This window comes from Solea senegalensis, linkage group LG10 (assembly GCF_019176455.1).
Source record: "Solea senegalensis isolate Sse05_10M linkage group LG10, IFAPA_SoseM_1, whole genome shotgun sequence".
Lineage (NCBI taxonomy): Eukaryota > Metazoa > Chordata > Actinopteri > Pleuronectiformes > Soleidae > Solea > Solea senegalensis.
In genome coordinates, this window is record NC_058030.1 from 16,882,659 (window position 1) to 17,004,554 (window position 121,896).

Sequence of the window (121,896 nt, forward strand, 5' to 3'; positions counted from 1 at the left end):
TCCGTCGTGTTTGTGCGTTTGTGTGTGCGTGCACATGCACTTCTTCATTTAAAGGTGTCGCTGTGATGCTGCCTTGGAGCTCCAACTTTTCACCTCCACTAGACATTATGGCAGCCATCTCACATCCTCATCACAGATCCACTCAGGTGCTGTATTGGGAATTTATCTCATGTACACTTGGCTGCTGCCAATCAATATAAACTGTAATCTGCAAATGGAAACCTCCCCACCCCCTCCTGTTTGTCAGAAAGGATGCTCAGAAAGTCGTCCTCTTCCACTGACATACGGCTTGACCGCATTTTACTAAGTGAGAGGCACTTTGCATTTGGTTAGCTTTACAACTGTGTGATGTGACTGCAGCCGTTGACAGTTTGACTGCAACACAAGTCTGTGCTTTACTTAGCTCTTAACATGTTAGTGTTCACGTGAAAATTCACTAAGGGCAACAATTAGTTCATTTCCTTCTAAGAACGGTATTAGCTCTGTCAGTGTGTGGTAATAGCTGTTTAAATACCAAAACATTTCACACCAGGTATCGAGAGGAAACTGTGTGAAGGTGAGACGTTATTACTATGCAGAGTAACACATATTTTAGAAAATCTTAATAAGCTGTTTCTGATTTAGATACCGAGATGGAAAATAAAGATTTGTCAGCGGAATATTGTCTGCGTATTGAACGTGATGAAATGGAAACCCTTTCACAATAAACACTGTTTTATTCCAAAGAAAGAAGAAGAAGAAAAAAGTACTTAGTAGTGAAAACGGTTTATTTTCCTTTTTAGTTTCTATCAATGTTGTATAAAGCTCATCACAAAGGAATACACTATACATTCTTTAGGCAGGTCACAAGAAAGTAAAACGAGAGCTACAGAGGACACCGGATACTGTTTCATGATCATTGCTTGAAAAAAGATGAGGGGAACAATGCAGCCGAGACTCATACCTAAACTGACAAAAGCAATAGAGGGGTAAATGTATGACAGAAAGCATCCTGACGCGTCATTGATAATGTAGTAGCAGGTAAGATAAAGAGACTGTATCACCTATTGTTCAGAGCTTGATGAAAAACAGTTGCACATGAGGCTCATTTGTTAACATGGTTTACTAAACCTTTTTTCCTCACACACAGAAATCTGTGAAACCTAATTAAAGGCAAAAGGGAGAAATGAGAGGATGGATCATCCAGTAGAAAAGAAAAAAAAAAGGTTTTCTTTTTAAAGAACAATTACTGTGAAATATAGATATCTGATCGTCACTTCTGCTGCAGTCTGGCAGCTTTAAACTTCGACACCTTTTTCGGGGCTTCCTGGGGCGGAGCAAAATCAGACGCCACCTCCTCTTGTTTCCTCTCCAGTATGGTCGGCAGGGCTGGCGGCGTGATGGTCAGGTGGGGCACAGCTGACGGCATCGGGTCCTTTTCGATCACTGTGCCTGAAAACGCCTGAAAGCAAGAGAGACGTTTGTGATGCTGTGTTTCTTTGTTCACGCCGCCAACGCTAACATTCATCATTCACTCATTAAAAGATGTGAGTCTCAAACACATCATGAAACAGGCACACTAAGAGTTCTTTGCACTGTAACTGAGACTAAAAATGACAATGGGATGTGAAAAAAAAAGCAGCAAAAAAAACAACCACATGTCTTGCACCTCAAATCTGCTGGTGGCGCGGAGCGGCACCGCCACAGGACTGTCCTCGTCGGCGTTGCCGTCACTGGTGTCGCTGTGCGTCGCCTCGTCGTAGCTGAAGCTCCGTCCAATCACCCTGCGCTCCTCGAAGTCTGCCGCGCTGCTCTCGCTTGTGTCGCTGCACACGCTGTTCTCTCGGCTCCGTGATTTTAGGATGGACTTCCTGGGAATGGGTTCCCCGTTCTTCACATCCACGAACAACCTGAGAGAAACAAAAATCGGCCAGTGTCACTGAATCATTGTCGAACAAATGTAAAGTTTGAGTTTGTGACAAGTGCTGCTGTGTTGTTCTTACCTGTAGATGTCTGCTGGTGTGGTGATTTTGTGAAGTTCGTGGTGCGAGTGTCCGTTGTGTCCGTTTTTCTTTTTCCTCTTTGAGTGTTCCTTCTGCTCTTTCCGTTCACTGAACTTCAATGTGGTGTTTTTTCCTGTGTTTATCCTCACCTGAAGCAAAAGACATCACCAAGACAGAATTAAAACATCGGAAAACAACTTAAAACAAATAATATTTTAAAGATCCTGACCTTCTTGGGTTCGACGGTGTGAGAGAAAAAGATGGTAGGCAAACAGTTGCCTTCCTCTTCTTCGTCTTCTTCCTCCTCCTGTTTCCGGTCCATGACTGGTGGTGCTATGCTATGAGGCACCGAGGTCCAGCTTGGCTTCAAACTCACTCCATTCACAGGATGAGCAGCATCTCGTTCCTTCTCTTCCTCGGAAGAAGAGGATGATGTGTCCTCACCGTTCATATCTGCGTTGTCAGATAATCTGAAGAGAAAGACAAATAGTTAATACAAATGAAAACTACTCATATGGGGAAAAAAACACCAGTGTTTTTTCATGTACCTGTCCTGATCATCTTCAAGCTCCTCCAGTTTTTCAAGTTCATCCAATCTAGCCCACAGCTCTTCCTCAGTCAAGATGCCTTTCCCGCTCCCTTCATCACTTCCGTCCTCTCCATCATTCTCCTCGTCCTCCTCTTTTAGATCCAATACGGCATCCAGCTTGGGCTTAGAATTTGGTCTGTGAGCTATTCTTTGTCTTCCTGATGAAGCAGACAAAACAGAAGTCTAAGTGTTAATGCACGTTTGGTGCAGAAGTCATCAGACGACCTGCGAGAAAGATACCTTTGGTGACTGAAGTGCCGTTGTTTCTGACTTCTTCTCTGATGTCAACACAGTCGCCTTTATTCTATAGAACAAGCAAAAACAAATCCCCTTCAATGTTTAATGCAACATCTCAAACGTGAAGGCAACATGTGGTCATGCTACGTACAGCCGAGATCGTCTCCAAATCCTTCACAAGCCCAACTCTGGCTTCAAAGTTCTTCATCGTCTTGGATAGATCGTCAAGTTCATGCTTTACATCTGAGAGGGGAAAAAAAAGCATTAATATGAAAATGCACATAGACCGTTGGATGCAGACTGACCCATTTGACACCCATTGTGCAAAAGAAATGACTGTGTTAACATAAAAAATGACAACCAGCTGCAAAAGAGTTAAAATCCTTTACAAGCTGCGGGTGAAAAAAACTAAGAAAAACGATGACACAAACAGTTCATAATATCTTATGCCCTGAATACTACTCCGGATCATTAAATCTTCACAACAATTAAGCCCTTTTACTAATAGCAGCAGAGGGCCCTTGTTTCCATGGCAATCGGGAGCCCCTCCAGTCAGTGCATCAACTGGAAGTGAGGAAAGGTCAAACACAGAAGGCCTGACAACTCAGCCGCTGTCTGACACATTTCAGCTAGCCATGTTTGTATTACAGCACTTAGCTCTGTAATAGCAGGGGGGGCAGGGTCAGGAGAGAGGAGGTGGGGGGCAGAGTGTGTGTGTGTGTGTGGGGGACAGAGACGGCTGCGGATGGGCTGTGGAAGCACATTTCTGCTTCACTAAACACCCTAATAATGTTCACATCAGAGATCGTTACTTGGGCCCATTTGACTTGATATTTTCAGACCGAGAATGAACAGCAGGGGAAACACGGGCACACATGTTGTTCCACAGCTACACTTGAAACAACATGTGAATTCACGTATTCTTTAAAGACTCCGTACAGGTGTGAGTGGCTATCACGAGATAGTTTTGACCTGAATGCAGTGGAACACAGGGATGCTCTAAACCCTGTGAAATAAGGTGAATGTCACAAATAATGTTCCTCTTCAGTACAACAATTATAAACACTATCTGTGCACGGCATTGACAAAAACAAGTTCATCCAACAGTTATGTGATCAATCATGGCCACAACTGTGAGTGGGTTTGTCACTGCAGTGTTCAGACTCGATGCAACGACACCATCTGGTGGACGACGACGGGTAGTGTCGAGTAAACGACCCACTGTTTAGAAAAGGGGACGGGAGACGGACGATCCTTTGGAAAACAAACTCACGTTTCATCCGGTGGTCGACTAATTTCTGAGCCTGCTTGGCAGAGCACCTGGCAAACCAGTTGTCGCCGAGCAACACTGTGAGCTCGTTGGTGTGCACCAGCTTCCCAGGCATAAAGGCCAGAGAGCCAAACGGCACCTGTTCACAGCACAGAGGGAAGGATTGAGTGGAAAAATGTGCGAGAAGAAAAAAGAAATACAACTTTCAGTGTCAGCAATAAACACGTGCATGTATATATATATATATATGTGTATACATACACAGTATATTTAGTGTCTGCTTCTGCAAAGCTACAACAGGAACACATCTCAAAACTCACAAAGCACAGGGTGTGTAAAAGAATCTGTTCACACGTAAACAAGGTTTGCACTAACCATGATGTCATAGGACAATTGATCAGGAAGAGTTTTGAGACGATCATTCAGGGCTTCATAGTCACCGGAAACCTTTTTCCTGCAAAAATTACAAATAATTCAGTTCAAATGATTTCTCGTCTCATTTCGTATTTTACAATAAGTAGAGATTTCCCCTAATAAACGTTTTCCTTACTGTTTGCTGTTTGTTTGAGCTAATTATCTACTAAAGAGTGTTTTTCATGCTCCTGAGTTGAAACAGATTTTATTTAAAAAAGGGGAAATCCTAACACAATATAATCAGAAACCAGTCAAAGCAGCAGTAATGGCATCAATGAGATTTCATTAATAATGGCTGAACGAGCCTTTTGCTCGGCAGCCGTTTTGACTGAGCACAGTAGGAGAATCAAAGGTGTAAACTCAGTCTCAGGGTACACATGCTGCTTCCCTGTCACACTGTCCCGACATACAGCCATCGTTAATGTGATCACTAACACCTGTGCTTGTCTTGCTAAAACATGTCAAAATGGCTGACGCGCAAAGAGCCTGTTCCCTCCAGTTTCATGGTCCCGCTATTGTGCGCGTTGGCTCACTGTCACCCTGCCATGATGTGGCACTTCAATAGTTATAAGAAACATATTTGGTGAAGACTTTTGAAGCCATGTGTAATCATCTGGACACACAGGAGTTTTCGGTTGTGCCTAGTAAGACCTGTGCTAACGCCACATTGGCTTTGCCAAATTTAAATACATAAAATCAAGGAATAAGAGTCTGTTCTCTGTTGTAACTCAAGCGAAAGCTCTTAATTAAGGGTAAAAACTTGACATGACATTGGCTGACATTAGCACAGCATTAGTTTAAAGATGGTTTGAGGTACTTTGAGAAATCCATAAGGTCAGTGGACTCAATTTGTCCAACCCTAAGGATTTAAATTGAGGCTGGTGTTAGAAGTGTGTAGAGACCTGCACAGTCCTGAGAGGACTGCCAATTTTTTTATTTTTTTTTATTTTTACATTGCAGTTCTGCAAAAACAGAGCTCACACTTCTTTGTTGCTTAAAAGTTGAACCATTATTTTATTCTCATCATGGAAAGTGTCTTCAGTTCCACATTAACAGATCCTTTTCACAGCAGACACTTTGGCATGTTTTAGCAGCAATAGCGCAGGTGTTATTGATCACATAAACGAGGGCTCTGCGCCATTCAAGTCAGGACAGCATGAGAGTGAACACCTGTGTGTCACACCTGTGCTTCTCCCACTGTGATGTGTCAAAGGCCTTGTTCAGCCTGCCAATGAGAGGGTTTTTTTTTTTGCATATCCAAATTAGTTTTTGATAAATCTGGACCGAAGAACACAACATTAACCGTGTAATTTTTCTTTTCTATACATCTGACTGATCAAACTGGATTTCAACGTATCTTCTGCTACACTGTGGAGCAGTCCGTGGACTAATTCAGAGATAAATGCCTGTCTGAGGAGGAATTCTTGACTGACGCACCTCCATTTTCCCTGCATCTCAGTTTGAAAGCTGAGCCACAAGGGTTAGTACGCAATATGTTGGTAATATCAATTACCAGAGTGGACAATCTGCCCAAAAATATCTGCAATAATTGATGTAATATTCCAAAAATGAAAACATAATTAGCTTATTGAATGTACATAATGGTAAAGCTCAGTCACAGAGGTGAAAGAATGAAGATATAATGGAGTGAATGACACTATTGTGACAACTCCAAATAACTGATCTGTACGTCTGACTACATCACACAATTCCCACCACCGTTGCTCTGCCCTCAACTTAAATCTAAGGAGAGGTCTAATGGAGTGCCAGTGACTATAATAAAATGTTATTGTTCACAGAGGTGGATAATTGCCTTTGGCCTATCCGGTAATTCATTACTACTGTGAACCACTGTATTGGTGTGCAGGGCATTTTACAGCTGCTGTTGTATTGAAAATGCTCCTTGTCACCGCAACTGTTTAGAAAGCAGGAAATAAAAGGAGCTAATTGTGGCACACTTGGAACGAATGGCTGTGATTGGTCAGGGAGTGTCTAAAGTGGTGATTTTGACCACAGCTGGTGCTTTTAATGCAAAACACTAATATTATCCAGACACTTTGAAGCTTGTGGTTAGTATGAAAAAAAAAAAATGAATACAAAGAGAGGGTGAGTGGATAAGAATAAAAGCGACATTTCTAAAACAAAAATGTTTCATTTTCTTAACAATTTGGATGCATTCAAAGATATCTGATTACATGCACTAAGTACGTGACATCTAAAAGGATGTACTACCATGTAAAAGAGATTTGTAGTCTATGTAGTTTCCAAAACAAAATGGTATACAGGACTTACCAGTGTAAAATCCGACTTTCACAGTCTTTCACCACCTGTGTTTTTTTAGGACACATCATTTTAATAATGTTATTATGAACAATGTGCAAATATTTAAATATTTCTATACAATATCAAAGTTCTGTTGGGGAAAAATAAACATTTTCAAATTACTGTTTTACAACAAGAGCGACACTAACTATATGCTACATGCATTCACACAAAATGTAATATTTTTTCTAAGTCATAGAACTGTGTAACAAAACAAGAGAACATATCTAAACAGCAGGGAAGCAGGAGAGGAAAAATAAACACAGCTGTAAAATCAACATCCAAATGGTCAGGAAGACCCACACCCAAGGTGTTTATACAGTAACGCATAGATGCAATGTAAACATTTATTAACAGTCTCTGAGCTTCTTCAAAATGAATATTGTACAGAAGAAACCAGTTTGTGGACAAAACAATTAGAGGATGTTGTTCACAACACAGACCTTAAAAATTCTATTTACCTGTTTGACCAAGATATTAATCAACAAAGTAACTGATAATGAAAATAATTATTAGCTGCAGCCCTGCAACACACACACAGGACAAACCATAACCATAAAACCTCAACCTGTTAATATCTAACTCCAGTCCTAACCTCTACTCATATCTTAATCCTAACTTAAACCAGAGCTTCAGAAAGTAGGTACTGCTTAATTTTGTCTCCATGAGGACTACTGGTTCTGGTTCTGGTTCATACCAGAAAAGGGCACTAAATAAGTTCAAAAACAAGTGTGTACACAAACACACACACTTGCTTTAAGGGTCATTTAATTACAAGTAAGAGGATTTATCTTTTAACTTTAGAGGTCTGGCCCCTAAAAACCCTGCTAAACTTCTGAACACACCCACATTTGTATAACAATGAAATACAAAAATATCTAGTATCAGTTATTGGTGAAAAACAATCATGGCATCACTAATGATCATTATTGGCCCCATGTGATTACAAGTAAATACAAGATATGCATTTTTGAATGTAAAGGGATGTCGTTTATAAGTTCACTGATTTCAGTTTCGTTTCTCTATATAACAAAACTTTCCACGGATTAAATTATAAATTGTTAGTCTCTGCAAAGGCTAAATTTGCAATAGATGAATAATCCAAAAGTGCAACAGTATTACACCGCCTCGTATTCCTGATTTTATAATACTTCTAATGTATATTCTACTGGTTTGTTTAAAGATTAGATGGGGGAGGGGAGGGGAGGAGAAGAGGAAGAGGGGGTGTGTTACATGGAAGGTTCACGAGCCCACGAGCAAAGCTTGCTAGTTGACAAATTATAACAACGTTCTTAATCATTTTCCCTGTTTCATGACTTTATTAAAGTAAAAGCATAGAACCAACAGTCGAAGCAGAAGTGAAAACACACACGCGTCCTCCTACAGGAAACGGTTCAGGCAGAACCAGAACTTGACCATGCGAGTGTGGAAGCTTCTCGAAAACAGTAAACGCACAACTTCCAACATGTTGCTAACTGACTTCAGTCTGACGGTGCACGTGTGTGTATTGTACATGTTAGTTTATAACAAGAGGAAGATTAGACATGTTAGAGGTCCACTGGTCCACCGCGTGGCCAACAGTTGCCTGTGCTTGGGCCAGCGTTAATATTAAGCAGCAACATTATTTCGTGTCATCACTGCACGTTACCTTCTCGTGTTCCTCCCGGAGCCTGAAAACTCCACCGAGATCACCTTTATTCATTTCACCCTTTTCAGCCATTGCCAACGCACAGGACAGTGTGTGTGTGTGTGTCTGTGACCCCACACAAAGCTCAGGGGTTGTTGTGAGTCCTAAAGAAGTGTTTATGAATGCAGCAGCAGCTATTCCTGCGACCCGTACTGCTCGTGTTCATCAATGAGGCAATGATGGTAATCCACACTTTCGGAAGTGATATCATTTCACACTCTCATTTCAGGATTTCTGCATGTTTTCCAGAAAAAAATATATCCACGACTGTTAATATTCCAGCATTAGCTAATAGTCCTCTTCACTTTCGCTGCGCCATGCACCTCGATTCAAGTACGACAGCAATATCAACACAACTTCCGGTTGGACTGTTCAAAATAAAAGCCCTTCGGGAGGTTTTTCGTGTGTGTGTTTTGAAGAAATTAAATACATCAAACAATCTATCACGTAAAGAGTAATTTTGTAACATTTAATTGGCAGAAATGCAATACCCATAAATATTACTCTTACATAATAAGAGTATAATCACTTTAAAATAAAAATCCATCCATCCAGTGGGGGGAGCTGGTGCCAACCCAGCTGACACAGGGCAAAAGGCAAGTTACACCCTGGACAGGTCACCAGTCCATCACAGGTCCACAGGGGCAACCATCGACTCTCACACTAACACATAATCCCCAAATCTGTGAACTAGCAGAAAAGCCACACACAGGGAGAACATGCAAACTCCATGCAGAGAGACCCTTGTCCTGACTGAGTCGCAAACCCGGTTCTTCTTGCTGCAAAGTAAAATAAATAAACTTCAGATTATTTTCTAGTAAGCCTGATGTATGTACTCGGTCAAGGGCCTTGCTTTACAGAAGCTGTCATCTTGCACCGCCATGTTTCTCCAAAGCTCAAATGAATAAACCAGCCATGCAATTCATTTTGCATTTTAAAAATTGAGGCTTACTATTACTATAAAATAGCAACATCCCTTCTATATTAAGGCCTTAGTACAATATTTTCCCTCATTAAGTGATAAATCTGTAGTCTCACCGTTAGATGTCAGTAACTACTTACTCATTGTTTGTTATGTGCTAAATTAATTGAACACAGTAATTAAATGTATACATATACATTATAAACCTTTTATGGAATGTAGTTATCTCTCCATTTTATTTATGACACTGCCTCACCTTCATTTACAGGCACTGCCGGGCATGTTATGCTTCTCACTTCCCTTTTAAAACTCAAATCTCTCTGGTGTCAAACTTTGTACACCTCTAAATGACTCCGATCTACACTGAGCTTGAGCTACACTTCTACTGTAATAAACAACTATGTTTTCTATTGACCACAGTGCTATTGTTTTGAAGACAAAAACATGTTTCCGTTTTTCATCTTCGTGACGTGAACTTGACGCAGCTACTTCTCCGTTTCCTGGTGTCCTCTGGGTAAGACTGTGCTGCTGCTGCTGCTACTGTACGTATATAAACACTGTACATTAATCGACAGACTGCCACTGTGGTTGCATTAAAGTGCTTTATAAATAAAGTTGGATTGGATTTGATTGAGTTGTGATATTAAATATCCTCATACGACGATATTAAATACCCTCTACACGAACAGAGTAGTTAAGAGATAATGACACACGTGACACAATACACAATCCTTTATAACGGCTCATATAAGCCAAACATAGATAACATCAGCTCAGACGTAACAGTTATGATAAACATGTTTGGTTGCTGTATAGAAAATCACCAGTCTCTGCACCTTTCATCTTCTCTGACACTCTGTGGCTGTCATTGGTGCTTTTAGTAGCAGTTGGAAATATCATGATCAACAATTATCAAAATTCAAAATAATAATTCTAATCAGTTTCCGTAATTGAGTTATCAAAAATATACAAAAACTGACAGTGGATATTAAATTAATTACACGACTGTCTTAAAGTGTACACATTTGTTTACAAATATTTGATTATTTGATTATTTGATCTTTTATGAAGCCTCGTGAAAAACACATGAAAAATAATACTAGGTAGGTATAGGTTCATCTGGAGAAAACACAATCCACAAAAGAATTAATACGCATTTGCTGCTCTTTCTATTTGAATTAAATTTAAAAAACAATTCCTCGTACAGACTATAAATCATTACACCAATTTCCATAACTTAAAAAAAACATTAAAACACAAATCAAATTATCACACAAGACACTTAAGAATAATAGTAATAATAATAATAATAATGATACATCACAATTAAAAATTATTATATTTATTGATATTACACAAATCAAAACTGTAAAAATAAAACCTGTAAATAAAGAAGTGAATAACAACTGGATTTTCTATAAACGATAACACGACCAGCAAAGTACTGGAAGTTGGTTGTATGTACCTATTTTAGATTGTCCGACCAAACACCAGAAATTTCCTGAAACTGTGGATTGTCCCTGAACACAACGATTTTGTTTTTTCCCATTATGCATTGCGGCCGTAGTCATGCTAGCTCAGGAGTCAGGTAACATTTGACAGACTGGACAGACCATTCATCCAAATACAAGCTCAAGAAACAATATTAATGAGGATTTAAGAACCTGGCAAGGTTTGTGTGATGCTTTTACTGTCGCTGTATTTGACTGAGATATTATTGTGTTAAACATGGGTTTAATAGATGCTACACTGGGTAACAGTTCTTATGGTTCCTGGTGCACTCGGTGCTATTCACAAATTGTGTATGTATATCGAACTGTTATAACATGAACTCATTGCTGTACTCCAGTGTCAGTTTTGTATGTTTAACTTCATATTGTCGTCATTTTATTGCGTGTCTGTCATGGATAGATATGTATCTTAAAAGTGTCTTTGTCTTGTAACATTGTAAATCTGATTTTCAGTATGAGTCAACGTGTCAATGATGTTATGAAGCTATGTTGTGAGTTATCAGCTAATCAGCAAATCCAGACCACAGTGAAGGGCTCAGGGAAGGGAGCAGCAGCAGCTGGAGGACTGGCCTTTGCTGGAGGGTTAGTTGGGGGTCCTCTTGGTATTGCAGTGGGTAAGTAAAGAAAAAAGAAAATAAACAGCTCCTTTTAGCTTGTTTACAAAATATTTACTGTCATCATGACTCATTTGTCAAACTGGAGCCACTCTTTGTATTCTCTGCTGTTATCACAAAAGCAAATACTCAATTGCCAAATGACTAAAGGGCTGTCAAACTTATCAATATGTTTTCTGCTTTTCAAAAGTGTGTAACCATCTTCTCCTCCAGGTGGGGCTGTTGGAGGCCTTCTGGGCTGCTGGTTGACCAGTGGACAATTCAAACCTTTGCCTCAAATCATAATGGAGCTCAGTCCAGTGCAGCAGCAGAAGCTTTATGATGATCTCATGGCCATTCTGGGAGACATTCAGTGGACAGACGTGGTCCAGTTAACTGCTCTGGTGATGGGCAACGCTGCCCTTAAGCAGCAGCTGACAGGCGCTCTTCTTGGATATGTTACCAAGGAGCTCCAGGGCGAGGTGCACTACGTGGATTAGTGTCTGTGGGAACACTGGGAAACACTCAGAGGCCTTAGTGCTCAGGAGGATTTAGCATTTGATGATAATGTGAACTTTTTATGTGAAGGTATATAGGTAGACTCTTAATTTAATGTGAAATCACACACCTGCTGACAGCGAACACAGATCAAAAGCAGGACCACACATTGTTGTGAAGTAGAATAGCTGTTTATCTTGGTGAACATACTAAGGTTGAATGATTTATTAATTTATTTATTCATTAAGCCTCTGCTCATGTCTGACTTTAAATGTTATCTGAACTATTATTACAAGTACATTAGCTCTCAACTAGCATTACTCTCAAGTGAATACTGCCATATGCTGAGGTTAGTACCTGCTGTGCTGTTTGAAATGATTACAAGGATTTTATTTATCAAGTGTTTTTCTTTTTTAAAAAAGTTGTTTAAATCACAACATATTGTTGTCATCACTGAGCCAATTCAGTTTTATTGAATTTGTATCTCATTGAGACTTAAATCACAGAATACACTGTAAACAGTAGCAGTTAATCATACCATTGTCACATTTTGCTACTGCACCTCATCAGATTGATACAAACAAGTGTTGTGTAATTATGATGCTCTAGTTGCCTGAATGCAAGACCCATGGACTGGACTTGCTTGTGTTGTCAAAAGCACTGTATGCCTTTATAGGTTGGGCTAATAAATGCCAACATTTATTTTCTGCCTCACTTTGTGCATGACTGTACTGCTATGTAAGTTCAAAGGCTTTGTTGTATCTTTTTAATATAAACAAACAATATCTATATGTGGCCATGCAAAGAGTGAAATTAGTACTTTTAAATACAATTGTACATAGATTTGTCTATATGTACATATGGTTACTATACATTGTAGTTACATAAACATTTGTGTATTCTAATGCCTTTACTGTTATCAAGGAAATTGTGTTTTGTCCTTGTGTGTTCATCTATGAGCAGCAGAACTCATAATGTAAATGACAAATTTGAAATAACATTTTTGGGGAATGCAGGTGATGGAAACAAATATTAGATTTTAATGATCCATGAGCACCCATGGTGTATGTGGAAATTCATCTGAAAGGTACATTACACTGCCTGACTAATGTCTGTGAAGAAAGGAAAGTTTGAAAATCATGACTGAACCAAAAATATTGTTGAAAATATACATTTATTTTTAAAAAGACACATTTTCACCCTGACTCTTTATGCCACCATTTATACATACATATTGCAGAGAGGAACTCTGACAGAGCCTCAGCATTTATCTAACTATGACCGTATCCTCATCAAGAAACTCATATTGGGGAACGTCCAGGTTCAGAGGAGCAGGTCCCTTCCAGAAGCGTCTCCGGCGTTGGCGATGGGCACGCAGTCCAAATGAATTCACACACCGGACAATGACCCAGCTGGGGTTAAACGCTCTATCCTTGTCATGTTCAGGGTGACGCAACTCTGCAATATTGAACTAAAAATTAACTAACTTAGTTTTATCCGCTGTTTACTTTCAGGCGAAGTATGTCAGTGACGCCATCACTGGCTACTTCCTGCTAGCGACAGCAAGTTGTTATCATCTGTGTAAACGGGCTACTAAAAGTACACCAGCGTAACACTTAACATAAATAATAAATATGTAAAATGCGATGTGCGAGTAAGCAGAGTTGTACCCTCGTATCGTTCAGCTCAAAGATGTCATTCCTAACAACTCTGACTACTTTGACAGCAGACGTTATTTGCCCCTTACCAGCGGAAGGCACAACCTCCTTAGCTCCGGGGAAAACCAGACTTTTAACCGCGTGTTTTGTTGTCTGCAAGTATGCGGATAAAGCACCGGGACGAGCGTCTAAAGGCATCATCTCTTTTGCAAAACAGAGGCGTTTATCCCACAGTAGGGAACGCGAGCTTGCATAATTTAACCAGACTCTTGATCTGCGTTACCAAAAAACCCTTCCGCTCTCAGAACGTTCCGCTCTTTGTGACGCCTGAACCAAGTGCCCTTTTAGTTTATCGTTGAGTATCCGGATTTATCGAATGATTATATCGGATTTTTTATTTAAAAAAATGTACAACATATATAACTAGTCTTTAAAATTGAAATTTTAGAGCCGTAATGAAAGAAATAAAAAACAAACTGAAATTAACTAATAATATCAAACAGGCATTTTTCTAGGCCAGCTATTTATAGGGGTCCTCGTGATGTAAACAAGTGTCCTCCCAAAAAAACGGTGGTGAGCTACACAATGGTGACATGATAAGGAAAAAAAGAAAAGAAAAATGAAAATTCCAAAAAGAAAATTATTCCTTCTAATTATTTTTGCCTATGTGGCATTTTCACTCTATGCGGCATACAGTGTCTTCTTCAGCACTAAAGTCATTTCCCGTGTCCACAGGGTGGTGAAGAAAGAGTCAGGAGCACCCTCGGGTAAATTTTCTTAACTGTCGTCTAGCCATGATGACATAATTCACACTCTTCTAGACCGACAGCTAAAAGTACCTAAGACAGATAACTTCGATGCGCGTCAATACGCTAAATTCTTATATTATACTGAATAATGCTTGTATTGTGTTTACAGGTGTTGTCAGAGATGGCGGTGCTGTTGCTCCATTTGTTGCAGATGAGTGGAATCCGTGGGAGGATGAAGAGGTGGAGTACAACTCTGCTCTGAGCAAAAAGAGAGAGGCCTTTAAACAGCACCTTAGTCGAATTGATAAGAACAAACCCCAAAGATTCAAAGTCCAAGTGTGGGGGAAAGCTGCCATTGGTAGGTTTTTAACTTGGTTTATAAAATAATGTGTGACATCTGGTTATGCTGTTACTTCACAATTTGTAGTTTCCATGTGCTTACCCATCACATTAGAGTAAAAAAAAAAAATATGAAAGGGGACTTTAATATTAAAAAAATAAAAGAAAATGTTTATAGGTTATATAAGTTGCTGTATCTACACATTCCTCTCTTTAATACCAAAATGTCTTTGTAGGCTAAATATAAACATTTTACCTTCATGAATATTGTTTTCAATGCAAGGAAAAAAACAGCTAATAACTAGCCCACTTGCATAAATAAATATAATTAGGTTTGCCTAACGTTTGTATGGTGTGGATGGAAAATGCTTGAGAATACATTGGTGAAGAGTGACATGTTTTCTTTAATTCTTTCTATTGTCCAAAATGAAGGAGATATAACAAAATACTACATTTTTATCCATACTGTAAATCTATATTAAAAATGTACATTGCAATTTTCAAAAGAAAATAAAGCAACATCTCTAAACAAGTGCGTGGAGGGTTTTAGTTTACATTAGAGTAAGGGCTACAACTTTAATGGTCCTTGAGGAAAAAAAAATGTATACATTTATTTATCATTTTTACATGTTAATACCAGGAATGTCTACATATACAGTGAGTATATGGCAGTGGAAGCCTTGCAACATATTACTCATTACAATATGGTACAACATACATTTACTTCAGAAGTTAACCATCTTTATTCTTCTCAGGACTTTACCTTTGGGAACATATTTTAGAAGGACCACTCAACCCTACTGACAAGGTGGCCCAATGGAGAGAGGGGGAGCTGCAGTCAGGAAAAATTGATTTCAGGTGATATATCACTGATGTGATCTTCCAAAAAAAGAAAAAAATCTGCTAAGCCCAAACATACAATCACAGCTTCTGTGAAATACACCTCAAAAACAAACAACCATTGATGAAGGCAGAAAACTGTTACACTGATTATTTCTCTCTCCATCCACTCTTACCTCTTTGTTGTTAGTTTCTACACAGGTCCTGCTGTTGTCCAGGGCCATGTTCCTCTGGATATGAACAGCCTGGTTCTGGTTCTGAATGGCCGTGAACAGCAAAAGGTTTCTTACTCCACACGATGGTTGGAACATGTCCAAGCTCTGGTTCAGTCCCACACTGTGATGCATGTGGCTGTGGTCCTGCTCGGCAATGAGCACTGCAACAACGCCTGGATCGGTCCTTACCTAAAGAGAAATGGTGGCTTTGTGGAGCTGCTGTTTCTCGTCTACGACAGCCCCTGGATCAATGACAAAGATGTCTTCCAGTGGCCCCTCGGCGTCGCAACGTACGTCACCTTATAGTTCTCTTTGTATGTGTTAGTGTGTTGGCATCGTGTTAGGCATTGATTATATTGTGCATGTTATCTTTTAAATTGATAATGTAGTCTAACATGTTGTTCTGTTTTTGTTTTCTTTGTGCAGATACAGGCAGTTTCCTATGATCAGGCCTAATGCCCAACTGATTACCTCCAACAGACCATACCTCTGCAATTTCCTTGGAACAGTGTACAAAAATTCCTCCAGAGAAACACTCATGCAAGTGCTAACACATTCAGGCCTGGATAAGGACTGCATCACCAACGCTAGAGAGAAGTAAGTCATGACTTAGTAGTATTGTTTAGCACCGATGTGGTCCATTAGACTGATTTTGTAGACTGACTAATGTTGAGAACATTTGTCTAACAAACACCTTCTTACTGACACTAGCGCTACACGGGGCTTTTCAGCCCCTCTTATTAAAAGATCAAGGCGAGAAATAAAAGTGTTTTAATATGTGGGCTACTAAAATATGCATCACATCAAATATGGAAAGCCATTCCCAACACATCATGAAGGAAGTACACATTCTTGGCATCCACATACTGCACACATACTGTACATCTTTTCTCAAGCATGAAGTCTAAACACTGTTTTATTTATTTCAAAGTGGGTCACCTTTTTTATCAATTGATCAATTTACCACAAATAACTGAAGGACTCAAAGAGATCTACAAAGTTATGTGGTTTACTTGAAGGTAGACCTACACATGTCAAATTAGGATTAATTATATTTGGGTGGAGAGGGGTCAAAATGGCTTGTCAGATTCTGATTAGTGTATCCTATTCACTATAATAAGAATATTCTAAAACTGTTCAGGCATGTTGTTAAATACAGCTACAGTTAATTATAGTAGATTATCAGACATCCACCGAACTCAATTAACTGTCAAATTAATTCAAGGCTCCAGAGACAGTAGGAATTACTTTATCTTATTAATGTCTTAAAGGTTCGAGTCCTTACTTATGCTGTTAAAGTTCTTAGCTTTCAAAGTAAACTGCACCGGAGGAATCGTAACTAAAAGCACTATAACTCGAGAAGAAGATAATACCCCCTAGGTTTAGTGAAACCTTATAAGAAATGGCTTCTTTATGTATTTGTTTGAACAGTTAAAACAGCAAAAATTAGTAAGTGATTTTGCTATTGCTTTTATAGAATGTGAAGAACTTTGGTGTTTTTCTATTCTTCTTAGAACAGAATATCTCCTGTTAAGATTTCTGTAAATTAAAATGTAGCTTTTTTTGGCTGTTTAAAAACCATTCTGTTGCCCGTCCATCCTTCCTCAGGTGGCTTCCTCAGGAGACAACAGACAGTTTGAGGCGCTATCAGACTGCTCTGGCCCAGAGTGAGCTCACTCTCTGCCCTGTTGGGATCAACACAGAGTGCTACCGCATCTATGAAGCCTGCTCTTACGGCTCAGTGCCTGTGGTGGAAGACGTATTGACACCTGGCACGTGTGCAGCAGGACCCAGCTCCCCACTGCGTCTCCTCAAAGCTGCAGGAGCGCCATTCATCTTCATCACTGATTGGAAAGAGCTGCCGGCCATCTTGGAGAGGGAGCGAGCACTGAGCCACGAGCAGAGAGTGGACAGGAGGAGGAGGCTCTTGGAGTGGTACGCCAGTTTCCGTCAGCAGATGAAAGAGAGGTTCACTGAGGTCATCGAGGAGACTTTCTTCAAAAACGGCTGACTGTGATGCTTAACCAACAAACCTCACAAAGATGAACAGGGGGAACACTAAACAGTTATTTAATTTCTTTATTGTGGAAAATGTGATGTACTTCTGGAATAGTGGACCTGGTGATGTTCAGTGTAATTCCCGTGCAGGGTATTATAAAGCTGTTGTGTTTGTTGTAATGTTTTAAACTTTTATTGAAAAAAAAAATAAAAGTTTAAAAGTCTTGTAATGGCCTTAAATCCATTACTATATATTTATTATTTTAAATGTTTACTTTGTGAACGTTCTGGGCATTTTGAATCATGAGTAACAAGCTGCCTTTGCTCTTTATATTAGTGTTTTATATCTCTCTGTTTGTATGGATTTAATATTGTGATTTGTTTTTCTTTTTGAAAGACTACAAACTAGGTGTATTCTGAGATGATAATGTGTTTTTAGATCTTGTTTTGAAATGGTACATAGATCTATTTTGTATTGTGAGCAGCTAGAGTGGATGTTGTTTGTGTGGCATGGGTCACCTTTCTGGTGAGAGCAGCAAAAATGACATTTTCGTTTTATTTATCTCAGTCATGTGCTGCATGTTTTTAGACAGTGCAATAAATTAAAATGGAGAGTTGTTCTGTAGTCAGTGGGTGTGATGTCCTGTGCTTTCATTCACCCTGAAGATGGCGCTGTGGACCAATTAGTTTTCAATACCAAGTATTACTTTTAACTCCAGGACTCTGAATGAAGGAGAAAAGCTTACAAACGTTTAAATGTATTAAGCTAACACAGATTAAATAAAACAAAGCAGAAACAATAAGTGCTGTGGTATCTTCAAATGCTGCTTATTTGCATTTTCAAGCTCAGACTTTGAAAACTAATATATGTACATTATAAGTGTAATATTATAGTATAATATTAAATCTATAAATCTTTGGGGACATACCTGCATTTTCTAACTTGGCTGTCTGCCTCTGAGGGATCCCATGTGCTGCCAACAGCACTGGATGCATGTATATTTCATTGCTGACTGTTTTAAATTATAAAGTTATACTAAGGGAACAGCTATTAATTGCAGAAGTCTTCAGACACAGTGGATGTTGAATGTAAAATAATCCTCCAGGACAGGGAAATAGAAGATAAATGTAAAAGATAAAGTTGTATGTATGTATTATAAACAGCAGGAAATATACAAAATAAAAAAATATTGGTCTCCACGAGGACTTAGACTTGAAATGTGATTAGTTTGAGTTTATGGTTCAGCTTTAACTGATTATTATAAAGTTAGGGAAATCAACGCATTGTCCTCAGAAGAATAGCTACGCAAATATCTCATTCTGAGTGTGTGTGTTTCATGTATTGTGCATGTTGTGGGGACTTAGGCCTCAGCCTGTTTACACAGTCACATTATTTGTACGTGTCTTCTTTATGGGGACAAAAAGCAAGTCCCCATGTCGTATATTAATACATTTTATGGTGAAGACATACTGTATGGTTAGGGTTAGGTTAAAGTCAGGGTTTGGTTTAGTAATTATAGTGACGGTTAGAGTAAGTCTCCAGGAAATGAATGTAAGTTAATGCAATGTCCTCTGAAGTCATGGAAACCAGAGAGCGTGTGTGTGTATCCCTCCCTCCCTCCCTCCCTCTTCTTCCTCCCCTCTCTCTGCCTGGCTCCGGCTGCTGTGTGCTGCAGTCGGTCTGTCCTGTCTGCCTCTGAGCCTACCGCTGGGAGTTGGTGGTGGTGGAGGGGGGAAGGAGAAACCGTCGAGGGACAGCTAGCCAGTCAGCCCGGGGGGGAGTGAGTGAGTGTGTATGTGAGTGTGTGAGAGAGAGAGAGCGAATCCCAAACTGGGAACCACTGCGAAAAACTCCACACACGCTCGGACCAGTGTGTGACTTTAGGGACGATTTGTTAGCGCTACTTTGCCGGGAGCCGAGGAAAGCTGCTCTGAAACTTACGTGACAGTTTTTTCCATCTTCTTCTCCTTGTTGTGCAGCTGGAGCAGCGGCAGTAACGACGGTGCTGTTGCTCCCGGAGTTGAGTGGATTCATTGGTTGGAGCAGGATTGCGCATTGGCCCTGTTGTGGTGTGTGTATCTACCGCTTCTCCACGGGGACGAGGAACAATGCCGGAATAACCGTTTCCCTCCGAGTTTGCTCCTTTCTAAGAGTCATTTTTGTGCGTGTGTGTGTGTGTGTCCCTGTTCATTTTCCCCCCTCTTGCGCGGGGATGCGTTGGCTGCTGTAGGATTTGTTGCTTGTTGACAAACAGTTTCCACAAGAAGTTTACAACAAGCTTGGGACACAAGAAGACATAAAATGTCCACGCCGAGGTTTAAAAAGGATAAAGAGATAATCGCGGACTACGAGAGCCAAGTGAAAGGTAAGAGGGGATGTGTTTTGGAAGCGTGATGAAAAAATAAGTGGGACCAGGCGTGTTCATCTCTACCTGCATGCATGAGTCATAGCCTGTGATGTGTTCAATTCCTGTAGATGTTCCCGTCAAGCCAAGTTTTATTTAGTTATAAATAAGTTTTAATAAGTTAGAGTATTCAATTTGTTAAAAAGAGCATAAGAGAAGTTAAAAGCTCAAGTAGAGCAGAAGGGGGGACAAATATCAAAAAGTAAATACAAAAGTGTACAAACCTAAGATTTGCTTAAAAATATGTAAGCATTTTGCATTTTAAAAGGTCAAATAACATACATTGAAAAATACTATAATTAGTAATATATGTACTACTAATAATAATATGGGTTGGTATGAATGGATATGACCTCAGACTTGGTTGCATACAGTTAAAAGCACCGTTGTTTTCAGACTAAATTTAAAAAGTGGGTCAATTTCATTGTGTGCATGTCTGCATTTGAAAAGATGAACTTCATTAGCAGAATAAAAAGACTGCTGTTTGAGTTCAGGAGCACCGGCGAGTCTTTTGTTCGGTAGTTTTGCACCTGAAAAGCACGTTTAATTGCTCAGCAGCACGTTCACCACAGGCCCCCAGCACAGATCACTATCTTTCACAGGTGCAGCCTATCACATCATCAGTACAAGTTGTGTGTCCAATCAGGTCACAGCAATTCAGTGCACGATCACATTTGACTATCACTCACTCAATCTGCTGCATTTTTCTTTATTATGTAACACGTTTAACAACCTGTTACTGTCTGAGCTGGAGTCGTTTGAGGGTTTCTCACAATCACAGGTGGTGTGAGACTTTGTAGTAACTGCTTTGTCTCCACAGGGTTATGCAACTGAAGGGAGGCTCTGTGATATGGGCCATGTATGTTAATGTTATCACGATAAAAAAACGTTCAAATCAGTAATTTATTACAGTGTGTAACCTTAAGGAGGGTTTCTTGGTAAAAACTTGAACATACTACCCTTTACTATGTTTGTCTAAGTGTATCTATAATTGAAATAAAAATAACAGTGGTCTTCTTTTATGCAGACTGCCATGTTTCTACAGCAATACAGCACGTATTTCATGTTTTAAAACGGAAGCGTACTAAACAAATAAGAATGTAGTTTCTGGTATGTGAAGGCCACTGTAGTTCCCTACCACGCATGGGTAATTTTTACACAGTCAACCTTTAATTGGCTGCAATAATTAAGTGATTACTAAATTGACTGCCATCTATTTTCTTAATTATTTAACAGATTTAAGTTCCCCAATTTTTCGGCTTGTCAATCTTGAAGGTATACATATGTTTGTTTAGCTCTATGAAAAATACATCATACAACTGAATATCCTTTGAGGATGTGGATGGTAAAATACTGATTAAGATTATTGCATTACTAACATTTTATGGACCAAACTACAGAAATGATAAGTTGAGAAAATAATCAACAGATTCATTTCTGCCATAATATTTAGAAGATTAAACGCAGTTAGAAGCTTTTTGTATGTGCCGTACACCACAGTTACCTATTTCAGAAGTATGAGGTAAATCATTCAAAGCTATTATGTGTTATTTATCAAGGAACATAAACACAGCTTTGAACTTTTGTTTTAATGCTATTGAAGAAAATCATATTGTTCATATTCATATTCAATCAATTGTTCCCTCTTTCCCCAGATTGCTTTAAACTGAGTGCACACGTTCAGTCAGCTGTTCTCATGGGTAAAGTTTAAGTTTGTTGCTTGGGGGCACCTCAGCAGAATTGGGCGATGGTGCCTGTGTATGTCTCTTTTCTTTTTAAAACAGTTCTTCGCCCTCTTTAGTACCTTCTTGATGTTTCAAGCCCACACACACAGTTCAGAGTACAAGGTTGCCATGTGGCTTGATTTAGCTATTTGAAGGTGATTTAAAGGTATGCCCGACACCCTAATGATACCACCCTAACTTATCTTGTGTCCTCCGTCCCCTTCATGTGCCCCCATGCATGCAGAGCAGAGTTACTTTGCTCCCAAACAGGCCAGCACAGGAAAGCGGCAGTTGCTGCTCCAGGGTAACCATGGGGATTTGGCCCAGAGCCAGTCAGCACTGTCCTATACTTCTGTTAACATTCTGAAATACCAACTATTCACGTCCCCGTATCCAACCTAAATGTCCCCAGAAAAAAGGACAGAGGTTATTAGGGGTCGTTGGGGGTTTAGATTTGGGTAGATGGGAGAAGGAAGCAGTTGAGATTGACGAATTACACGGCTGCATGTGGCCGTGCACAAGTTCTCATTTGCAAGGAATGCTCAGCACCCTTTCTTCTCTCGGAGAATGACTAAGGACTTTCAGCCGATAATAGAAGATGATGCACAGTCATAGGGGATGCTGAAGAAGAGATTACGACGCCTCTCATTTGACATGCAGGACCCAACGGGGTCTTAATAAAACCCCGATGGTGATGAGAATCACTGTTGCTTGATGAGACCACTGGTGCCCCAGTTAATAAATATGAAGGTGTTTTGTTTTGATATGCTGTATCAAATGTGAGGGCAATGCACTGGGGCTTGTCATGTTTGGTTATTATTATTGTACGGATATTATTTTAGGGGAGTCAACATCAAAGCAAGTGCCAGTTTTGCATGAAGTACTGTACGTACGTATGTTTTGCTATGCAAATCGACATTGGTCAGTCTCTTTGAATGTTGCTTTAGTTTATTTATTAATATTTATATTTTGTACACTGACATTTTTGGAGTGTATGTATAACAGCGTTCGCCTTTTGTCACAGATAACGGCGACAAAATACAACTCTGAAGTGTTTCATTAATACTCTAATTAACCACAGTGTGTTTGCGTTTACTCCTGTTGTCATGTTTTACATTGAGAGCAATCAGTAGGTCAAATGAGATTATATGATGCTTTATATGGAATGAGAGCTGCCTGGCTCATTAGCAAGTCAGCAGTTAGCAGTTAAAGAAAATGCTTGGAAACATGGTTTGTTTAATTTTTGCCAGCATTTGGTTTTCTGCTCCTGGTTTTGCAGCTGTTAAGTGTTTTTTTTTTAAGAGTTTCCAGTGATAATGAGTGGAATCACATCTGCAGTGAAGCTGTGGTAGCCAGAGGTAGAGTCTTTAAAGAGAGACCCAAGAAGCTGAACTACAAGACAGCCCAGAAAACAGCTGGAGCTGATGTTGGAGGTTTTGGCCTGCAGTGCACCTTAAAATTAGTCTAATTCTTACAATGATTTTGACAAATACCTGGCAGCCAATTTTGTCTGATCTTAAGCAACAACATCTGGAGCCATATGTCCTGATATTGATAAGTCACATTGTTATTTGGCAGCATTTTTTTCTTGTTGCCACAAGTTTCCATATATATTGTTGGGATTGCTAATTTTGGGCTGAAATTTCATTTAGCAGGCATGTACTTTTAAAATACCTTTCCAACATTTTATTTTTTAACCCTGCCACTCAGAATATATAAACAATGTTGGAAGTTTAAGAAAATTGTCCTTTCACTGAAAACGCTCTGGGTCATGGGAATTATACATTTTATTTTATTTTTGCCAATGGCGTATTTTGACATCTACTACCAGATTTGGCTTGTTTTTGGGAAAAACAGAAAATGTAATATTTGGTTAAGACCGTTAAAAGCTAACTGTGCACATCAGCTGCACGCAATTGAAGTCATTTCAAACCAGTTAGGGTAAGATTGTGGATACACTGGTATTCTGTGTGTGGTGTAGCATAACTGCCTTGTTTTCTCCCTGACAAAGTGTTAGTTAGATGTCAGCCTGTGGCTTGCTGGTCGTGACAGGGGTGGTCGTGACTGCTACAGCAGGACTCCTTGAGCTTCTGACAGGAGTCTTCGTCTGGCTCATCATAAACTCTGCCCCCTTTGACCTGCCCTCATGGTAGTTTGAAATCAGAGCCCTGCCACTCTGCATACTGAAAGAGAGTGGTCTGCAAATGTTTGTGTGCAGGGGGATTACAGGCAGGAAGCTGCTCTGAGGTGGTGTGGTTGTGTATATCTTTCAAATTAAATGGATTTGTCTCGTGGTTATATGCCACATACTTTCTTTTTTTCTTTTTTTTTTAACTAAGCTACATTTACACTACTACTTACCTTTTTCCATCTAAAAATGCATAAACTCTGCTCCAGGTACGCCTCCTGTCCACAGTCCATTTTTCAACCCAGTGAATAGAGAAGTCTGAAAATGCTGTTGGCTTTAATTAAGTTTGACAATGATGATGCAGAGTGTGTTTCCACCCAGTGGAAAGGCACAAAGGTGCACCCTTTTTGCTGTCCATAAAAGAAGACCCTTGCTATTGCTGAGCACAAGTAAGGCCTCTTTCCCTGCTGTGCTTTCTGTTTTGGCCGGTGTGTTGTCACCATTTGAAAGTGACTGGTTAATTCAGTTTCTTCTCAGAAAGGAGCCCACTGGTGCATGACATCAGCCATAACTAAGTGACTCATACTGCGATTGAAAAATAAACTCAAATCACTGTATTGACTAAGTAGCCGCACATGTTCATGTTCAGTTGCTAAAACCGTCCCCAGTGCCAAGTTACCCCACACTCTTTTCTTATGATGTTGGGGCAGAGAGAAGTATCTGTGTGTGGGACCAGAGTGCTGGGTAATGAGCTGGAGGAGATTCAGTGTGCAACTACATTAGCTAATATAAGGTACACATTACTAATTGAATTGGGTATTGAAACAAGGAAAACAGAGGAATTAAAAGTGAAGGGGTATTAAACGTGAAATAAAAGGGAGAGCTAAACGGTGATAAGAGATTTTAGATACTTTCTAAACAACCTTAATTCCCTTGAACCACTGATGGCACCCAGCAGATGGACAGACCGGAAGGCAGAGAGACTCAAACTGACCATCAGGCCATGCTGCTGCCTGCAACCCAGTAAGGCAGGATTAGGAGGAAGGAGATTGGGGGATGGGGAGGGACGGTATGAGGTCAGTGCAGGAATAAGTGAAGGCGGTTGTCATAAGCTCTGCCTTGGTTGACTTCTTTTAATCCATGTCTTTGTGTGTCTGCAGTTGTTTCATCTGCAGGATGTAAGACTTTTATGCTTTAAGTGGTAGCAAACACGCCCCAAGTAAAGTCTCTTGCTGTTTCTTATTTCCTGCGTTCACTTAAACAATGTGACATCTGCCACTTTGCCTTCCTCGTCTTTGTGTCAGTGGTTTTACTTACCTTGACAATCTGTTTACAAGCTGTGGCTCATTGGACGGCTCCATTTCTTTTCAGTCAACCTCATGGAAACCAAGACTGAGCTGTGTGGAGCCCCAGGTCCTTCTCGTGCTCTCACGGTGTTCATGCAATTGTAGTAAGCATTGCTAAATGAACAACTGGCTGACTTGTCAGTCCTTTGAATGACTATTCACATGTGTACAGTGTCACATAGTTCACAACATAAAAATAATATAAAGCTTTTTCAGAGAAGACACCGATGGCAACATTGCTGCAGGTATTGAGGTGGTGTAAAGTGTAGCTTAGGAATCAGTGAAACTGCATGCAGTGCATTGACATGATGCATTCCTTAAAAGAACCTTTTTTCACAGGTATTTTTAGATATCACTGCTTACTTAATTGTCCTCGCTACAAAAATAAACTTCTGGAAACGTCCTTTTTCTTCTTGGAGTTTACCAGCTGTTGGCACTAATTATGTTGCATTACTGCCCTCTTGTTCATCTTCTGTCTTCTTCTTAATGTCATCTTCTTCTTCTCAGTAGTTTTCTTTTCACAAATCCTCTTTACATCCTGTTGGAAATGGAGTTTATCGATAAAAAGGTGTATGTATCCCTACATTTGAATGAATCAAATTGGTGCAACATCATTCCCGCCTCCCTCTACCATAAACCCTCTTTCCTACCAACCCCCGTAACACTGATGAATGGAGGTTTAATTTACTGATCTTGCATATAGTTCTCTTCTCCTCCCCCATTGTTCTTTCGTCTGCCTTGTCCTCGTGACTGAGGGCAACAGGCTTTGTGCTCCCCTTGTAATCAATAGCCAGAGAACAATCTCTAAAGGCACAGCTGCCATGTTGTGTGGCCCTGAGGAAAAGTTTAAAATGAACAATACGTCAACAGAATGTACCCCTGTAGTTATTTTACTTATTTGAAAATATAAGGCAGTCTCCTTTCTGTGGGCACCCCAAAATATCTACTCTGTTTAATGTCTACTCCTCCATATATCTGTGGTTTCCTCAGTATGTTCAGTCTGTCTTTAGTTGTGCAGAGAAGAAACTGGACAGAGTTTCCCATGGTCCCGGCTCTGAGCTTATCGCCCTCACAATGAGAGCTCATTGTGGGTTGCGGCAGTAGTAGTAGATCCAAACCCGAGTGGGCAGCCATTGTCGGTGTTAGACCAGTCATAGAAAGGTCTTGTGAGCTCTGTCCAGAACTCTCTACCACCCTCCCTCGTGATAGAATCCACACTCAGCAGATTTACATGACATTAGATAAAAGTAATTGTAATTTCCAGCTAAAACTGGACTTGTATACATAGAAACACACCTAGATAAAACAATTGGTAGTCAAATTATCACAGCTGGACTCAGGCTCTCTGTAGATTTTCTATATGTGCGAAGCCTGGTCTTTGACCTGGAAATAATAATAGACACTGGTACACAGAAGAAAATCTCTGCAGAAGACCTCTGCAAATATGGACAGTGTGACCTGGGGCCTAGGTGTGAGGTGTTTGGGTACAAAAACTATTTACATTTAAAGATCCTGTTAGCCATGTTCTTCTACAGCCTTTCACACTGCCAGTGATCACTTATGGTGGATGTTGTCAGTCTTCCTTTTCCTGTGTTATGTTCCCACTTACTCACTTCTTAGGCTTCAAAGAGAGTTTCACCACAGCTAGCATCAACATTAAAATAAACTTATCATGACAGATGGAGATGAATATGTGAATATGAAGTATTTTATATTCCCCTTTTATCCTTTGGGGATTTTATGAAGCTGTTAGATTCCCTAGAATCTCTCTTTACTTCCTTGCACTGCTAGTCAGCTGTTACCACAGATAGTACAATTATTTAATTGTCATGAGGCATCGTGTCATGTGGTTATTATGCAACAGATGAAAAAGCTGATATTTCTTTAGATTTTCTTCATGCCTATGGCTTACTGTCGGATAAAGGCAAATGATGCAGCTGAGTCATCAACTATTTCCGGCACATATACATAATCACACACAGTAGCCTCGTGTATTCTGGAAGTTGATCAGTAAAATGTTCCATGCGCTACTACTCGTGTTCTCTTTCTCTGCTTTGTTTCTACCCTCTCAATGACCCCCTGCTGGCGGCCTTCTGTCGGCAACGACTTGATCCCCTGGTCACCCAAACACTGACCTCTGACCTGAGCCCCTGGACCTCAGCCATGTCATTTCTCTTCACTTGGATGGATGTGCCCCTCTCACTGAATGGTTAATGAATTTAATTTTGAGCTTGATTTGAATATGCTATCTGCCTGTGAAGTAACTGATAACTGGCAAATCTGTTTCTGGACATTATAGCTTCTGTTGTGACTAAAAAATATTGAATTGATTTTTTTCACCACTTCATAAGACACAAAGGTGTGTCTGTTAACTTGTTCACAAACACTTTGAGTAGTCAGGAAGGCGGCATTAGAGCTTTCTTTTATTGACATCCATGGACATTTCGAGAAATGCATTTCCCTTTTCTAGTATTTATAACTGGGGCACCTACGGTTTGTTTCCTGAAGGAACTGGCACAACCGCAACACTGCACTTCCCAGTTCTAGGAAAACTTTGCCGTGTCATTTCTTATTCTAGTGGATGTTTTTAGGTTAGGATGAAGTGGAGCACATTGCTCTGAGCAAGAAGTCCCTGCAGACTCCTGACAGGCTGCTTTATTTAATAGGAGTGACATGCAAAGTTCTATTTTGACATTCAGGTCTGATGGTTCAGTAATTTCCATCATCGTGGAGGAGGATGACGGAATTACTGAAACACCATTATATCTGGTGAATATGTTTGTTTACAATGATTGAAAATGTCAGCACAGTCTGTCTGTGTATGTGTGTGCATATACTTGTTCAGTCAGCTCAGTGTGGACAAGCCTCATATATCTTACTTTTTAATCAGACTGTGAGAAGGAAGCTACCATCTCCCCTGGGGTTCTGTGATTTGTTCTGGTTAATGGCGTGTCAGAGGGACGTGATGCATGGAAACCTGGCTAGGTGTGTGGTGCATGCATGGTTGACTGTCCTGTGGTCTTACACCCGTACATTATGAAAGGGTGGCTTCTTTCTCCCCTCTCTCTAACAAAAAAGAGAAAGCCCCAGTCTTGCTCACTGTAGTGTGGAGAAACAAAGAGCAGTGAAAGCTGATCTGTCTGTTCTTTTCTTCTTCTTCCCTTTTTGTCTCTCGCTCTTGCTCTCTGAGCAGCTGCCCTAAGGTCAATTACATTTTCTGGCCATGCTCAACTCTCATCACATGTGATCACCCAGAAGCGCTGGACAGAACCTTCGTGGTGTTGCCTCCTGCAGGCAAAGCTGCTGTTTGATTCTACCTGTCTTGCCATGTCAAGTTTGTGTACCGCAAGGAAGATGACAAAAGCATCTAATGAGATGTACTGAAAGACATTTTTTCAGTGGAAGACATGTCATCTCAGCACCCAAGAGAGTGTGCTTAGAGTCTAAGAGACGTGGGAAGGATTGGCAGCTTAAGCTTCCCCGAGGGTAGTTTGGAGAAGATAACAGCACGTAACTCTGTCATTTCCTCCATATTGGCTTCCACTATAATTATCTGGAAATTAGGTCTTTGTGAAACCTCCTGATCCCCCCTTTTTATGTGTGTGTGTGCGCGTTTGAGCTGCTCATGTTAGCCTGTCTTTGGCCTCTGGTACCCTGCGAGGAAGGGCGGTAGGGGGTTGTCACTGATGACTTCCTCATTCCCCACAGCTTGGCTTTCACTGCAGATGCCTTGTGAAAAATCAGTCCCCGCTGGCTGTGAGCAAGTGTGTGACAAGGGGACTGATTGGTCCTCAGGCTACGTCGGGCTACGATGTGGGATGCTGTGTGGGCGCTTGGTCTGAAAGCTGAATGGTTCGAAAGAGTTGGATGTGATTTAAAATACAACTGTCTCTATTAAAGCCAAGAACACACTTCACAACTACCATAGCCAGATGATCGCTGTGCATCCCACACTACATGATGTGCTGTCTTGTGATTAGATTTTGAAGTTGCTGTGAGTTCACACACTTTGCGAACGTTCACTCAGAGTTGCCAACTGATATTTTTCCAATTCATCCAGGTCAAGAATGAAAGAAAGGAAAGACGCTTTCAAGAATATCACATGTCCAGTTGTTGATTGATTCAATGACAAGGTCACAAAATAGTCAGCAATACCAGGATTAGTTTAGCTCAGCTTCATGTCTGCGGGTCAACTGTAGAACGCTTACTGTGGCAATCTGTCACTTTTTTGATGATGTTATCCTGTCCTTGTCTGTGATTGGCTGAGACAAGAATAGTGCGATAGAGAACTATCTTTGACAAGCCAGTGGTATGCAAACGTCAGCCAAGTTTAAGGTAGACCTGTTATCAAGTTAGGACAACAATCCATCAACACATTCATGATTTGTGAGTTGTGTTTTTTGTTTTTGTTTTTTTCCCCCTCACAAACCTGCCCTGCTGGTGGTGTTTTTAAATGTGTAGTTCACAGTCTGACAAACATGTAATTATCCTGCCTGATTCTTCTCCCTCCCTCATCTCAAGATTCCTTTGTCAGGTGAGGATCTCTACGTTAGATCTTGGGAGTAGGATTGTGAAGCAAATATTTTTCCATGTCTCGGTTTAAACCACCAAACTCTGCTACACTGCAGTGAGCTGGCTGTCTCCTTCACGACAGCCTCATTATTATGCCTTGCAGTACAGCTGAGGCCTTACAAATGTTGCATCAGATGGAGACCAAAAAAAAACAACAACCAGCGTTTCTTTTGACATCACCTGTAACTGTGGTTGATTGCAACTCAAGAACCGCCGACCAACCCACCCCCACCATCCACCAACTGCCATTAATGCTCTGCCCAATCCTCCACCCCAGCTTTGGCTATGGGCATCATTGCTGAAATGCCTCCACGTGGCTATTTTGACCCCAACTACTATGCCCTCAATCCTCAGCCTGTGAAGCCAGACAGAATACTGAGTACAAAAATAAACAAAAGATTTCTTGAATGTCTCGGAAGTGCTCTGGCAAACAACATTAGTAATTGTGTTGAGATGTTTAGCCTTGATTATGATGTAATATTTTAACATCTTACTTAAGAGTTTCTTCCTGTTATTGGTGATTTTCCCATCAGGGAATTAGAGCCCTATATGAATACGCTAACACTGGCAGCACTGTTGATAACGTAATGAAAACTGTGATTTGTGTGGCAGATAAGAGAGGAGCGATGGGTGTTTGTATTTATATGAATGAATAGCGGATAATTGTACATTTGGTTGAACTTGTTTTTTTATTACTGGGGGAGTTATAATTATTCTGCTTTTATACTCCCCAATGTCTATACTAAAAACAACTTGTTATACTGTCATATAAATTGCCATTAAACATATGTTATTAACCGTGCCTTTTAATTAAATCAAGAAAACTATCATGGACATGAGCAGACAGACAAACTTTAACCCTCAGACATCATCCATGTTTAATAAGGAGCATTAGAATGCATGAGTTCAGCCTCCGCAGTCTCTTAAGTGTGTCTGTTTACATGAGACTAAAGTCATCGCCAGGAGCTGTTTTAGCTGTCACAACCCAGTGCATCAGGTGGGAAAATGCATATTTTTTGGGGCAAGTTTCTGCTTTTTGTTCAATGTTTTCACCCCGTCTCCTTCACTTAAATGTTTGAAATAGCACAGATAAATGAGTCTTTGTTTTTAATGCCGGACTGCCATTTTTCGCACTAGAAAAATTGGAAAGATGACAAACTTCAATGCACAGACATAGAAGAAAATGACGCAGTCCTAAACAAACATTAAATACATCCTATTAACACCCACAAGCTGGAGCACACAAGGATGCAGTGTCCTGCTTGGAGTCTAATTTGAAGGCATTACCCCTATAATCAATACTGCCTGTGTGTGGAGACAGTGGTGTTTGTAAAAGTATTTTTAGAGGAGGCTGAATGGGCATGTGTTTGTGCTTCTCAGTGTAAATGATAGCACAAACTTGGTTTCAGCCAGCTGCTGCTTTGGCAACAAGTTATTCACCCCTTTATCCATCCTTTTTGACCTTGAAATCAGCCTTTTTTTTCTTTAAACCTCTTCCTGGAAAATCCGAACGGGTGGCTGGAACAGATTACATATTTGAAAGTCTTTTTCATGAGATTTATCTTTGTCATTTTTTTCAGAGGCTCTTTGGTGGAAAATACATTAAATTTTGGGGAAATATTTTGAAAAACTCGAGTTTGACGTCAGAGATAAATAGAATAAGGCGGAAAGGTTCCTGCTAAAGCAGATCTGAGATTTACAGATGAGCAAAGAGTAGCAGATGGAAGCGTTTGTGTTCAGTCTAGAAAGGACTTTCACAATTGTCGCGCACTGAACATTGGCATTTTCAAGCGCGCTTACTCTTTTATTGGACTGTCTGGTCTTTTCAGTCCATAGAAAACAGTTTTTCAGCTAATTATCAGTCTTGTAGCATTTCTGTCTCTCACACAATTGCACTTGCTTTTTCAGTCTCCCCAGTGGGCTTGCAGCACATGTCCATGCCTCTGGAATTAGAGGCCTCGTCTTGAATAGTAGGGCTGTTCCTCCGCGGTCCTTCCAGCTCCTCTGCTGGCGTAACCCTATCAAAAGACCAGAAACCACACATCCTGCGAGGTGCTGTTTTTTGTGGCTGGCCAAGGGGTGGAGCACAGTGAGGGGTGGTCAGTGACAAGAAGGGAAACACGTGACTGGTGGGGGGGAATCATATTTTCTTTGCTCTTTAGTGGATACAGTGCAAATGATGAAGGGATAGCTGATGGTTCCCATGTGGGTTTTTGCTTTGAATTCATGGTATTTATGCAACCCTCTGATGTTCTCGGCTGTGCAAGTTTGAGGTTGGCCGCTGCCCTTTCTGCCTGTGGCACACACGTGCTGGCTGGCTGTTTGCTCTGCTGAAGGTGTCATCAATCACCGACCCAACCACAGACAGAAATGAGTAGGAATCAACAACATATCACTGGAGATGAATCTGTTCCCTCCCCACGATAAGAAAACAATCACATACAATTTGTATTTGGCAGTGATGGGCTTTTAATCTACTTCATGTTGGCTTATGACTGTTTTGGAAAGAAGCTGTTCTTCATGAGGTGGTGTCCTCCACATACCCCGATGCAATATACGGGATTAGAGTTGCAGTGCGTCCCAATTCAGAGTTGGCCTTTTTGATAATCCATGCAGCAGGCATGTTGATGGCCAGTGAGTCCACCACTTTGGTTTAGCTTCAAACTGCTGAAACGATTGTGAGTGGATTGCTCTGAAATTTTACCTAAACATCCATTGAGTACATCTCCATGCACAGTTGAGGCGAGCCATGGTTGTAGCTCGACCACACCATTCCAATGGACATGTGTCATTGTGGCAGTATTTACTAGCGTCTAGCGGGGAATCGATTTATTGAATGAAGTGTGTCCACCTCGGCTGCATTTTCAGTTTGTTTGTATTAAGTGATTTGTGGTTTAGCTGGCGGCTCGTTGTTAGCATGTCTAGCACCATTCCGACTCTTCCTACCAAGTTACAAACTATTCAAATCTTTAAGCTGACAGAGCCTATAATTGCACTCCTCATCAGTTAAACAAATGTACTGGTCTGTATTTTTACTGTTATTATTACGATTATTTGTTATCTTGTTCTCTTCTGCACCGGCTTCTTCTATTATTTCAGAGTTAAACTGGGGGTTGGGAGCAGTGGTGCATGCACAGAGCCCCCAGGCCAGTTTGAGTCCAACTCTGGTCCTACTGAACCTGTACATGCATGCAATAGTAATTTGACTCCCAATTGCATTATCTGGGTGTGACGGTCTGACTTTGAGAAGTTTGATTCAGTACCTTTTTAGTTGGTCTAAATGTTCATATGTATTGTGAAAGTCAGGTTTCAGTCAGATTAGCACAGGAAGTGTTTGTGTTTTGTTTCCCTTAATGTAATAAACCATGATTGAGGCCAAGTGGATGAATCATCCTGATGATACCATTACAGTTTCCTTCCATCACAAGATATTTTTTTCATAAATTAATTAGGTTACAATCAAATATCAATATATTAACATTCCCATAATCCCCAATTTGTGTGTTAAATATTGGCATACATACAGCTGAGAGTATGCATAATACAGCCTCGCGAGTATAGCCTTGTTAGGATCGCTGTACTTTCAGTCATTTTATTGACTCGGGGAACATTTATTTTAGCATTTTATGTGATTTATTGCAGCATTATAGTCAGTTATATTACACACTGTCAGGTGACTGTGAGTACATCATCCACAGAGATTCTGAACTGAAAATTGTGTCATTCCAGACATGGAAATCATAGCTAAGTATTGTCTTTATAGAGTAGACCCCAGTTTCACACAGTGATAATGCAGGCTATGAAGCGTGATTAAAGCACAAACCACCAGAAGCTTTTTTGTTTGTTTGTTAGAACCTGTTCCCACATTAACATATTTTTGAAGTACACAACCTCCCCACAGATCTTTTATTGGACTCATAAAAAGATGGATTATGCTAATCACAGGGCAATCTTTTTGCTGGTATTTGTTTTCATTATGTGGAAAGCTGAAATATTTGAGCATGAGAAGGAGAATGAAAAACTGCCTCAAGGTGTGCTTCTCCCTCCTCTGCTTCGGCTATTATGTAGAAATTATTGAGGAGAGCTGTCAGCTGAAACTGTATCAAGAACCTCAAAGGCTACATCTGTCCCTCTATACTTTCCTCTGACCCAACGGTGCCACAGTGTCCCGACTGTGGGAACACGTTGTCATCTCAAACTGGCAGTGGCTTCAGCTGGCTCCAGGCCATGGAGTCCCTGCCCAGCTCTGGTGTCTCCACGTTGCTGTGTGGGAAGACACGCGAAGGAGCAGGCATTTAAAATAGAGATGTTGCCTATATACTGTGAAGGGAGGCAGATGTACAAACACTTAAGTTGACAGCTGATTCAGGGTGACAGACATAGATGTCATAACCCAGCAAATCTTGATGGTCCTGCAAACAATTCTCTCCCACTGATGTCTTCCATTTACCACGTCGTCTAGCAGTGCCATTTAAGCCATTTTGCATCATTACGCACTGTCATTACATTTTCTTCATACCCGTGTGTTTGAATCGGAACAGCTTCATGTGTTGCAATTAAACTGATCCTAAATGACGGACTGCTCTGTACAATGATGACAACAACAATAATAATAATAATAATAACAATATTGATACATTTTATTTGTATAAATTATGATGTAAAAACTGTAACAACATTCTTAACAATCACATAATCTTTGATAATGCAGGAATTAAATGACACCCAAAACATGAAAACATCATTAGGAACATATTATGATAATTATGGAAAATTCACTCCTTCTCAGCTGAAGCAAACGAATATGGATCTGTGCAAATGTAATTTATCCTCCTTTACTTCATTATTCTTGAGAAGGCATTTAATAACACAAAAGTATTGCTTAATAACTACAGCTTTTATTTTTCGTCTTGCGATAACAAATGGCTTGTATTTGTTTTTTTTGAGTGTGTATGAAGGTGCGTGTTTCTGTCAAGCATGTGTTTGTTTGTTTAAAAGTACGTCTACTGCGTTTGTCGACTCAGAATCTTGTTGTGAGCAGTATTGTGAATATATTTACACAGTGGTAGGGTTTTAAACTGTTTCTAGTTAATCATCCTTCCATTTGCCATCAAAGTCGCAGTTTCTCCTCTCTCCTGTGAGTCAGAGCTTCCATGGAGTACTTGCACGTTTCCCGTCAAGTTTGTTTTGTATAAAAAACAAACTTTGTGTAGAAATGTGTTCTTTTGTGCTTACAACAGCTTTATAAATGAGGCCCCTGGTCAGCGCTTGGTGCCATCGGAGGCCACTGACTAAACAAGAGCTTAGAGCAAACTGCCCAGTGTGCAGTGTAGGGAGATCAGGAGATGCACAGGGGAACCCAGTGTACGGGTCTTGTCAATGACTAAACCATCAAACCCTGTCAATATATCTCCAGTGACAGTCTGTCTGCATACCTGCAATGTACTCCGTCACAGGGGCACTTCCCTTTGTAAGCTGTTTTTAGGTTTTTGAGTGTATGCAGGTGTGTGTGTGTTTGTGAGGAGCCACATTGTGCATTTATTCATTTATATGCTCTGCTGTTCTCCATGTTTCCTTCCTGTCTGCTTGGGGCCCTTTATCCACAGCTTCTTAGAAACAACCCCCCACCTCAACACCCATACAAGCAGGCCACATAACTTCTCCCTTTTCTTTAGGTTCGTCTTTCAGAGATTGTATTATTCAAGTCCTAGCCAGCACACTACAGTTTCCACTTGTTTACTGCATGGGGAGGAAAAGATCCTCGTAGATGAAAAGCCTGTGCACCTCAGTTCCAGATGTTTCTCGTGCAACGCTGTTTTTTTACAGGCATTTATCTCTTCAGTTGTCCGACCGCAGAATTTTCATAGTATTGTTACCCCAAACAAACATCCCAACTGTAAGAGCTGTAGGCCTGCCCAGCCAAGTCTATAGCCTGAGGTGAGCTTTGTTGATAATGAGAAGGCGACTAGCTGCCTTGACATCTGAGCTTTAGCTCCTTTATCTGTCCCATCACTAATATCCCCAAACAAAAGCACATAGGCAAGCCAGGTGCAAGGTGAGGTGTCGTTTTCCATTAGGAAAAAACACAAGTAGTATTCTGGTATTTAGATACTCTAGGTCTTTCTTTCTTTCTTTCTTTCTTTCTTTCTTTCTTTCTTTCTTTCTTTCTTTCTCTTTTGTCAGAGCAGCTGGGTATGGTCCACAGATGAACAAGAAAAGTGGATGAGGTCTGGCCAAGAGACTGAAAGACATTAATGTATTTCTCACAGATTCTGTTTTCTCTGATGCTGAGCCACACAGGCGTAACCACGTCTTGTCTATAGCCGTACTATTCCACATTTTTTATTGTTGGGGGTTACTCTGCTTGAAATGTGTGAGTGTCAAATTCTTTCAACCCCGTGGGCTTAAAAGGTGTCTTTGATAACAGTTAGCTTCTTTGCATGTGGCCAGCTGTTTACTTCTTTGATTCACAGCAGTTACAAAAAGAGTAGTGACCCAGTGTTATTAAATATCAGCTAAATGTGTTCCTCTCAATTCATTTCAAATAATTGAATTCCCAAAACAAATCCATTTAAATGTTATTTGGTTTCCACATGCTGAGTTTGAGCTTCTGCATACTTTTTCTGAACTTTTTCTAAGACATTTGTAAGATGTGGGATGATAAAAAAAAATAAAGAACTATGGAGGGAAAGATGATACGACAGCTGTGTTTTGACAGAATTCTTTGACGACCGGCTCGACTCGCCTCAGCACAGCACAGATAAGTTTCTTTTCCACAGGCCTAGTACCTGGTACCAGGTACTTTTTAAGGTTCCAAGCAACATGCGTCACAAGTACTGAACAAATATTTTTAATATTTTTAATTAACTGATTCTAGTGATTCAGTTACACTGAAAACTAATCACTCTTTTGTGGGTGTGTTGTTTTGTCGCGTGTAAACAAAGTCACCGCAGTTTCATGCAGTGATGACTCCGCCCATGTTGAGTAGGTATTTTTTGTAGTGGAAAACCAACCTAAACCGTGCTGTGCCGTGCTGAGGCGAGCCGGGACCATAGTGGAAAAGGGCCTGCATGTACAAAATAAGAGCCACATATCAGGTCTACAGATTTGAGAATTTGACATCCAAAAGATTTTAGTGTGGTGTTCAAACAAAAAAGAAGCATTGGCTCACACATAAAGAAGCAGACCTACACATATGCAAACTACACATCCAGCTACACAAATTTCAGCCGGACCAAACACATCAGACTGGTGTCCAGATCAAACAGAATGTCTAGATGTTTAACAGCAGCTGAACAAACAGCCCAGCCTCTAAAGTGTGCTTACTTATCCCAGCGTTCAGCAGCTCACTCTTATTTTATTTGGATCAAAATGGTCGTCCTTACAGGCCATCACAATGTCAGCTGTGATTGATCTCTCCTGCTCACTGTAGGCTTCATCTGTAGGGGAGTTACCATGGCTTTTTTGGCTCATGTGCAATTCAGTAGAGCTGAATCTAATAAAAAGAGATTGTACTTATTGAAATAATATATTTAAATATTACATCATTCAACGACCCTGACAAAGATGTTTATTTTCTTAGTCAGACTCGTCCAAATTTCTGTTTCTTGTATTTGAACAGTCGGTACATTGAGCTGCCGTGACACATGTGTTAACAAATCAGAATAAAATTGGAACAGCAATCAAAGAATTATGAACCCCTGGACCTTGCTGGCATGTCATGTTGGCTGTTTTCACCTTTGTCACCCAAGCTATGTACTGGGGAGGTGTGTCTATGTCTGTGTGTGCTGTGCCGGACATCTTCACCAGTCCAAAGGGCTGTTAGTTTTAAAACCTGCTTTCAGGATTTGTGTCAAAATTAGGTTTAGGTTTGGCATTTACTTTGTGGTGGTTAAGCTATGGAATGTATCATGCCACATTACGAGTCCTTTCAAAGTTTGCAGGACAAAATTATGTACATCATTAGTGTAAAATAATCTATCGCCTCTTTTACAACCCATCTAAACCTGGAATTAAACTGTTTTGTTTTGACCCATGGAAATGGGAGTTCATGTGAACTGCTCATCGTCATTCGCTCAGTATGAATGTAGCACCAGTGAACAAACCCACCACTGCACATAAGTTGCTGTAAAACAGGCCTCTTGTAATTCATTTCACATGAGTAGAGTCATACTATTGGATCATGAAAGTTGCCCAAGAAAGTTGGTTCGGCTCATGTCATTGGCAAGAAGCAGAGGATTATGGGGCCACCATCTTTTCCACTCTGAACAGTCTTTCTCTGGATCACAGTAGCCTGCAGTATTCCCATTGGAAGCCTCTTTGTGGTTTTGGACGCTGCTAACGTGTCAATCAGATGCTGTAATGGACCCCACTTTGCCACTTCTGCAAATTCTCAAGATAAAACGCTTTAGCAAAGCTAGCAGTATGTTGTTTGGCTGTGCTGCAGGTGATTGTAGAGAAATTTGTCCACTTTGCAGAACTGTAATATTTGTAGGACTGACATGATCGGTGTTCAGTAATTACTGTCTTTGACAGCTTTATTTTCAATCAAGACTTTTTTCGCTTTATTGTGGTCAGGGCAGGTGTAACAAATATTATAGTATAATAACAAGTACAGTCTTAACGATGAGGTAATATGAGATAACAAATACAGGAACCAGTGACACGCTCTAGCTGTTATGCCCAGATGTAAGGCAGAGGTCCGACAATGTCTGACATACCAAGCACATGATGAATGTCTTACTCACCCCACCAACGTAATGAAGACATTACACAAGTCATCCACCACAAGCACGCCATGTGAGCTCTTAAGCTTTAAGTCAGTGCACACTGCTCTGTGGGTCATCATTTATTGGCCCTAATGAGTCAGGAAGTCAAATAGAAAAACTATCCCCACTCTTGAGTTTAAAATCCACTGTAGGTGGGGATGCAATTACTGAGATAATTCACCCATGAGATATGGCACTCAGCATCACAGATCCATACTAGGATCTTTTTATGACCAACATACCATCTTTTCACAAATAGCGACCAGTGCCTTTATTTACATCACTGCCAGAAGATAACAGGCTTTTATTTGAAGTAGGCCATTGGTCATTCGCATTATACAAATTCCACTTGTAACGTGTCACACATATCCAAAGAAAGTGTCTATAACTAGTGTTTAACCAGTTGTAGTGACGCATATTTTTTCTCTCTCAATAGATTTGTGCTTGGGTATAAGTCACACCAAAGTCAGTACTAATGAATCCTCGTATTGGTGCAGTGTTACAGTTAAATGCCAAAATATACACTAAACTAGGGTACATAATCCATCCACTTGTTGACATAGCGCTGTGCCTTGCTGGAAAATTCCTGGTTTATTACATTTGCATTACTCACGTTCATCTTTTAGGAGTAGCTACAGTATGTTATCAGCTCCTCTGGTGATTCAGCTCAGACTGATTGCTTTACCTTGTATAACTTTTGCAGTGCAACTCATCTACTTAAAAGCCATCGTCTACTTTCATCAGCGACATTAAGGTACTAGTCAATGCTTGGCACAGGAGTCCCTCAAGTGCCTCTCTGTCTGGTCCAGGGCCTAGCATGCCTAAGTTCCCATTCATCTGCCTGTCATTAACAATGTGGAGAGAGAGGGCAGAGAGAGGAAGAAGGGGAGGTGCATGGCCAAGAGGTGATTACAGTGGTGGATTTTACATCTGGGTTGCAACATCTAACTAAAGGAGCCTGGTGGCCTTTATTGGCACAAGTGTTGAACCATGTGTTGGCGTGGGCATGAGTCCGACTTAATATTTTCCACATTCATATCAGCATTCTTTCCTGAATCATTGTTCATTTTTATATCTTTATTGTCTTGTAACATTAATTGCATTGATTACATACAAAGGCAGACTCCCTGTTTGCCCAGGTGTATAGCTGCTAACAAGATGTGTGAAGACCAGCTCAACAAACAAAAACCGTGTGCCAGAAAACTCGATGCATCTTGACTCATGCTCACTGGAAATGAACAACGTGGTAGGCACATCTTTTCCCGGTTTAACTGCTTGGATGAAACTACTTTTTAAGAAATGTTTACCATATGTTAGAGACAATAAAATGACTGATTGTCATGCTGTAATTAAGTGTGGCAGGGGGGCCTTGTTGGATTATCCAAGTACTCTGAAAATGTCACAAGAGGACATTCTGTAGATAGTCAGCTGTTTCTGGCATGTGTTCCCCCCTCCATCTTTAATTGAGAGCTTGTGCTCCGTTTAAAAAACTGATGTGCTGTTTCTTAATCACCTTTGATGGTATTTATCCTGTCTTGGATGCAGTAGAAGAGGCACAGGCAACTCCCCAAACTTTAGATCTGAAGCAGATGGTGGGGCTGGGTGCCCTCCTGTATCGTCCATCCCCAGGCCTCGGCTGCTATTTCAGGTGCTGCTGATGAGCCACTCTGCATGTGGAAATGCAGCTTGGGGACTGATGTGGTACAGCATGTCCCAGATAGCTGGTGGTGAACACTGTAATCAACTAGGAGAAACTTTTGAAGCTGAATTGTATAATATTTTATGGTACATAGTTGCTGTTAGCAAAATAGCAATGCTCTTTAGGCAGATTGAATTATAGCAAGGTTAATTGAGAGCATTCAGGAGAGAACATATTGTTGCATTCAGGAGAGTCAGAAAGGCCTATCTCTGTGGCTGTCTTACAGTGGGTGAGTTGTTTTTACTGGAGTCCAGTTTCTCTCTCAGGAGGTCAACATTGTGGGTCAGTACCCATCCTGCTTACATGACAGTATCTGTGACAATAGAACAGGCCTATCTGGCAAATCGGGAGTCCTTCTGACCTGCAAATCTGAACATATTTGTCGCCAGGAATGGGGTTATGGGAATTATGTGATGTAGCATCTAAAGCAGCAATTGGATAACTTCCAGTCCAGAAACAAAAGGGCCTTGGTCCAAAATGATCACCACAAAGACCCAGCCGTGCTTTTTCATTGTTTATATTGGCATTACGTATATGCATTCTGGGCCCCGCTGACTGATGTCCTTCATCAGCTGGATTTGTTGCTGACAGCTTTATAGTTTTAATTCTGCAAGCCTCTTTGTGTACGCGTGTCAGTATATACCTGCATATGGTTATGAAAGCGTGTGGAGCTTTGTTACACTGTTTCCTTGCACAGAAGAGAAATGGGAGTAACTGACTTTTATTATTTTTCTGCAACATTACACTGTTGCTTCTCTCTGTATCTCCTTTTTTTCAACACAGTCTTCTGGAGCACTCATCCCTCCTCTGTTCTCTAGTTTGTAAGGTCTCACAGATGTCTTTCCCCTCACTCTAATCTGTTGGAATAGAAATCTCTGCACATGTTTGTCATACAGGTGACCTCATAACAGCAAGAATGCACAATGTTTTAGTAGAACAACACTTGCTAGGACAGAATTGTGGATCCAACTTGAAAAAACTGTTCCACTTTTCTGACATGTAATTGTTAGATTTCTTTTTCTTGTCTCTGTTTTGGTTGGCAGACTACAAAACTGCACTTTATAGCTGACACCTGGTCAGAGTTGAAATTGATATACTGCATTCAGTGCATTCAGTTGTATTCGGAGCATACAACTTCTTGTAGCCTTATTAGTCTAAATTTATTGTAAATAAAAACAGAAACCTGGTGCATATTAAACAATTTAAGCTGTTATTTGACTAAACATGAAATAATAATTCTGTTCAATACAAAGTTTACATTTACCCTAAAGCAATCATTATGTCAATAAGTCTAAAGATAACTGTGAGTTAGAGCACAGACGAAAGGCTAAAATGACTAATTATTTGCTTCGCTCATGACCCTGGTTTGACGTAAATAGTGACCTTTCTTTAGCTAAAACACAAGATGACAATGTCAGACTTATAATTTCTCCTGACGAGTGGATACCTTTTAGAATAAGTTCCATGAAACTTCAGCTTCATTGGCCAATGTTTGACTTGGAAAATGAATGATTTAATGAGTTTCCATGTGCAGTCATGAATGTAATTGTGTTAAATGAACCAGTATGCTCCTTTATGTTAGTGCCCTGGTAGCTTTGTTTAAATCCCCAGATCCTTTGGAGATGGAAGCAATTGCAAGCTCGATCAAAAAAGGCCTTGTGGATTTTCATGCAGTCACTTTTATTACCCAGCCCCAGTCTTCATGCTCATTGGTAGTCTCCTGGTTTTTCAGTGGCCTGGTGTTCTTAATGTTAGATTTGTTGCTAAACTCCCACATTAATTGGGTTGGTGGTTCACAGTGATTGTGATGTTAGGTGCTGTGATAAACTTTATTATTACAGAAAACACCTCCCTTGTGTCCCATCCTTCTTGAAGTGTTTTATTTCCTGGTGCGTGCCAGAAAGAGGGAGCTGCTACTTGGAAATGCAGAAAGTAATCAACAGTTTAAAAAAAAAAAAAAACACTTGATCTAAATCACTCACTTATTTATCAACACTGCTTAAAGATTTAATGTTAAAGGATGGAATGGACATTTAAATTGTGCATCAAGGATGCATATCAGTGCTCATTCATAGTACACCTCTCACCCATGTTTTGATCACCTTTTTCTTTAGAAAGAGTTGTTCTCTTTAGGGCCATAGACAACAACTTGAAGAACTGCATGTGAAAAACCAATGACTACAGCAGATCACATTAACATACTGCCCCATAAGCACATTACGTTGGAAAGTTTAAGTTGGAAGCAGCAACAGATCTTACAGTCATCAAAGGAGGAAAAATGGTCATTGTCTAAATTACAGTCTCTTGTGTGGTTAGTCAAACACCGAAACACCCTGCCAGGGATTGACATACACTGAACAGGACCATTTCTAAACTATTTTTAACCTGGAGCAAACGTGATACATTGTGACATCAAGAAAGCCAGTAATTGTGGCAGAGTCTCTATTGAGGACTGGCCTACTTTAGCACTGGGAAGAACTGTATGAAACTTGCTCAGAGAAGGAAATGTACAGGACATCTGCACAACATTCTCATCAAATGTTTTCATATGGGGCAATTTTATAATGACATTATGTGTCCAGAATTTGTTATTTAGTCAAAAATTGGTTTTAAGATGTATTATTCCACCAAATACAGCTGTATTGGCACAGTCACTGAAGGCCTTTCAAACAATGTTTTAGTTAAACACTTAAAGCATGTCAGCATTTCAATTCCTGCATGTAAACAAAACAACTAACCCCAAATGTAAGTTGTTGACTTTCATGTGTGTATAAGAAGAGATCCTAACTGTGCCCCATGACTCATAAAAGAAATCAATCATTTACAGTAGTTGACCAGGATCAGATTGAAACGAATGTTTAATTAATTAGGTCATCAGTGTTCAGTATTCCTGTGTCACAGAGAGCAACATCTACTTTTACTCATCTACAAATGCATTTAATAGCAGGAAGTCTCCAAACTTTGATTGGTACTCAAATGAATTCATACCAGTGAACGTGCAGCCTTCAGTTGCACTCCCATCCACTGCATATTTGTATAATTGATTCATAATATAATCAATTTTGCTTAGTGCATTTCTTAGTACACAGAGTACTTTATTATGGTCTGTCATCCATTGTCAGAGTGATTTCCTAAACAAAACATTAAATATTTTTAATGGTCTCAGGAGTTTAAGAAACTACATCAGAAGTGGATCGTCTTTCTTAGCACTTGGTCGTTCCCTGTGTGCGCACATAACCACAGTTATGTCCATACTTATACGAGGGTCTGTGTTAGTCTAGGGTTTAGGCATTTACTGGTTGTTGTTACTTTCATTTTGTTAATAAATTATGTAAATTTGACAATGAGGCCTTACTGTGGTACCTCACAATCAAATGAGGGACATTATATCACTCATGACACTATCTAGACAATCAAAAATGGGAATTAAACTAGACAAGTCTAAAAATGACAGACCCATCTGTGCTAAAAGAGAGAGAAAAATGGTCATTTCCATTTCCTCCTTCACAAAAGTATCGTTTCTCCTGCTTCTAGTCGAATTTGCTGTACATTGTACATATCATGATCTTACCATGTGCTAAAGTTGATTCCCTGTTTTAACTTTTTGTCTTCATAGTCTATTTTCTTTATATTGCCACTGAGCCAGGTCGTCATTGTAAATGAGAACTGGTTCTCAACGGACCCACCTGGGCAAATAAATGTTACATAAAAAAATAAATAAAACGGTTAAATAACCAAGTATTGAATGGAGCTATTTGCATTATCATTACCTCGTCAATTGTGTGGTGAAGGAGGAGACTGTAATGTGCTTTCAAGGTTCCTGACAACACCCATGTCTCACCTGCATTCAATCTAACAGGCGTGATTCCTCAGAGAAGACCTCAGAGGGTAATTTACCTGCACATGAAACTAGTTTCAGTGAGAGCCGCTGTCACTCCCTTGTTTCTTCAAGTGGCTGTGGTTTGCACTCACAGGCATTGATGAAGGCGTGTGTGTGTGTACTCTATGCTGTAACATTGGTTGAGGTGGGAATCTGTTTCCATTCATCTTTGAGTTATTTTCAGCATTAATGAAACACCTGGGACCAGCATCGCTGACCTCACATTTCCACTAGCATTCAGAAGACCCATAACTAAAGGATAATAGGCTGCATTTGCTCTGTTCGGTTGCACTGATGTGAACACGACACATCTAATGTGATGTGAACATTGCACTCCAGCAGCTCATCTTGCTGATTCATCGTCCCTTTTAGACCAATCAATAGGTTTCAGAGACACACAATAAATGGGAATAATTATCAGACACAATATTCAGTACTGGCTGTCGGTGAATATAATGAAACTCCAGCTCTATTTGTGTGTTTGTCTTTCTACAATATGCTGATGAAATTAGCTATATATATCTCGGCAAAGATAGTCTTATTTCAAAGATGGATACAGTCCACAGCCGTTTTCTGCTCTCTACAGATTTGACATAATCTGAAAATGGTATAAACCCCATTTTCACCCTTCACCTTCTGACTTTACCCTGATCTGTGCGTCTTTGTTTGCACTTCCGCAGAGATCCGGGCCCAATTAGTGGAGCAGCAGAAATGTCTGGACCAGCAGACGGAGATGAGGGTCCAGCTGCTGCAGGACCTCCAGGACTTCTTCAGGAAAAAGGCAGAGATCGAGATGGAATACTCCAGAAACCTGGAGAAACTGGCCGAACGCTTCATGGCAAAGACTCGCAGCACAAAGGATCACCAGCAGTACAAGTGAGGACACACTGCTTTTGTTTGTTTGTGGTCACTGTGTTTAAATTTGAATGTGGGTTCATTCATAAACCAGGTAATAGTCTATGAGATTCAGGATGGGAATTCTCATTCTCAGTCTGCTGTGTTGAGGTTGACTTGGAGCTTTGTTAAGGATCCACACTTAAACATGCTGCATACTTTTAGGTCTTATTACACACTATGAGGTAAAAGCATACATTTGCAGTGTTTGAACTTGTGGTTGAGACCAAAATAAAACCTATATTTGTTCTCACTGTCTGCAAATTGCTCCCACTGTCTGTCTAAAGCTCCAATGGCTCTAGCAGCTGTGGGTGCCCATGTGTCTAACTGGAGAGGGGACTCTGGTATGGTGCTCTGTGGTTTTCATCACGTGATGTACAGTCTGGTCACTTCATTCACAGGGTAAACATTTGGCAAGTGCCTCGGAGCATATTTTTTAAGTAAATACTAGACGTCTGAATAACATTAAAGACCCTTCTGTGGGCTTTCAAATCATGTGGCCTATATTTTTGTATTCATAAATAACAGGCTTACAGTGAGGCTTCTGTTTTCTCCGTGTTCTCCATGTTGTTTTCATTGGACAGATTTGTCTGCGGTGTAAAAGAAAATGAGTGTTAATTCTGTGTGTAGTCTTCAGCCAGTTGTCACATGACAGGTCAGCACATTGGAGCTGGGAAGTCCTCAAAAGACAGTTTTTGGGGAAATTAGTCTAGACAATCTCAGTTGAAACTGCATTGTTTTGACACATGTATGATGTGTTTAGTTTGTCCCTTTTCCCCCTAATGTGGAATATGGCAATTTTCTTTATATAGCCACAAAAATAATTAACTTCAGCTGCCATAAAGAAACTTTATCAAGAGGGCAAAACACAAGTGGAGTTTGACACAATCCCCCCACAGTCCCACTTCTCACCATACAGCTCATGTTGCTGTTAAAGCTACAAACACATGATCCAAACTGCTGATATTGCATTTGTTGCTATGCGCGGCCATGTCAGGTGCTGGAACGCAGGTCTCTGCTTGTATTTTGAGAAATATTTTGACCTTGCATTACTAATATCCAATTTCATACAGGTTTGAAATGTTCTCTCATTAAAGAAAAAGGCTCCTTCATGCTGTGAAAAAAGTTGTGACACAGTGGGAGTTGAGTCCATAATCCTCTTCGGGAGTGAAATGAAGTGTACGGTTGTCTGAAAGCGCCGACTGTGTGCCACCTGCGGGAATATTGCCTCTCACTGTCGGGAGAGGATCCAGTTTCAGTGTATGTGCAGTATATACTGCAGTTCTGAATTTGACAGAATTGGTGCTGACAGCAGTAGAAGATTGGTGACATTATAGATGGATATTTTTAAACACTGTGGGTGCTGGTCATGGGTAAATGGGGGCTAGAACAACAATGATCAACCACACCACATCAACAACTGGGAAATAATACATTTTATATTACATAATTATTGTGCTTGTTTCCAAGTAGTGATTGTAGCACTGCTTCTATGAATATAAATCTGTATTGCTGCTCCCTGCATAGGCGTAGTTAACAGAGGCAACAATGCGGCTGTTCTGTTCTCTGTGGGTTCATTTTACCTGCAGAGAATCTCCATCTTTGCCATTTAAACAGTTGCAGATTATTTCTGATACTCTTCATGACTGCTTCTCTGCCCCCTCCTGTGAGGAGGAGGAGTTCATCCGCAGCAGCCTGTGAGGTAGTGAGGGCTCTTTTTGCCTTGTGCACGTACATACACCTGCTCATGCGCATGCACACAGTCGTATACTGTATTATGTGAAGTATAAACATGGACATGGTGAGTGTTGGAGTTGCTGCATTATTTATGTTGCCAAAACTACAGCTGGGAGCATCTTGAAATAGGCTGCTTTTATGCAGAATGAAGTTTCTAGTGAAAGGACTTTTTGTCGGTGTTTTTAAGTGTGTTGCAGCTGTATACTGTTCAGTTGGTCAAATATAGATATTATTATTGAGAGACCTAACTTAAGAAAAGTGATAACAACACTCATTTGATCGAAGTTTAACTGCACTGGTATTTGAAAATAGCCATTGAAATTGAATTGAAAAAATTTGAAATGTAGGCTCGGGACCTGGCTAATTGTTTTTTTAAAAATATCAATGTTTGCTCTCCTGTCACATAAAAGCATTGGTTCATTTTGGACTTTGCTTTAACACCCGCTGAATGACTACATTGAATATGTAAGTTATTGCAGCCTCAAGACGGCCACTATGCTTTGTTAATAGCAGACGTTATCAGTGTGAGAGTACTTCTTTTTGCCTCTGCTGCAGATAAAGGGCTCCTGTTTCAATAGCCTACATACTGAAGTGGTAATTATTCATAATTTTCAGCATCCTGCTACAGTACAAGTGTGTGTACACACCCCATAATCATAGGAAACAGTAAGTTATTAATGGATTCTGTTTTCACCTTTCTCCGTCCCTTGGATATCAGCTTCCCATTAAATACCTGGGTTTGACCCCTTGGGCGTCTGTCTATCTGTCTGTGTGTGTGTGTGTGTGTTTGTCTGACTTAGTTCCTGCCCCGGCTGAGGGCGGAAATGATGACAGTGAGAGATTTTCCTGCCATTATGTTGGGTAAGCGACTCCCAGTGGTGATTTTGTCGTCATCACCTGTGTCGGCCCTTGTTTCCTTGTTCTGACTTCCTTTTATCACAGGCTTCTAGTTTTGAATTTTTTAGGTGCTTAAGGAACTGTATTTGTGGGAAGTACTACATTTGTGATGTCACCAGATGTGTAATAAAGGTCAGTCATCATGTACCGCTTTATCCTACACCAGAGGACACCCTGGACAGTTCGCCAGTCCATCGTAGGGCCACACACAGCTAGAGACAAACAACCATTCACTCTCACACTCACTCCTACGGTCAATTTAGAGTGTCCAATTCACCTAATCCCCACATTGCATGTTTTTGGACTGTGGGAGGAAGCCGGAGAACCCGGAGAGAACCCACGCACACATGGGGAGAACATGCAAACTCCATGCAGAAAGGCCCTTGTTCCAACAGGGGCTCGAACCTGGGTCTTCTCGCTGCAAGGCGAGAGTGCTAACCACTACACCACCGTGTGGCCCCTGTGTAATAAAGGGTTTTCATTTATTCTTGGACCAATTTACTGCTTCAGTTTGAGCATCTGTTGTGTGGCGAACTGAAATGTTGAATATTTACGTCGGGTCTTGACATAGATTGAAGTTTTTCTGCTTTGTTCAATGAAAGGTGATCATTTTGATACTTTGGACAAAATGGTCAATTGTGTAATGGAATCATGTCAGTTGCAACCTGGGCATTATGCATAAGCACATGCAGAGGTGAATGAATTTCTAACCACATACACATACCGAGATGCAGTTCTTTGGAACAGAAACATTGCACTCTGTAGATACATAATGCAGAAGGGATCTATGTTGTGTGGGTGTGATGCTATTCAGCAGTCCTGCTGCTATAACTCTGGCATAGCTTCCCTTGCACGTGTCTGGCAGCCTGGGCATATGGCACCATCACATCACTCAGCTTTCAGCTAAATCAAGTTTTTTTTTTTTTCATTCCTTGTTTTCCTGGTGTCATAGAAAAAAAAAAGTCTCCCGGATGTTTCTCTCAGCTCTGCCTTTATCAACTGTAGCTCGCTTCCTGTTTTTGCAGAATCCTGGGGAACATTTCAGATGGTCTGTATGTTTGTGTCAGTTATTCATTTGGAGAAATGCTTTGATTTTTGCCCTCGCAGCAGATGTGGTGCCAATACTGAAGGCTAGTTCAGGGCTGGGTCACTTGCTGAGTGCAGAGTTTCACCTGTTGTGTTGACAAGTGCTGTCGCTCTATGCAAACAAACTTTGTAAGTGGAGAGCAGAGGAGAGCCTCCATATGGTTCCTGCAAGATTTGACCCGAGACCCGACCTTAAAACCTTTCCCAAAATGTGCTCTGGTGCACAGACTCACACACTCCAGTTTTGTGTTGCTGTTTAGCAGGCAGCAGGAATGTTATAGATTAACCCAGAGGAAGTCAGCCTGCAGGCCAGTGTTAATACAGGGCCTCAGTTCACTCTGGCCTGGACAATGTCCTACAGTTAGCATGGAAGCAGCCGGCACACAGCACCGGAAACTGCTCTCAAGCTTCCCTCTTTTTGTACTCTTTAGCTCTTTTGCACTCCGTTTGCTCTCTTTCCTCTTAAACTTCTCTCCCCTCTCTTGTTTGTCATCTACTGTCACAATTCATGCGTAATTCTACTTTTCAGCTTAACTTAAAATACATCCATGGCTTCTCAGCTTCATACCACGACATGTATTTAAAGCTTGCGGCACACTGTTCCTGGGCTGTAGGAAGTCAGCTTGGCTCACTGCACTGCAAGAGCTCTGCCCCAGAAATGTCAATGATACAGAGAATTTCTGACATAACAGTGTAGTGATTTTAATATATGGGGACATCTTTATGCATAGAACCATCTGTATGTGGGACATTTAACACCAAGGGAAGGCTTTCTAAATCTGTCTTCCACTTTAGTAACTCTTTAGCCCTCCTGTGGTGGAAGTTCCTATAGACACCTCGCTTATCGAGGATGTGTCTCAAGATTTGAAAGCTGAGACATTGGCGTGAATACAGGCCAAATGCACAGAAAACACACGCAGGCATTTCAAACATGGACTTATGTACTAAGAGGTGTCAAAGATAATTTATTTCTCCTCATCACTGATGCTTTCCCTTGTCTGATTCTTACGTGTCACAATAAACACGACATGATTCGATCTTGTACGGCTGATGTGACACGAGACATCTTTTTTCTCTGGTCAATGTAGGAAAGACCAGAATCTGCTGTCACCTGTCAACTGCTGGTACCTGCTGCTGAACCAGGTGAGGAGGGAGAGCAAGGACCACGCCACACTGAGTGACATCTACCTCAACAATGTCATCATGAGGTTCATGCAGATCAGCGAGGACTCCACACGGCTACTCAAGAAGGTGAGTGAACAAAGCATTGGCAATGATCACATGTAACCCCTGATCGTCAGGGGTTTTCACACATGGGCCCTCATTAGGTTCAACGAAGGAGTGACTTAACGTGCAAGATTACTTGAGATGGAAAAATGATTATAGACGATTGTAAAAACAGAAACACCTAAAATTAGAAATTGCAGATTTACCTCAAAAAGTTGGAAGTTGGAAGTTCTGTTTATCAGTGTTACCTGTAATCAAAGGTTTTTAAATCCCTTAATCCATTTCATTTGAAGCATTTTACTTTGCACTGTTTTGAAAGGCTCTATTCACTTTGGCTCAGAAGTTTATCACAAGCCAGTGAGTATGTAAAGGTATTTATCATCAGCAGGGGCCGCTAAACGTAGTAGTTAACTAAAAAGAAACACAGTTGTTCACGTTTTGTACCACTGTCCCATTTAAATGATGTACATTTCAGACTGACTGACTTTCAGTGTGCATTGATTTTGGAAATATGACTCCTGGGTTATTGTCTCAAGCAATTAATCATTCAGTTTTGGTTTAAGGAGGGAACGAAAATCATTGATTCTGATTATACTATTGATACTGTCAAATTGCAGCACAAGAATCACAATAAATGAAAATGGCAATACAAATATGATCAGTATTTTGATACAATTTAACAACTTCCCTACTGTGTACGGACTTTTTTTGTTTTCTGCTATAACACTGACACAATGTTGTTGAACTCTTTGAGTCATTCTCCAGTTGTGTCAAAAGTAATGGAGCTTTGTGGCTGGAAAAAAAGTTGAGACTTGAGAATATTTTAAATGTGGATGATTTTAACATACAAGTAAGTGTAAAAATAAATGTTCATGTCTGTCCAAACACACTTGAACATTTATTAAACACGACTGCTGACGTTGTGTTTTTCTCAATTTCACAACCCTTAAGTGTCTTTCTCATTGCTTCCACCTCCCACACTCTTGTATCACTTACTTTCTAAAACACTGCTGTTTGACCTCTAGCAGAAAAGGTCATATGTGTTTTTTTTTTTGAGAAACAAAACAGAAACAAAACAGTCAAAGTCAAAACTCACCACTAACACGGTCCAGATCGCAATCATTTCAGTCACTGATGTTTTATAAGTGTCTCTTACTTTCAAGTAACTCTGACGAAGTACAGTATATTTAGTTGCAAGATTGTACACACATCATTGAGCCTTGTTTTTGATGGTAAGAATCTCTGCCGGGCTCCTGTGGTTTAGTTTTGTGAATTAGAATATTGCAAAGGAACCTTCACTACCACAGTTTCACTCTCCCATCTGAACTGTGGCTTCATGACCAAAACCTAGCCTCTGCTTGCCTTCCCCACCACAAAGATGACTACTCCCTAACAGATTATGAGCTACTATGCTGCAGGAGTTGCATGAACTCACCACAGGCCCAAATTACAAAGTGGCATTTCTTCAGAGGGGCGTGTCTTTGGGTCAGTTTATCTTGTGACTTTTTATATCACCGTTTCTGTTCTCTTTGTTGCTTTCTTGCCCAGAACGAGGAAGTGTCACACTCAAACTCTGAAACATCCCTTGATGGTTGTCATGTCAACTAATTGTATGGCATGATTCTTGTTTAAATGCTTACCCAAACCCCCGACATACAAACAGGAAGCTGCAGCAGTAATTTCCTTTTAACAGGCCTTAAAGACCTATGGTTCCTGTAATGGGACCAGATGTGAAACAGTCGCATCATGTTGTCTCCCCAGACTCGACATGCTACAGTTACTATAATGATGAGTACCACAAAACAAAAAGACTGTCCTGACTTAAATGATTTTGGAAAAATGGAAAAGAAGTAAATGGGTAAAAATGTGGCTTTAATGTGGGCCACACAAAAGTCCCAAACTAAGTTGATAGCTACACAAATGTCACTTTCTCAAAACAGTGTATATTGGTGACCATTGCAATCACATTTTTAGACCTTGTCTAGGATTTTGCCCAATAATGTTTGGAGATATGGGTCTGGACATTCTCCCTGGACATTCTCCCTCTTCTCTGCCATGGTCCATTTTTTGGAAAAAAGATACACTTCTCTCGCTGTTTACCTGCAGCATCACCAATTCAAAGGTTTTCACTGTTGCCTCCCACTAATTTTCTTTGACTCCCACATACAGGCTACATCCATATTCTACTAATAAGTGTCCACAAGAAACACATCCAGGATGCATTTTAATGCCAGCTGTCAACAGTCATATGTTCAATGAGGACAGATGCTAATACCAGTTCTGAACTATTCTGAACATTTAAACTAATAGTAGTAACTAATAGTTTAATATGTAACCATTCAGGTCCACTTGATATGCATGTGTGTTGTAAATTGGAAGCAGATTCTCTCCTCTGCATATTCAGGCTGTCTGGATTTATTTAGATCTTATGGCTGTAGAATTGTCAAAAAAATGTGCCATGAGTGAGTGCTTCTGTCCCTTTTTCCAAGATGACTTTCACTTTCAATGTCTGGCAGTTATTCAACTGTTTAGGAATCAGGGTACTGAGAAGCTGACGTCACAACCGTGTGGTGTGCTGGTGAATCTTGTCTGTGTGCTGTCGTTCTGCGGAAGTCCTGAGGGCTACAGTAATGATGATATGGGAGCAAAGCTCAATTTCTCTGCTCTCCGTTATCCATCCATCCATCCATCCTCTACCACTTTATCCTCCACATGAGGGTCACGGGGGGGTTGCTGTACTATATCGGCTGACATAGGGCAAAAGGCGGGGTCAAACCCTGGACAGAACGCCAGTTACGCCATTACGCCATCGCCAGTACGTATGCTAACTCCTGTCATCAACAGGACAGGATGGTAACAGAGGGGTTAAGAAAGTCCTTTTTTCGCTCACAGCTAATAATCATGTTGTGGCCATTAAGTACCAACCAGGAAGTGACAAGGGTAGCAGTGTCATCGTTTTCCAAGGTCTTTTTTTTTTTTGCCTGTTCTAACGAAAGGCCCTGGAGTTTTCACAACATTCCTAAACGTCTCAGTTCTGGGTGATGAAAAACGTCGGGTTGGAGTGGACAACAGGTGTCTCCGGAACAGAACTAACGCTTTTTGGGGTTTAGTGGAACCAAGTGACATTGTTACAGCCTAGTGGGAGGTCCTAGTTCATAGGAGACCTGAGACGCCGTTCACCCTCTAATTAAAGCCTCCGAGCCTTTGATCTCAGTAGAGCCACAGTAACGAGACACAAACAACTGAGAAGTCCCCCATGTTACATGGGCTTCCTCACAGCATAGAAGAGACAGCTGTACTGTTGTCATCCGTCCTGCACATCAAAGAGCCGTGTTTTTATTTCCCTGTATGTTCTGGTCTCATGCTGTGGAGATACAACAGTGGAGTAGAACCCCAGGTTTAGCCCCTGTGTCTTTGTCAACATCCTCCGGTCAGCCTGTTTGTCGCCCTTCGGCGTGCATGTGTATTTATTTCTGCAGAGCTGCATTGTGTTCACTTTTAAAGCAACTATAACCACAAATTCCTTTTGAAAACATACCATTTAGGCTTCTTTGATTTTTCTGGTTTGTTTGAATGCAAGAGTCCAATAGTGGTACCCCTCTTGCTTTCTTCATGCTTGCATAGATCTTATCATATTTTTCATTATTCATACAACAAGCTCTTTGTTTTATTCTGCTGTGTTTTATTTATGGAAGTCACGTTCTGTGGCTGCAGTTACAAGGTGGATTTCTCAAAGCTCAAGGCACTTTCCCCACAGGCAGAGTTTGTTCTGGTTGGAAAGAGTTTATCTTACAATAGACTTTTTTCACAGTATATTTTTGACTTTTGACTTGAATAATGGTTGAATTTCAGTTTTGAATTTAACTGCTTCACTTCCAGAGTTGTGGATGCGGGCCTTTGAATGGCATGACTCTTAAAGGAAAATGCCATGTTTTGAGTTCCAATCCAATCCAAGTGTATTTATAAAGCACATTTAAAAACAACAAAGTCGACCAAAGTGCTGTACAGTTAGACATAAAACAACATAAGAAAACACTAACGACTAACTTAAAACCAATAGAACATTATAATAATAAAAACGTTAAGACCAATAGGAAAGGAAAGATGGATTAAAATAGGCAACTCTCATGCCGAGCCAAAAGCAAGGAATAAAAGTGCATTTTGAGGTTTGAGTTGAATTGCTCCGGTGATTCTCTGGAAATTGACCCCTGCCAACTCCCTAATATAATCTTCACATAATGTCCGAGTGAGCTCATGGGAGGATTCACAGTGAGTGAATGAGTGAATGTTCATGCCTCCTGCACGCTCGAGTCGGGCACGGATTGTCTTAGATAAAAGGTTCTGTGTATCATCGCTTAGCATAAAGACTAGAAGGGAAATGAGCCAGCCCGGGAGTTCTGTTAAAAGTGAAAAATACGCCTACCAACATCTTGGCGAGACCTCGTTTTCTTCCCTGTGTCTCTGTCTTCATGTAACATGATTGTTTACTTGCTTATCAGGAAACCTTCGGGGCACAACATTAGATATACTGTACTTATGAGTGATGATCAATCATTGGGTGGAGTTAAAGAAATCCAGCAGATGACAAGAGGCGCTGCAGTTGTATCAGACAAATTATGCTTTTGTTGAACATGGCAATAACCTCCTTATCAAATTATCATCCTATAAATGGCCAAAATATAATTACGTAAAAGACAGATCTCCACTGAGTATCCACACACACACAAACACCAGCTGAGTTTACAACTGCCATTTGTGTTTTATGATTAATTTCAGTGGCAATGTAAAACCCACCCCTCCCCAAAAAACTGACTTTATTTCTTCTCTTGAGGATTATTTCATCCTTCTTATGTGGATGGAATACAGATGGTATAAGTTGAAATGGGGGAACTTGTTTGTAAGATCTTTTTAATGACATTGACCATATTGGGAAAACCCCCAAACTGAAATTCCTTGAAAATGTAAAGGGATGGCATGTGACCATTTAATCAGCAAGATTATTTTGTATTTTATTTTATTGTATTTTTTAAAAGATGTTATGGTAGGTGAAGCTTTTCTGGTAAAAGCACATGCCTTGAATGTAATTCCTACTTACTTTCATCTCTGTCGTAGCTTCTCTCACACACACACACACACACACACACACACACACACACACACACACACACACACACACACACACTCACTCACTCTTTTGCTGCTCATGTGATCCATGAGAAGGCTTTTCACTGAGCTCTGGATCATTTCCCAGGCTTCTCAGTGGGGAAGAGCTGACAAGTGTTAGATCTGACAGACAGTCAAAGGTTCTGTCTTTGGAACTGACTTGTTTGTGGCTCTTTCCGCAGGAGAAGGCCTGTCTTCACAACATTTTTGATACGCAAAAAAAAAAAACTACAATTAATAGGCAGTTTAACCTTAAAGTGCTGTCATATTTTGCCATGTATAATTAGAGGTCTGTGATAAAATCAAGGGCCAGATCATCCTATAATTTACCCGAAACCTCAAGACCTTATCTTCGCTCCACTCTCAAACACGCCTGCGGTTGCCATTCGCCATGTTTGGTGGATCTAAAGCTCTGGATATCCAAGCTTACAGACTGTTTGTCCTGTGATTAGGCAAGTGCCACAAATCAGGCAACTGACAGACCAGGTGGTGTTACAAAGTTGTTACCGATCGGCTAAGTCACTCAGCAAGACACTCTAATTTCAGACACCAGTCTGGCAGCCAGTAACTCAGAGTCTAATCCTCTTGTTTTGATCCTCTCCGTTTATTCACATGTTAAGACATTGTTCAGCTTAACATTTGAATGACTTTTTAAGCACTGCAGTAAGAGACACGGCTCACAAATTTGGCTCGTCATAAAGTACCAACAGATCAGTTACGTCAGGACATCGTATTAGGCCTTGTGACACCCAATTTATCTTGCTGAATTTCTGCTAGTGAGACAATTGTAGAACTAATTACATATTTCCAGTCAAAGCCAATTGATCTGTGTATAAACAAAACCTAGCATTAACAATTGTGTCAAATGCTTGAGGCAGAATCAATGAAGACAACCAAGCAACTTTATTTCTTGAGCTGACAGACCATGTACATTATAACACTATAATTGCCTACATCCCGAAGTCTGGCATTGCTCACACCCACCACTGAATTGTAGATAATCAGAAGTAAACGACTACTCTACCCGCTCAGCACAAGGTGTTTCTGTGCCCTCTCAGAATCCTCGCCCGTCCTTTTTGCTTTGTGCAGCTCCCAGAATGAAATTTGTCTGAAGACAATTGGTTTAGGGAGAGACTTGCGGTGCGGGCCGATGATGTAACATTCTCCAGGTAGTAGTGTGCATTATTGATTCCAGTGGAGAGATCAAATATTCACTGGCATGACTCATCGTGTCACGATGACTTGGTGTGAGGGAAACGTGGGAGGGCCAGAGTTAAATGAATAGCAAATGCACCACAAAATCCATCACAGCGTCTGTGCTAAACTGTATCCCATAACTGTGAGACGCTTTAATGTAGACTCGTGTGTGTGTGTGTGTGTGTGATAGTATTACTGAGTCAGCCTTGTGGTACAACTGATTGAGTTAACATATTTGAGCGAAATCTTTCACATTAAACCATAAAAGCCAGATAATGTGTTAGGCATGTGGATGGCGAAACTCGAGCTGCATTCGATGATTTGAAGGGGAAAAGCTGTTTTGATGCTGATGCCACTTTCTCACAGGCTCTGTGTATTTGACACCGGGTGATAAATGCACTCTCGAGTTTTGTGTTTGTACTATTCAAGCTAGCGCGTGGTCATGGTTTTGGTCACTGCACATTGATGTGAAACGTTATATAACTGTAAGCCCTGTGCTTATGATAAAAAATGGTAACTGCAGTACTTTTAATGGAGCTTAAACGTGGCAAACAATATTGACAAGATGGTTTTCTGGTTTTACAGGCTCATTAACTACAAATTTTTCTTGGGGAGCTATTTTAATGTGGGTTTCACATTTGCGATTTAGAGTGTTTGTCTCATTGTTTTTCCTTGTGTGTTTCTCTTTCAGAGCAAGGAAATAGCCTTTCAACTCCAGGAAGACTTAATGAAGGTCCTAAATGAGCTATACACTGTAAGTAGTACTGACTCCAGTTTTTCTTTTCTACCGATGCACTTAAGTACAAGTGATTTAGACTGGCCTACAGCGACAGAACACTCTCTGTAAAAGCTTGGCATCTTTAACCCTGTAGCTCAGACGCTGTTCAGACCAGGTATTGACGTCCACTCTGGGTGATGTGAGGACAAGTGGACAGTCTTAAGCACAAGTCTGAACACACCCGACATGTCCTGACTGTGTCTTCACATCTGATCACAAAAAAACACATTCGGAGGTGGTCTGGGGACGCATGTGGACACATTCTTCTGCCAGCAGGAAACCTGTCCACAGGATGCATCAATGAGTGACTTCTCACCTCATGTCCTCTGAACAGCTGCTGTGTTGCAGTATTTATTTTTTCATGGCTCACACGTTGGTTTATTTGTAGCCATTGCTTATCTTTTAACTCTTAATTCATGTTTCAATGTCATCAAGATTAGAGTTAGATTAGATTAGAATCTGTGTATCTTTGTGGGGTTCGTATTTGCTTCTTCCTGTACGCTTTACTTTACTCTAACTGTCCAGTTAGTGTTGGGCTATGACAGAAAATACAGGACAGGTGTTGCGTCCAGGTGGGTTTGGTCAACATACTCTGAAGTGGAAAGGCAATATGTCATTAATGTAATTGGAAGTAAAAAGGCACTCATTGCCAGTCATGTCATTCCTCACTAACATTCAAAAGCATTGTGTCTCCTCGTTGATTGCCATAGTAACCTGCCTGAGATGTACACAGATAGAGATACAAGGCGAGGCAGCCGTTGCTCCCTCCCAAGAGATGGATTGCACAGCTGTTCGGTTCGCTCTCTTGTTACGCACTGTGTGGAACTCCAGGGGTTGCACTTCCGGTCAGTGGACGTGGGGCTCCGAAAACAAACAACGTCTTACTCCAAACTGTGTGTGTGTGACTCTCACCACAGTCCGCACTACAAATGTGACCTGGTTTAGCCCCCGTGGGAGGACACGCACACAAACACACGTATATCTGCACACAATGTGTCGGTGTTGCATCAGGCAGCCACAGTCCTGATGTCAGCCTCTGCCAATGAAATAACAGGTCTGCTCTATCTCTAAATATGTCCCTCTAAAAGAAGCACCAAAGTAAACACACCAGCAGCAGACTCCAAACCAGTAAGTGAGGAGTGCACGGCCAAGGTCAGTCACCCATCTTTAAACTGGTTCCATTTAGGCCAAACCCCACCAAAGGAAAAAGGCTGCAGACACACCATGCTTTCCCCCCCACTGTTCCATTCACACAGAAATAGCTCAGTTTGGGTTAAAGATGTTTAGATTTTGAGATGATTGAGTCTCTATTTGAACTGCAGCTGAGGTTTTCTGTTGATGAGAGTGTTGCATACACGGGTTGTGGAGCTATAATTTACTGTACTTGGTTCATTCCAGATTAAACCAGCGGTGTTCCATCCTTCTGTGCTGTCCTGGGTGCCTGAATGTACTGTATGATTGTACACTCAGTCGTCTGCTAAATGTATATTAGAAACTAAATGAAATCATTTCATTATTATCAGAGTTCATAAGACTTTTTTAAGGTTAACCATTTGTATTTATTAAATTTTCACGTCAGTATAGAGACAGTTTAAAACTTAAAATTCCGCTTAATCAACCCAGTACTCAGTGTTAGTGTCATTGGCTTGGTTGTAACATTCCCACAGAAGGAACTTTTTCTGCACTATTCCATTAGTCTTCAGGTTTCTTCAGGTTTGTCCTTCATACTCTTTTTGACAGAACTAATATTAAAACCTGCACAATCTCTCCACCCACACTGTCCTTGAAGAACTCCTTGTTTGTGTTTCATGGTTTCCGTGCTACTAAACTGAGTCAGGGAGCATGAGCGTAACACTCTCTTCTGAGGACGATGGCTCAAGTCAGAGTCTACATGCTCTCAGGCCCCCTTTACACCTGGCATTAGAATGTGTTTTCTGTGATCAGATGGCACATCATGCATTTACACCTGGTATTAACATGCATCTCCTGCAATGGAGACACATCGGGGACTCATTGCATTTCCACTTCTGTTCAATGTGGTCACAATGCTTCTCCGAAGTGTTTTGGCAGATCGCATAACAATCCATCCTCAATGAGTCTCATTTACAAGTGGTCAGGCACGATCTGATTCTAATCCAATCACAGAAAACGCATTTTAAAGCCAGGTGTGAAAAGGGCCATAGAGTACCTGGGGGTTGCTAACATGCCCTTTACTTAGCAACCATGAAGAGCTAACATGGACTAAAAGGAGTAGTTAACTTCCCTTTTAAGATATGTATTTTAGAACTACAGGACGAACAAATCTACTTCCTTTTTACAAAACAGAGCAGTGAAGGCTGCTCGTTGGATTGAGCTGCAGTGACTTGTGGTTGTTGTGGTCGTATAAGCGCCTCATATTAAAAGGCTGCAGAGAATCTGTCTTTGGTTTGTGGTTTGGAGAGAGAGACTAACATCCTGCTGTACGATGAGTTGAATTGTTGTGAGGGATGAGCAGGCAATAGAATGAAAGCTTTATTTGTGGATTAAAACAAGTTGGTTTTTTTTTCATTTACGAAGTTGACCTCTCACCTCAGAAACTTAACTTTCTTTACTAGAAAATCCTATTTCAGGAAGTTGCCCTTTTCCAGTCTTGTAAATAAAATATTAGGCTTAAAGACTTTTTTCAGCCTAATGTCACTTCTGTGTCTCCTCAGGTGATGAAGACGTATCACATGTACCACTCAGAGAGCATCAGTGCCGAAAGCAAGCTGAAAGAGGCAGAGAAGCAAGAGGAGAAGCAGATCGGGAGGGGCGATCCTGTCTTCAGCATCCGAATGGAGGACAGGCACCCAAGGCGCAGCTCTGTGAAGAAGATTGAAAAGATGAAAGAAAAGGTACGATTCCGACTCCGTGTACAAACGGTCTCTGTGTGGATAAAATGTCCACAATGTGCCCTAATGTCAACATTTTTGAACCCACATCAGAATAGAAGCACTCATGTTCGCATGTCTCATATTAGATGGAGTTACAGAAACTCTGTGTGTTTTTTCTACAGCAGAGTTTTCATTGTCCCCCAAAGGTCCCACTGAGCTAAGTAAAGGAAAACAAATTGCAAGTCTAGTCATAGCCAAATGAGCAGGCTTTGTATTCTTAGAACATGCCAGTTAAATCTCCGTGACAAATGAGTAAAGTCTAGAGGAATGGATCCTTTTTTAAAAAACATGACTATTCCTGAACTTCATTTAGGAAGTATTAAATTATGGATGATTTGGACGTTTGGTCAGCCAATGGTGACTAACAGCCTTTTGTTTGTCTGTAAAGAGGAAGTGTAGAACAAACTCAAGCACACAAAGTGACGTGATTTTTTTTCTTCTGCTTTTGTTCTTTTTTAGTTGTTGCTATTTTTAAGTTATTTCTTTTCTAATGTGACTGAAGGAGTTGTTTTGCCAGTAATCTAGTCGCAGCTGGGTGATGTGCAGTGCCTGCAGAGAACTGAATGTGCAAATGTAAAAAAAAAACACTTTTTTTTTCATTAAAGCCATGCCCTCTTGCTCTGTTGTTGTCTAATTCTCTCATCAGCGTCAAGCCAAGTACTCTGAGAACAAGATGAAGTCAATCAAAGCACGAAATGAGTACCTTCTGACACTGGAAGCCTCAAACGCCTCAGTTTTCAAATACTACATCCATGACTTGTCGGACTTAATTGATGTAAGTATGAAAGTATGAAAGTATGCATACATCTGTCAGCCTTTTTCTCAGATGTCTTAATTTTCAGTCTTGTACAAGCAGAACACACTGCTTGTATTTTTTTTTGTCTCACCAACCAAGGATGGCCTCCTCCTTTTTAGAGATTTAAAATCATAATCAGAGGTGAGACGTCATAATTTAGCAGCTGAGCTTAATATAAAAGAGACTAAAGGAATGGAAATTACAGTGCCGAACATTATTTTTCTCCTTCCTTTCCGTGTTATTACTGAAATCCCAGATGATATACTGTGTTATATTCTATTATGTTTTTTTCTGTAACTGTGGAAATGTTCCTCCCTCTTGCATCCAGCTCTCTGAATATAAACTGGGAGTATCTCTTACCCTATGACCTACTTTTTTGGCATTTATAGTTGCCGTTCATCACTTCATTCACCTCAGCACTTTACAATGAACGACTCCCACTTACGCGCACTTGTCTTTCTTTGCTACTGAAAAGACAAATAGTGATTAACAGAGTTATTTGTATTACAACATATTGGGTATTGTTTTTTTGAAGCATTTCTAAGGTAATGGGATAAGTTCGAGTCACGTTTTGGTCTTATATATATATCTAGAGAGAGAGAGAGAGAAATGCAACCTCTTTTCAGCAGCAGCCTGCTGTGTGCTGAAATTACCCCTTTACCGCTTTGCTCACAAGCCTTCACATCTCACCAGGGTGAGCGTGTGCACGATTGTGTGTGGGGCACGCATGCACATGCAGCCACACACAGTTGGTTGTTGTTGATGAAGGAAACTTGTTAATATTTGAAAACAAAACATACAGTTTGGCTGGTTTTCACGTGTATTTCTGGGTGCTTGCTTGCCTGCGGTGTGTGAGTCTTCTCTGGGAGACCTTGGTCAAGGTTGTAATTTTGTAAAAAAAAAAAAAAAACATTAGATCCTGGAGGTAACATCTAGGTTGTGCAACACAGACACCGCAGCAATGCAAGCTCAGAAAAGGTCTGGGCTCTTAACTGTTAAATTCCTTTTATTTAAATGTCATTCTGTAATAATTCACCAAAGGTTAACAGATGCATTTGATTTCCTTTTCATGTTATGTGTTTATTCACATTGCTATGCCACGTACTGTACTTCCTTTAACTATTACATGAGACAGCTTAGATACTCTCAGTAGAGCGTCCTTGAAAATTCATCACACTGACCCTCCTTCTCATCATCCAGTGTTGTGATTTGGGGTACCACGCCAGCCTCAATCGAGCCCTGCGTACCTACCTGTCGGCTGAATACAACCTCGAGACGTCGCGCCATGAAGGTCTTGACATCATTGAAAATGCTGTGGACAGTCTGGACCCGCGCAGTGACCGGCAACGCTTCATGGAGATGTACCCGACAGCCTTCTGTCCACCAACAAAGTTTGAGTTTCAGTCTCACATGGGCGATGAGGTACTTGGCTCCGCCGACAGTAGTAGCTTGTAGACGTGACAATATCTTTTAGTTGTATGCATTTAAATTGGTTTAAAATGTAATTTAGTTGGTTGTTAAATTGCAATGAGCCAGAAAAAAAAAACATTTGGATCTAAATGTGTTGCATGAAAACTACAGTGAACACTATGTAAGTGGATTTGGATTTGATTAAAAAAAGTCTCGAGAGTTAATGAGGTCTGATTTCCAGTGGCTTAAGTGCAGCGTTTTACTGCATCTGCTGGATCAGGTTTTATTAGGGCAGAGAAATTGAAAAATAATGTGTTATTCCTCCCCCGTGTAGCTCAACATGTGCAAGTTTAACTGTTTGGCCGACACTATCAACACTGATATCATGTCTGTTTTGTTTTTTGGCTATCTGCATTACCTTCTGCAGAAATTCCATGCCCATGTTGTAAAGCAGCAGGTTTTATGACCTCATTCCTTCAGCTAGGTTGCTGATTATTTGCTCTTTCTGCTTTTTCCTCAGGTGTGTCAGATCTCAGTGCAGCCCCCAGCGAATGGAGAGCTCATCCTGAGGTTCCAGCAGCTGCAGTCTCGCCTTGCCACGCTGAAGATTGAAAATGAAGAGGTAGATTCAAAGCAAAAGCAGTTTCCTGTGTACATTATTGCACAAAGGGGGTTTAGCTATATCATTGCACATGTCAAAACAATTTAGTGCTGCATCAGTTGTGTTACATGCTGCTGCTCTTTGGCTGTGAGATGTTCACAACTACACTGCATCATCGCTATGACATAAAGCTTACTTAAGCCAGAGGTCAGTCAAGGTGAGACAGAGAATAGCTGCCGATGAGTCTCTGTGGCATGTACACGACACACGTACACACTCAGTGTTTCCCTTTCCCTCATGCTCTGCAGGAAGCCATCAAGCCCACACTGTGAAGCCTCCATTTTTTTACCCCCACTGCTAGATTCAAAGTCTTGCTTTTATTTGCACAAAACTGTCATGTGCTGCTTTCCCTCTGACACTTTAGGTGCACCTCTGCTTCTCAGGCTGTATTATTTTATCGTTTATGCGATATGTTTGAGCAGATCATTTAAATCAAGCAAAGGTCGATAAGGAAGAAACTGCTGCTAATTCACAGAGAATTATCAGGTAGCCTGTTTTTTTCTGTCACATCTGACCTGCTTCACCTCTATGAGATCTTCTCTCACTCCCTTCACATCATTCTGTTTTCTTCCTTTATAACCTCGCAGACATGCACAGGTGGATGTCATTCAACTTCCTCTGCATCCACTTCTACTTCACATTTCTTGTGATTATTTTATTTTTGCATCTTCCACTGAAAGTACATTTATGATAATGAATCATGATAGATTTTTTTAATTTTATTATGATATAATTGAAAGTTCTTCTGAGTGTGTTACTAATGTTTCTATATTTTTTACTAGTTGTGATTTTGTCTAGTAATGCATCACATTTCAGTACTGATATATCTGGGTGACACTGGTGACGAGTATGAGCAGAGGTGGGTTCATAGATAGATGTAGGTCCATTAGATCCTAAAATTTGGGTCGTGTCAAACACTCATGTAATAGCTCAACCAAACTCACGGATATTGTGCCAGTGAAGAAGTCGGTCAATAATTGGCAGGTTTCTCCTATAATAGAATAGAATAGAATAGCCTTTATTGTCATTGTATTACACACAACAAAATTAGAGTTCAACTCCTTTGGTGCATAAGAAATTTTAAGACAATTTACAACAAAAATAACAATAAAACAGACAATTCAAAAGAATTAGAACACTGTAAAACATGTTGTAATTTAAAAATAAATCAGTTATATGCATGAAAAAAAGGGGAGAAGAAATAGGTGTGAGATATTGGCCTTTTAAATATTGCACATAGTAATGTAACAGATACAGATTAATTCCATAAGCAACCACATGGGCCACACACATATTGTACATGCACGCACACACAAATACACTGGTTTGTGCAGCTATTACTCTTTGGACATGGCATTATTTCCCATTCTTTTGGACACTCTAAACTTAACCATAACCACTTCCTCAGAAATGAGGTCAGTGTTTATGCCACAAAAAGGTCCCCCCACACACACACACACACACACACACACCTGGTGTCACCTGTTCATCCAACAGCTCCTTCCTCCTCTGCTATTACCTGCAGTATAAAAAAGTAATTGGAAAAATACAGATATTTTGCCTGCATAGCTTTAAAGACACATTTTATTAAACAGTTGCCGTCAGCACTCGCCTCTGCTCCAAATATTTTGCATTTCCTGTCACTGCTTCAAAGTAAAATCCCGTTCCTGTTTCTTTAGATATCTAGCAGTGTTTTTAACGTGAAGCAGCAGCTGAAACAGGAAATATTGGCTTGTTTTTTTATGTGGAAAAAAACACATATTGAAATAAGCATCACAGTTAGCATGGCCTGAAAGCATGTATGTGTCCCTGCAAATAGATATTCTGTGTGTGTGTGTGTGTTAAAGGGTATGATGACAAGTCCTTGTTGCTTCATGTCCTTGTGTCAATGAAGTGGATGCACTGGTGTGTCAGAATTGGAGGGCACTGCTGCCTTGTGTTAGGAGCACCAGATGGCCTCCCTTCCTAGGAACAGCATGCCAGATACATCCTTGGAAAAACAAATTTCAACACACTGAGTCGCCCCACAAAAAGACGACCGTCAAACTGTACGACAGAGAAAGAGAGCCTGTCTTTATTTGCTCTGGAAAAGCTGCAGGGCAGTGCTTAATAGAAGTGCAGCTGTTTCCTCCAACCTCTTTGACTTCTGTGAAATGGGGAAAGAAAACATTGCTGAATAATTTACTCTGCATCCGTGGTGGATGGGTTGTGACGTGGAGGGAAGGACTATGTCTTGTCCTAACTAAGTTGTTTGGGTTGACAAAGACCTGCTGTGTGCCTCTGCAGCAGAAATGACAGTCATTTGTTAAATTAAAAAAGTCACAGGACATTGTTCATCTCAGTCTGCGTGGTTAATCTTTTTGCAGATTTAATAATCTGTCCATTTAAATCTCATTTGCCTCCATATGAACCAGATAATGATTTTCCTCCTTGCTGTCTTTTGTCCTCTTGACAGATGGTTGTTCTCAAGACTTTTCACACTAAACTTAGGAAAGCCAACCCCAAAGCCATCACAGGAAGTGTTTGTTTTACTCCGTTAAATCTCAGGCAGATGCATCAAAAGCTTGTGTGTGTGTGTGTGTGTTTATGAAGGCTTGTAAACTCATAGCTGGATGATCAGAAGATTACACTCTTTACTACAGGGCCCGTTGAAAGCTAAGGACTGCAATCTTGGTGATAAATGTTGAGATAACTTGGGGGGTGGTGTGCTACTACCCTGCAGAATAAGTGGATTTTTGATAGTGCAACACCTATTTTTAGCACGGTGAATGATGGCTGTAATCCATACTTGGCTGAGTGAACTCCTCGTAATCGGTGCCCTGTCAACACAAGACCACAGAAAACACCTGGTTTGTGGTTCTGTCTTAAAAAAGAAATAGCCTCGGTAAATCCCAGGGATCTCTCCTCAGGTTTGAGTGCAGCTGAAGTGTCCTGATGGGCGTGTCCCCCACGTTTCTCTAAAAGCCATGTTGTAATTGCGTCCAGCTGTGTACTCTGGTAACCGTTCGTCTACTGAATAATGGATCAACTCAGCAGCCTTTTCACTGGGAGCGATTCTCTCGCATGCCTGGATTCCGTCTTCACGATGACAGCTTGGCCTCCTGGCTCCACGGGCGATCGTCTGGGCTGAGGCCACCAACCGGAGTCGAAACTTCCAACGATACTGTCCCGATAAGATGTCTCTTTAAGGAGCCTCAACATATGAGAAGTGATGGTACAAGACGATTTTTTTGCTCAGGTGCAGAAGATTTCTGTTGTCACAGGACAAAATGATACAGCATGTCTGTGAAGTTTTATGATGAGCAGAATCCCCCTTCTTTTCCTCTTTCACACTGTTATTAGCCTTGTTCAAACATGCACTATGTTTCTACTTCACGGGATGGATGACACTGTAACTATATCCACATTGTGTCCCCCACCAAACTTGTGTCAGCACGTTAATCCATCACTGCAACACATGAAAGAGATGAAGTCCGTGCTTTTTGTTCTTGTCTTTGAGGCGCGATGAGTCACAGGTCGTGCACTCTGAGCATGTACACTATAATACACAACAACACAACAGTGGATTATACCAGGAATATACTTTGTTCTTTAATTAGTACAGAGGTCCTTTAACTTAATAACTATGGAATGGGGTCACTACCTCCAGACCATTAAGAATAATTGGGAGGAATCCCCGCTGTGTCTCACTCAACACCCCTCTGACCTATGGGGTCCCCACCTTTTCAGAGCCAACACAATCGAGCTGCAGTTTTCTCTCCTCCCACTGTTTCTCTTCAATGCAGAGGAGAGTTTTGCTGGATTTTTCCAAAGCACAGTCATTGTTTGTGTTTCGGTATCAGCTCAGCTTTTTTCCCCCCCCTTCTCAGTGATTTATACTCACACTTGACAGCCTCTAAGTCTCTGTATATTATTACTATAATTCTAGTAAACCAGACAGTTGGAGAATTACTATGAAGACATTAACTTCCAACAGAAGGTTTGCTGTTGACCTGATTGATCTCTCGTTTTAATCAGTTTAATTAATGTCCTCATTCGACAGTAAACTAATTTGTGCCTTTTAAGTCGTCTCTTTATTTGTTCTTCGTCAACAAATGGTCACTGGGGGGCAAATTAGTGCTGTTACTAGACCAGTGCTGATGAGTCAATCCACAGCGTAGGTATTCAATGAATCGCCATGAAATTTTGTACCACCTCCTTTTTAAAAGAAACCTGGTAAAGACAGACCCTTAAGTTCTATAAATTAGTAAAGCAAATGAATGAAAAAAATAACTTAATTCTTATCAAATTTCTTTTTATGATATCTCCCTCTACCCCACAGTGTAACTGACTCTATATACACTGCTTGTATGTGTTTCCTGTCATCTGGTGTCCTCCTGTAGCAACACTCAAAACATCTGTCTCACAGCAAGCCACTCTTAGCCTAGTCCTGGTACTTATTGGATGTAGGAGATGCACTCTCCATGACAAGGAAGAGGTGGAAATGAATCTTAAAGGTCTGTGACTGAATACACTATTATCCAGTCGACAGTTTTACGGGTGACGTTTTCGGAATGTGAGAGAAAACACCTGAATTTGTCTGTCTCTGGCTCATGCGACCCATTGGATATGATTTGATGTACAGACTCTAAATTCTAATCTTCTTCACCCCGTCCTTGTGCCTGTAGATAAAAAAGACGTCAGAGGCTACCCTGACCACCATCCAGGATATGGTAACCATCGAAGACTATGACGTGTCCGAGTGTTTCCACCACAGCCGCTCCACTGAATCGGTCAAGTCCACTGTGTCCGAGACGTACCTTAGCAAACCTAGCATTGCCAAGCGGAGGGCCAACCAGCAGGAGACTGAGCAATTCTACTTCATGGTGAGACAATAATATGTGTGCACTAGTAATCCAAATCTAATATTTATGTATAGAATAGAAATATGTGTCTTATAAATTGGATTTGATGCCTGGATTTGCATTATTCTCTGTTTAATAGCAGCTAAAACTATCTCAGATCTCAGATTAATCTGGAAACATTTACACAAGACATTTAACTGGACTTGAATATAAAGTCTTTGGGCCCTAGATGCACTAAAGCCCTTTTGGAATCTTTGATCAGCTGTTTAGTGCTACCACCCAAAATGTTTCCATTTTATAAGGCTAACCACAACACTGTCCAGGACCAAAGATGGACATGCTCTGATAAAGACTCCCATCACGTCTTTTGCCCTTGGCTGCCTTATCGTAGATTGCTGTCTTGGGAGTGGGTGCTCTGGCTGGCACTCTGTGCCACTTTGTAATTACTCTGAATTCTCTACAGAAATTCCGTGAGTTCCTGGAGGGCAGTAATCTCATCTCCAAGCTGCAGGCCAAACATGACTTGCTGAAGAGGACAATTGGTGAAGGTACAGCTACAATCGTTTTACTTACCTTACTCTTATAGATCACTGTCATTGATTTTGCACTGTGCTGAGTTACTTGCACCTTAACGTTCAAATTTATGAAGTCCTCAGCAAAAATGACGACATGAACTAATCATCAAATATTCCCAACAGACCAAATAACAAATGATAAACCACTTCCTCACTCTCTCACCTACTCGTCTATCTTTGCACATCAACATAAGTTCATCTCAGAATTATTGACAATTTTTTGCATTTAATTGCATAAGCGGCACAAAATTGCAAATAATTCAGAGGTGAATTTTGACGCAAACTCACAAATCACTTTAGGCATGATATGATTTAAGCAGACTGCATCACATGAAGAACGTGGTGGAATCAGTGTCTTGTGAAGTAAAGGAATACCTGTGTACAGCCGACATTGAAGAAGGGAGGACAGTTTGCGTGGTTCCGTCGTTGATGTTAAAGGTCACATTGACTTGATATGGGTTTGAAAAATATTATTTATGTGCAAGTAAATTGCTCAGGAAAAACACTTCTGTTGTGCAAAGGCTTTCGCTTCAGCAATTTTTTCTGTGGCAAAGTTCCCATTGTTTGCCTTCATTTTCTTCTGGTCCAAAGTTGTTAGATGGTAATCTGAGTTTTATCCAGGAAAGCCAGAGCTGAAGGGGATTGTGAATTTGCATTATCCATCTTAGTGACTGATTTACTCCCAGCATAATGGACTGCAAGAAGTAAAAGGGTGGCAGTCATTACGGCAGTCTCTCCTTGTTCTACACTGGTGGGATCTCCTTGAGGCATCAGCTAATCTACCATCAAGCCAGCGAGTATCTGTCAGTCATTGTTTTAACCAGCAGTCCCGGTGGTCTCCCTCAAACTGTCCGCATAATGAGTAACAGAGTCGTGTGATTTTCGAGCAAGAGAAAACCTCCTCCTTGTCCCACATGCTTCTTAATCATGTTGTCAGGGAGCTGCAGTAGAGTGTGAGTCACACAGACAGGTCAGATTGTGTTCACAGGAACCGATCGTCACACAAACTACAATACTCCCGTTCTCTCAAACCGTTTGGAGGCTCTTTTTTGTCGACTGCATTACTCGTACTCGTTAAAACTTGAGGCTGTGCATATTCGTGTAATAATGACTGTATTTGTGCGCCCACGCCAGTTATAAACTGTGCAACCTGGTAAATGTTTCTTTGTACTGTACTTGTAACGAAACGTAAGTGTTTTGCTCGTATGCGTCTGCGCTCTCAGGTGTTTGTGTGTGTGTTTTTATGTGCCGCTCATGAGGCCCACGGTTGTGGACAGATGGCAGGCTTCAAACGCTCCACTAGGCATATGCACAATGCTCCACAGGGACCTCAGAGACAGGTTCTGGCATGTCGTCACATTTAACTTCCCCTCACATCTCTTCTCTGTTCTCTCTTCACCCGCAGGCCACAGAGCAGACTACATGACCACAAGGTAAAGTGCACTCTCTCTCACACACACACACACACACACACACTCTCTGAAGGACCTGTGAATATTTGAGATACACAGCCAGTCCACATTTGTTGCATCAGCTACAGGAACTTAACATGTTGCACACCATCAAAGGAGGACACTTTGCCTTCGGAAGTTTTGACCATTAAAGCCGAGGAGCCTGTAGTTCCGAAAACAAAGCTCCTGTAGAGCGTCCAGCAGATGTGCTGGCCTCTCTGTTTTGAGCCCATTTCGCATCATGTGGTGTTGGTTAGTTTATTTCGCAGTCCCAGCAGCACTGACTGTCAGGCATTTAGAGATAATCACAGACTACAAAGTGGAGAATGTTAGAAACTAACTAAGAGAAGAGAAGAAAAATGAGTTTAAATTTCAACAAAAGAATCTTTGAAAGCATATCATTCATGTTAAACTGTGGACATGGTAGTTAATACCTTACTGCAAATGGGTAGCTTGTACCTTTTGACTGGTATTGATAACATATAGATAAACTGTATGTACCTTTTTTAATGAGCAGAAGGAACTAAAACTATTTGGTAACTGGTCAAGCACCAAAGAAGAGAAAATTCATTTCACTTTACTTATTCTGAAATCAGTAGTTATATAATTGTAATCAAGTTTTAGGTGTCTCACCTTGAAACATGTTATTAGTTAGTACTGAAACAATCATGTGTCCATAAAAATAAAAATACAGGGTACTTGGAGTCTGGGACTCTTTTAATCTCAGTCCTACAGGTCACATGAAGCCAAATTGCACCAAGTCTCACACACACTGGAGAGTTTTAAAGATAAGCGAGGGAGAACTGCACTGTTGCCTTGTTTACATCACCTAACGCATCTTTTGTATTCTAGACATCCCAATGGTCTGTTCAAAACCCACACTGGCACCCGGCGGGCTAGACCCCGCTCCGTTTTTAATGTTAGGTTATTTAATGGCAATTTGGAGTCATTTATCAAGGTACTGATTATCAGTCTACCCGCTCGACATCGCTCCTCCTCCTTTCCATTTTCTTTCTTGCTCTGGCTTTCTGGCCATTTTGGTGGGTTCCCCCAAAGCATCTTAGCTTTGATTTATTTTTGTACCAATATGACAACAGCAAAACAACAACAACAACATATTTGTGCTAAGATGGGTTCTGGAAAACCTTCCTCATGAGTCAGCGAGCCCTCGCTGTCTGAGTCTGAGATGAAGGGGTGGCACTGATAGATGTGGACGGCTGCAGGACGAGAGGAGGGATAAATGTTGGTCTCCGTCAGAGCCCCTGACTCACTGCTGACCTGGCATCACCGAGATTCTCTGGCAGAGCAATCTCTCCAGAGCAATAGCAGGGGCCAGTGGAGACGGCAGAATGAATGGCAGTCAGGGGAGCGGACGCCAGACTGATAAGTTGCACTGGTTCCCTCCCTCCTCTCGCTTCTTCACTGGCTCTCACTGGAGGCCAAGTCCAGTCCTGTCCAGTTCTAATGGTTTTCTTTTGGGTTCACTGCCAGCACAGAGTGGAATGAGGGTGCACTCTTAGGCTTTGGTGGGCAGCTGCTGTGTCCTAATCTGGGTCTTGCTTTTCTCTCTCTTTCTCTCTCATCACTGGCTCTTGCGGCATTTCTGTAGCCGCGGACGACGGAACTCACACGCTCGACATCAGGTAGACACCTTGAAGCATCTTGGGGGGGCCCATGCTGCTTGCCTGTGCTCTTTTATTTCTTACACTAACATTTGCCACTTACTTCTGTGTTTTTGTCTCATTATCAACTAAATTATGTGAGTAGACCAAGGCAGACTGGATTGACAAGAATCTTAATGGAGAGATTCCACAGACATTTTGTGGCAGCTTTTGGCATGGTCACATGACCTAAATGATCCGCTGTATCATTAAAGTCATGCGCCACTGCCTCTCATCTCATTCTGCAACTGAAGTGTGTGGCCCTTCAGATAAGCGTTTGTTCATTCAGAGGCAAGACGTGCTTCACAGCAAGCGACACAATTCAAAGTATATTTAGCAGCACTTGAGGCCAATTGAAATGTGTGGGACAACATGTTTGTACACGCTCAGTGTTGTAGCTAGTGTGAGATTTTGTATCATTCATATTATTTCACACTCAGTGAAATAATAATCACACTGGATATAAACAGTTAAAATAGCCATTCAAGTCAACTCAGTCTGTCTTTGTCAGATCTCAACTCTTAAGCTAACTGTGTTTTAATGCTCCAATCTTCACTTTTTACTGACTGTGCACGTTTATACGTTAACGTCACACTGACCACTGACCAATACATTGTATAGTTATGATATTTACTGTATGTAACCAAAGTGCAAAATATACACAGTCTGACTGTGGGTGTTTTTGTTTTGCCTTCACAGGACTCCGGACAAGCTATCCCTCGTGTGGTGGAAAGCTGTATCCGCTACATCAACTTGTATGGTGAGTCGGCTGTTATTGCACAGCGTGCTTCTGTATATTTATTTGATCTGATAAGATGATTCCTTTTCATAATCCAAGCAAGCTGCATTGGTTTTGGGGTTTTCATTTTTGCACTTCACTGATTTCTAGGCGTTGATTGTTTGGTGTATGTATGCTTCAGTCTGCTCCACCTCAGGCGCAGTCATGGGAAAGTACACATTCCACCCTGCTTACAGTGGAACTGCCCCATATATAATGGGACGGATGGATATCTTAGCCTTGCACGAGTGATGGCAACAAACATTGGTGTTAACCAGGTCAAAAATGCCAGTTTTAATGGTTTTAATGCTTAATTAAGTCTGGTTGTCCTTGTCCCAGTATACTAGCAATAGAGGATAAGTCTCTCTGTCCACCTCCACAATGCAAGGTGTCCCATTTACAGTCTTCTTACCGTCCATGAAATTTAAAATATTAATTTTGTTTAAGTTGACAGATCCCACATTCTGTCTTCCTTGTCAGTTGATAAAAGTACAGGCCTGGATTTCACCGTGTTTTGTTGCTGTGGTCCTTTGCTGAGTACCAGCTACTTCTCTTATGTCTGGGTTAAAGCTGGGGCTGGAAACTTTGGCTCAAGTCCAACTCTGGTTTGACTGAAGGCATACATGCGGTAGTAGCTCGACTCCCAATCACCTCATCTGGGTGTGTTCGCACAACTTTGTGGATTTTAATTAGTTTCATTTCCATTGGACTCCCATGTTTACATGTATTTTAAGTCCAGTTTTAGTCGGACTAACACGATGACTATTTCTTTAAAATCTCATGTAAATACCAAGTATTTGCAGAATCATCTGCTGCATCTTTCCACGCAAGAAGCTGATGACTTGCTGAGAGAAAATCTGAAAAGGAGGGAAACTGCAAACTAATTATGTTGCTCCTGACTCTTGACCTCGCCCCTCACAATGTCTTAATCCTAGCTGAAGTCCCTTTTTAAAAAGCCCGATGGGGCTTAAAGAACAGGCTGTGCCTTTTTGGACCAGCGACAGAGGCTTTTGTTCACCTTCTGTTTTTTCCATCCTCTTTGACATCACTCCTCGTCCTTTTTTGTGCAGGCCTCCAACATCAAGGAATATTCCGCGTATCCGGATCCCAGCTGGAAGTCAACGACATCAAGAACTCATTTGAAAGAGGTACAAAACGTTCATTATAATAGCTAAATGTTATCACCTGGATCATATATGAAATGTTGTGATAGATCGTGCTCCTGACTTTTCTGTGTCTTAGGAAACGACCCGCTGACAGACGACGAGAACAATCACGACATCAACTCAGTGGCTGGCGTTCTCAAGCTTTACTTCCGGGGTCTGGAGAACCCTCTTTTCCCCAAAGAGAGGTTCAGCGACCTGCTCTCCTGCATCAGTAAGAACACAAGTGTTTTCTTTCGATATATCTCCTTTAAATTTGAACTTGGAACCTCCGGTAAATAAATTTGTATCCAGTTCCTTTTCGTTGTTCACTTTCAATTGACATTTCTCACTACAAAATCCAGAATAAAAACACACGCATGCACCTGACACATGATTATAACCTGTATTGCGGTCTTATTTATCTCATCTTATAGCAGCTGTAAACTTAAAGTATCCTTTCCTTGTATGCAGTCCTTTCCGCAGAGCATTTTGTTGTGGTCACTGCTTTATTTCTCCGAAAATGAGTCAATTTTTCCATCGAGTATATTTTCCCTACAACATCGAGCCACTGATCAGAACACTGAAGGATCACATTTCAGACAGCTTCTTGTGATTGCCATGTTGCGTGCAAGTGTCAAACTGTTACACATGGTCCATCTGTCCCAGAAGAAGAGTCCTTGGGTCTTTTATGATCTTATAATTGAACTTATCCTCTCAAATGATGGCAGTTTTGCACATGACCACAAAATATGCAAGTGTTTGCATCCATCTGCCAACAGTGTCTCCAGCATTGCTGCTGAACACCCTTATTTTTAAATCGATAGTTCAGTAAAAAATTCTGTGCCTTTAAGAGCAAGTGGGAGTTTTTTTGTGTTTCTGTTTCAGACCTAGCTCTTTTAATGTTTGGTTCCTGTTTCCATCCGTGAGGTTTTATTAAAAACACAACATTGGAGTTACTTTCTTCTGGCTAACCTCCTGTCTGTTGCTGCTTTTGACATTTTCCTCCCTCCTCCCTACATCATGGGGATCCATCTCTTGATGGACTAACATGTTGTGGAAAAAAATTCTCCTAGATTTCATTTCAAATCCCTCAGACTGAGAGATCCATAACAGTGACCAAACACTCTAGTCTAGATCAGTGATAGCTGCCAAAGTACTCTATATAGATGTTTCACTGGGAGCTGCTGTAAATGATCAAAATCAAACACATAACACTCGTAATGTTTGTCAGCAGAAAGGCTCCGTGTTCTGGTCACAACACTGTGTGTGATTACTACTCTGTGGTATTCGGTTGAGTACTGAGAGGGAAGTATCTGTCATAAGTGGCACAAAGCTGGCCACTCTTACGGGATGGTGGTGGAATTTTAAATGTCCACAGAAGTGAGCAGTGTTCGAGCCCGGAGCTGATTCTATACTGAAGTCCTCTCAAGAATAGTTACATTGTCGTTTTGAGCTGAGTTCAGTGCTCAGTCAGCTCTTTGTCTGCTCTGATCTTTCAGGATATGACATTGTGGGCTTTCATCATTTTAAATTGAACACGCACGATCACGTGGACACGGCATATGACGTAATGCCTTCGAGCATCCGTGTATGTGTGTGTGCAATGAGTACGTGTGTGTTCTCTAACGGAGGCTTTTGTGTGCTTTGAGAGTGTGAAGTGTGTCTGTACGTGTTTGCTGGGTGTACTTTTACACATTTGTGCAGGATGAGTGATGGGGATTCCCTGTTTACATTCCCCAGCTCAACATGCCAGTGATTGCAGTGTGGGCTCAACGCCCAGCAGGCTCCATATTTAAAACCCTCTGCTTATTCCATATGGAGCAGCACAAGCCAGCGACACGATCACTTTTCCCTTTCACCACTCTCTGCTGACTGCATGTGCTTTCATCACAGTGGCGCGCTGTGACCCCTGATACCTTTCCTTTAGGAATTTTACATTACATAGTTTGCCTGGGTGTATATGTTTGATGTCTAAGTGCTCATTGGAGTAAATCTTTGAATATTAGCTTCTGAAGTACTTGGGAGCAGCACTGCAGAATCCTAGTTAGGTATTCATGAAAAATGAAATGAATTACAAGTATCCCATAAGCCCAAATCCCAGATGGCAGAGTGGCTGGAGGGTGACAAGATTATTTTTAGCTGCCAGTGCAGCCCGAGCTCAGACAAATAAAATTGGCTACTTCAAGTGCCACGGCATAACAAATGTGACGGTAATAAACAACATTAGGGTTCGCTTGTATTTTGATGCAAGATTTACTTTTTGTTAAATTGCAGTGATGGTCTTTGCTGCTATTAGGTCACTTTCTTATTTTTAATTTGGCACGGCAGGACAAAAGGGAGAGAAATGTTAAGAGAACTGGACAAATCAAATCAGGAAAAAGTACTTGTCTGTGAATCTGCTATTAAGAATGCTGACTTCCTCCTCCCTTTCCTCTTCCTCTTCCTCTTCCTCTTCCACTGTGGTGTCAGCAGAGTAACACAGGCTGAGGTGAAGGTCAATGCAACACAGTCGGTGCATTTCCTGTGCCCTCTACATACACACATATGAACACACGTCAACACACACACAAAGTTAACACATTATCGATCTCCTTTTCTTGTTCCCAGAGAAACATATTTACTGTATATTGTGACGCAAATATAGACAAATTTGTGCACATTATTCTTCTTACAATTCATTTGTTTTACTCACATATCTGTAAAGCCTAAGATTAAACTTGGCATTTCTAAGGGGTATGTTTGATAAATTGAATACAACTTCCTTTATGCATATTATTTATAAACATAAATGTGAATTAAAGAGCAAATGTATTCCACTATTGCAATAAATCCACGACCATGTCCCCACAGCAATGACAGCATTTTATGTGTGTGCATTTGATCTGAGAAATGAAAGGACAAAAGCATCTGGATCGTGTTCCTGCTGTGACTCTGAAACTAAGCAGACCTTATTTCTATTCAAATAAAAGCTATTGTATTGCAGCGTTTCCCTTTCTAACATCATATCCTCTCCGCTGTTTTTTGTGTTTTGCCACTCCAGGAGTAGAGAACCTGTACGAGAGAGCATTGTACATCCGTAAGATCCTCCTCACCATTCCCAGATCAGTCCTCATCGTCATGCGCTACCTTTTCGCCTTCCTCAACCAGTAAGTTTAAAGACACCGACCAGTAAATTAACCCTCATTGTTAGTTGTAATTTGATGTGAAATATTCCTCCTCGTGTATCCCCTCTCCTCTCCAGTTTGTCTCAGTACAGTGATGAGAACATGATGGACCCGTACAACTTGGCCATATGCTTTGGCCCAACGCTCATGCCTACACCAGACAGCCAAGACCAGGTCTCCTGCCAGGCCCACGTCAATGAGATCATCAAGACCATCATCATCCACCATGAGACAATCTTTCCCGATGCCAAAGAACTGGATGGACCCATTTATGAGAAGTGCATGGCAGGAGGAGATTACTGGTGAGGGATGAGATACTTAAAGGTCACGCTGTAGTGTCTGAATTCAGAATAAGCACAACTTATGATCTTTCACGTACAATAAACACTGTGCGGTTACTGAGTCGCCACGGTCACTGGTGTCTGAGGGTCCAGTGGTAGGTGGTCCGGGATTAAAATCAAATAAAAATAGGCATTCTGGTGTGATCTCTACATGCAGCTGCACATTAGATCTGTGTGGGAGAGTCAGACAGGCCGCTGTGGTTTTCCCTTTTACATTTTTCTACTGTGAATGAAACAACGGCACGGCTGCCAAAGCCCACTTCATTAGTAATTCACTCAACATGCAGGTATGTGTGCACACTCATCGGTGCAGCTGTGTCAGTAGAATGTCATTAGAGTCGATCTGAGTAATAACACACATGATATTGTCGAGCGGGATTCTGTGTGCTGACTTCAGACAGTGAGACAGGCTGAAACAATGCCTTTAATCACCTCTGTCACAGCAGGAGGAGTGAATGAAAAAATCCATACGCCTCGTCATGTTTCTGCTTCAATGCATCGCCCTTGTTTTTTTTTTTTTCCCTACTCACACACACATCCTCTTAGTCTCACAGGTTTTTATCCCAGGCTGGAGCTAATCACCTGTCTCAGCATGATGGGAGTGTCACGAAGCCAAGGGGAAGACTTGTTGACATGGCTGCCTCTCTATTCTTGCAGAGAAGGAGGCAGATAGTGACTAGAAAGTGTGTGTGTGTGTGTGTGTGTGTGTGTGAGAGCACACACAGAATATTTCTGAAACTCTTTGTGAGAACTTCTTCGTGTTTTCAGTCATACTCCAACTGTCCCGCTTTACTAGCACAATGTTGCTGTTGCCTCCGCCTGCCTTGACCTAAAACAACAGCACTTCCTGTGTGCACTGCAAGAATGTCACCGGGCGACACAAGCTCTAACATTTGTTTATGTTTAAAAGTTAGGGTATGGTTAAAGTATTAAGTGCTTATGGTTAAGTTAGGTAGGTAGGCTGTCCAAATGAAGGGAAGTCGATGTAGTTTCTCAACAAGAATAGTTGCGCAAGTATCTGTGTGTTTCACTAGAATCACTGCTGACCCCTGACCCCTCACCCCCTGCCTTTGTTTTGACCCTCATGGTTTGCCCGGTGTCTCCACAGTGAGAGTCCCTACAGTGAGCATGGAGCCCTGGAGGAGGTAGACAATGAAGGAGGGACGGAGACACACACCAGCGAGGACGGTGAGTGTCCAACATTCATGTATACAGTACACAGTCACATAATACCTGTTATGTTACATATGGAAATGTACACAGATGTGAAGTGACATACTCTACAAGGTCTCCTCTGTGTTCTTGGTGTTGCGAGGTTTAAACTCGGCTCTCTGCAGCTAATCCTGTCTTTCACCCTCTTACATGCAGTAACCTTGAAGGGCTTAGGAAATTGGACATTCACTGACAGACAACCGTTCATGTTCTAATTCCGTTTTTCTCTTAGAGACGTCTACATATCCCCCTACTTGGAAATTTTCATGGTCATCTGCACCCACTTAACCCGTCGGGATAGACATTTTTCAAAGGGTTACAGCACTGGGATACAATCTGTTATATTAATCAGTAAAAGAATAATGTATGGAGTGCATCAAGAGTGTCATGTTCCCATAGCTTTTCAGAAATCACACAGTCTGTGTTTTCTCTATGTTGACCTACCTTTCCATGTGTCCAACAGAAATGTGCATTACAAAAACACCAGGCATACACAAGTATGGAGAAGTGATAGACTTCTCTCAGACGAGGTTGGAACTGCTTTTACATTGTGTGATCATACATGCCGTCCTTTGTCTGAGTGAAATGGATAACAGTCGGTCAGGTCCAAGTCAAGTAACGTCCAATTTAGTTGAAACCAAAATATCAGACAGGGATCAGGTTTTGCTGTTAAACTGTCAAAGTTCAGCTCATTAAACAGTGATGTATATCCTTGACCGAAATCTGAACGGATGTGTTACAGTCTGAGTGAAAAGATTCAATCTACAGTTGTCGTCCCTTGGCAACAGACTTCCCGGAACCTGTTTCCATGGTGACACCAGCTGCCCGAGTGTCGTCACATTTTCACACCCAGAGACAAAATTTAGGGGGCTCCCCACTGTCATCCATCATCTGCCTCCATAGATGGAGGTCGGAAGTATCGGTTGATCTCTTCTAATTACGTCAGCTGTTAATCACTCAGCCAACAAATGAAAGTCTTCGCTCCTGACCACCCTCTACAACTGAACACAGCTGGAATCGATCAACTCTTGAAGCAATTAATAGAAGATTACATTGTCCAGACATCTCTTGTTGCCGCGGGGCTTTGTCCAAAAAGATTTTCTGCACAGACTTGGACGGCGTCCACGTGTATGGGTTCCTCTCTTGGAAAGATGACTAAGTTATTGTCATCGGGTATTTTTAAAATCGCCATGACCTCATTTATATTTGAAGACACAGATCTGGACCAGCCAGATTTAGACACACAGCACACACAGGATAACGCTGCAATCCTGTTGCTTTAAAAATGAAAAAGGTGTCGTCCAATGTAGGTTAATCAAGATAGAGTCGTATTTAGATCTCGTATAAAGGCTGCTCTTTGTGACACTTACGTATTACCTTTACGTTTATAACTCAAAGCATGTGCACAGCTCCAAGTGTGCAAGTTGTGTCTCTTATTCCTAATCTAAAACTAGATCTGCTTGACTTTACTCTTTCACTGGATGAGAGGCATAAACCAAGGCCATATAGAGTCATGGTCTCACTATATCCATGCTCAGTGCTGATGCTCCTGTCAGTGTCCTGGGCCTTGGTTGTTAGGCAGGATGATAAACGGTCTGTTTTTAGAGTGGCACTTCTAGCACAACATCAATACATTGATGTCCTTTATGCTGGTATATGCACTACAAGGTCAGAGGTGAACTCACTGGCACATTGGTTATATACAGTATCTCGTGGTGGGAGTACAGCTGTATGTCCTTGTTTTCAAGTAACCTAACACGCATACTGCATATATTGTTTTGCACATGTTAGAGGGCTTTCTATTTATATTATATAGATATATTTCTATACTGTACATGGAGGATTTACATATACTATCTTCTATAAAACATCTTTTTTTAAAATCTTTATTTAAGCAGTAAGTCCCTTGTGAGGGAGAAGTGTCTTTTAAGAGGGAGACTTGGCCAAGACAACTCACTAGTTACAGTTTGGTTCAAATAATACACAGCACACATACAATACAGAATATAATACAACAAATTATCTAAAGCAGGTGCAATTTTTGGTCACAACTCCTTTTAACTTAGATTTAAAACAAAAAAAAACATCCTGGGGGAATACACAAGACTCGTCTCCTGCTACAGGAGACTTACGCAGTAAGTTCCCTTAGATTAATATTTGTCTTCAGACGAGGAATGTGAGAAAAAGACAAAAAGGGAAATGAATCCTCATCGTAATCATATTGCATACCCCTGATTCTGTGTATGAACACCGATGTGGGGCAACATCCACACCAACTTCGCCCCCCTGACTTGTGTGAGACGTGACAGTTTGTATCTCTACCACCGTGAAACATGTGTCTACATGTGTCTACATGTGTAACCTTGGGTGGTTCGGTCTGAAACCATTCTCCGTTATAATTGCACAACATGACAGAGGGGGGATCCTTTACCGCTGCCCTGAGATTAGAGTTTATGGCCCGCCGCTTTCAGCTGCAGCCACGTCACTGCAGTGCCAGTGGGCGTGTGCCTTTGGCAAAAATGTTGGACAAATATTTATAGACCTAGGGGAGGATGGACAGATGGGTCGAAGTAAAAGAAGGAGATGGAGAAAATAAAAGAGATGGAGAGAAATCCCCCAGATCAGTAAAAGGTTCTGTCAACCTTATTAACGGCCGTGTCCCCTGCAGTGCAGCTCAATTAATTCAGACTGTAAATTCCTTCTTGTCACATTTCATTGGAGCGTGCTACATCCACTCTGTCAATTCTGACAATCCAATAATACAAGGGAGGTGGCAAAATGAAGGGGAAGAATTTCAGAAAAGGACAATAAAAATATTAAACCAAACATTCTGTATTTCTGCTCATTTGGGAATCTCCTGTGAAAAATATATCGTACTCCACTCTGGCCATCCTGTTTAGAAATAGTAAGGCAGTATTTGGGTGAGGCTATGTCTGTCCAGGGACCCCCTGTCTGGCTTAAAGTGAGAAAGTGAGACAGGAGGAGGGCAGAGGAAGGAGTGAAGGAAGGATAAAGATGCTATTTTTAGACCTGTGTTGCTGTAGTGTGTGCACATCGGCTCGGCGAGTCGACTCTGGCTGTTCTTGAGAGGACGGATGTTTTTGCCAGGATTGACATTTAGTGACATAGAAAAATAGTGGACAATCATTATAGATAAATAGTAAAATTCACTGTTCAAGCGGTCATTAATTTGCATTGTCTGTAATAACTTTCCCTCCTCTTTTTCCACATTTATTCCTTTGCCACTGACCCAGGCTTCTTTGTACAGCTGTTGAGTAGGTATCAACCCAATCAAATGATCCATATAGTGACTGACATGCCCCTAAGTCATATAGATCTCCTCTAACCAGCTTCTATAAATATCCTGCTAATGCTCCCCTGGGCTTGCTGTGGCCCTGGTGTTGTAGAGCTGTGTTACTGTCGACTGCAACTAGAATAACCAACCGCTGAGCGCACTTTAAACTCCACGTGCAGTTACATATAAACATGAGCCAGCACTTAGTTTTCAACCTCTTGTATCCATCATTAAAATGTCTGCACATAAGCCGCCTATTTTCGATGCTTCTGACATACATGACCCTGCTCTCTTCCTGTTGACAGAGGGCGAGCCCATCGAAGCCATCGCCAAGTTTGACTATGTGGGACGCTCTTCACGGGAGTTGTCCTTCAAGAAGGGAGCCTCTCTGCTGCTGTATCAGCGGGCGTCTGAAGACTGGTGGGAGGGACGGCACAACGGCATCGACGGCCTGGTGCCACACCAGTACATTGTGGTCCAAGACATGTGAGTGTGTTACATTTAAATACGAGACATACACTTACACAAGTACACCAAGCAGCCGCCACATGAGAACCACTTAATGCTCAATGATGAATAATGGGCATGCCATGACAGCCTGTGGATTCACTTGATACTGATTCTAGTTAGCTAATTACCTGGTTTTCCATATTAAACTTATACTAATTTAAACTTAAATAGTATTTTTAGTGATAACATTTGGTTCCTCAAACTACCTGGCAACCTCGAGTATGTGAGAAGGAAAGGAACAACTCTCTCCATTATTTTCCATTTGGATTGAAGTACCCAATTTGAACAGTAGTTACAGAAAGCCCTGTTGCTAATTGATGTGGAGCTGCTATGGTGGCAGGATGTGGTCTTAGACAATCTTCGTCGTATGGTTTAAAATGTTGTGGCTGAAAAATGTGTTTGATGTCAAGTTATTTGGTGAACACATGAAGATGGAGATAAAATCCTAGACATGCTGATTGTGTTTTGGACATGAGGTGTGCTTCAGTTTAAAAGTAAGCAAAAAGCTGCAACACAGCAAGGGCCTAAGCTTTTTCAATGCACTGTTTTTTGTAGTGAAATGTGTTTATTTGGCTACTAAAAACATGGCTATAGTTTCGACACATTTGAGATTGCTGTGGTAGTTGAGTACAAGAAATATAAATATTGCACAGTGTGCTGTGTATATCTTACTTTCTACTCGGGGTGCCAAATCACAGCATTAGAGTTTGGGTTTAAAGAGTAATCCTCCAGTTGTATTTGACAAAGTCACAGTGGATGAAGCAACACACTTGTCTTTGTTGACGTTGGGCCATCGTTTGACTGTGGGGTCGTGTGGAGAGGACCTTCAGGCTTGTTTGCCCCGCCCACCACTGTTTCCCTCCATTCAAGTGTGGCACCTTCTGCATCTCCAGCATCCTTAACGAACCCTCTTGTCATTGTCTCTGACTCTCAGCACTAACAAGCATGCACTCTGCCATGGTGACTGCTGGCTGTTGGTGCCTAATGAACTGCACTCAGTGTCTCATTAGGACCAGAACAGAATCACTCCAATCACTTAGTAGCTGGCCAACAAAATGGCCATTTAGAGTGCTGTCCACTATTTCCTCTTCTCCTTCTCTCCCCTTGCTGCTGGCCCATCAGTGCGCCTCTATTAATAATTCACCCCCAGATTGGGGGGGCCTTCTTAGTTAATAAAAGAGTAGGGGAATTTACAGTTGTCCCGGAGTGTAAGAACTTCCTACTCTCTACTTAAACACAACAAGCTGAGGAGTGAATGAGCACCCGGGGGTTAGGATCTTCACTTGGCCCATTAAAAAAAAGCCCAGAATGAAAAATTTAGCGAGATGTCCTGGAGACCATTTCAGTACAGGATGTCTCCTCTCATGATGCGTCTGTCGGTTGTTTAAACTTCTTCCTGTCGGTCTGTAAATTTAGTTTAATGCCACCTCTGCTTCTGAGGTCTGTGCATTCATGTGGATACAACTATAAACAAATAGATTTCAAATCAAAAGCCCGTGGCTGCAGTTTGTTTATGCCAGTTTGAAAAGTGCAATACATGGTGAACAAGTTTAAATGTTAGAAACGATTCATGTTTTAATTTTTTCAGCTGTGCATTAGAGTGTATCCGTCTTGTTTTGAATCTGCGACACAATTAAGTATTGTTCTGAAGCTTGACTTAATATAAATATATCACAACTCAAATCACAAGATCTCAGAAAAATAGCAAATTAGATATTTATTTTATTTTACCACTATTGTCCACTGTTGTTCTGACAAACACTGGTCAGTAGCTCTGATTGCTGCCACCTGACAGGCACCAGCTTCATGCAGTCACAGACCTCACTGAGAAACCATGCATCTGGCCTTTGTGTGTAAAATCTGGCCTTTGTGTGCATGTGTGGGTGTGTAAAAGTGTTACCACCACAGTGCATCACCAGAATACTGAGAGGCCCAGGGATATGACTCATCTGACTCTCTGGACCTTGAGGAAGAGATGGAGACATGCTGACACACAGGAAACTGATATGAAATCCTGTCATCAAAGAACCAGCAAATATATAAAAAACAAAAAAAAAACATAGCCTGGTTTGCTTTTTTTTTTTTACCCCTTTTTGTGGCCTGTTTGTCTGTCACTTCTTCTTTTCTTTTTCTATGTCTCAATGTCACTCTGTCTCTGTGCCCCAGAGATGACAACTTCTCTGACACTCTGAGTCAGAAGGCTGACAGCGAGGCCGGCAGTGGCCACGCTGCAGAGGATAAATGCCTGGGGAAGGATGTCAGCTCACCCACTGACACCAGGATCTCTGAGGCCTACATCACCAGGTTGGTTTTCAAACTGCTGTCTAATAAACATGTAATGCAGTGGACTGAATCCTTCTCTTTGATCAATTCTACTCAGGACCTAAGAGTTTACTGATACCGATGCTGCTGATCCATACCAATACTTTCTCTTTGGCCTGGTTTCATGCTTAATGTTTCATATTTCCACATTTGATCTGTTCATACCAACAGAAACCAGTATCAATTTAATACTGGATTTTGATACCTGTTCCTACTAGGGACTGAATTTAGGAGTGTGGGAATCAGCTCATAAAATATTTTCTGGATCTTCTCTCATATATGACAAGTCTGTATAATACAGCTGCCTATTTGGAAAAAAAGCAATACACACTATATCTGAGCTGGAGCAACATCTAAGGTACATAAGTAGCTTCAGGTGTCAGGAAGTGGCAACTGGTTGTGATGTTATCGATGAGTTTGAATCTTAAACCCAGAAATTTGTGATTTGACCGGATACAATATTGAGGTTTCCAATGGGACGTTCACAGATGTCATCTGTATCATCGCTACTATTGGATGAAACCAGCTGTCTATCACACTGGTGTCCACTTGTGTGTCATGCTTTATTATCTATTTCCCTCTAAATGAGAGCATTATTAACCAAATGGACATCAAGTGAGACTTCCGTTGAAACAGAGTGGTTTCAGTGGTGGCAAACCGGAAGACGATGTCCACTTTTTATGTCACTGTCCAATCAGAGAGCAGTTTGTGCACTTAAGAGGCAAGCCAAGGAAATGACATCAGAGTTGTTTCAGTGTGTGATTAATCCTCGGTGATGCATTTACTTGCACCTCATGCTGTCCCCAGCCCACCTCTCCCACTCTATTTTATTTCCACTGACCAGACAGGTCACATTTTAAGTATGAGTATTAAATATCCGCTTCACGTTGCTGCTTAGTCATCAGCAAATCATACTGGAAAAGACTGTACATGCAGAGTCAACACACACACACACACAGATCACATCAGTGTTTGGCAGCGTCTGCTGCGAGCGAGTCAGTATTTTGTCTCTTCATTGCTGTATTTCTGCTGGTGCTGTAAGCGACCTTGAGACGTCTGTTACTGGCTCTTGCCAAACACAAGAACAAATCTTATTTTATTCAGAGCCACGCTCTCTCTGCTCTTCTTCACTGTCGTTGAAATGTTGATGATTCATACGAGAGGCCAAATCTACACCACCGTGGGTATTTATATGCGGATGAAGAACAAATCCGAGTGAATCATGTTTTCCACATCAGCGTAATGATTCTCTGTCACCTGTCACCAGCTCCCAGGTGACCCCCCCCTCTCCTCCTCCTCCGCCTGTCTACTCCCCACTCACTTTTCTGCTCTTCTATTCAGACAATCCTTGTAAGGGCTGAATCATTTATATACAGAGCTTTATTTAGATTTTTTTTTTCTCAATCCACAGCACCCTGAGCAGATGGACAGAGCAAATGTTAGCGCTGCACTCAACGCCATGTCGGTAAACATGGCGTTTCTGCGAGTCTCTTTTGGTGACAATAACTAAAATAGTTGGTCCCCTTTCCATTTTGATGAAGAACAACTCATGGAATGTCTTGTGATTTAAATTATTATTAGCCGAGGCTATAATAAACAAAGTGTGAGCTGTCTCCGTGGAGACGGCCTGCACAGTGAGTGTGTAGTGCCTTTTGTAGTCATAATACATCCATGTTGTAGTGCACTGCCCCTGAGGGGGGGCCTGGTGTTATGAATGTAGACTGCACCCCCTGCTGGTAATCAGTGAGTCCTGCAATTGTTTACTATCGAAGAGTTTATATGAACATTATATATGGACCACTACAGCAAGTTTAATATATAAAAATGAAACTATTGCCATTACTATTGCTGTGATATTATAGCTAATGTAGAAATGCAATATAAAGCTCATGGAGAGCAGTGCAGTGGTTGTACAGGAACATCTTTTAATTCTTTAAGAGCCTCATGGTCCTTCATGTTGGTACTTGTGATTGCTTTTTATTTAACATGGTTATTAAGCTGTCTGTAAATCTTGATAGTAGTTGAGACGGTGTTTGTTTACTCTCAAATGAGGCTATTTGCTTCAGCGGTTCATTGCTTGTTTATCACCACAAAGAACCAATGCAGACTATTTAAATAGTTCTGAGATGTTTTTAATTAAATAAACCCATTTTTTGTCATTTTACACATTGTGAATTTAAGGAATACAGATTTAGCATTTAGTTTTGTGTTACTAGAATAGGGGTAGTATTTTAGAAAAAGGGGCTTGAAGCAGCCACGCTAATTCCACACTTTTTAGACCCAGTCGTAGGGGGACGTGAGGTGGGCACAATTTTTCAAAAATACTGACGCTAAGCTAAATGCAAATCGTTGAAGTATTCCTTTATTCCTTTCAAATGTTTAGTTTTTGTCTTCTGTTGTCCCTTATGTCTGCATTGTGGTGTGTTATTTGTGCTGCTGCCTGTCCTGATCAGGTCTCCCTTTAAAAGAAGACCTTTGCTGTTTACATAATAAAATAACGTATTTTCCCCTTCTTTTAACCCCGCAGGCACAAGAAAAGATCAGACCCACCATCTCGACGGCCCCCTGCCCGCCCCACTGACGTCCATTGCATGGTGCATGCTTCTCAGCAGGGTCACGGTGGACATGGCGGCACCCCAGAGATGGGCTCCCCAGTTCTGGGCCACTTCAGCCCACGGGACATGCTGCGGAGTCGCAGCCACATGCCCATGGACAGTCCAGAGCGACGGCACCGCACCGGGCACGGCAGTCTGACTAACATCAGCCGCCACGAGTCGCTGAAAAAGATGGAGAGCCCCCCGATGCGCCGCTCCACCTCCTCTGGCCAGTACACAGGCTTTACCGATGCCCATCACCACCACCTCCACCACCTCCACCATGGTGGCAAGCCACTGGACCCGGAGAGCATCGCACAGGTCAGCGCGGGACGAGCGGCGACCCGACCGCAGCTCCCTCCACCATCAAAGCCCTGCCCCGCCCTGTAAAAACATAGTCAGTCCCTGTCTTCTGCTTCCTCTGGCTGCAACTGTCTATGTGCTGAAATCACACAAAAGACAAGTTTCACAGGCAGACAGCAGGGAGCACAGCCTGAGCCTGGGAGCCCTCGCCACACACTTACTGTAATCTTAATTACTTTGTAATAACAAGTATCCCAATGCAAAAATAACTATTTTATGAATGGTAGAGCGATAAATTGTGCTTAGTAAAAGAGCCTCCATTATAAAGTAGGAGTCACAGCGAGCAGTTACAACTGTGCTGGGCTGTCTGTCTGCCTGTGTACACGGAGCATGCTCAGATGAACATATCTTGTCATCTTTGCATTTTTCTCTGCTAGCCAAAGTCATTAGCATGCAGGTGGAGAGGTGTTGGTGCTAAGTGATACGAAAACTCTGTCATGTTGCCTTTTAAAAAAAAAAAAAAAGTCTGCATGGTCCTCTATTAACATAGATTCATCTTTCCTGCATAGCAGGGCTGAACAGTTTTCAGATCAAAATCACAATTTGAAACAGTGCAGTAAGCAAATCACAAAGGCTGTAATTTAATTGTACTCATTTATTATTCTTAATTCCATAGAAATCAGAAGAACTACAGTGTAACCAAAATCGTTCAGCCCTCTTGCATGGCTAACACCTTCTTCTTTTCATCTGGTTTCTTATTTGCTTTTTATTTTTTTTTAAATCATCATACTTTGGGTTTTATATTTCTTTTATTTCTAACTCCTAACCTTTGTGCATCTCACTCACTCATCTGTGTCTTTATCAGCCTCGTATATGCTCACTCATGTCTTATGCACACTCTGTTTCTTTTCTTCTTTAGGACATAGAGGAAACCATGAACACTGCTCTGAATGAGCTACGCGAGCTGGAGCGGCAGAGCTCGGCCAAGCACGCCCCCGACGTGGTGCTGGACACCCTGGAGCAGCGGCAGAACTCGGGCAGCAGCGGTGGAGGCCCCACGCCGGCCAGCTCCAGCGAGTCCCTCAGCCCCATCCACGGTGTCATGCTGAGGTCCACCGCCAACACTGAGCCGCCCATCCGCCGCAGCACCAGCTCCTCCAGTGACACTATGAGCACCTTCAAGCCCCTGGTAACGCCCCGCATGGGGGTGCAACTCAAACCCCCTGCCTTAAGGCCCAAGCCCATGGTTCTGCCCAAGTCCAGTCAGGCTGCGCAGCCTCCAGCTTCATCTTCTCAGGATCCTCTGGACAAGTCCTGCACCATGTAACCTCTGCAACATGAACCAGAGATGTAAAACAAAGACATATGCTGTGTCTAGGTGTCATTAGTGTACTGTGAACAAACTAAGAGCATGAAACGTGCATGGACATATGCAGGAAAAAAAGATGTTTCTCTGGGGGCAAATGAAACTGAAAATGACAGGCCAATCGTTGTCAGTAACATATTAATGTGTTAATATGTTGAGGTAAATATGGTCAAACATCTTGTTTTTCTTTTTTAAAGGAATCCAAACGGCAAATCACAAAGGCTTCCATGGAGGGTTTTTCTTTTTGTTTTTCTAGAAATGTATACTAGTTAGTGTCATGAACTGTGTATATCTGAACAAACCTGGTGCATGTAGCTCCTCTTGTTGAACACTGAACCTGAAAGAGAGCTTGATGAAAAGGACCAGGGTGGGGATGTTGTGACGCGCTGCAAAGGCCTTACTGACTTTGACATGAAACGGAATTCAAATGAACAATAATTATGCTAAAGGTGCTGTAACTTCCTGGACAGAAACGGTTTGAAGGTTGGAGCGCTAACGGTACTCGTCTTTTTTTTCTCTTTTTTCATATATATATGAATATATATATATATATATATATATATATACATGAATGAATGAGTAGTACTGACTCACTTTCAGACAATGTACAAACATCACCTCTGTGCTGGATTAGCTCTGCCACAGGTGTTGAACGTATGTACAGTATTGCCTGGAATGAGATATGATGATTGGATGAAACCACTACTTCATTATTAACTAAGAAGATTCTGTAAATTCCGCATTAATAACTGATGAAGGAATATAGTTTGCCTAATAAATTAAGCCTTTTTTTTTTTACTCTCTGTATATCGTACGGAGAGCAGTGTAAAAAGTTTGGATGACAAATCATCTCCCACCGACAGTATCCACAACACTATATGCTGTGAAACACATGCCAGAGCTTCTTTTATGCCTTGCTTTACTTTTCTCTACCCAAAGACATGGATGTGTGAGTGTAACGCATGGACTCTTCATAGTGACTGTGTATTAGACTTAAGGCAGTGTCCTGTGGGAGCGCTGCCAGTAGCCATGGACCTAATGACTGTTAGTATGAAAGCCGCCTAATATGCTGACCCTGACACCCCCATCTCCCCCCATCCTGCTTCGATACGTCATGTTTCTGAAAACAGCAGCTTGCTTCAGTCCCTCCGGTCTCATTTCTGGGTCACGTCGGACTACTTGCAATGAGTCTCTGATCTCCGAGGACTTGCTCCTGCAGAAGATGATACTCAAAATGGTGGACCAATGAGTGACCGCACCCCCCTGTAGTGTAGACCTCACAGTTTTTGGTTGCATGTCTCGGCAATATTTGGCTCGCACAGTAACACTTAGAAAGGGTTTGTTTTGCGGTGAATTAGCAATGCTCTCTAACAGCAGGTTTACACGCTCTCTTTGACTTGACATTTTTGTGTGAATTAATCCAAAGTTCATTGATATCTGAATTTACTAACACTCATTATTTTTTTATAACCTCTGTCGTGTTTCTGGGTAGAAAATTAGAACAAATCATAGTGGAGTAAATATCCAGAGATACAAATGTCCCACTGACAATATGAAGCCGTTGTAAAATAACGTATGTGCTCTTGTCACCATCGTCAACCGTAGGTCTCCGTTGTGCCGTCTGTAGGCGTTAAGCTACTCCGTGGTGTGCTGTACATCTGTAGTATGTACTTGTGAAAAGTGCCTTTAAAAAAAAACAAGTTTTAGAGGAACTTCAGACATTCATTTCCATGTCGGATGCCGCGTTTCTCGATGCAGGAAGAGGTGACGATGCCGCAGTTATTTGACAAAAGTAATAATAAAAAACCACAGCTCATCCATCGTGACATTGCACTTTTGTGTATATAACTGTACATATGGCATGTAACATCATAACATTTAGAGTTTGTTGAGAGCTTACACCTCCAAGAATTATTTCTTTCTATTAAAGAAAATAGTTTGTTGAGTCTGTTGTGGGTTTGTTTTTTTCCCCTCGCACGCTTTTACATGGGCCACTTTATTAGGTACACGGGACACCTTCGTAGGCCCTCTGTTTCAAGGTTCAGAGAACTAATACTCGCTTAAATCACCTTTCTTTCACATTCTGATGCACAGTTTGAACCTCGGCAGTTGGTCGTGACCATGTGCAAAAGCCTAAATGCGCTGAGTTGCTGTCACGTGATTGGCTTTATAGAGATTTCCATTAGAAAGCAGTAGAGTATGTTTGAAGTTGCCAGTGAGGGATTATTTTTATTATTTAATACAATAATTACAGAACATGGGAACATGTTTCACTTCACAAGAAAGTACTGAATAAATCACAATCACAAGGCCATCACTTTTTCTCACTGGTTCATGTCTTTACAGGCGCTCTGACTCCGCCTCTCTACTGTATGTGTTGTGATCTGTAATGTATGGAAGCTTCACTGGTGTGTGGTTGTTCCCAGACCTCGCTCGAGCTACAGCGCTGTTCGTGGGAGTAAGAGAAACTCTCTGTTTGCTCTTCAAGGTCATCTGTTAAAAAAAACCAAAAAACAAGAGAGAGAGACTGTTGTTTTGAACATTTTCACACATCTGAACTGAGGCACGTGGTCTGATTTAAGTCAAAAAGGAAGCTTCTCTTACAAGTTTGATTTCATAGAGGTAAGAGAGTTCGCTGTATTAAGATAAGGATATTAAAGAGTTCGATTTACCTCAGCAATCCCGACCTTTCTTTCCCATGTATGAATCCTGTGCCGCAGCTTCTTGTGTCTGTCTTTGACATGCATATATTCAGTCACATCAGGAGCCTGATAGTCTGTCATCTGACGGTGCAGGTGTTGGTTCAAGGCTTCTGCCTTTAAACGCTCCTGACGTGAGACGGCGTACATGTTTGTACGTGTTTTAGTTTGTCAGTGCCAGCACATTCATTAATTGTGTTAAACAAACCTCCTCAGCCTGCCGTATCTCCTCCTCAATTTTTGCCAGCATCTGCTTCCTGTTGGTGATGTCACTGCTCAACTCTGTAGACTCCCATGTCACACTCTTCAGCTTGTCCTGTTCACACACACACACACACACACACAGCTTAACTGCAAAGCTGGGACATGTTTGTTGAATTAAATCGAAGACTAGAAACATTGTCTCTTCCCAAACACGCTTTGTAAAGCGTCACCTTGTGTGAGGTGAGGACGCGCTGTACTTTCAAGCTGTTCACTTGAAGTTCATCCAGATTTTTGTCAGTCCTCTGCTCACCGTACTCTGGGAAGATTGCCTGAGGACAACACAGCACAGCACTCGTTTCTTAACAGGGAAAAATAATCCAGATTGAACAGGCAGATTTTATACGTACTCAGTTTAGGAACTATCGGAGCAAAAAGGAGTATCACAGAGCAGCATCGCCGATACCTCATAGTCAGCTTTTCCCATTTCTTTTTGGCGTTGAAGCTGCTGCTGGAGCTTCTTCTCCTGTGCCTTCAGTGCCTGGTTCTTCAGATTTAATTTCTCCACCTGAGTGACCTGTTTGTGATTTGTGTGAGAGAAAGAAAGCCCATCTATTCACTCACAGTAACCTTTGTCCGTTTGTATATTTTCTTCTTTCATACAATGAAGCCAAAGAGGCTGATACAGGAAATATTTCATAACAAATAATCATATGATGAGTTTTATTACCTGGAATTAACTTAAACACTAAAAAGAAAACAAGTTTTACAAATTTTACAAGCTATTTGAAGTGTAGGAGCAGGAGTTACAGTGCATTGCTTGGGTAAATGTTCACCTTAAACTTGTCTATGATGCACTGCAGCACCATCTCTGGCTCTTTCATTTCCAGTCTGTTGTCCTTGGTTGGTTTGAGCAGTCTGCGTTCAAACTCTTTCTTGGCCTTCCTGATCTCTGCCAGACGCACCTCCGACTCTTTCAAGGAAGCCTGGAAATCACAAAAGAGGAGTCACAGTGGAGAGATAAACCGCAATTACTGTGTGTTGTGTGTGTGTTTTGTTTGTGTTGGTATAGAGAGTGCGTTATAACCAAACCGTGTAGTTGTCCTGGATTCTCTCATATCTCTGTTTGAGATTTTCGTGGTCTTGCTGCGTCTCCGTCAGTTCTCTCTGTGCCACATAGAGCTTCTGTTCAAAGCTCAGCTGCGGGAGTCGATCTGATATAGATGGACGGGACCTCCGCCTCCATCCTAAGCCCTTATGTGACACAAACGTAACACATAATCATTCAGAGTATGGATGCACCAATATGGATATCAGTATCTGTGCTCATTCTAGTGTGAACACTAGTATGAGCAAGCATGAGCCCAAAACCTTTTACCTTAGAGCAAGGCTCTCAAACGCAAATGACCTGGGGGCCACTGAGCGTCCAAGTGTTCAGTAGGGGTGAGCGATATGAACTTAAATTATACAACAATATGCCATCATGATATTGCAATAACAATATGTGTGACAGTATTTCACAGAGGTTTTTATTTCTTTATTTATTGTATTCATTTTTTTACATAGTCACCTACTGTCACCAAGTCACCAAGCTCACCTATTGTGAGCTTGTATCTATCATTCTCTACAGCACTATGGTTATTTTAAAGTGCTTTAAGAATGAAGTAGGAAAAGTGGTTTATTATATGCAACAATATTTAGTTCACAATAAAACAAAATGTCTCTACGACGCAAAATGAATCCAGTCATTTAAAAAAGACTAGGGCCACATGAAATTGATTGGAGGGCGACATGTGGCCCATGGGCCGTGAGTATGAGACCATTGCCTTAGAGGGCCACAATTGAAACTTGATAGTGGTCCATCTATTCGTGTCTAGTGTGTTGTGATGTATTAATATGTGAGCAGTCACTGTGATCCCTGCTGGATTTACTAACTAGAATTATTATTTAGCACAGTGTTGGTACTCAGTAAAAACAAGTATTCAAAATGTTAATAGCTTGAGAAAAGTGTTAGGGTTGCTTTACATCCATGTACACAGAATCTAAATCCTGTCACTGACCCCACTCTCCTGCTGGGAGGCTCCTGCTGGCCCCGGGCCCTCACCACCACCAGCCTGAGACACCAGCTCGTGAGGATCCAGTCGACTGATGAAACGTTCAAACATGTCATTCTCAGCCTGGAGGACTGCAATGGAACACCTGGACCGAAGGTAAATCACAATAAATCCACTCAGATAAACAAAGAGCTTTTGAAGCTAAAGCATTAGCACGCTGCATAAAACAGTCAGTTACTTTAAGTCCTCGACGCGTTTGCACAGAAGTTCTTTTTCTTCTTTTTTCGTGCCATTTTCCTCTTCAATCGACGGAATCTCCATGGTTGCTAGGTACACACAACTCATGCAGTGGTTGCTATGGGAAAGTGTTGCCTTCAGGTCCCAGCTTTTGTGTCGGATATTTCATGTAAAAAATTAACATCACACGGAGCCCGGGTAGTGTCATCTAGTGTCTAACCCTAGGCCGAACGTTTGCGTTCAACTCTGTATTTGGGAAGAAATAGTGGTGCTCTTGTTTTATATGGATGTCTTCTTGCGTACAGAATGAAGTTAACATGTCTACATAAATAAAAGTGGGATGCAAATATCGGCAGGTGTTGTCAAATGGACATGGATTTCATGTTTATTTGACGTATCACCATTAATAAATCCCATAAAGTATCGCCTTCAAGCCGTAGTTCGCCATAAAAACCATTAGGTTCTCGAAGTCCGGTTTCCGCTTCAGGCGTGCGCGCTCCCGTAAGAGGCACGTCATTCTCGACAGGTACACAGAACTCTGCATAACACCCTCAATGTCCCACCATGACCCTTCCCGGCCTCCGTAATATCTGGTGACATAGAAAATCTACTAGCAACGACCTGCATTTCTTTTATGCAGTTGAAAGTGAAAGGACGAATTCAAGACTTTGGGAACACTCATAGTCAGTATGACTGTTGGATTTGTCAGTCTTTTCTGTGTTTTTTTGTTTTTTTGTGTGTTTTTTAAGTGTGGAAACATTTTATGGATATGAAACTTTGAATATAAAACGAGACGATTTAAGAGTAAATCACATATCCACATGTGTTTAAAATCATTTAACATGATTCATTTTCAAATTAGATCATATAATGTTCTCGCATTGTGCCATAATATGTTTATTTGTGTGTCAATATTAAAGGATTCACAGGACGCGCAAAGATAATTTGGTTTGTTTGTACAGTCTTTTCTCTGCCTGATGTTTTCGTTGACGCGCAGCAGGACTTTCAGTTTCGTTTCTCTGAAACTGAGAGCACAGCAGTGGAGAGGAGAGGATCTGTCTGTCAGAGTTCAACTCTCTCGACTAAACGTATGTGAGGATGAATTCATCCATCTCTGCATTCATCACCAAAACCCTGTGCGAACACCAGGGTTGTTTGAACGCCAGTACTCTCCAGAAATTGGTCGCACGGCGTTTCCCTGCTGCTGTGGACCCAGATTTACTGCGGAGCGTCTTTGTGGACGACAGTAAAACAGCCATCAGGCCGGGAAAGCAGGCGGCGACCCGGGGTCTGAGTGTCGGCCCGGACAGCCTGGTGGTGGCTAAAACCAGTCTGCGCCTCTGTCAGAAGAAACCCGGAGAGTGTCCTGAGTGTGACGCCTTACACCTGTGCAAGTTCTTTGTCTGCGGCGACTGCACCTTCGGGTAAGCGTAGTGCTGCCGTGCCAGGGTCTGGCATTTTAATTTCATCAAGCAGTAGTAATTATGAGTGTGGTTTATGTCACAGTGACAACGTTAGTTCCAGCTGTGCATTCCATTTTCAACAGGGAAGTGTTGTGATTTGAGTAGCGTCCATGTCATCCTGTCACTCACTGACTTCCAACTTCCCAAAGATAAAACTTCCGCACGGCAGCCATGTTGACTTGTCTCAACAACAGAGAGCTCTTTGGTCACCATGACTCTAGTCTGTACAGTTCATTTAAGTCAACCAGGTAAACTCCGGTGACATTAAAGACCTATTTTCCAAGTGAGAGCACATAAAAACACATATAACAAAAGTTACACAATTAAAACACAGAATAAAAACAATAAGTAATGTTACAGAATGGACTAAAGCCCTAACCCAGAACGCTACGGAGCCCGTCTGGTGACATGGGTGGAAAAAAAACATTCTGCGGCCACGAATGGACACGAGATCCGTGGCCACGACTTGTTTAATGCGTGGGAATGAGATGATTCAAGTTCCAGATTGATGGGGTGGTGACGGATATCATTATAATTCATCCCTAGAAAACTAAATCAGATACAACTTGTCCATGTTTGCAGCTGAAGCTACTTTATGCCAGAAAGTCAACAGTCTCACTGATGAAATGACTAACATTTCTCATGGCCACGCATTATTAATTCGTGGCCACCTAATAATCATCTTGTTCCCACGCATTAAACAAGTCGTGGCCACGGAATAGGATTTCGTTACCAACTCACAGTGACGTGTCAAAGGCTTAAAATATGTAATGAACCTCAATGAAGCATGAAGACTAGAAAAGTGTTATATAAAATACACACCGTAAATGGTCTGTATTTTATATATAGCACTTTTCTAGTCTCGCTGACCACTCAAAGTTGCTTTACACTACAGTTTTGCCATTCACCCATTCACTCCCACTTTCATACAGTGCATCTTTTCTCACTCATACACGCTTCACACGCTACTGTCTCAGCAACGTGGGGTTATTTGTCTTGCCCAAGGACACATCAGCATGTAGACTAGTGGAGGCGGGAATTTGAACCCCCCACAACCTTGAGACATTGAGCAAAGGTCACCATAGTCAAGCACAGATGGTAGCACAAGAACAAGTCACTTTTTTACTTCCATATGTGCACGAAAGCTACCCATGTAGCACAACTTTGTAGGAAACAAAATAAAATCACAATTTCAATATGGATCAAAATAGTAGTGATGTCCCTTTTTGGCCATACCTTTTTTTACCCTTTTGTTATGTTTGCATGGAAACCCCAAAATAACTTTGTTACTGACAAATTGTCAAGATTTTGTTTAATTACACATATTTAAAAAAACAAAACAAAACCTTTTAAAATCCAATTAAACCTTCAAAAGCATTTATATTGACTTTTAGTAGTTGTTTTGCTAGTTAGCCCAGAGCGATTCAACATGGCCTAAAATGAAAAAGGTGTTTCCAAGTTTACAAGCTGTGAGGAGACTATTACTACATCCAATTTATTCCATGTCATGTAACCACAATCTTCATCATATATCTCCAATTATACACTAGACATATATGTAATAATAAAAATTAATAAATTATTTATTATTTCTTTGTATTAATTGTGTGAACAAACATGTTCATGGTCAAACATAAACAGGTGTGTCCTGTGTTATTGAGGCCTTCATACAAGTTGGAACTGGTTTTTCAGTTAGTGGCTCACATGACTATTCAGAATGGTGCAGTAAAAACAATGAAGTTTTTTTGGGGGTTTTTTAATGTGCAAACCAGGGTAAAGCTTCTTGGTGTATCCAACTTAAATGAACTTTTCTGGGGGGGTTTAAACTTTGTTTAGGACTATGATGCTCTTACAGTCCGAGACGAGTGTTTTATCAACACACAACAGCAGAATGGAATTTGTATACGCTGTATACGGTAGTTTGATGGAATGTAGGGATGGGAATCGGTATCGGTCAGTATCGGTATCGGTCCGATACTGGTCAAAATCACTGGATCGGATATTGGACAGATAGAAATGTAAAATCTGATACAGTCTGAAAATCCTAAATACCACATGCTTTACTATCCACAGCCTGTAAAAATGTAAATACAAATCAGGAAACTTTTTGGGAGAAATATACTTCTTATACAGTTGGAGACTTGTGTCTTGACTCAGCACAATTGTGTTGTTACAGTAGTTCATAAATGTTCATAAATGTCTATCGGAATAATATCTGTGTTGGTAGATACTCGAGTTTTTGATATCGTAATCGGTATCGAACACAAAAAAAGTGGTATTGGGACATCTCTAATGAAATGACAAGGTCAGCAAGATGTCTATAGAAGCTTTATTCACCTTACAGTATCGGTGTAAAATTATTTTCTTCTTCTCTTTCAATTTTTTTTTAGAAACAAGTGTAAAAATTCCCATACTCTGGCTTCTGCACACAACGCACAGCTTTTAAAAAGACATGGTCTTCAAGATTTAACAGAAAAACAGCTCTTCCGGCTGTTGTTGCAGAATGATCCCTTTCTGCTTCCCGAGGTAAGTTTTACCAGCAGCAGCAGAGTGACAAAGAGTTGGACATTCACAATCCCTCACTGTAATGTATTTCTGTTGCATTGGTCATCCATCTCTATATACCTGTGCAGATATGCCCGCATTACAATAAAGGCAACGGTGAGCATGGCACCTGCAGGTTCACCAACACCTGCACCAAGCTCCACACCTGCCAGCACTTTCTCCAGGGTGACTGTAAGTTTGGTGCTTCGTGTAAGAGAACTCATAACATCGACGCTCAAGGAGCGAGGATTTTCCGTGGCTTAAGTCAGGAGAACATGAACAACCTTCCTGAGATCTACAGAAATAAAAGCATTATTACGGGTCAATCGGCAGCTTTTGTTCCTCGTAAGGAATTACTTTTTACACAGTTTTTGAATAATTTTTCTTAGTTCAGCACCGTAAGGCTGTGACATTTTATGCTCTGTAATATTTTGCAGCACCACCATCAAAGGTGAGGGTTCCCACTCAGCAGTCCTCATCCAGGGACCTTGGATCCCCCGCTAGTTCTGCAGGTCCATCTAAGCCCATGACTGAGGCTGACAGGAGTGAGATCTGTCTCTTCTTCATTCGTGGACACTGCAGCTTCAAAGGTGACGGCGCCAGAAGTGACAGTTCACAAAAGTGATGGTGTCATTCTGTAAGAAAGGTTTTCACGAGTGCACTTGAATCCGTTGTTTTCCCCGTAGACAAATGTGTCCGTGTCCACCGGAACTTGCCGTACAGTTGGCAGGTTTTGGACACTGATGGTGTGACCTGGAAGGATTTGCCTAATATGGAGGATATTGAGAAGGCCTACTGTGACCCTGCGAATGGCACACACTGCACGGCTCAACAATCAGTCTCAGGGATTTTCAGTTTCCTCAGACTTCAAGGGTGCAAGAAAAGACAAAAATGTTCTTTTAGTTCATAATTATACTACTACTGTTAAATGAATATTTGATCAATACAAATGAAGGTAAATGCCCTTGAGATCATTTGAAAGCTGACAGTATCTACATTGCTTTCAGCTCCGTACCAGCTGGTTTGGATTCAGTCGACTTCATGACGATGAAGTATAAAGGGTCTCCAGTCCGTCGTCTGTCCACTGCCTCTGCTGTGTCAAAGCCTCCTTACTTCATTCATACAACTCAGTGGCTTTGGCACTGGAAGGATGAAGGTGGTAAATGGCAGGAGTTCGGGCAGGTCAGTCACTTTTGTACACAGTCGTGTATTCGTGCTGGGACACTTCCACTTTTATCACAATACTGTGATTCTGATTTGTTGAGATTCTACCGAGTATTGAGATTTGGTAGTATCAGTAATTGTGATCCATGACTCATATTTGCAGAGTCAGTTTTTTTTAACCCTTTACCCAACAAAGAATTATATTGGCAACGCTGAATGCTTCAGTGGTACAGTCATATGGCTCGGTCTTCTCCTGCATCCACAGTAATGTCTCAAACACTAATGACGGAGGGTTGATGAATGAAATGAAAATGAGTTATTTCTGTATGTTTTCTTCATATTAATAGATTTATTTTGCCTCATTCATACGTTTACATTGTGAACTAGTCATCGCCCCCATCAAAACAAAAACTTTTATTTTGAAATTCTTATGATAAATGTTATTTCCATAACTTTGTTTATATGTAACTGGCCCCTTACTCATCAAACTAGACAAGTGGCCCCCACGTCATTTGAGTTTGAGACCCCTGGTCTAACACATGCAAGACAGGGGTCCCAGAGGACCACGATTGGGAAACAATGTTCTATAATGCTCTAATGTAATGTTCTTTCACTTTGTGTTTTTTTTGGTATATTCTTATATATACATATGTACATATACATATACATATATATCTATACATATACATATATATGTACATGTATATATATATATAACGCTAAAAACACACACATATGTGTATATATTACCTCCTCAGTGTTCACTAAACTGGAAACTTCTACTTGTAGTTGATTTTTTTCCCCCTCACCCTCAGTCATGAGTAGTTTTGCTTTTTCCCCTCACTTTTAATCGATGAGCTGTTCCAGGCAAAGTGCAACCTTCTCCAGACTTCTCTCTCTCTGCTTGTTGTTGTCTTTAGGGGCAAGTAGACACAGCAGCGTCCGTCACCTCTGAAACTCTGGAGAACATATATCTGGCCAACAGAGATGCACCGCTGCCTTTTAGTGCTGGCAGCCAGCAGTATGTCCTCCACTTCAACGGTGGGCCAGGAACCCCCCCGATGTATCAAGAGAACCTGAAATACAAAACCAAGAGAGAGGTCCGACGAAGGCCTTGCTTTGTCTCCGAACAAGATGTGAAGATGAAGCTGGACAGGTATTATCTTATTTATTCAGTGATTTTATATTTTTTGGACATCTCCGTGCCTCATGCACATGTCGTCTCTTTGTAGTGTATCATCACACAGCTCCGGCTCCTCCCTGGCTGACACTGTCCCATCCTACTGGGACAAGACCGCGTTGCCTGAGCTTGGATACAAGGTCTGTTGTTTTTCATCATTGAATTTCAAATTTAGGACCTGTTAATCTGTAATCTACTCTTGTTTTACAGCTTGTCCCACTCTCCAAATCTGCAAAGGACTATGAGATGATTGTGAAGTTATTTAATAACACTATGCCTCTGAGAAAGGTTACCAGCATCCAGAGGATTCAGAACCCCTCACTGTGGAAAGTCTTTCAATGGTAATTTCCACCCCTCCTTTACTCATTCACTCGTAATGAATGCAATGTGTAAAATCAAGTTGTTTTTTTGGGTGCAAATTCAGGCAGAAGGAGCAGATGACAGGGAGAAATAAAGGAAAACCTGTCAATCAGCAGTATTTGTTCCACGGGACAGACGAGTCCCTGGTCGGTGCCATCTGTGAGCAGAACTTTGACTGGAGGATGTGTGGTGTCCACGGTGTGGCCTATGGCAAAGGTACAGTAAAGCAGCTGCATCAATTCATCCAACACATGTGTGTCAATTAATAATTTCAGATTAATTAAATATTGTCCTGACCTATACACGTCATACTCTACAGACTGAAGAAAACACACTTGTTCCTCACTGATGTGCACAAATATCACATCATTTAAAATATGTTAGAGAATGGTTTCTGTATTAATCTGAAGATTTTTAAGGGTGAATTCAAGAAGTCAAATTTGCGTAGGAAGGTTCCTTAACTTAGCAATGCAACCCAGACGTAAATTCTTAATTTGTAATTCTTAAAACGCTTAGAAGAGCTTCATTGCCTCCTTTCGTGTCTTCCGTGTCATCGATGTCAGTGCAGTTTAAATTATCTGAACACCAACTCACCAAGTTTGTCTCTTTAAGAAGTCTTTTTCACATTTCCTTGACCAAGGGGGCATTTCCCATTAAGGAAAAGTGATTAGAAGTAAATTTAGGACATAATTCTATGGACTTTTGGGATTCACCCAAGTTGGCATCAAGCTATGTCACGAATTTCCCTGTAGACTGTGCTAACACTAACATGTCTTCATTTGTTAGGGAGCTACTTTGCCAAAGATTCGTCCTACTCAGACAACTATGCAGTGGCCAAAAAAACCCTGAACAAGGTCATGTTTGTGGCTCTGGTCTTGGTGGGAGAGTACTGCAAGGGAACGAGCAGCTTGGTCAGACCCCCTTCAAAAGGAACCAGCGGAAACCTCTACGATAGTTGTGTGAACTGCGAACGCAACCCCAGCATCTTTGTTATCTTTGAAAAACATCAGATTTACCCGGAGTACCTTATCAACTACTCCTAAATCCTAATTGCGGATGTTTCCTTTACTTAAGTCAGGGGATGAACACGGTTATGGGATGCTTTTTACTTTGGCAAGCGGAATTAACAGCAGAATAAACAATCCCTCCCCCCAAACCCGTAAAGTTATGGAGTTATGCTAAAGGTGGTTAGTGGTTTGAAAGCAGTTAAATCTATGAGCTGATATTGATATTTCCTCTGTAGGAAAATATGAAAGCAGAAAAAACCTGGTGTGATTCTTTGTTTATACACAATACAAGACAGAATCTAAGTTTGGTGACATTCAATGTATACGAACTTACAGTAATACTATTCCACGGTTGCTGGTGTCTATTTTGTTAAGACAAGAATGCCAGGTTATACAATAAACAAGTTTTCAAATGTTTTGGATTGTGTACGTATGTACTTAGTCCATCTGTTTATTTTAATGGTTCGGCATTATCAGAGGTCAATAAACTCATTTTAAGGGTAGCACAGCAGCTCGCTTTATTCAACTTTTATCATTTTAGCCACCGAGTTACATTGTTTCACAGAAACATGAATTCACTGTCATAAATCATCATAATATTTAAAAAACAGGATAATCATAAAGAAGCACACTGTACATCTGTTATAGTCTGCTCCTGGTGAAATGGAAAATATACAGAAATGGTTATTTTAACAAGAGTGTTTTAGTCTGTTCTTAATACAAGCTGCACATTATCCAGGATTGCTATGCACGACAGTAGATCACAGTACTGTTTTTCACTTCTTCTCGAACCTGACACTCTTTGCACGTCCCATTCATCATGACGCGATGAGCCACTAGATGAGCACGACAACAACAACCAAAGTCTAAGTTATATATTTATAGATTCAAGTATTTCTGATTGAGAAAACTGCACACACATTTAAAGTGAATCCCTACAAAGTGAGTTTTCAAATCATCTGGATGTGAAGTTAATTGCCGTCCACGTCTCTCCTCGTGATTTTCACAAAGATGCCGTTTTTCGGTCCCAGAGTGCTTGCTGACTTCAGCTCAAGAGGAACCTGCACAAAGAAAAGCCAAACATGAAACATTGCTTCTGTGAACGGAGGTTACTTGTGCTCAGTCATGTTCTTACTATCTTTGCTTAAAACAATACATTTGTGCATTCAAACTATTTCCATCAGGTATTTAGCTGGATCTATGGATCATCAAGTGGCTATGGCAGTATTAAAGTCAATATGTAGTCCCAGTGTAAACCTGAAAGAGGCAGTATGTCCTTAAAGCATCCAGACTGCCACAAAGCCAAAAGAAGAAGAAGAAGAAGAAGCAGCAGCCATATACCCTTTGTTTGAACACCATGCTGCCACCACTAAGTTGGTTGGTTTAAGCCAATAGTATACTTTATATTTCATCTTTTCATTGTGCACCATCAACATCATTCATTTGTTGTGTTACCAGTTCAGCTATTCCTTAACACTGGAGCCATTTACTTACTGTGGGGAAACCTGAGACAAACATGTTCCTGAGGATTTGGCTCAAGTGGATGCTTTTACTAAGGTGAGTTATTTATTTAAAGTTATTTTATGATTAGTATCCAGTCAGCATGGCAATGCACTGAATGACATGTTACCATACCCAGGAAAAACATCCATTCCTCTTCCATTCACCCCAACTCCACAACAAATGTTTGAAATCTCTGTTTATTTCATGAAGTCACAGTAAACCTACCTGCTTCAGTCATATAAGTCTAGTCAGCTGTTTCTTTTGTTGATCATTAAAACATTATTATCTTAAGTGTTTAACCAGTCAAACCCACCTTCGTCTCAGTGCAGGCCACAATGTTGTATTTGTGAAACAGACGAACTAATGCCATTTTGATCTCCAGCTGAGCGAGTCTCATCCCCACACAGTTTCGGGGTCCGGCCCCAAACGGCAGGTACACAAATGGATGTCGATTGGCCTTGGCCTCAGGGGTGAATCTGGGGAGCAATAACTTAATCTACATGTACAGCTTAAAACATACAGATCATAGAGTAAAAACCTGAGTCTACTAAATATTTATAATACCATTATCTTTGCTGTTTTGCAGCATTCACAGGACCCAATATTGTGTTAGGAATCCACATAGATAACTGGAGAAATACAAAATATCTGCAAGAAAGCACTCTGGTGTTCTCAGAGGCAGACGGAAGACACAACAATGGTTTGTGCAGAAAAGCCAAGGTTTGGATGATTTTGTCTAACAGAGAATCCCACAGGTAACACAATGGAAGGCAACTATCTTGATTTGAAGGTTAATAAAATAGCTTTCTGAAAGGACAGCTCCAAGCACAGTGTTACAGTTGCTTGATTTGACTGTTGCACGTGACTTGGAAGTGTTACTCCAGGTTTAATTAGTCACGGATGTCCATTAGACACATTAGGAAACTGAAAATGCAACGTGACTTACCTCTCAGGGATGAACCTTTCAGGTTCTGGCCAATGCTCTGGGTCATGATGGAGAAAACCCGCGGGGATCTCCAGCGTGGCTCCTTTAGGGAGGAACTGGCCATTCACCACACAATCATGGTCGATTTCTCGTGCAAACCTGTGAAAAAAAAAAAAGATCCAGCATGTTTATTGGACATAATTTATCTTTATATCATATTTTATATTTGGCTACTTCCTTTACCTGAATCCAGGAGGGTAGAGTCGCAAGGCCTCACATATAACCATGTCCAGATACTTCAGCTCCTGAACATTTGCGTAATCTGGTGACTCCTACAACAGGTCGCACAAGATCAACGCACCACTGTGAAGTTTTATCATAACTAGATTAGGAAAACACGATCAGAACAAACCGCTCGTTAATACTTGCATATTTAATGAAAAACTCGTCCACTTCTTCCTGGAGTCTGTGTTGACAGTCAGGGTGCAGAGCCAGGAGGTAGCAGGTGAAAGCCAGCGTGTTGCTGCTGGTTTCATAGCCTGCCAGGAGGAAGACTAAAGCCTGACCCACAATCTCATCCTCGGTTATCATCTTTCTCTGAGGCCCTCTGGTGTGCGGCCCCTGCGCGTGAGGACTGCTGTGATCCGAGGCCGACGGCCGTGCTTGCTGGTTCCTGTGACTGAGGTCATCGGTGTGGTTCAGTGTATCGAAATGTTCCACAGACACAGTCTCTTTGCTGGTGCGAGCGTCCAGCATCAGCTGAAGGAAGTCTCTGCGTCTCTACAAGCAAATAAATAAAATAAATAATAATAATTAAACACCCAGAGAGTCATAGAGGTTAAAGGAATACTTCACCGACTTGCATTTAGCATTGTATTATTAGAATATGGGTAATATTTTTGAAAAATTGTGCTTCCCAACCTCAGTTTCCCCTGAGTTAAGAACTATCTTCATTCTTTTCTTTGTTACGTGCCCACACTTGGTCCTGTTAGTGTAACTGTTAGCAAAGATGGCGGACACTGTTTACATTCTGGGAACGAGTTCCCGTCCCCACTGGTGGACACGTAACAAAAAAAAAGAATGAAGATAGTTCTCGACTCGGGAAGTTCTCTGGAAAAAGAGGTTGGGAAGCACAATTCTTCAAAAACACTACCCCTATTCTAGTAATACAAAGCTAAATGCAAATCTGTGAAGTATTTCTTTAACATGCTTGAAATCTGGGACATCATTTCTTTCTTCGGCCATAACCTATACCTCGACAAACCACCTAATTAAAATGCATGAATCTTTTGAGGTAGGCAGTCAAACAGACAAATGTCGGCAAGCTCCTTAAACATTTGAAACACTGGATGCACTTTTTGGGATAACAACAATCACACCTGTTCCGGAGGCTGTTCCTCTCTCTGCTTGATGATTTGCTGAATGGTGTTGATAAAGAAATGATTCATCTGGTCCCGTCTTTTATTGGGGAGGAGTCCCGCAAGTGGAGCCATGATGTGAGGAAAAGCCACTGTACATGCAAAAAAACACATTTGTTAGGCAAGGCAGCTTTATTTATATAGCTAAACTAAACATTGTTTGTGTCTCTGCGTACACAACATTTAGTCCTATACACAGCACACAGAAGAAAATATGTTTGACTGATACATTTGAAAATAAATAGGTTTTTTTTTGTTAACATGCAGTCATGGATTATGTAGGAAACTTGTATCTTGTATCTATAAACCCTCCAGTCTCTAGTCCTCGGCATAATTAAGTTACGTTTTTTTTCTTCATTATATACGTGCATAAATAGCCCCACTGTAATACTTAAGTTATATAAACGGTAGTAACACAAATAGACTTGAACTGACTGAAAAACAGCAACAACGGCCTGAAGAAAGAGAAAGAAAAGAACATCTGAGCGTGGCGGACGAATGGATCGTCTTGGTTTTTCTGAGAGTCCACTTGCGTTCCAAATGCCACACTGGCAATAACGTCCATGGTGAACCAGCCAAAATATCTGAAAAAACAGACGCAAATAAAAATGAGACACAAACGACACCAGAAGATGACTTTTGTTTGTTTTAGTTCAACTTCATGTAGTCACTTGTGGATGTCAAAGGCCTCTCCAGACTCCGCATATACATCCAGGTTGTTCATTAGGGCATCAGTGGCTGTGTTAATGAGTGGAACCATCTGCAGGAAAAAAGATTATACCAGTCATATACCAGGTCATCTTCAAATAACCCCTCAAAACCAACCTGTCCACATTTCCCCCCTCACACAACTTCCCACTAAGGGACAAATATCAAGTACAAGTAAACAGTCCAAGCACTCTTATCTCACCTCTTTCATCTTGGCAGCACTGAAGGACGGGGTCAGGATGCTCCGCACTCTTTTCCAGTGTTCATTCCTCAGCATGAGGAGACAGTCACTGATGGGTTTGGTGGCAAAGCGAAAAGCCTTTATCAAAAGGACAGAATGAGAACAGGGGAAAAAAACACGTTTGTTATCAAAACAGCAACTGAGTCTGTGTGAATTGTGAGAAACCACTTGGTGTGTGTGTGTGTGTGTGTGTGTGTGCTTTTCTTGAGCTGATGTCCTCACCATTCTGTTTGTGAAACTGCTAAAGTCTCTGACCATCACTTGTTGAAGCATGTCAGGGTCGGCTATCACCACCACCGGTCTGCGCCCCAAATAGTACCTATCAACAGCAAAGAGTCTCAATCAATGTTGCTAATGTATGTCACTGTTTGAATTTGACATGTCTCATTTCACAAATTTATAAAAATGTCCAAACTTTCGGTTCATTAAACCATGTAGATGAAAAAAAACAAAACATGTATTTACCCACAAACCCTGCCATGAGTCCTTATGAGATCAGATATCGGGCCAAAGAAACCCTGAAAAAAACACGTTAAATAACAATAAAAAACATATCATAGGATAGCAGGAAATGGCTCGTTGACTTGTCAGAAAACTGGTTAAAAGCTGACTTTTTTTAATCTTAAATCCAAAACTTGAAACACTAGAATGAAAGTGATGATAGTTTGCATGTAAAGTTAAAGTTTTCATTATGGGCTGTTTCTGTTTGTCTTTGTTAATTTCATAGCTGTGCTGTCTGTAAAGAAGTAGGCAAATCTGATTATGACTTAGTAAGTGATCACATCAGTGTAAAGAAATACATAATCAACATTCCATGACGTATTATTTTCTGGGTCAGGTTGGCGATGGGTGTGAATAAACAATACATTTACAATACAATGAAGTAGAGTGGGACATCATAATGCACACAAATTGAGACAGGAAAAGGGATTTAAGTCCAAATTTGACGGAAGCTGCATCCATGTCTTACCTGGCGAAACATGAATAGGTTGCCAAAGAAAGGCACTGTGTCTGGATGTTTGATGCCACATCGAGAGAGAACTGAGAACGGGTACACTGAATACCTGGAAGACGGAGCACAGATTCAGTTGCTTTCTGTTAGTAGAAGAGGATTTTATTTCCTCTGCAGCCACACACTACACCCTAAACAGAGGATGCTTATAGGCATTTACTCACCAGTAGAGAAGACATAGAAAGATGAGAAAGAGGCCGAGTGTCACAGGAAATCCTCCGTCCTCACTGTGGAAAACATTTAGGAGGCTAACGACCGCCTCCATGTTGAGAGAGCACTTTTCAGGTTTTCCCTTAAAGAATTAGGTCAATGTGCCTGGAAAGGAGGACACTGACAGATGAGCTCAGTGTAATAGATGCAGGGAACACCATCAAATGTTAACATCCACCAGTAGATGTTGGACACACGCCAGAGGACAAAGACCTTTGACTGATTTGTTGACATGTTAATGATTTGTTTGCTTAACAGAGCTGACTTTTCACCTGCATTTTAAACCAGCTCATGTCTATAACAGCGTTATTACTCACTTTCCTTCAGTACAATTAAATACTTCACACAGAATCCGATAATATTCCACAATTAAACAAAATAAAAAAAACACCCTTTAACACCAATATCCAGACTTCCTGTGTCATTACACCTGCAATGCTATCAGGAAGCTAACAAAACACAGCAGCATACTCGCACGTCTTGTCTTACTGCATGTATATGAAACATGGTACATGAATACACTTTCGTGTAAAATGACAGCGACGTTCGTACAGCTGGAGAAAGTCCGGTTAATTAAAGCTAAATGTACGTGTGTATCCTCAACTTACCTTACTTTAATGTCAATATTGTGGCTCTTCTTCTTCTTCTGTTCAGGTTCATTGTCGACTAAAACGCCCATTACTGCCACTCACTGGACAGGAGTGAGGATCAGGACACAGGAATTTCAGAAGACTTTGTTTGGTCGCATTAAAGCAAATATTGATATTTTAAGTATGGATGATGCACAAAGAAGGACATGGGATAAGGAGAGTATCATATAAGGTAATTTATGATTTGTATGTTTGTTGTTTTATTATGTTCTTTGTATGTACAGTGATAAACAAAGTTTTAAACCACAAGTCAGTGTAAGGTTTATGCCACAGCTGCCCTAAATTATTGTTATTATTATTATTATTATTATTATTATTATTATTATTATTATTATTATTATTATTATTATTATTAATAATAATAATAATAATAATGATAATAATAATAATAATACAAAATAATGATCAACATAATTTTGGCTGTTTCTGTAATGGTTCATACACCATTATGTAGAAGCTCTGTAACCAACATTATATGTTTAATGCTATCTATCTAAATATAATAATTACTGTTATCTATTAATTTTCAAATGTACTGTTTTACAAAAAACAGAAAAAAATAGTAAAGCACTTTATTTCTTGATGAAGATGTCAAAGTTATTTACTTACATTAGTTTTAGTGGTTGAATGTTTGATTCATTTGTGACTTCTCAAAGAAGAAACCCAGTGAGTCTGCTCTGAAGTTTCTTATTTGCCAAATAAATAACAATATTTTCCTTTTGAAAGACTACTAAAATGTTTACATTTCTTAAGCACTGTATTTTAACATTTAATTTTAACATACAGTATGTTGTAGCGGAAGATGAATTACTTTTTTGTAAAAGATGGTGTTTTATAATCCCACAATCCGAGACCAGAAGGCACAGCACAGATATACGACTTAATATAATATCATATCATATCATATCATATCATATCATATCATATCATATCATATATTTCCTCTAAGGACACCCTTTGGTACACATATGTAGCAGCAGTAACTTCACAACAGCACCCTTTCTGATTGGAAGAGCTCACATAGGAAATTAAGTTTCAACGGCTTCTTATAGGACACAGCATCACTTTTCTCACTCCTTCAGAAACAAACACATTTTTAATTCATATTTTGCTTTAGAGGCCACTTATGAATGGATACCTCATGTTTTTACCACTCTAGAAGGTACTTTTGTGTGCGTCTTGTGACTCATGTGAGTATTCTAGTACGCTGCATTTTTAAGGGCATTGGTGTAAAGGCTTCCCTTAGTTTTGATTTGCACTAGACTAGGGGTGTCTAAACTTTTTTTTAACAAGGGGGCGATTTCCAGGGCCCAACGGTCACTTCAGACTTTTATTTTTTATTTTATTCACATACAAATGCCCTGTTTTATAAACATTTTATTTTCATTTTCATTTCATTTGTCCAAGTCCCTATAAAACCAAAGCTGTGGGCCGCACAAAATCTCACCGAGGGCTGTGATTGGCCCGCGGGCCATACTTTGGACATGCGTGCTCTAGACCCAGTAGAGTGCAAAAGTGTGTCCACCACCTACTGTACCAGAGCAAACGCCAGTCAATGAATTAACCTTTGTACTTCTTGTTAACCTCATTTGAAAATGCAACATAAAAAAAGTAGTTTTGTGTCTTGGGGAAATCAGTGTAACCTTGTGCATATTTGTGTTTTATATACTGTATAATTTAGTATGAGCTATTGCATATTAACAGAGGTACATAGCCTCCTGCTCACTTTTATTTCACAACTATAGATTTAGAACAACCCCAGACAATGACACACGATACTGTGAGTCTTTGCACATTAGTGGCTCAGTGATGCTGATATCAAACCAAAGCTGCTCCGATTCCCACAGTGTCAATACTGTTGTTGTTGTTTTAAATCCAGAATCTATATCTTAATCCTAATCACCACACAAAATCTAATCCTTTCTGTGCTGCTTTCTACGTGCGGCTGCAGAGGATGACGTGCTTTGTTTATCTCTCTGTTCCCCGATGCTTTATATTCCTGTACCTTGCTTTTTTATTCATGTGAAGCAAACTAATTAACCACTTGAGAGAAGAAGTGGAGCCTGAGGAGAGGCTGTGTGTGTGTGTGTGTCACACTTGTCTCACCTCATTGATAGCCTACTGTACTGCTCGTGTTCTTTGTCCTCACTAAATTGTTATTCTTTTGTCCCACGTTGGGTTTTGTAATTGTATAAATATTCTTCTCCCCTTTTGTAATCTTTTGTGTTGAGTGTGGTTTATTATTTTTGTTCAAAATGCATGTTGTTGTTTACTTAAGTACATAAAAGAAATGGGTACAAAAGTAATTGCATACTATTTTCATTCTTTTTGGGGGTTAATGATGGTAAATGATGAAGTTGCATCACTGAAATTGCAACATTATCATACTTTATTTCTCTTCCCTCACAGATTTGACAATTATTGACTGTAGAGCATCAACTTCTAGATAAAGAAAAAAAAAAGAAGACACCTTCTATTTTTACCTGTTGCCTTGGCTGCATTCCATCTTATGAATCATTCATCCAGTGGAAAAGGCCTAAAAACCGAACTTGCCTTCTATCTGCAGTTCCACCTACTACCTGTAGAGGGCGCTCACATACCGTAATATACCATCTATGTCCTGATGCTCATACAGTCCACACAAACATATCACAGTAACTCTATTTACAACGTGCCTCACAACCCAGTGTGATTGAAAAGTCTACGTATGAAAGTGTCACAGACAAACATAGCAGCTTTAATAGTAACAGTAACTGAAACAGCCCAACAATATCAATATAAAGTTATATTTTGGAGAGATTACAGGTAATAATGTGTTTTATGTCGCTCATAAAAATGTGCTTTTCATTCCCTTTATTGTGCAGCACAAAACAGGACACATTAACAGGAGTGTTTTTGATTTATTTCATTATTTCATTGTAAACACCTTTTTTTTTCAATAGTATCAGTCCCTTAAATCAGTTTTATTTTCTCCTGCGTGTGTGTGACTCTCTGCTCAACCGCTCACACAAGATGATAAAGACTGCCACTGAGAAAGGGTGGACTATTGTTCCCACTAGAGCAATAGTCACTTCATCTTCAGCTGAGGTTTTTCCTCATATGAAGAAAAAAAAAAAAGTAATAGATAAAGACAGCAAAAAGATAATGGTGATGAGTGGTCATTCTCATGAGCCCAACCTCTGCGGAAAAACGACGGATAGATAAGCAAATGGGGAATTTGAATTCAGATAGCAAGGAATTATGCAGATTGACTGACAGGGACCTATCCCAATCCTTTGATGTGTTCAACAAAGTTGACTTTACAAGTTTAGTGTATGTTAATGTATGTGTGAGCATGTATCAGTCAGCGGTTCATATGATTTATACACTGAATTCTGTACCTCATGTGTTTATTTTGACAACTGAATACACGCGATTTTGAACGCAGCTTCTGCAATGTGTTGTGTGTGTGACAAAAGTGAGACCTTTTTAAAGAGACCTGTGGTTTATTAAATAAATACAGTTCTTGAAAACAAGTGGAGAACATCTGGATTCAGTGAGGTCTTTCTCTCCATTAACCCAAAGCAGAGATGCACAATATTTCTGGCCTGATCGACATAGAACAACCCTTGTGCAGTCAAGTAAGAATGATGGGAGCCAGTGCAGCACTGTTAATGTGCAGAATAAAAAAGTGAGTTGAATATCCTCCAGTCTGAGGGCTGCCACAGGGCATTATATGAGGCTAAAATGAAACAGGATGAAGCTCCCGCTACCCTCATCATGCAAATCCACTTCCATAGACTGCCAAAGGCCCCCTGGGTATCATAATTTAAACTTTAATTTACAGCATGTGGTGTGAATACATTCTTGCCGTGAAGCAGTTAGTGGTGCATGCAGGCAAATGCAGCTTTTTCATACACTTAAAAAACAAAAAAAGTTTTAATTATGCTGCAAGACTTTCTTTTATCCTTCTTTTCTTGTCTCTTAAAGGGAATTCATATAACATTCACAATTCAAAAATCCCCAGTGTATCACTGATTTCTGTAATATTGGTGTCTATGAAAAGGTAAATGTGTAGAGTAAATGACACAAAACTTACTTTACTTCTGCCTAACAAAAGGTCCCACTTTTAGGGTGAATGTTAAATATAAAATCATGAAGATAAACACAAACCTACTAATCATGATTTTAATGAAGTGACACAGAGCAAAGTTACAGTTTAGCAGGGAAAGGTTCATTCAGAATCTCCAAATGGCACAATCTGTGCTGAGTGTAATTTCATTCACATATTACTAATAAGTGTCAATTCCATCTGAAATCATGAATCCTTTTATTTTCAGATAAATCTTTGTACAAACCTCTATCCCCGTGTGCATAATGTCCTGGAACAGTATCGCACCAGCTCATTGGTCAATTTGAATGACTCATTAGAAGCATTAGAGCAACAAAAAGAGAAAGGACATCCCTCCAAACAATGCTATTGGTTCATCTCCCACATGGAGAAGTGCACAGGTGCACACTCTCAGTGGGAGGCCAATTGCAGAGCTCAACCATGACCAGGAAGTCAAAGGCGCTGGAAACAGCCCAGAATCATCTCAAAGTAACACAAAAACCTTTGGATTAGCTGGATGTTGCAGAGACAGCAACTAAACATGAGCATTATTAGGATAAAACGGCAAAGGTAGGATCATTTATGAACATTGTGCATGTTGTTGTTCTTCTTCTTTGGCTGTGTGTTCAATGAGGGTTGGGTGTAGAAAGAAAAACAACTGTTACTGTGCTTGTGGACACATCTGTCTGTCTGTGAGCAGCTCAACTCAAAAAGCTAAAGGTGGATTTGTGTGACATTGTGTGGGAGTGTAAGTAATGGCCCATGGGAGAAATTCTTAGATATTGGTGGTGATCTGGATATGTTGTATCTTGTTAGAGGTTTGTGCTCTCTCAGTGATTTCTCTCGTTTCATCCTTAATTACGTTTTCCCTTATGCTGCTACCCTTTGTGCTGCTGTGAAATGTTTGATTTTTACCTTATGTGGGAAGATAATTAACATCTTTATGTTATTTATCTTATATGGGAATTTAGCAGAGTGTCTTCCTGTTCAGACTAATCTGAATGTGCTGGACTAATCTGGTTTTGATCCAGGACCTGACCAGGGCAACGAAGGATGAAAACTTAAATTCAAATAGACAATTACACTAAAGTGCTACCTATGTGCAGAAAAGTCAAGAAAACAAGTATTTGTCATGGTCATTTTACTTATGTGTACCAAAAACCTCACTAAATGTAATATATTGTGTATTTCCAGCTTATATACTGGGAATAGGCCAGAGGTGGAAAGAGTACCGAAATATTTTACTCAAGTAAAAGTACCTCTAATTTGATTAAGATTTTACTTAAGTGCAAGTAAAAGTTCTGGCTTAAAAATGTACTCAAGTTAAAGTAAAAAAGTAGCTTGCTTAATGGCATTTATTTACTATAAATGTTACTTTTATACCAATCTTGGGGTATAAAAGGACAAGAGGACGCAACTCTCACATTAACTGTTTTTAATTAGGGGCAAACCTTTTACAAATTAAAGTGCTGACAAAATAAAAAACATGTTAACTGATGTATCTATCAAAATGGGTCAAAGGTCACAAATGCCTTAACTTTCTCTTTAATTAGCACATGAAATTTTTGTCAGATCAGTATTAAAGAGTCCCAAAGAAAAATCCTTAATGTTTGACTTCATTCTTGGTGGATAAAAAACCCCTTAACATTTCAACCTTTGACTTTGCTGCATCCTGCTCATTAATACTGGCTTTAAATGTGCATCCTCCAAAGGCAGAGGGAAACTACAGGGCACTAGAGAGATGAGGCGCTCAGCTTTGGCAGGTTATTTAGAGAGGGCAGACCTTGGCATATAGTCTGGATGCTGGTGGAACAGCGTCTCTGATGTGTCATGTCTGATGCTTAATTAGTCCAGGTAAAATGTTTACTGTGAGACGGGGGGGGGGGCAAGAGAACTAATGAAATCCCTACTACCCGGCCGTCAGAGGCAATTACCTTTTTAAGTAAGCATTAAGCACCACGAGTCAATGTGGCGAAATGACCAGCAGCTCAAAATGCAAATGCAAGTTTGCGCTCTTCAAAGAAGGACCTCAAAAACATTAAGGGACATTCCAAGTAAAGCCATGACAACGGACTGAAAAGGCTGCTCAGGTTAACCTCTCTTCTGTGTAATGAGTATTAGTAATGACGGTATTTAAAAAAAAAAAAAGAAGAAGAGAGCCGTGGTGCACCCTATTTTTATTTTATATCAAATCCGTTCATTATAAGGCCCCATTTGACGGAGACGAAAACAACCAATTACTGTGGAAATACTGTCGGCTGCGGTGGTGGCCCTCCCTTTCATGCCTGATTTGACGTTGTGTTTGTGCTGTATGTTCCTTTTTGTCCGGCCTCATGTCCAGTCACTGCCTCCTGTTTGACGGAGACGCACAGAGGGACGTAGGCTGTCGAGTCATCTGTCTACAGTGTATACAAAGCCTTAGCAGCTCAGAGTGGAATAATTAGCAGCTATAAGAGAGGGGGAACCTGAAGAATATTGGACTTTGTCCGGTTACCAGAAACACAATGCAGGTCTGACAGTGTCTATGATCTATGACAGATCTTGAATGCATTGGCATGATTCTGCATCCATGCATATTCCATTATGTTGTAGGCAGCCTGGTGAGCTCTTGGGTCCTTATACAAACACATTAGAGCCAGTGCATTTCCATCACTATATGGAACTGGACAAATGCAATTGACTGAGCTTTGAGAATTTCAGAATATTTTAATATTTTGGCCTGATTCATACATTTTTTCGGCTGTACGTGACAAGTTGTGCAGGACTTTCCTCTATAAGAGATTGTACTATAATATTGTGCTGCACTGCATCGAGGCAATCAGTTTTCTCCGTACCAGCTACAAATCAGCGACATGGAACAGCCTGTCTGATAATGTGAGGGGCAGCAGCTCTATATCAGCACTTTGAAAACCAAGTGAACCTCATAGCTCCACAATCACTCACAATGATATAATACCTTTATGCTCTACTCTACATGAACTGCTTTTTTTTATATATACAAGCAGCACACACAAGCTTTTGTTATTAAATAATAAAGAAACTGTTGTGATGACTGAATGGTTTAACTTTCTAAGCCAGACAGTCACAAACACTGTTTTATCTCATTATCACCCTGCTTTATTTAGGGAAATTGTTCCAGTGTTCTTCGTGCACGTGCTTGTGTGCGTGTGTGTGTGTGTGTGCGTGTTTCTCCGGTTTCCTCCTACAGTCCAAAGACATGCAGATTTAGGGATTAATTGGACACTCTAAATTGGCCATAGGTGTGAGAGTAGATGGTTGTTTGTCTCTATACTGTATGTGGCATGGCTGCAATTGTATGTGTTCTTATATTTGTGGCTTTGTGAGGACCAAAAATCATATAAACCATATGGAGTGAGGACATTTTGGCTGGTCCTCACTACTTAAGGGGTTTTGGGGGAACCTTTTATCAGGCTTAGGATAAAGGTATTAAATTCTGATAGTTAAGGTTAGGGTTAGGGTTGGGTTAGGGTTTATGAGTGTCCTCACTCTAAATTAAGTGCAAGCGTGTGTTCTTGTATTTGTTAACTCTTTAGGACCTTTTTCCCGGCATGAACACTGACCTTATCAGGACCATTAGTCCTCATGGAAACCTAAACCGTTACTAATGAGGCAGTTCCTTATTTCTGAGCAACTGGTTCAGTATAGGGGTTAAGGGACACAAGGCGGAGCAGTGGCTGGCATTGTTGCCTCTCGACAAGAAGGTCACCAGTTTGAATCCTTGCTCCTTTCTTGGTGATTTTTTGCTCTGTCTCCAGTTTCCTCCCATAGTCCAAAAAAAACATGCAGTTTGGTGATTAGGTTAAGTGGATACTCTAAATTGACCATAGGTGTGACCAAAGAGTGAGAGGACAAAACATACATATTGTGTGTCTAACACCACAGCTCTCCTACCACTGCTGTGTGTGTGTTTTGGGGAAAATTCTCTCCTCATTCATTACCCAGTAACGCCTTGGCTTTCTGGCTGTGGCCAGGTCATTGTCCTCTATCTGAAAAATTAGCATTTCAATGACTGTGTTAGCGCTCGCAGCTGATGGCTGTGGTACATCCCATCAGTGGCCTTTCTTCTGAAACCCATATTTATATTTATATATACTAAAACCCTGGGTCATGGGAAAGATTTAAGGCAGAGCGAACATTGATAATGAATAAACATGGTGTTTTGCACAGAACATAAACATCGTGGGAGCATTGAACCAGATATTTGTAAATAGTTTACTTTTGAATAATCTTTGAATGCAGTGTGGTTTCGAAACCCGTTGACAGTTTGTGTGCATGATGAAATGATACTGTAATAAAGCACGTGTTAGGTTAGACCTCGAAAAATCATGTGGAACTGAACTGTAAAATAAAGTAAAAAATAAAGACCAACAATCACAAACGTCTACTGTTGGCTCTATGAAAAATTTCATGGACTTAATGGTTTGCCCTACCAGATTTGCAGCGGACAAGCAGGAAACAAATAATTGTTTGCAAATTCATAAACAGATTAAAATGACAAAAGAAAGAGTGTGCAAGAAAAGCCAGGATTTAAAAGCTGATGTAAAAAAAACATTTTTTTTCATAATTTTCCTGATGGCTTTTGTCAAAATCCTCAGCTTTTAGAATCTTCTTTGGCTTGTTTAGCCTTGCACTTAGTTGTTTTAATTCACTTTCTGTGTGCACTGTTTTCAGGCACAGCAGGAAGATGTTTTTGTCTAAAAAGCTCTAAAAACCTATAATCCTCTCGGCTCATAAACAGCACACGGTCAACAACATGCTGGTGGTGAACACAGCCGACTATTTTACTGGTGGAAAAATACGAGCAGATATTTGAGTAGGATTCCTCAGGTGGCCCCGAAACACGCTTCCAAATGAAGGATTACATTGTTCCAGTGTACAACAAGCTGTTGACTCACTAATACGAGCTGCTAAAGGTTACATTTATTGATATTCATGTTCTGTTACGCAGAAAAAATCTCCACAATACATTTCTAATATCTTGACCCAGACCATCCTTTTTAGTGCTGTTCTAAGAGCTGACTCTTCATCATAGGCTATTTATAAAGCCTCATTTTAAAAAGCACACATCTGCCTTTTCAGCATTCAATCAGAAGGTCGTAAACCAACACAGGAAACGAGGGGAATGGGTAATAGTGTGACTAAACCTATTTAGGAAACATTCAGCTGTAAGAAAAGTTAATCATTTCATGCTTGAAGCTATTGTTAGTGTTCATTTACATTTAGATTTCTGGTGATTTTTCTTTTGGTTGGTTGGTTGTGTTTCATCTATGCAAAGGTCTTGCTAATGTTTATTTATTTGTTGAACTTTGATATAGAAGTGGCGGCTGATGTAAGCCAGGACAAACCCTGGTAGCCTTAGTTTTAACGCTGACAACTAATTTACTTGGATTCATATCCTCTCAGACTGTTAAAATGATGGTTCTATAATATGGTAGAGAACCTATCCTATAACCTATAAAAGGACGACGATGTCTTTCGAACGTTGTGGGTTTGGTTCCTGGATCTGCTTGTCTAGGATACTTCCTACACCACATTGCTCCTGATGGGTGTACGGCAGTATGTGAATGGATATGAAAGATGAGTGACAGAAACATATAGGTGAAAGTGTGTGTGAATGGGTGAATAGCAAAACTGTAGTGTAAAGCAGGTTTGAGTGGTCATCAATACTCAAAAAGCACTGTATAAATACAAACCAATAGAGATAATGTATGTTGTGAGTTGGTCCTGCTGCACCATTTTGCAATTAATATTCATTTTGGGGTAATGTAACTTTTGAGCTAAATCAGCTATGATGTATTTTTTGTTTTTCCAAATTGGGGCCCCACTGTTCACAATCCTTTAATCAACAGACCTGTCCCAACAACCAACACACCTGTTCCTATTTCCCTCAGCAGCTTCCCTTGCACAGTGAAAACAAAGTCTGCCTTTTATTAAAGCGAATAATAGGAGAGAGATCCACAATGGCAAAAAAGACACCAAAAAAGACAGAAATCCTGCATTCATGAAATCTATTTAAAGACTGAAAGGAAGTTTGTTTTTCTGACTGGAACACAGTGTTGTTAGTTTTTTTCAAAATGATACTCAAGGACAAATCAGCAGCAATAATAAACGAGGCTGACCGAAGCCACAGCTATTGCTGTGTATGCTTCTCGTGTTTATTCAGCCACTGAGCCAGAGGTGATAGTTGCTTTGCCCTGTCAAGATAACATCCGTCTCTCTGCAGCGTGTGTGTGTGTGAATAATGCATCAGAGACAATGACCCCCTCCCTGACCAAGGGATGGACAGAAATAAAACTGACGTCAGCTGTGAGCCTCAGAGTACCAGGATAGCAGGAGGATAGAAAGCGTGCAGTGCTTCTCAGGGATCAGCTCCACCTCTCAATCCGGCCATCTCTGTCAGGGGGCGTCTCTGTGTCACGCTCTGCCTCTCTCTTGTCTTTTCATGGTGATGTGACAGGCATCTGTGAACCCCAGGGAGTGGAGAAAAAGCAAGACCTTGGATGGGAAAGTGTTTTTCTTTTTTTTTTCAATCAATGCAGGCTGTAAATAACTGTAAACCTAAATCTCAATTAACTGGATGACCTTCCTGCTGGTTTGTACACTCAGAAACAGAGAATCACGACTTTGTATGATGGATGAATGAAAACATAGGTGATTTTCTGAATTAGTGTCAGCATGGCTTTGGAAACAAGATGATTTATGGTTGAACACAACCAACCGACCCTGCCCCCCCGCCCCCCACAGATAACTCCCCTACCCATTCAGTGATGCAGCACTGAGATTCTTAACTCGGACGTATTGAACATACTGCAATAGACTTTAGTACAGTTAAGTTTAATAGCATTTTAAGGCCAAAGTGTCAGCGTTGGGTTCCGCATCGCTCTTATTCTGGCTGTTCGCAGAGAAAACCCAGAGAGAGAGAGAGTCAGTCTCTTCTTCGTCCCTCTATATCAATCCCTGCACTCTGTCAGATACAGTGCAGCAGGCCTGGAATCACATTACAGAGTCACTCAGCCAACCACATGGACAATACCGGCATACAAACGAGCTGGTCAGCAAACAAATCAGTCTTCTTTTGAGGAGCCAGTCTCCAGTGCAGCCGATCAGTCAGCTGTAGCTTAACAGAACCATTCATGGATTGTTGCTTAATTGAAGAACATATCATGTATGTATTTATATTAAGTCTAAGGCCTGGGTACCGCTACAGCATAGGTTGACTCCCAACTTATTGTGAGCTGCATGCAAGTCATAGGATTATCTAATTTATGGATGTTTCACAATGTAATGTTACAAACAGGAAGAAGCAGGGCACAGGTGCAGGTCAGTGGTCAAGAACTGGTGCAGAGGCATAGACTGGAATGGAAGTCGTCTTCCGGTTGCCAAACAAACCATGACAACTATAGAATGATAACTATCTGTCAGTCACACTAATAGTCAGTCCACTATAGTATGAAGAGTCGAAAGTGCCAAATCAAGGATTACCAGGCGAAAGCCGAGCCTAACCCTTCACAGCGACGACCTGGACCCAGCGCCTACCAGCGTCGAGCGGCATCTATTCACATTCTATAGAATCCATACGCTTACTATGTACGTCTGAAAAATATTCGTTGCCAGCAGGTACTTCATCAGTGTGTCTTTCTTTTCTTACATGCAGTGCTGTACATTTTTGATTGAGTATTTGATAATAACTCCTGAGTGTAGTAATAACACAAATTGATCATTTTTAAATCGTATCATAGCATTCACTGAAGGCACAATACAAACTCCTTTTCTGGTCTTTTGTATGGAACTTATGCCATGAATGTTTTTGTACAAACTGGCGACAACGTAACTATCCACACGCTCATGTAGCAGCGTACGTACGTACGTCCTGATCAGCGACCGAGCTATCGACACGTGACATTACACGACATTCTCCTTCGGCATGTTATCCGTGGCACCTTCCACTCTTGTCCACTCATATGTGCCACACGTTGCATATTCCCTATACTAAATTGGAACATCATTTACAAAATTGGCATTATGTTTTAATGAAGACGACCTGAAGTTCTGTCAAATGTTCACCAGTGTTAAAAATCAAGTGACAAGTACTTGAAACTTCAATTCCAGCCACTAATTCCATCACACCTTTTGGATTCCACTTTATAAACCATGAGGATTATGTCCATATTTATATACACTCTATGTGCAGACGGTGCTTTTCATCCTGCCAGATTCACTGTAGGTTTACAAAGTTGTCGTATTTGTGTTGAAGGGATATCAACGAGAGTCCCATGGGCTCTCCCCTGCTGTAGCCTGTCAACATATGAATACATAATTCAAACAGAATAGGTTAGCTTTACTGTAGCTGTGCAGTTGCCATGTAATCACAAAGTCTCTCCCGCTCTCCCTCTGTGCGAACCATTTATCCTCTCGTATCCCTTCCTCTTGCTGAAAAAGGCTTTTCCTTTTTCTTTGCTAATGAGAATATTCAAATTGAACACATCTTTTTTCAAGGCTGCCAATTCAGCATAGTTAAATCCTGCATGTCTGCAGATCTGAATATGGGCTCAGGCTAAATGTGTGTGTGATATCCTGGACTTCTTTCGTCTTGTTGGTGTGATGTAAATGCATTGAATGTAAATGAATGATATATGTTGACGATGGATCAGGATCTGCACAGTCGGAGTTTTCTCTTGTTAATCTAGGGGAATCTCAGCAGCAATAACAATATGCAATTTATCACACACCAGCATCATGTGTAGTGAATCAATTCAGTTAAAGTCTAATTTCAAAACAGAAAAAAAGATTTCTCATTAATATTATTTAATTTTCAAAGCAGTTTGGTGTAAATATGGAGACAAAGAAATAACTATAGCCCCGTTTCCTCACACTGCAATACTTAGACTAACCTGTTATTACATTATTGCACTCTGTAAGAACTCTGAACTCTCATGAGAGAAAATAAACACACATATTTACTCTTACCCATCAGGGAAAGGAGGTGCATTTAAAATAGAGGTGCATATAAAGTTTATTTCCATCTGTATTTCAATCAGGGATGAATCCTTTAAAGCAGAATTGGAAACAAAAAACAGAGACAAACACAGAGAGTGCGCTCAGGAAGCAGTCTTTGAGGAGACCGCCCCCCGTTGTGTGTAGGGAAAATGAAGCATTAAGAGTGTGTGCTGGCATGGCGTAGAGGAGATGAAAGAGCATCTGAGTCCAGTCACTAAGATCTCCTCCTCCTGTGCTTGATCATGTCTTCCTGTCATCTGGCTGTCTAAAAAGAAAATAGCCAAAGCAAGGCTTTGGTCAGGGCATGATCATTGAGGAGAGTGGCTGTCTTATGAGATATAAACATATTTAGAAAAGGTGCATGCACACACAGAAATATGCCGTCGCTCAAGTGTTTCTTTGATCAAATCAAATTTGTAGAACAGCATATCATAACATGCATCATGTAAACAATGTACAATATTATAGAAGCGAAGAGACACACCACAGAGACACACCACAGTTCACACAATAGGCAAAAAAAATAAATAATTTTCATCATGTTACA

General features: G+C 40.9%; 7 protein-coding genes across 12 annotated transcripts; 4 read left to right on the forward strand and 3 right to left on the reverse strand.

Moving 5' to 3' along the window:
• Window positions 1–919: 919 nt before the first annotated feature.
• On the reverse strand, window positions 920–8,847 carry uri1 (URI1 prefoldin like chaperone). Its single transcript, XM_044036569.1, has 11 exons — window positions 8,463–8,847; window positions 6,785–6,819; window positions 4,454–4,532; window positions 4,082–4,217; window positions 2,960–3,051; window positions 2,812–2,875; window positions 2,531–2,729; window positions 2,212–2,452; window positions 1,983–2,131; window positions 1,649–1,889; window positions 920–1,441 (listed from the first exon to the last, which is right to left on the reverse strand). Exons 1-11 carry the CDS (start codon window positions 8,532–8,534, stop codon window positions 1,253–1,255), a joined length of 1,497 nt encoding a protein of 498 aa, XP_043892504.1. The 5' UTR covers window positions 8,535–8,847; the 3' UTR covers window positions 920–1,252.
• A 1,093-nt stretch (window positions 8,848–9,940) lies between these two features.
• zgc:112052 (protein C19orf12 homolog) lies at window positions 9,941–12,727 on the forward strand. 2 transcript variants are annotated; one of them, XM_044035189.1, is made up of 3 exons: window positions 9,941–9,965; window positions 11,388–11,548; window positions 11,762–12,727. In XM_044035189.1, the coding sequence occupies exons 2-3, from the start codon at window positions 11,389–11,391 to the stop codon at window positions 12,025–12,027; spliced, it is 426 nt and encodes a 141-aa protein (XP_043891124.1). In that variant the 5' UTR covers window positions 9,941–9,965; window position 11,388; the 3' UTR covers window positions 12,028–12,727. The 2 variants fall into 2 exon arrangements, with proteins under 2 accessions (XP_043891124.1, XP_043891123.1); XM_044035188.1 differs by lacking the exon at window positions 9,941–9,965 and adding an exon at window positions 10,793–11,095.
• Window positions 12,728–14,202: 1,475 nt separating this feature from the next.
• Window positions 14,203–18,627, forward strand: rxylt1 (ribitol xylosyltransferase 1). The gene is made up of 6 exons (XM_044035187.1): window positions 14,203–14,450; window positions 14,602–14,790; window positions 15,527–15,629; window positions 15,802–16,116; window positions 16,253–16,423; window positions 17,435–18,627. The coding sequence occupies exons 1-6, from the start codon at window positions 14,303–14,305 to the stop codon at window positions 17,835–17,837; spliced, it is 1,329 nt and encodes a 442-aa protein (XP_043891122.1). The 5' UTR covers window positions 14,203–14,302; the 3' UTR covers window positions 17,838–18,627.
• An 847-nt stretch (window positions 18,628–19,474) lies between these two features.
• On the forward strand, window positions 19,475–90,610 carry srgap1a (SLIT-ROBO Rho GTPase activating protein 1a). Of its 4 annotated transcripts, none has more exons than XM_044036404.1 (23): window positions 19,475–20,190; window positions 45,027–45,222; window positions 50,049–50,211; window positions 57,239–57,301; window positions 60,019–60,198; window positions 60,884–61,012; window positions 62,234–62,455; window positions 62,964–63,065; window positions 67,772–67,969; window positions 68,412–68,496; window positions 69,929–69,956; window positions 70,827–70,932; window positions 72,335–72,395; window positions 73,484–73,561; window positions 73,656–73,790; window positions 76,599–76,704; window positions 76,800–77,024; window positions 78,172–78,251; window positions 81,530–81,550; window positions 81,876–82,056; window positions 84,247–84,384; window positions 86,930–87,317; window positions 88,219–90,610. In XM_044036404.1, exons 1-23 carry the CDS (start codon window positions 20,127–20,129, stop codon window positions 88,624–88,626), a joined length of 3,357 nt encoding a protein of 1,118 aa, XP_043892339.1. In that variant the 5' UTR covers window positions 19,475–20,126; the 3' UTR covers window positions 88,627–90,610. The 4 variants fall into 4 exon arrangements, with proteins under 4 accessions (XP_043892339.1, XP_043892341.1, XP_043892340.1 ...); XM_044036406.1 differs by lacking the exon at window positions 70,827–70,932 and adding an exon at window positions 71,584–71,617; XM_044036405.1 differs by lacking the exon at window positions 81,530–81,550.
• A 253-nt stretch (window positions 90,611–90,863) lies between these two features.
• Window positions 90,864–94,362, reverse strand: ccdc113 (coiled-coil domain containing 113). Its single transcript, XM_044036412.1, has 9 exons — window positions 93,858–94,362; window positions 93,626–93,764; window positions 92,658–92,819; window positions 92,402–92,551; window positions 92,032–92,142; window positions 91,799–91,897; window positions 91,573–91,680; window positions 91,338–91,493; window positions 90,864–91,158 (listed from the first exon to the last, which is right to left on the reverse strand). Exons 1-9 carry the CDS (start codon window positions 93,962–93,964, stop codon window positions 91,006–91,008), a joined length of 1,185 nt encoding a protein of 394 aa, XP_043892347.1. The 5' UTR covers window positions 93,965–94,362; the 3' UTR covers window positions 90,864–91,005.
• A 171-nt stretch (window positions 94,363–94,533) lies between these two features.
• On the forward strand, window positions 94,534–101,991 carry parp12a (poly (ADP-ribose) polymerase family, member 12a). Its single transcript, XM_044036409.1, has 11 exons — window positions 94,534–95,280; window positions 97,710–97,845; window positions 97,953–98,208; window positions 98,301–98,453; window positions 98,550–98,736; window positions 98,871–99,045; window positions 99,948–100,183; window positions 100,260–100,347; window positions 100,418–100,548; window positions 100,632–100,783; window positions 101,354–101,991. The coding sequence occupies exons 1-11, from the start codon at window positions 94,955–94,957 to the stop codon at window positions 101,608–101,610; spliced, it is 2,097 nt and encodes a 698-aa protein (XP_043892344.1). The 5' UTR covers window positions 94,534–94,954; the 3' UTR covers window positions 101,611–101,991.
• A 75-nt stretch (window positions 101,992–102,066) lies between these two features.
• Window positions 102,067–108,273, reverse strand: tbxas1 (thromboxane A synthase 1 (platelet)). 2 transcript variants are annotated; one of them, XM_044036410.1, is made up of 14 exons: window positions 108,200–108,273; window positions 107,546–107,696; window positions 107,340–107,433; window positions 106,835–106,887; window positions 106,592–106,688; window positions 106,331–106,447; window positions 106,092–106,180; window positions 105,856–106,004; window positions 105,382–105,512; window positions 104,432–104,782; window positions 104,246–104,334; window positions 104,024–104,161; window positions 103,391–103,553; window positions 102,067–102,635 (listed from the first exon to the last, which is right to left on the reverse strand). In XM_044036410.1, the coding sequence occupies exons 2-14, from the start codon at window positions 107,644–107,646 to the stop codon at window positions 102,546–102,548; spliced, it is 1,662 nt and encodes a 553-aa protein (XP_043892345.1). In that variant the 5' UTR covers window positions 107,647–107,696; window positions 108,200–108,273; the 3' UTR covers window positions 102,067–102,545. The 2 variants fall into 2 exon arrangements, with proteins under 2 accessions (XP_043892345.1, XP_043892346.1); XM_044036411.1 differs by having other exon boundaries at window positions 108,205–108,248.
• Between the last annotated feature and the right edge of the window lie 13,623 nt (window positions 108,274–121,896).

Excerpts from the sequence above, each read along its gene's own strand:
- ccdc113 (XM_044036412.1), bottom strand. The coding sequence starts at position 93,964 with ATGAGTTGTGTGTACCTAGCAACCATGGAGATTCCGTCGATTGAAGAG. Across the intron at positions 92,820-93,625 it reads CCTCCCAGCAGGAGAGTGGG|GGCTTAGGATGGAGGCGGAG; the intron begins GTCAGTGACAGG and ends GTGTCACATAAG. Across the intron at positions 91,898-92,031 it reads TGGGAAAAGCTGACTATGAG|GCAATCTTCCCAGAGTACGG; the intron begins GTATCGGCGATG and ends TGTTGTCCTCAG.
- uri1 (XM_044036569.1), bottom strand. The coding sequence starts at position 8,534 with ATGGCTGAAAAGGGTGAAATGAATAAAGGTGATCTCGGTGGAGTTTTC. Across the intron at positions 2,730-2,811 it reads CGGCACTTCAGTCACCAAAG|GAAGACAAAGAATAGCTCAC; the intron begins GTATCTTTCTCG and ends CTGCTTCATCAG. Across the intron at positions 1,890-1,982 it reads ACACCAGCAGACATCTACAG|GTTGTTCGTGGATGTGAAGA; the intron begins GTAAGAACAACA and ends TGTTTCTCTCAG.
- tbxas1 (XM_044036410.1), bottom strand. The coding sequence starts at position 107,646 with ATGGAGGCGGTCGTTAGCCTCCTAAATGTTTTCCACAGTGAGGACGGA. Across the intron at positions 104,783-105,381 it reads AGGAACAGCCTCCGGAACAG|AGACGCAGAGACTTCCTTCA; the intron begins GTGTGATTGTTG and ends ATTTGCTTGTAG. Across the intron at positions 104,335-104,431 it reads ACGAGTTTTTCATTAAATAT|GAGTCACCAGATTACGCAAA; the intron begins GCAAGTATTAAC and ends GACCTGTTGTAG.
- zgc:112052 (XM_044035189.1), top strand. The coding sequence starts at position 11,389 with ATGAGTCAACGTGTCAATGATGTTATGAAGCTATGTTGTGAGTTATCA. Across the intron at positions 11,549-11,761 it reads TCCTCTTGGTATTGCAGTGG|GTGGGGCTGTTGGAGGCCTT; the intron begins GTAAGTAAAGAA and ends CTTCTCCTCCAG.
- srgap1a (XM_044036404.1), top strand. The coding sequence starts at position 20,127 with ATGTCCACGCCGAGGTTTAAAAAGGATAAAGAGATAATCGCGGACTAC. Across the intron at positions 45,223-50,048 it reads AAGGATCACCAGCAGTACAA|GAAAGACCAGAATCTGCTGT; the intron begins GTGAGGACACAC and ends TGGTCAATGTAG. Across the intron at positions 87,318-88,218 it reads ACCCGGAGAGCATCGCACAG|GACATAGAGGAAACCATGAA; the intron begins GTCAGCGCGGGA and ends TTTCTTCTTTAG.
- rxylt1 (XM_044035187.1), top strand. The coding sequence starts at position 14,303 with ATGAAAATTCCAAAAAGAAAATTATTCCTTCTAATTATTTTTGCCTAT. Across the intron at positions 14,451-14,601 it reads AGAGTCAGGAGCACCCTCGG|GTGTTGTCAGAGATGGCGGT; the intron begins GTAAATTTTCTT and ends TTGTGTTTACAG. Across the intron at positions 15,630-15,801 it reads TCAGGAAAAATTGATTTCAG|TTTCTACACAGGTCCTGCTG; the intron begins GTGATATATCAC and ends CTTTGTTGTTAG.
- parp12a (XM_044036409.1), top strand. The coding sequence starts at position 94,955 with ATGAATTCATCCATCTCTGCATTCATCACCAAAACCCTGTGCGAACAC. Across the intron at positions 98,737-98,870 it reads AGTTTCCTCAGACTTCAAGG|CTCCGTACCAGCTGGTTTGG; the intron begins GTGCAAGAAAAG and ends CATTGCTTTCAG. Across the intron at positions 100,784-101,353 it reads CGGTGTGGCCTATGGCAAAG|GGAGCTACTTTGCCAAAGAT; the intron begins GTACAGTAAAGC and ends TTCATTTGTTAG.